We start from the raw sequence: 144,179 nt of genomic DNA, 5'->3' as shown, positions 1-144,179 counted from the left end.
TTGAATAGAAACAATGCGGAGGCGATAAAATTGCTCCCTGTTCACATTGGTCCCAACCCACCCGCCTCCCACTGAAGCAACTCAAACTTGCCAGAAATCCCGTCCCACCCACCTCCCACACCAATGAGTAACCATCCAAACAGCTGCAAGGCAGCAAACATATCCCCGGGGGTACACCCTATGGGGGTCATCAAGGGAGGCACAGAGCCACTCCCCACAACCGCGCCCTTCGTCCTGTACGGCCTGAGGCGGGCACGGTCAAGGAGGGGGGGTGGTGCCTGAAGTATAGTACCACCGGCATACCAACACTCGTCCACTGCGCATCAGATCGACAGCAGTGTACATTGTGACGGAAAGCAGTTCACCAGTCTGAGGATGGCAGCAGCAGATCAACAAGGCACCAAGTCGATCGAGCCCGTAGATTAGCCATCTCCAGTCAGCGATTGGGCATCTTCCTGCGGTATACCGTCAGCACCCCTGTGACCGGAGCGCGCATGGCGCAGAGTTTTCAGAAAATCGTTCACTTGTTGTGGGGTTGTAAAAAAATGTTGCTTGGCTTGGAGCAAATTGCTCTTCTGATTTTTAAGCACTTTTTTCACTTTTCTTTTTTCACTTTCACGTCCCCAGGTCAGAGTGGACTATTAGAGTGTCCATACCGCCAGGGTATAGTCCTGAAGAATGCCTTGGTGAATCTATACCACTAGTACGGCAGAAACATGTTGACTGATTAAATATAACCACGTGGTATTTAGCTGAATTTAAACCAAACCCTAACAACCTTGGCACGTAAATTCAGACACATATACCACATTACCGTGTCTTAGGGATCACTCATTAAAAGTTTTTTTGATACCCTTTTAGGCACTTTTAATCATTATTCCTTCACAACACGTCCTCCCCACACGACCAGCTCCGAAGTCTTTCTGGCGTCGTAGCACACCGAAGAGGCACTCGGTCTCTTCGGTGGGGCCCGATGATGAAGCATGACACTGACCAGGTCGGTGTGTGAGGGCCTTCCTACTCAACTTGAGTGATTGTGTGAAAACCCCCCTATCATTTGCTCCATAGTCCTAGCAGTCCTAAGACTGACTAGACCTCTCTTCTTTTGTTGTATTGCTTGGCTTGGTGAGTCACCCGTAGCTTGGCTGGGTACAACAAAGCATAATCAATTTGCAGGTCTCGCAGTTTCTGATTGACATCAAGGAATTTACGACGTTGTTCTTGCACCACCAGCGTGAAATCTGGATAAATAGAGAAGTTGACCCCCTCATATGATAAGGTGCGGTTGGTGCGTGCTGCCCTCAGTGCTGTGTCTCGATCTCGGTAGTTGAGAAGCCGCGCAATGATGGGTCGCGGGGGAGCTCCAGGTTTGGGCTGTGGGCCTAATGAGCGATGCGCTCTTTCTACGATAAATTGCTTGGAGAATGCGGCAGGACCCACAGCCGCCAGAAGCAACCGCTCCACGTACTCCTCCATGCGCCCTGTGTTGGTGGACTCCGGCACGCCCACCACGCGAATGTTATTTTGACGGTTTCGGGCTTCCAATTCCTCGTTCTTAGCCGCAATAACTCTAAGGACATTGTCCATTCTGGAGAGTTGCGCCTTGTGAGAAGCTGTGGTGTCATCAGTGGTGGAGATACGCCTCTCCGCTTCGGTGATGCGTTCCTCATGAACATCTATTTTCTGCGCGATGGCGTCCATCCTAGAGGAGATCCGATCTACCTTATCCACTATGGTGGCAATCCCTTGTCGCATCTCCTGCATCAGTTGATGCTTATCCGCTGGCGCCGAGGCAGAACCCGCACCAGATGTCGCAGCGCCGTGGGGTTCTCCCGTGTCCGACGCATTTTTCAGTCCTTTCTTGGGGGGCCGTAGAGTCGAAGGATAACTTAGATTGTTTGTCATCTGGCTTTCCCATGGCTGTTTTAGCACAATCACTCCCTGTAGCGGCAATAATTGTGTCCCAGCACAGCGCAAAACAACAGGGTCTCCGTGCAAGCAATGTGAAGAGGGGTCCAGGCCAGGTACAGCCAGCGCAAAACGTCAGCACTGAGGGTGGGGAAGCCGTATATGTATATGCAGGGAGGCTTAGCCAGTCACAGCTATGTGAGGTGCAATAACGATATCAGTAGACAGAAGAAACCAGCGGGACAATAAGCAAAATGTGTCCCGGTGAGGCAGGTAGCAATGGAGTCCCCAGTAGTGCAGTGCAGGTCTCGCAGGGCCAGTAAGGTTTAACTCGGCTGGCACCCGCAGTAGCCTTGGATACGCACACAAGTATGAGGGGAGTGCAGGACATGCACCGCAGGCCAAGAGGGTCAGCGCAAGCCTCCAGCAGTCAACCCCAGCTCCAACAATAGTGACCGGCTCCAAAGCGCTCTCAATATAGAAAGCCCAGTTTGCACCTTTCAAGCGCACCAGGCTTCAGGCGAGCCGCACCTGCGTGATAGGCCAGGCCAGATATGCCGGTCCGTCGCGCAGCCCAATCAAGACGTGGAGGGCATAAGGATGGCACCCAAGTGGCTCACAGCAGTGTAGAAGCAATAGCCCAGGTGATCTATGCGGGCACCGCTACAGTACTCAAAATGCAGTGGGCAATTACCGTGCAGGGATTTGCAAGCTGTCACTCTCCAGTGGGCAAGGCAAGGGGTCTCGTCAAGGACGCGATGCGGCAGCAATGTTGGGTTTATTTCATTTACTGAACTGACTGTGTTTTTACAGAATACAACTCTGGTGTGTGACTCCTTCTGCTGCGGCACAGTGACTGAATCGAATAATTTGACTCGATTTACAGTGAAATCAAACCAAATGCGTCTAATTAGTAAACGTGAGAACTAGAGAGAGAGGGGGGCTTAGTTCGAATAAAGGACAAGAGATGGGAAGAAATAATAGAACATTATAAGGAACACAGAAGAGCAGGTTTAAGGAACAGGGTGGAAGAAAGGGTGAAACCAGGGTAAGAAAGATCGCCCCTTGAACATCAGTTTCAGGAGCAAACTCAGAACTTTTAGAAGCTGCAGCGTCCCGCGAGTGGTGCGCGCGCTCGTGTGAAATCTGACACAAAACAGATGGCACACTGCGCGCCGCTGCTCGTAACCGCAAGCCGTAAGCCTTTTCACAAGCTTCCAGAGCGATTCCAAGGGGTTGTTTTTCTAGAGCAGCGCATGCGCACATGGTTTCAACGGTCATGGTTGACAGGGTACCAGTGGATAGTTTAAAAACCAACAGCGTCAGTCCCAAAACCGGGAGTGATCCAGTAAGAATACTCCTTCATTTATTCCCCTTTGCACATCACTGTTTGATACTTTAATTTAAGTAGGGAACAACATGAGATATCCCTGAACATAATGGTGCATATTACTCTGATGATCAAATGAGCTGTGAAGGTGTGCTTGAAGCAACTTTTTCTGTCACACTCTACTGACTTTGAAAATAGTGAATAAGAAACACCTCAAACTCTAGGACGAAAACAAAGGCTGTGACTGGCACCAAAATTTTTTCTAAAAAGAGAAAGGAATGAAGCACATTGGCTGCCACCAGGGCCTGATCTCATTCCATGCTCTTGGCTTATGAGCAACATCAGAGGTAGAAGCTCTGAAATACTTGATGGCCTAATGATGCCCGGACAATCACTTCCAAGTTTGTTAATTCAGCAAGCAGGACAGGAGGAAAGGGCAAGCAAAAATCACCCTCCACCAGACAAAGTGATAAGGGCAAATTAGTAAAAGAATGATTGGCCACCAGAGGATGAATGCCAACTCACTGTCCTGCCACATTTCAATTGACAGAAGGGACGGATAGCCTCATCCACATCAGCACTTCAGACACTGTCCTGTTGTGTTTGTTTTCTTACGAGACTCTGGCTCAGGTTGCCCTTTTAGTGAATTACATTTCAAAAGTTCAGCTATTTGTTTAGTACGCTATAAAAACCACTAATAAAGTAAAAATCAGTATCAACCAAATACTCCCTTACAATGTATCCCTACAGTTCAAATATACAATTTTAATTGATTTACAGTACAGAAAAGTGAAAGTTGTAGATGTTTGAAGTGGGGCACTTTCCTTTTTAGGTCTCACTTACCAGACATTGCTGTTGCGAGTCTATTGCGAGTGGTGCGCGTGCGCTGATGTGAAAACTGACACAAAACAGATGGCACACTGCGCGCTGCCGCTCGTGACCGAAAGCCGTAGGCCTTTTCTCACGCACAAGGGCGAGAAAAGTCGACAGCAATTCCAAAAGGTCGTTTTCCTAGAGCAGCGCATGCGCTGCTCTAGGCTTGACCTAAAAAGGGTGCCCAGACATAGGCGGTGAGGGAAACCTAGATGCTGGAAGTGATAGCCAATCCTCAAATACATCATCTGGGAATGACATACAGAAGACAGGGTCGGAAATCCTGTACACTAATAGGTTTCTATCACTGGTGGAGTTGCTGGAGGAGGACACCAAAATGGGGCCAAGGTGTCACCCCCCTCATCAAACACAGCATCTCGAGACATGTATCCTAGAACCAGATTGTAGATCTACCAATGTTCCCCAAGAAATACTTAGCCTCATTAATACTTTCAGACTAGAGGTCGAGGATATCGGAACCATGCTTGAGGGTCTTATTTCCCTGGTAAATCAGCTATTGAATAAGGACCCTTCCTGTCCCTCTCGTCCTGTACCCACTGACTCTACATCTCCTCAGGTGGTTTATCCAGAGTGGGAGATACCCACTGTAGGTAAAGCTCCCAAGTTGGCATCTTTATGCAAGCTAGCCCCTACAGCCATGCCACGTGTAGTGGTTCCAGCACCCTCCAGGACCGAATAATTAGCTCTGTAATTCGCGAAGACATCTCAAGGGCTTCCAGACTTACCTCCCGAACCCAATCACTAGATTGTATTGAGCTTACACTGAATGAGGTTGAAGTTGCGGAAAATCTTCTTTCCCTGGAATATCGTACTTGTCCCCAGAAGGTTCCTCGATCCAATTGAGACGGTTCTTACCAAGCAGTGCGTGCCACCAAACACTGGAAAATACACTCTCTGGGTTTAGAGGCGTTTCCTCTCTTGAGCATAATGATTACCTGCTTTGTAATACCCAGAACAAACTAGATGGTCTTTTTGCTCCCCCATATGATTAAGGAATACCCTCTCTTACCCTTAGCTGGTACTCAACTTCCTTGTCTTCATCCAGGAAGGGAGGCTACTGCCTCTCGGGAAGCACCCTCCTTACCTGTACGAGTATCGGGCTCAAATGATGCACTTATTGATGTTACAAGCGGACAGCGGCTACATTCACCTGCTACCCATGGGACATCCATGTTATCCTGCAATGTAGCAGGATTGAAGACGAAGACCGTCTCCCCTGATTGGTTCGCTTTTATTGATCAGTTTGATGTCTGTTGTTTTCAAGAAACCTGGGCAATAGACCCCCTATACTGTTTAGGTTACTTAAATGACTATACCCCTGAAACATGTGTGGGTAAGGGTCGACCCTCAGGGGGATTGGTAATCTAGGTGCGCCAAGCTGGCGGTTTTAATATGGAGGTCCTTGAAACACAGAGTAATGATATCGGTGCGATCAGGTTGAAGTGGGGCCAACAAGGGGTTGTGGACGTTTCTAACGTTTATGCCAGGGGCTCAAAGGGGAAGAAGTTGGACGTTATAGCGGTTTTGGACGACTTATTAGATCTACACTCCTGTGGTTCAAACATTCTGATCGCGGGGGATTTTAATGTGACTTTTGAGCCCCTCACTCTTGAACATTGTTGTAAGAAGGTGTCATCTGACTGCATGGTTGCCCCCACTTTTTTCCTGCTGTTTTGCTGGTTTTCGACTTAGTTTGGCTGGGATCCTGCTATTCAGGACCCCAGCCTATCTGCTTTCTCCCTAAAATGGATTCCATGTACAATAGGTACACTCCAGTTGGGTTACTGGGGTACCCTTGTGAGTCCCTAGTATATGGTACAATAGGTACTAAGGGCATAGGTACCCCAGAGGCCTACCAGGGGCTGCAGCATGCATTATGCCATCCCTGGGAAGCCTTCCAAAATTACACCACAGGACTGGTGGCGCAGCCTGGGTAAGGTGGTGCATGCACCACCTTACCCAGGCTGCGTAGATATGGGTTACCTATATCTACCTTAAATCACTTCACATAGAGACCTATCAGTCACTCCTATGGCAGGCCTTATCAATCCTGAAGGCAGGGTGCTTGATTTCATGTGAGAGGGTGCCTATGCATGAGCAGAGCCCCTCTGTAGCCTCAGAACCTATTCTCTGGAGCTGTTCTGTGATGCAGCCCAACCATATACTTTTAAGTGAATTATATCCTCGCGGTAAATGCTAACTTTGGGATGGCTGCACGGAAACATGTTGTGTTTGGTGTCAAACACTTTGGTATCCTACCCCCCGCCAGTCCTGGCGGCGGGGGTAGAATTCCACCCTTTTAGAGGGAGAGACATGTACACACCGGTCTACCCGATAACCAGTTTGAAGAGCCCTGGCATCACAAAATGGATGCTGCAGCCACGGACACAAGTCTGGCCTCCTGCTGCTGACCGAAATTCCGGCAGGGGAGGCCTGGATAATAGGTTTCCTGTCACAGGGAGGTGTAACCACCTCCCAGACAGGCCTTAGGGAATTAGGGCTGGGTGGGTGCACTCCAGGAGTGCTTTGAAGTCTGCACTGGGGGCACATTTGGTGTCCCTGTGCATAGTCCAGTTCAAACCGGTTGCACGGGGCTACGAGCCCCTGCTCTGGCAAGGAATTGGACAAAGGAAATGGGTGTAGCCACCCCTCTTACCAAACCCTCCCTTAGGTGGGTCACCAGAGTTAGTCCAACCCCTTTCTTACGTATAAGTAAGGAACCCCTGGCAACAGGACTTTAGATATCCCTGGACGAAACTCTGCAACTGAATCCTGGAACTTCGATGCTCTACTCAAGACTAGAGGACTGAAGAAATCTCCCTTGGGGTCAAGGAGTGACTCCCCTGCGTGGCAGGCACCAACGAAGCATTTGCCGGTTTGCATCTCCGAAGCTCCTGACGGACTCCGAAGTATCTGCAGCCCAGGAAGACGATTTCCAGACTTCTCAGAGGTTGACCCGAGTCCCCAGCAAAGCTGAGACCTGCAACCCTCGTGAGTGACGTGGATCCGGAATGCGTAGACTCCGTGCACATTTGCAAGTGCATTGACTTCTCGACATCTCTTGAAGTCGTGCTTTAGGTTACCTGTAATTAAACAACAGGGGGTGGCGATGGACAGAGTTTCTGAATTAAGCAGAATACTCTTACCCAGTCAAGAGATCAGGGCTTAATCCAACACCGTTTTTTAGCTCACTGCACCATCCCAGCTCAGAACTTGGCTATATGCAAATTAGTCTGTCCCTGGCCCAGTGCATCATGGGAACAGTGCAAACCAAACTACCAAGCCAATTTTTTCACTGGGAAGGAAACAAGCTACCGGGGACCGGTTTCTGGCATTTCAGCCGTCTTCGGCCCGGCTTGCTTGAATCCTGATGGTGCAATGAGCAAGGGACTCACGTCTGAGTATACCCTTCCACGCTTATGGTGGACAAAAAAATTAAACAACAGGGGGTGGTGATGGACAGAGTTTCTGAATTAAGCAGAATACTCTCACCCAGTCAAGAGTTCTGAGCTGGGATGGTGCAGTGAGCTAAAAAACGGTGTTGGATTAAGCCCTGATCTCTTGACTTGGTGAGAGTATTCTGCTTAATTCAGAAACTCTGTCCATCACCACCCCCTGTTGTTTAATTAGGTTACTTGTAGCCCTAGCCCCGAGCACCATCTGCACTGAAGATTGTGGGCCCACACTCCATGAGTGTTCCGTGGGCCCGATTCTTGCATTTCCACTCGAGGCTCCTTTGCGATCCCTAGTCCGTTGACTGGTGGGTCCCTGTGAAGTCAACTCTGATTTTCCTTAGGCTTCTCTGATTGCTTTAGATGTGCCCTGACTCCCCACCAAGTGGTGAGTCCCTCGGACCTTGCTGGCCCGCACCGAAGTATCTTTCTCCTTTCTGCGTGGGTTGCTGTTGCCACAGCTTGGTGGGTCCAATCCAGGCACCGATACCGCAGCACTCGACATCTTTCATGGGGCAGCACAAATCTAGCTCTTGGTTGTCGTTGACGCTGTCTGGTCCTCGTGGCTGAAGAGTCAAGCTTCACCTCCTTCACCTAAAATCACCCAACATCGGTGGGTATCTGCCTATCGTGCCCCTGGTCACTGGCTAGTGACCCACTCTGTCCCCTCTACTTTCAGGTTCTTCTCATCTTCGATCCAGGCTTGGATCACTGCGGACACTTTCCACTTCGACTGCAGTAGCACTTTGCAGCAGATCGCCATTGGAAACAGCGACGATTCCCGACACCTAAAGATACCTATGCACCCGGCTTCCCTGGGTGAGGTAACTCGAGTACTTCATTGCTCCTGTGGGTGTTGGCTCTAGAACCCCTTAAGTCTAAAGGGGTTTGCTCAAAGTCCTCCTCTAAATGTCCCTTTTCTTTAAATTTCCAACCGCGACATCCCCCATTGAAGTTAACGGCGATCCGTGGCTGTGTTCAGACACTGCACGTGTCCCCTGTGGGTCCCCTGCGTCACTACCTTGGGTGGTTCCTGGTAGGCCCAGCACTTCTACAGGCTCTAGGCCTTGTGTCTATCAAAGTTGTGGTTCTTATACCACTTTATTGATATATGGTTTGGTACACCCCTAGGGCTCAACATATATTGTGTTAATTTACTGTGTGCTATTAAGTTTTCTGTATGTACTTTTGCCTCTAGCCTCATAAAGAGACTAGAGGGATGTGTTTAGAATAAATACATATATTTTATATATATATCCCTTGTGTGGTTCTCCTTTCATTTGGTACTTCACGAGATTATCGACTGGTAAAACGAGCTGCTTCACATTCCTCCAAGACTTAGCCTGAAGGCTGCTCTCCATAGCTACCACAAGGATAGCTTTCAATAAAGGTTGTCTGTAACATATCATCAATAAGGGTCGTTTGGACTGGTGCAAGGTACAAGAATAGTGGACAGAATATGCCAGGCCAACTTCTCACATATTAATTCAAGTCTTGCTAAAGCAGGCACGACAAAGTGCACAGCATTGGCGTCCTTCTTCTTTGTATTTGCAGCAGCGTGCCATGCGCCCTTCCACTTTAATAATGCCTGTCGCTTATTTGAAATGCAGTCCACACAGCACTCGTGGGACGCCGCTTGTTTGTATTTGCATCGCCATGCAGGATTTCTCTTTGGGAGCGGCTGCTGCCCTGCACAGCATGCGTGTCCTGCAAGTGCTGTGTGGGGCGGCGGCTGTTCTTGAAGTGGGAGCGTGCAGGGCCTGCTGCAAATGCAAACAAGCGGGCACCATTGCCCAATTAATGGATAACTTATCCTACGCCTTCGTCAGGACCTTAAGTATTGCTACTGCTCTCCGTCGGTACCTCTGGCGGTTTCAAAAGCGGAGTGGTGCCTCCTATGTCCTGATCCGTGACCAGGTGATGCGAGGTCTTGTCCTCTCAAAAGACGGGAAATTGTTATTTACAGAGGAACTGTTATCCTTATTTACAGGTAAAGAGGTTGTATCAGTTCCAACTCTTTACACATGTTATATATTGTGTATTTATAACACTCACTTGCAGTAGCAATACTTAAGGTCCTGATGAAGGCATAGGACAAGTTATCCATTAATTGCTGAAACATGTTGACCCTTCACATCTAGACAGTTATTTGTTTAAGACTGTAGTTTTGCACTGTTTTTATGTCTTGATCTCTGAGAGGCGCGAATAAATAATGTTGCTTTCCATTGGTCAATTTTAACTCACATCACATACACACTACTGCACTGCATTCACGATTCCCACATAATCGAGTACTCGCATCTAGAGGTCCAAATACAGTCAGATGCGTTCACCCAGTACTTCATTATCGGTGGACATGACCATACTGTATAGACGAACATAGCCCATGCCAATGCATGTTTTTGCTACATGTTTGTCTTTCCTGGGTCAGTCCTGTGTATCATTTTGAGTGTGCCATTAATGCAGTGAAATCATAACATGTTTGAGGGCAGTGTCCCACTTGTATCTGTGAATTACAACTATAGTCCCTTCCTCATTTCCCCCCCCCACCATCAAAATAATTTTTGGCATGTCATCTTGTAGTGTTCTTTAGTGTCTTGTGACCGATCTGCTTGACATAGGCAGATCCAGTATGTCTGTGAGGGTGCTTGTGAACCAGGTGTCCCTCAATGCTTGTGGTTTTTCCTGCCTGTGACTGGAAGCATTTAGCCTGTTGAATCGTGGGATTTGCAGTCCAAACTCTGTAGTTTTTCCCTCCCATTCCCCGTGACTATCAGTTTTTCCCTCTAAATGTCTCCTTTGCTCTGTGCTAAGACCAGCATGTTAAGCAGTGCACCCCCAGTGACCATTTTGTGTTAACAAGTAAGTGAAACCAGCCCCCCTTCCCCCATGAGACAGCAATAATCTGCCGTAAGATGTTTAAACTGTGTTTAATAGGGACTGTGCACTTTGTTTTTTGGCCAGGAGAGGGAGTACAGTTTTATACAAATAGTGTTGTTAGAGGACAAGTTTGTTAGGGCCTTACCTGCAGAAGTACAAAGTGTGGATTGAGCCTGTCTGTCTCCTAGGAGATTTCTGAAAAGAGGAGCAGCTTCTAACTCCCTGGCCAGCAAACCTTGTCTGAGGTATCTGGGACATAATATAGTCTGATAATGTTTGGTACATGTGTACACTGATTGGTGGTTGTATCTGGTGTTTCTATTGGTTTAGGGTTAGTGTCCTCATTGGTTGGGTATTTGAGGGCTCTGATTGGTTTCTGGGTCTGTGATTCAATCAATGTAGGGTTGGGGCTAGTGTTAGGATTTCTATTGGATGTAGGGACTAGGGCTTCCTGTGTTATTGGTTGTTGGGACTAGGGTGGCACTAGGGCTAGGGTTAGGCCTTTAATTGGAAGTAGCGATTAGGGCTTCTGGTGTGATTGGTTGCTGGACTAGGTGTAGGACTAAGAGTAGGGTTAGGCTTTCTATTGTAAGTAGGGATTCAGCCGGCCACACACTAGACTTAGTCTTCACGAATATACCCACTCTTGTGGTAGAAAAACCTATCCCCCTAACTTGGTCTGATCACTTCCTGGTCCCATTCAACATCACTCTCAAGATAAACCAGGACTTTAAGGACAATAAACAGGAAGTCAGACGGAAGTGGCGGAATGTTTCTTCCGAAACTATGGGCCCACTTCTTAACTCCCCATTGATACTTATAGGCGTTCCTAATAAAGATGCTGTAAGCTTCAATTAGTGGATTACCTCAGCCTTAGATACTATTGCTCCCATGAAGACTACTAAATCAGCCAGACAAATACTGTCAGCGCCTTGGTTTGCGCAACAGCTCCAAGCCGAAAAAAGTAAATGCAAGCGACTCGAACGATCATGGCGAAAGAACTATGGTACTGAAGCCAAAATTATAGAATAGCAGTGAAGCGTTTTCACTAATTAAAATACATAGCCATAAAAGACTATATGGCCGCAAAAATAAACACAGCCAGAAACTCTTCTAGGGAAGTTTTTAAAATTGTTCCAAACTTCATGAGACCTGAATCCATGAAAAGCAACATCACGCCCTCAGAGAGCCTCTGTGAAAATATATCTAGTTTTTTCCAGGAAAAAATTGAGGACATCTATGCCTCTTTTACAGTGAAGGAGACCCTGCCACATCCTCCTCCTGCTCACTCAGCCACATGGTCAGCCTTTGATCCTATTAGCTGTGACACATTAATCTCCTACAACAAATTAAATCCGGCTCTCCCTTAGATCCTCTCCCGGCTAAACAATTCAAAGAACTGGCCCATCTTCTCAACTCTCCACTAAACAGGCTTTGGAATGCCTCATTAGAGACCGGCATCTATCCGGATATATGGAAAACCGCCTTTATACAACCCATTTTAAAGAAAGAAAACACAGACCCCTCCATTTAAAAAAAATTCAGACCCATATCACTTTTGCCTGCCCCAGCTAAGATCCTTGAAAACGAGGTACAAAAGAGATTATCACATTTTCCTGGAAACCAATAAACTGTTGCATGACACCCAGTCCGGTTTCAGAGCTGGCTACAGCACCGAAACAGCACTCTTGGAAGTAACAGAAACCATCCAAGAATCCATGGACAAGGCCTGCTGTTCAATGCTGGTGCTGCTCAATCTGTCAGCAGCGTTTGACACGGTGGCCCACAAGACTCTGCTTAATAGACTTAAACAGCTAGGGATTACTGGTACAGTACTTGCATGGTTTCAATCCTTTCTTGAAGGATGTGTCCAAAAAGTTAAGCTACGACCATATATCTCTTCCTCGCGGCCGTTGATATGTGGAGTCCCCCAGGGCTCGGCTCTCAGCCCCACCCTGTTTAATGTCTATCTTGCTCCCCTTGCCTCACTCATCGAACAGCATGAGGTGGGTGTCATCTCATACGCTGATGACACTCAGCTGATGTTCTCCTTTACAGACCATTCAGAGGAAGCTTTCTCTAAATTTAAACATTGTCTTACAGACATTTCCATCTGGAGGACCACCAACTGTTTACGGCTCAATACTGACAAGACCAAAGTCCTCTTTTTTAATCAACCCACCCCTCCTAGATCCGTTCTCTGGTGGCCTTCGGTACTTGACCCTCCCCCCTGCCCAGTCTCCTCTGCTAGAAACTTGGGTTTCAAGATTGACAATACTCTATCCTGCAAATCTCTAATTGGTCATGTCTCCTCCATCTGCTTCCTGAAACTCAAAGCACTGCGCACATTTCTCCACTTTCTACCCATTTAATGCAGGAAAACAATTGTACATGCCTTGGTTACATCACAATTGGACTATGCCAACAGTCTATATCTGGGCCTGCCCGACTACTTGTACAGGAAGCAGCAAATTGTCTAGAATGCAGCAGCAAGGCTTATAAAAAACATCCCACTCAGGCATCATATTTCCCCCCCACTTACGCAGCCTTCATTGGCTGCCAGTGAAGAGGCACACAGAATTTAAAGCTCTTACCATTGCCTACAGAGCAATAAAAGGCAACGGCCCCCTATACCTGAAAAAACGCATCTACATATCCCGCCAGACAAGAAACCTTAGATCCAACCATCTGGAACTCCTTTTCACACTCCGTTTCTCTAAAGCCAGAATAGGTGGACGCTCCTTTGTAGTCAAAATGACCACCCTCTGGAATGCCCTACCCCTTCAAATCAGGAAGGTGCCCTCGTAACTTAGCTTCCGTAAGCTAATAAAAACATGGCTATTTAACCTTCCCTAGTCCTTCTCGATAACTGCCCTTATCCTTGTATCCGCATAGCGCCGGGACACCCCCGTCGGGGGTAGCCGCGCGCTCTATAAGATACTTTATTATTATTATTATTATTATAATAGGGCTTCCTGTGCTATTTGTTGCTTGGACTAGGGTTGAGACTACTGGTAGGGCTAGGGCCTCTATTGGACGTAGAGATCAGGGTTTTTGAAACTGATTGGGTGCTTGGACTAGGGCCATGATTGGCTGTAAGGTCCGGCTCCCCAATTGGTTCTAGATTTTAGGGCTCATGTTGTGATTGGATAGTGTTTGGGCTAGGGTTTGCATTGGCTGAAGGGGATCACCTGACTACTAGGGCTATAAACGGCCAAGGCTTAGGGCATCTCCGCTTGGGCGTTGAAGCTAAGGGTGGAGAGGACATGGGTTAGTGCCTGTTTGAGCCTGTTCGAGACTGGCCGGGACCAGGGCAAGGAATGCTGTCCATTTTACCATTCATTAATACCCACCCTATGTATTTGTCACTCTGTATATATGCATTTATTTTCACTATAGATATGTGCCTATCTTTGTGTATTGCTTTGTATATAAACATGTACAATAATTATGTTGTTATAAAAACAACAAAAAAGACAAAAATCATCTTTGGTCTACATGCACTTGCTTCCATTGTGCATCTATGTACCTCCATGTACTTGGATCTATGTGTCTGTTACTTTTCTCCTTAAAAAGCATATCCAATGCACTACCCTATTTCTCATCCTGTACCTCTATCAATATCTTTAATCTACATATACTTACCTCCTTTATGCATCTGTATACTTTCAATTTACTTCTGTATCTATACATTTATCACTTTCTTCTAATTTAGCATATCCAATGCACTACCCTATTTCTCAGCCTATACTTCTCTCAATATATCTTCTAGCCCAACTTTCTGACTCATTTCAAACTTCTTTCTACTACTCTTTCCAATTCACTACCCTATGTCTCACCCTATACATCTATCAATATATCCTCTACACCCACTCTCTTTTATCCCAAACCCCATACCACTACTATGTTTCACAAAATAATCCTCTCTCCTACTCTATCTCACCTTGTATCAACAGACACCTCTTTTACTATACCGATCCCCCAAAAGAAACCTTTCTAAACTCTCCCCTCTGACTCTTCCCCTCCAAAAACACTTTTTACTCATCCAAAAGCCTCCTCCTACTGCTATGACCTAAAAAAAGAAATCCTTCACTCTTCTATCCCTCCACTATCCTTTTCAATCAAAATAACAGACTAACATGTTCACTTCTTTAATTCCATATTCCAACATATTAATTCACCACTAATCCTTTATGGGTTCCAGAGTAGCGTGCTACTGGCCATCAAAGCATTTCAACACCTCATCATGCTTACAAGCGCTATATATATGCAAACCTTTTTTCCTTTTTTACCTCTCCCCAACCTTTCTCAATCCAAATAACTGACTAACATATCCACCACTCAAATTACTTCATATTTGACTATACTAATTTTCAACACTAATCCTTTATGGGTTTCCGGAATAGCATGCTACCCGCCAAAAAAGCGCTTCAACACCCCCATCAGGGGTTAGAAGCGCTATATAAATACAAACCTTCTTTCCTCTTCTATCCTTCCGCTATCCTTCCGAATCCAAATAACTGACTAACATATCCACCACTTAAAAGTTACTTGCATGTTTTACTATACTAATTCAACACTAATCCTCAATAGGTCTCGGAGTAGCTTGCTACTCGCCGAAAAAGCGCTTTGATGCCTCGTCAGGGGTAGTAAGCGCTATACAAATGCAATTACAATACAATACAATACAATATTGTGATTTTATAGCAGATGCTGATGAGCAATGGGGGATCTTAAAGTTAGAACTGCCACCATTTAAAAAATGGCCTGACGTGGCAATCCAAAATGCCACTTATCTAGAGAAGGGACCACGGGTGGCGAATGTCAGATCCACATCCGATAGGCATGGAGCAAATACTTTCAACAATCGCAATTGTGCTAGTCGCATAGACTACTTATTAATCAATCTGCGACTGTGGCATCCCTTAAGGGATATGGTAGTAAGAGAGCGGCCAGAGAGTGACCACAACCCCCTGTGTGCAACTCTTGATTTGTTACCACAACAGGAACACACGCGATCAGAGAGTAATTTGCTCACAAGGATGTGGTTCCATCAAACGACATGAGACGCCTAAAATGGGCAAATATACTCAAGCACCCCGAAGCTTTAGCTTCAATATCCCTAGACGTTGAAGAGTTGGAAGTATGCATGCTAAACTCAGCTGCTCTTGACCCGGTGATCGGTACCCATGTTAGCTTTTTTGCCAAGCTACGCACTTATTTCATTAGATGCCATAAGGCCAAGGGAGTCTATCCTAGGAAAGGCCCACAGTGGTTCAATATGGAATGTGTAAAGAGGTGCGTAGAGAACTAGGAGCTGCAATAAAAGAGTGAAATCCCAGTGCTGTGCGGCAACTAAGGTATAATTACCGAAGAGCACAAGTTAAGGCAAAAAAATCCTGGGATGAGGATAGATGGCAGGAACTCAAATTAGCATGCGTAAACAAAAATCCCAAACAGTTTTGGAACAAAGCTAAGTGGGACAGGGGTGGTCTGCCAACCCAGCCGCAAAACCACATTTCACAGGAACATTGGGTCACTCACTTTAAGCCTCAATATGCACGTAGCTCAGGGGAAGGGACGGAAGAGAAGCCCTCGTGCCGGTACAACACAGGCACAGTTTTTGAAGATGCTGAAGTTAATCTGGCCCTGGGGGAAGTAACAGGAGGTAAAGCACCGGGCCCAGATGGCATTCTGCCGGACATATTTCTGTATGAAAAATCTAAATGGTGCCACTGCAACGCGATGGTGGCTAACGCAATTGTGCAGGGTGCCCCAGTTACTGATTCGTGGAAAGGGGCGGAGATTATCCCCGTTTTTAAAAAGGGGGATAAATCCCTGGCAGGCAATTACGGGCTTATCAGCCTGATAGACTCACTCCAAAAGATAATTGAGCGTCTAGTTTTGAACAAACTGCAGGATTGGGTGGGAGAGACAGATAGCTTATCTCCTCTACAGGCAGGCTTTAGGGCGTGTACTAGTACCATTGATCAGGTATTTTCTTTTATTATGTTCTACTGGAAGACTGTGGTCTTGAACAAGGGTAGCCTTTATGCTGCCTTTGTGGATCTTAAATCGGCTGCTTGCTGAGGTGCAATGGAGGGCAAGAACAAGAAGGTTGGGCTTGGATGTGTCCCAGAGTAATTACCAGTGGCAGAGATGAACTCAAACGTTCCACCCATCATTTTCCGTATTCATAAATATGCCAGGTGTGCCCAGATGTGGGTCCCGTGCTCGCTGCAATGCTGGAATGAAGACGCACCCTACAGTCAGGACCCAGATGTGGGTTCAGTGCTCGCTGCACCTCTGGAATCAAGCCGCACCCTACAGTCAAGGCCCAGATAGGCTCAAACCGGTCTTGGGTTGCTTCTGTTCCGGTTCAGAAAGGATCTGGATTGGCTCTTCAGGCTGGACTGCTTCTATTGGAAGGAGTCTAAAGCTGATTTGCATATGGTGCTTCCTGTTTGAGGTGGCATTGTGGGCCAACAACCGATTGATCTCCCTCTAAGGCTTGGCCTGGTGAGGACCTGGATGTGAGTCAGGGGCTTGTGAAGACCAGGACATGAGCAGGGGCCTGGTCTGCCTTCTCCCTAAAATTGATTCCATGTACTATGGATATACTCCAGTTTGGTTACTGGGATACCCTTTTGAGTCCCTAGTACATGGTACACTAGGTACTAAGGGCATAGGTACCCCAGAGGCCTACCAGGGGCAGCAGCATGTATTATGCCACCCCTGAGAAGCCTTCCAAAATGACATGCACCCCTTACTGAGATATAGGTTACCTATATCTACTTTTTTTTTTTTTTTTTCGAAAACCTTTATTATACCTTCACATCTTTACACAGCATGTCGCCTACAACCCCGAAGGGCCGGCCGCTAAACGTGAGTTTCACATCAGAACAACAGCCTTAAGTAAATGCAGTGCACATGTTGAAGAAGTCATTTCAATAAGGGTCGCCAGAATAGTGAATGAAGGACAGTAGCAAATGTTCCATACAGAGTAGTTGAGGTTATCATTTTCTTTTTTTTGAAACGAACTAAAAGAACAACCAAACATCGGGAAATCACAGTGCGATCATTGACAACGTACATTGCTAGATAGTTACGGGAGTATACCTGGGATATGACAGAGCCTTTTTCATCCTGGAAGTAACTTAGGGCGTAAAGAAAATATTGCCTCCCCCAACCCCTCTTGAAGGACCCCACCCCACAGCCAACCACCCTCACTCCAACCCATCATCATCATCCGAGTCCAGTGGGTCATCTTCTGGCAGTGGGTCGCAGATGTCGCCCCGGTAGGTGTTCCATGGGGACCAGACTTTGTTCCACTTGCCAGGACAGGCCCGACTTAGGTACACTTCCCTTTCCGTAACCATCGTCCTGTCCATGTTTGTGCACCATTGTGATGTTGTCGGGAGGTCCGCCACCCCCCAACGCTGCGTAATGTCCCGCTTCGCCACCATCATTCCCAGTGTCACCCAAAGGCGGCCGTACCGGGACAAATCTGTTGGTTCCCATACATTGAGGAGGCACCGTCGTAGCTCCGGCAGCACCGAGACCTCCAGCACCTGGGATATAGTGCGCAGGACCTGACGCCAATAGTTGTGTATGCGTGGGCAATCCCAGAATGTATGGAAGAAGGTGCCCTCCTCCCCGCAGCCTCGCAAGCAAAAGGGATTTGGGGTTCGGTGTATGCGGTGTAGCAGTGTTCTAGTGTAGTATGTTCTGTGGAGGACTTTGAGCTGAACTAGCCTCATCCTGGCCGATATGCCCGCTTCCCTGGGGGAAGCCAGTGCCTCATTCCATTCGTGCTCGTCGAGCGCGCCCACCTCTTGCTCCCATCTTTCCTTGAGGGGCATCAGCGGATCTGGAGAGTTATTGAGAAGCTTCCGGTATGTTAGGGAGGTTGCCTTACCTATATCTACTTTAAATCACTACACATAGAGACCTATCAGTCACCCCTATGGCAGGCCTTATCAATCTTGAAGGCAGGGTGCTTGGTTTCATGTGAGAGGGTGCCCATGCATGAGCAGAGCCCCTCTGCAGCTTTCGGAACCATTCTCTGGGGCTGTTCTGTGATGCAGCCTGACCATATACTCTGCATTATATCCTCGCGGTAAATGCTAACTTTGGGATGGCTGCACGGAAACATGTGTTTGGTGTCAAACACTTTGGAATCTTACTCCCCGCCAGTCCTGGCGGCGGGGGTAGAATTCCACCCTTCTCGAGGGAGAGACATTTACACACCGGTCTACCCGGTAACCAGTTTAAAGAGCTATGGCATCACAAAATGGATGCTGCAGCCACAGACACAAGTCTGGCCTCCTGCTGCTGGCCGAAACTCCGGCAGGGGAGGCCTGGACAATAGGTTTCCTGTCACAGGGAGGCATAACCACCTCCCAGACAGGCCTTGGTGGATTAGGGCTGGGTGGTTACACTCCAGGAGTGTTTTAAAGTCTGCACTGGGGGCACATTTGGTGTCCCTGTGCATAGTCCAGCTCAAACCAGTTGCAGGGGCTACCAGCCCCTGCTCTGGCACGAAACTGGACAAAGGAAATGGGTGTAGCCATCCCTCTTTCCAAACCCTTTCTTAGGTATAAGTAAGGAACCCCTGGCAACAGGACTTTAGATATCCCTGAAGGAAACTCTGCAACTAAATCCTGGAACTTCGACGCTCTACTCAAGACTAGAGGACTGAAGAAATCTCCCTTGGGGTCAAGGAGTGACTCCCCTGCTTGGCAGGCACCAACGAAGCATTTGCCGGTCTGCATCTCCCAAGCTCCAGACGGAACTGCGGGATGTCCAGTTCGAGACCAGAACGGGGGTCCCACACTCTCTCAATTCAGGTGATGGGGTTTGACTTATCCTAGGAGGATTCTTGGCTTAACACTTACATACATGCTTGGTACACTTAGGTACATCTAGCTAGGATTACATCGTAAGAGTGCGCATTTTACTGTAATGTATTTTATATGCTGGTATGCATTCATTATTTTAGCAGAATGGTAGAAATCTATCATCCTTTTACGTTTCTAGTGCTTCTAGTTATGTATATCCTCTACTGTCTATTGATTGTCTCAGCACATCTATTTTACACTAGAATAACGACTGTTCATGAAATACATATTGAAAACATCCCAACCGTTTATTCTGTGTATCTATCTGAGAGGATCAGAGTTGTCATGTTTGATAGTTGCCAGAAACTCTTCCCTCCTTGGTAAGAGGAGTTCCCATTGGTACTGTGAGCTAGCTGGTATACACGCCAACATACCAGATAGGGGTGTCCAGAATCAGTCTGACACCAATCCTATAGTCTATGTTGTCTAAACGCACAGAACCCATGTGACAAGCTAGGACAGGCCTCTATGCCTACACCCCTGGACAGACCTTACCTCCTCTGCACCCCTGGACAGACCTCCCCTCCTCTGCACCACTGGACAGGCATCACCTCCTCTGCACCCCTGGACAGGCCTCACCTCCTCTGCACCCCTGGACAGGCCTCACCTCCTTTGCACCCCTGGACAGACCTCACCTCCTCTGCACCCCTGGACAGGCCTCACCTCTGCACCCCTCTGAACAGGCCTCACCTCCTCTGCACCCCTGGAAAGGCCTCCCCTCCTTTGCACCACTGGACAGGCGTCACCTCCTCTCCTCCCCCTGGACAAGCCTCGCCTCCTCTGCACCCCTGGACCGGCCTCAGCTCCTCTGCACCCCTGGACAGGCCTCACCTCCTCTGCACCCCTGGACAGGCCTCACCTCCTCTGCACCCCTGGACAGACCTCAGCTCCTCTGCAACCCTGGACAAGCCTCACCTCCTCGGCATCCCTCGACAGGCCTCAGATCCTCTCCTCCCCCTGGACAAGCCTCACCTCCTCTGCACCCCTAGACAGGCCTCACCTCCTCTGCACCCCTGGACAGGCCTCACCTCCTCTGCACCCCTGGACAGGCCTCACCTCCTCTGGACAGGCCTCTCCTCCTCTGCACCCCTGGGCAGGCCTCACCTCTTCTGCACCCCTGGACAGACCTCATCTCCTCTGCACCCCTGGACAGGCCTCACCTCCTCTCCTCCCCTGGACAAGCCTCGCCTCCTCTGCACCCCTGGACAGGCCTCTCATCCTCTGCATCCCAGGACTGGCCTTGCCTCCTCTGCACTCCTCTGGACAGGCCTCTCCTCCTCTGCACCCCTTGGACAGACCTCACATCCTCTGCACCCCCTGGATAGGCCTCACCTCCTCTGCACCCCTGGAGAGGCCTCACCTCCTCTGCACCCCTGGACAGGCCTCTCCTCCTCTGCACCCCAGGACTGGCCTTGCCTCCTCTGCACTCCTCTGGACAGGCCTCTCCTCCTCTGCACCCCCTGGACAGGCCTTACCTCCTCTGCACCCCTGGACAGGATTCTCCTCCTCAGCACCCCTGGACAGGCCTCTCCTCCTCTGTACCCCTGGACAGGCCTCGCCTCCTCTGCACCCCTGGACAGGCCTCACCTCCTCTGCACCCCTGGACAGGCCTCACCTCCTCTGCACCCCTGGACAGCCCTCACCTCCTCTGCACCCCTGGAATGGCATCGCCTCCTCTGCACTCCCCTGGACAGGCCTTTCCTCCTCTGCACCCCTGGACAGGCCTCGCCTCCTCTGCACCCCTGGACAGGCCTCGCATCCTCTGCACCCCTGGACAAGCCTCTCCTCCTCGGCATCCCTGGACAGGCCTCTCCTTCTCTGCACGCATCCCTGGACAGGCCTCACCTCCTCTGCTCCCCTGGATAGGTCTTAGCTCCTCTGCACTCACTGGACAGGCCTCACCTCCTCTGCCCCCTGGACAGGTCTCACCTCCTCTGCACCCCTGGACAGGCCTCTCCTCCTCTGCACCCCTGGACAGGCCTAACCTCCTCTGCACCCCTGGACAGGCCTCACCTCCTCTGTACCCCTGGACAGGCCTCTCCTCCTCAGCACCCCTGGACAGGCCTCTCCTCCTCTGCACCCCTGGACAGGCCTCACCTCTGCTGCACCCCTGGACAGGCCTCTCGGTGAAGGATTCTCATTAAGGACAAAGGAGCCCAGAGTTCATTCCACCCCATACAGCGCCTCTGACTCCGCCCTGAGCCTCGGGGCGCTATGCACAGGCCCCGAAGAGAGAAACTGCTCCCCTGGACAGGCCTTTTCTCCTCTGCACCCCTGGACAGGCCTTGCCTCCTCTGCACTCCTCTGGACAGGCCTCTCCTCCTCAGCACCCCTGGACAGGCCTCTCCTCCTGTGCACCCCTGGACAGGCCTCACCTCCTCTGCACCCCTGGACAGGCCTCTCCTCCTCTGCACCCCAGGACTGGCCTTGCCTCCTCTGCACTCCTCTGGACAGGCCTCTCCTCCTCTGCACCCCCTGGACAGGCCTTACCTCCTCTGCACCCCTGGACAGGATTCTCCTCCTCAGCACCCCTGGACAGGCCTCTCCTCCTCTGTACCCCTGGACAGGCCTCGCCTCCTCTGCACCCCTGGACAGGCCTCACCTCCTCTGCACCCCTGGACAGGCCTCACGTCCTCTGCACCCCTGGACAGCCCTCACCTCCTCTGCACCCCTGGAATGGCCTCGCCTCCTCTGCACTCCCCTGGACAGGTCTTTCCTCCTCTGCACCCCTGGACAGGCCTCGCCTCCTCTGCACCCCTGGACAGGCCTCGCATCCTCTGCACCCCTGGACAAGCCTCTCCTCCTCGGCATCTCTGGACAGGCCTCTCCTTCTCTGCACGCATCCCTGGACAGGCCTCACCTCCTCTGCTCCCCTGGATAGGTCTTAGCTCCTCTGCACTCACTGGACAGGCCTCACCTCCTCTGCACCCCTGGACAGGCCTCACCTCCTCCTAACACCTCTGGAAAGGCCTCACCTCTTCTGCCCCCTGGACAGGTCTCACCTCTTCTGCACCCCTGGACAGGCCTCTCCTCCTCTGCACCCCTGGACAGGCCTAACCTCCTCTGCACCCCTGGACAGGCCTCACCTCCTCTGTATCCCTAGACAGGCCTCTCCTCCTCAGCACCCCTGGACAGGCCTCACCTCTGCTGCACCCCTGGACAGGCCTCTCGGTGAAGGATTCTCATTAAGGACAAAGGAGCCCAGAGTTCATTCCACCCCATACAGCGCCTCTGACTCCGCCCTGAGCCTCTGGGCGCTATGCACAGGCCCCGAAGAGAGAAACTGCTCCCCTGGACAGGCCTTTTCTCCTCTGCACCCCTGGACAGGCCTCGCCTCCTCTGCACTCCTCTGGACAGGCCTCTCCTCCTCAGCACCCCTGGACAGGCCTCTCCTCCTGTGCACCCCTGGACAGGCCTCACCTCCGCTGCACCCCTGGACAGGCCTCGCCTCCTCTGCACTCCTCTGGACAGGCCTCTCCTCCTCTGCACCCCTGGACAGGCCTCTCCTCCTCTGCACCCATGGACAGGTCTCACCTACTCCTCACACCTCTGGACAGGCCTAACTTCCTCTACACCCCTGGACAGGCCTCCCCTCCTTTGCACCCCTGGACAGGCCTCACCTCCTCTGCACCCTTGGACAGGCCTCTCCTCCTCTGTACCCCTGGACAGGCCTCTCCTCCTCTGCACCCCTGGACAGGCCTCACCTCCTCTGCACCCATGGACAGGCCTCTCCTCCTCTTCACCCCTGGACAGGCCTCACCTCCTCTGCACCTCTGGACAGGTCTCTCCTCCTCTGCACCCATGGACAGGCCTCTCCTCCTCTGCTCCCCTGGACAGGGCTCTCCTCCTCCGCACCCCTGGACAGGCCTCACCTCCTCTGCACCCCTGGACAGGACTCTCCTCCTCTGTACCCCTGGACAGGTCTCTCCTCCTCCGCACCCCTGGACAGGCCTCTCCTCCCCTGCAACCCCTGGACAGGCTTCCCCTCCTCTGCCCCCCCTGGACAGGCCTCACCTCCTCTGCCCCTTCCCTGGACAGGCCTCTTCTCCTCTGCACCCCCTGGACAGGCCTCCCCACCTCTGCACCCCTGGACAGGCCTCACCTCCTCTGTACCCCTGGGCAGGCCTCACCTCCTCTGCACCCCTGGAGAGGCCTCGCCTCCTCTGCACGCCTGGACAGACCTCACCTCCTCTGCCCCATCCCTGGACAGGCCTCCCCTCATCTGCACCCCTGGACAGGCCTCACCTCCTCTGCACCCCTGGACAGGCCTCGCCTCCTCTGCACGCCTGGACAGACCTCACCTCCTCTGCCCCTTCCCTGGACAGGCCTCCCCTCTTCTGCACCCCTGGACAGGCCTCACCTCCTCTGCACCCCTGGACAGGCCTCTCCTCCTCTGCACCCCTGGACAGGCCTCACCTCTTCTGCCTCTCCCTTAGACAGGCCTCACCTCCTCGGACCCCTGGACAGGCCTCTCCTCCTCTGCTCCCCTGGACAGGCCTCTCCTCCTCTGCACTCCTGGACAGGCCTCTCCTCCTCTGCTCCCCTGGACAGGCCTCTCCTCCTCTGCACCCCTGGACAGGCCTCACTTCCCCTGCACCCCTGGACAGGCCTTTCCTCCTCTGCACTCCTGGACAGTGTTGGGAATGCATTCTTATTGTCTCGAGCTGTCACGAGCGTTCAAGCCTGTTTGGATGCTCGTGACAAGCTCGTGTTATTGTAGCACCTTGTTATCTTTTGAAAGACCGTAAATGTCATCGTTACACTACATCTGTTGAGCGGGCATTACAAGCCTGAACTTCAAGACGAGAGCACCTAATAAACACCGCCTCTGTCTCAACTTCCTTCGTGTCCCTCATTGGCTTTCCTACACTGGCGACGAGCGGGAGCATCACCTGCGCCTAAAGACCTTTGGATTATAATTTTTTTTTCTTTTTATTTGATTCCGGATTTCTGGGAAATTGACGGCGCTACCTAAACAGCGTTGGATTATGGCTGTTTAAAAGGAAGCCGAAGGACCATTGGATTGTGGCGTTTCAGAGAGAACAAGGACCACCGTTCACTTAAAGAATTTAAAATTTGACATCTCTTACTTTTTTTTTCACTGTTGTGGCATTTGAATCGTTGCTGCAGAAGTTCGTGCACTCCATTTGGAATCGTGCAATCCTACGTTCTGCTATCGCGTGATCTCAAGCCAACGCGCGATTTCAAGCCAACGTGACGTTTTACATCATTGCGCATGGCTATCTTCACGCAACGTTGCTAGGCAACCTATTGCTTGTTTTCCTTCGCGCAAACGGGAAACAGTGCACGAAATTGATCGTCTCCTCTTCTGAAGTACTGTGAAGATCGCGCTAACAGGAAACATTGCACGAAATTGATCGTCTCTTCTTCTGAAGTACTGTGAAGATCCTGCTATCCCCCAGTTATTTAACTACTGGAAATTCAACAAAAAAAAAGATAACTATAAGCAAATTCAAAATAACTTTAAGTTATTTTTTTTGTTTTTTCTTACTTTCTTCTTTAAGTTTTGGACGATTTTGGTCACCATTTATTCTCATTTTACACATATTTATGACATACAGTATATTCGTGTGTTTTTTTTTTAAGTGCTCATACATAATTGATAATAGTTTTTGTGCATATCAACTTCCTCATAGTGTGTAAACATGTCTGGCATTGTACCTCCTCCCTCATTTTTGTCAACACCTGGAGAACCACCCATGGCTTGGGAGATTTGGGAACCTGTCTTTTTGGCTTATGTTGACGTATTAGAAGAAGGGGAGTGTGAACCAGAAAGGAAATTATCCTTGCTAAAACATTGTTTAGGCGGCATTGCTTTGAAGGAATTTAAAACTTTACCTGTGTTAGTGAATCCGGGAAACATAAATGTGTATGAATATGCTTCACAACAGTTATGCTTGAGATATGGGAAAAAAAAGAACGTGGTCATGGAGAGGTTTATATTTTATTCTCGCAAACAACGTTCTGATGAACCTGTTGAGGATTTTGTATCAGCCTTAAGATCATTGGCTGTAACATGTGACTTCGAACATATCTCTTATGAGCAAGTATTAAGGGACCAGATTCTGATGAGAACTAATAGCAAAAAAGTGCAAGAACGTCTTTGGACAACCTCTGATATGTCCCTCAATAATGCTATTGACATTGCTAAGTCCATAGAACACTCAGAAAAATTTGTCAAAGAAATCAGGGGTAATGATAAGAGTGATGTTTTCAGTGTATCTAAAGACAGGGATAAGTTTAAGAAGAGTTTTTCGCAGAGGAATGAGTTTTCTTCTAGGAGTGATAACAGATATAAGAATCAGAAATATGACAAGAGAACTTCTAAACTATTGTGTTTCAGGTGTGGAAGTGATGGACATTTAGCAGACAGTAAGAATTGTCCTGCACTAGGCAAAACTTGTTCAAAGTGCTATAAAAAAGGTCATTTCACCAAGTATTGTAAATCCACATCAGGGAAGACGAATTGTGTACATGAATGCTGTGAAGAGTTTCAATCAGATGATGAAGAAACTTTTCAAGTTAACACTGTTATCAATGTTTGTGAAGATGGAGACTGTACAAAATTTCCATCTTGTATCATAACCATTGATAATGTGAGTTTAGAAATTTATGTAGACTCGTGTGCTTGGTACACTTTAATTTCCTTAAATGTCTTTAAAGACAAATTTCCGAATAAGAGTCTAATTGACTCTGATGTTTCCCCTGGTGGATATACAGGTCACAGAATTGATTTAATTGGCTATTTCATAGCAGACATACAATTCTCTGGGAACCACATTTCAGGGAAGATTTATGTGTCAAGATCTGGTTTGTCACTTTTGAGTTGGCCACACCAATATCAATTGGGGATGAAAATTGATCCCAGGGCCGATCCTCCTGTGTATTTAGCGCAACCTGTGACCGTATCTAGTGTCTCTTGTGACAGTTCATTACTTATTGAGAATTTACGCCAATCTTTTCCCACTGTGTTCAGTGGTACTTTGGGCCGGTACAAGGGTTTTGAACATGTCATTAGATTGAATGAGAATGCCATTCCTGTAAGACATAGAGTAAGGAATGTACCTTTATCCTATAGAGTCAAACTTAAGGATATGTTAAAAGATTTGTGTGAGAAGAACATCATTGAACCTATCGAGTCGTCACCTTGGGTTTCTCCGATTGTTATTTCGATTAAGTCCAATGGTGAACTTAGGTTATGCATTGACCTTCGCAGTGTCAACAACGCTATTTGGGTTGATTCGCATCCTTTACCAAACCTCCATGAGATGGTATCGACATTGGCTGGTGCACAGGTTTTTTCATGTGTTGACCTAGCCAGTGCTTACCACCAAGTTGTACTTGCTGAAGAGTCCAAAAACATTACTGCCTTTATCACACCTGAAGGGTTATATAGGTTTTGTCGCATGCCCTTTGGACTAGCAAGTGCTGCCTCCGTGTTCCAGAGGTTAATGAGAGATACCCTGGAAGGTTTGAGTGGTGCAATAGCTTTCCAGGACGACAGTTTAGTTCATGGGAAGGATGACTATGAGCATGATAATAATCTGAGGTGTGTGATTGCTGCATTGGCACAGAAGGGCCTTACACTTCGCCTTGATAAATGCAAATTTAGGCAAAAGGAGGTAGAATATCTTGGTCACACTATTAGTGGAATGGGAATCAAACCAAAGAAGAATCACGTTAAGAGCATTGTGGATGCTCCTGTGCCTACGTCAAAAGAGCAACTTGTGGCCTTTTTAGGTCTCATTGAGTTTTACGCTAAGTTCATCCCAAATTTTTCAGTAAAAGTTGACCCATTCAGATGTCTGTTGAAGAAAAATGCAAAGTTTGTTTGGACTGATGTAATGACACAAGCTTTTGAATCCTTAAAATTGTTCATTGTGAATGCCCCCTGTTTAAAACCTTTTGTCATTGGTGTGAAATGCATCATCATGGTAGACGCCAGTGCTTCTGGTTTGGGTGGAGTTCTTTTGCAGAAAGACTGTGAGAAAGAATGGGTTGTGGCATATGCATCTAGGGCTTTACGTGATGCTGAAAAGAATTACTCCGTTATAGAGAGGGAGTTACTGGCATGTGTTTGGGGTGCTGAACATTTCAGACCTTTTTTGTGGGGGACTAAATTTTTGATAAAAACCGATCATAAGCCACTGGTGTACCTCATGGCCCCGGGTGGAGGAAGGACTATGTCAGCACGCCTTGCAAGATTAGCTTCTAGGTTGCAGTCTTTTCAATATACTATTGAACATGTTCAAGGGAAGGCGAATGTTCATGCAGTTTGCATGTCCAGACTGATTTCTGAATCTGACATTCCGGGAGTTGTGCATGAAGAGGAGTGTGAAGTTGCCTTCAATTTTAAAGACGTCAATTCTGTGTGCAGCGAACGTTTTTCTTTACAAGAGGATGTTTGGATGGAAGAGATGGACAAGGATTTGGAGTTAAGCAGTGTAAAGAAGTACCTCATAGAGGGTTGGCCTGAACAGAGGAAGTTATCCGGGAACATGATGGGTTTTTTTAAGGTTCAGGAAGAACTTGCGGTTGAAAATGGGTTGATTCTCCGTGGCGACAAGATTGTTCCACCCTTTCAACTTAGGAATTCCCTACTTGAAATTGCGCATGAAGGACACCTGGGGATTTCTTTTACCAGAAGGCGTTTGAAGGAGTCCTTTTGGTGGCCAGGTATTGACTCGTGTGTAGAGCATTTTGTGCGTAAGTGTACCCAATGTTCTAACAGCGATAAATCAGCAGTCGCTTTACGTCCTGAGCCATGTCCCATTGATTTACCCTTAGGTCCCTGGCGGAAATTGGGATTAGACATCATTGGGCCTTTCAGTTGTTTACCAAAGCAAGAGGCTTTCGGGATTGTACTCATAGACTATTTCTCTAAATGGCCTGAGGTCAAAATGGTTAGGGAAGTTACTTCGAGTCAAGTTATAGAATTCTTAGATGAGACCTTTTGTAGGGAAGGGATTCCCCAGGAGATTGTGACTGACAATGGTCCACAGTTTGTGAGTAAGGAGATAGAGCTTTTCTTTGCCAAATGTGGTATTGTTCATAGGAAGATTGCAGTTTTCCATCCTGAAGCGAACGGTCAGGTTGAGCGCTTCAACCGTGTGGTAAAAGAAGCCATTCAGCTTTCTATTAAAGGTAATCTAAACTGGAGGAATGCTTTGCAATCTATGTTATTGGCCTATAGAACTTCTCCCAATTCTGTGACCTTGGTTACCCCTTTTGAGCTTTTGAGAGGGCGGAAGCCCAGCACTAAGTTAGTTCCTTGGTGGCTAAAAAAAAATTTAGCTGGTTTTGAAAATTGTTCTAAAGTTGATTTTGAAGCGGTTCTACACAGGGTTCAGTCATATAAGGAAAGGATGAAACGCGATATGGTCAAAAGGACTGGTCCTACGTCTAGTCGTTCTATCAAGGTGGGCGACCTTGTTCGCATTAAGAAGAAAGAGGGTGTGAGTAAGGGTTTTCCTGTTTGGTCAAACCCCAAGAAGGTTGTCGAAGTTTTTAGAAATGCGGTTAGGCTTGATGGTGGTTCTGTCTGGAACTTGAGCAGGGTTTCCTTGTTTAATGGTCCTTTTCAATCGGTGGAAGATTCGGACAGCAGTGTTTTTTATGATGTTGGAAGAATGAGTGATAATGGCGGATGTCCTCAAGCTGTGTGTGATTCCAACAACACCAGAGCTTCACGCTCACATCGCTTACCTGTTAGGTTTAATGATTTTGTGATGAATTAATCTTGTTTTTTTTTGGTGTTTTTTTTTTTTTTTTCTTTTAAGGGGGGAAGGTGTGTTGGGAATGCATTCTTATTGTCTCGAGCTGTCACGAGCGTTCAAGCCTGTTTGGATGCTCGTGACAAGCTCGTGTTATTGTAGCACCTTGTTATCTTTTGAAAGACCGTAAATGTCATCGTTACACTACATCTGTTGAGCGGGCATTACAAGCCTGAACTTCAAGACGAGAGCACCTAATAAACACCGCCTCTGTCTCAACTTCCTTCGTGTCCCTCATTGGCTTTCCTACAGACAGGACTCACCTTCTCTCCACCCCTGGAAAGGCCTCTCCTCCTCTGCACCCCTGGACAGGCCTCTCCTCCTCTGCACACCTGGAAGGGGGGGGGGGGGAATCTGATCCATGGATTCATACATTGTAACCAAGTGAGTGAGTGAGTTGGCAGCTCTCCTACCTGAGCAGAAACCTGTCCAGGCTCTCTCCTCCTCCTGGGGGGCAGATCTAGGGTCTGTGGGGGTCTGAAGATGAAGGTCACTGCACAGACAGACAGGGCTCCTTCCTCCTCTGCAGCAGGCTGGACACACACGGAGAGGCTGGAAGTGATGTTGCCACCGCTGCTGGTGCTGTCTCTGCCGCCTCTGACCCGGAAGAGGAAACCCTTCTCCCTTTCATTCAATTTGCAGCTCAGTGTTTCATCAGCGGGCGAGGAGCGCCCTCTTGTGGCCACTGACAGAACCACCGCCTCCAGCAGGGAAACAAGCTTTGGTGACTGTAAAGACCTGGGTTTTTAAATGTCACAGAGGTGTGGACGCACACAGTCCATGACAGGGTCTTGTATGGGAAACAAGCATTGGTGCCTGCAAAGGAACAGACATGACATTTATGAGTGAATTTAAATGACGACTTGTATTTCATTCAATGTGTGCAATGTAGACACAGCTGCTGCAATGAGACTGAGCAGCGTTTCTAATGTTCCTGTTCCTGGGGGTGATTTTTTATATTGGACAGGGCCGTGAACCCTCAAACCATAGCTGCCAAGGTTTCAGATTGCTGTGTGTGACATTTTCATAATTTCAGTGAAATTATGAGTGACATTTCAATGACTATGAGTGACACTGACTTGCGGCGGGCAAAATCAAGTAATGAAGATTAGGGAAACAGATAAATATCAGAAATTACCCACATTTGAGGAACAAGAAACTCTAACAAGGTTTACTGAATAGATTAATTCAGTCTAAAAACAAAGCTACATTGGCACAACTTAGCAGAATAGCTTAGACAATTGTGACAAATGAGGCCTCTTTCTTTACAACAATGGAATAAGACACCTGCAATGTATTCGCATGTCTTGTAAAATAAAAAAAGCTCTGTCACACACGCTCGTTACATGATGAAAGAGAGCACACGACTGGAACGTCGTATCACACATAAATCAAGGACAATTTGCAATTAAATAAATGTTTACTTTTTAAGGAACGCTACAAATTGAAGATATTTTCCATTCTTATTGAACGATGCCTCTCCAGTAAGCAAAAGCATAGCCGGGACTGCATAGAAGAGGGTTTCGCTGTGAATAAGCAGCACAACCTTTTACTATTTAGTACAAACAACTCGGGTCACAAACTGGCACTGAAAGTATTATGAACGGCAGCACTGGCAGCGCGCTAGCGCTATCAATAAAATGTAAAGTACACTTTGAATAAAACTGATACCTCTCGAGGAGCAGCAATTCTACGGGCCGGACCTCACCACAATGACTACCTTCGACAATCAACTCTCTCCCGCTGCTTTGCTCCACATCAGGGTTTGCATTTCTCGGCTGCTTTCCTGTCCACCTCCCCCTTCAGAGGCTCACCCATAAAACAAGGAAAGAAGCAGGATGTAGTCACAATAAAGTCATGAGACAGAACCATCAGGTGTGACCCACACAAGGGTCTCTCACTCAGTGAATGGGGTCTGAGGATTGGAGGGGTATTTCACCCACACAGGGGTCTCTCACTCAGTGGATGGGGTCTGGGGACAGAGGGGGTATATCACCCACACAGGGGTCTCTCACTCAATGGATGGGGTCTGGGGACAGAGGGGGTATATCACCCACACAGGGGTCTCTCACTCAGTGGATGGGGTCTGATGGAGAGGGTATTTCACCCACAAAGGGTGTCTCACTCAGTGGACGGGGTTGAGGATTGGAGGGGTATTTTACCCACACAGGGGTCTCTCACTCAGTGGATGGGGTCTGGGGACAGAGGGGGTATATCACCCACACAGGGGTCTCTCACTCAGTGGATGGGGTCTGATGGAGAGGGTATTTCACCCACACAGGGTCTCTCACTCAGTAGACGGGGTCTGAGGACTGAGGGGGTATATCACCCACACAGGGGTCTCTCACTCAGTGGATGGGGTCCGAGGATGGAGGGGGTATTTCACCCACACAGGGGTCCCTCACTCAGTGGACGGTGTCTGAGGGGGTATTTCACCCACACAGGGGTCTCTGACTCAGTAGATGGGGTCTGAGGATGGAGGGGGTATTTCACCCGCACAGGGGTCTCTCACTCAGTGGATGGGGTCTGATGGAGGGGTATTTCACCCACACGGGGGTCCCTCACTCAGTGGATGGGGGTCTGAGGATGGAAAGGGTATTTCACCCACACAGGGGTCTCTCACTCAGTGGATGGGGTCTGATGGAGGGGGTATTTCACCCACACGAGGGTCTCTCACTCAGTGGATGGGGTCTGATGGAGGGGGTATTTCACCCACACAGGGGTCTCTCACTCAGTGGATGGGGTCTGATGGAAGGGATATTTCACCCACACAGGGGTCTCTCACTCAGTGGACGGTGTCTGAGGACGGAGGGGGTATTTCACTCACATAGGGGTCTCTGACTCAGTAGATGGGGTCTGAGGATGGAGGGGTATTTCACCCACACAGGGGTCTCTCACTCAGTGGATGGGGTCTGAGGACCAAGGGGGTATTTCACCCACACAGGGGTCTCTCACTCAGTGGATGGGGTCCGAGAATGGAGGGGGTATTTCACCCACACAGGGGTCCCTCACTCAGTGGATGGGGTCTGATGGAGGGGGTATTTCACCCACACAGGGGTCTCTCACTCAGTGGATGGGGTCTGAGGACGGAAGGGGTATATCACCCACACAGGGGTCTCTGACTCAGTGGATGGGGTCTGAGGATAGGGGGTATTTCACACACACAGGGGCCTCTCACCCAGTGGATGGGGTCTGATGGAGGGGGTATTTCGTCCACACAGGGATCTCTCACTCAGTGATGTAGTCTGATGGAGGGGATATTTCACTCACACAGGGATCTCTCACTCAGTGGATGGGGTCTGAGGATGGAGGTGGTATTTCACCCACTCAGGGGTCTCTCACTCAGTGGATGGGGTCTGATGGAGGGGGTATTTCACCCAAACAGGGTTCTCTCACTCAGTGGATGGGGTCTGAGGATGGAGGGGGTATTTCACCCAAACAGGGGTCTCTCACTCAGTGGATGGGGTCTGAGGATGGAGGGGGTATTTCACCCACACAGGGGTCCCTCACTCAGTGGATGGGGTCTGAGGACGGAGGGGGTATTTCACCCACACAGGGGTCTCTGACTCAGGAGATGGGGTCTGAGGATGGAGGGGGTATTTGACCCGCACAGGCGTCCCTCACTCAGTGGATGGGGTCTGATGGAGGGGGTATTTCACCCACACGGGGTCCCTCACTCAGTGGATGGGGGTCTGAGGATGAAGGGGGTATTTCACCCACACACGGTCTCTCACTCAGTGGATGGGGTCTGATGGAGGGGGTATTTCACCCACACGAGGGTCTCACACTCAGTGGATGGGGTCTGATGGAGGGGGTATTTCACCCACACAGGGGTCTCTCACTCAGTGGATGGGGTCTGATGGAAGGGATATTTCACCCACACAGGGGTCTCTCACTCAGTGGACGGTGTCTGAGGACGGAGGGGCTATTTCACCCACATAGGGGTCTCTGACTCAGTAGATGGGGTCTGAGGATGGAGGGGTATTTCACCCACACAGGGGTCTCTCACTCAGTGGATGGGGTCTGAGGACCAAGGGGGTATTTCACCCACACAGGGGTCTCTCACTCAGTGGATGGGGTCCGAGAATGGAGGGGGTATTTCACCCACACAGGGGTCCCTCACTCAGTGGATGGGGTCTGATGGAGGGGGTATTTCACCCACACAGGGGTCTCTCACTCAGTGGATGGGGTCTGAGGACGGAGGGGGTATATCACCCGCACAGGGGTCTCTGACTCAGTGGATGTGGTCTGAGGATATGGGGTATTTCACCCACTCAGGGGTCTCTCACTCAGTGGATGGGGTCTGATGGAGGGGGTATTTCACCCAAACAGGGGTCTCTCACTCAGTGGATGGGGTGTGAGGACAGAGGGGGTATTTCACCCACACAGAGACGGTGGCGAGGGCGAGGGCAAGGTCAGCGGAGCGCAGCTGGCAGTTCGGGGTGTAGAAGCTGAGTCGTCTGTAGAGGTACGCTGGTCCGGTGTTGTGGAGTGCCTTGTATGCGTGGATGAGGAGCTTGAAGGTGATCCTCTTGTTGACGGGGAGCCAGTACAGGTCTCTCAGGTGGGATGTGATGTGGCTGTGGCGGGGGATGTCGAGGCTGAGGCGTGCAGAGGCATTCTGTATGCGTTGTAGTTGTTTCTGGAGTTTGGCTGAGGTTCCTGCGTAGAGGGCCTTGGCGTAGTCCTGCCTGCTGGTGACGAGGGCCTGGGTGACTGTCCTTCTCGTTCCGGTGGGGATCCATCTGTAGAACTTGCGGAGCATGCGGAGGGTGTTGAAGCAGGAGGAGGATACGGTGTTGACTTGCTGGGTCATTGACAGCGATGAGTCCAGGATGGACCCCAGATTGCTTGCGTGGTCAATGGGAGTCGATGAAGCTCCCAGTGTGGCCGTCCATCAGGCGTCGTCCCGGGCGGACAGGGTGCAGCCGTCTTGTCCAAGTTCAGTTTCAGGCGGCTGTTCTTCATTCATTCGGTGACGGCCTTCATTCCTTCGTGGAGGTTGGTTTTAGCGGTGGTGGGGGCCTTGGTGAGGGAGATGATCAGCTGGGTGTTGTCAGCATATGAGATGATGTTAAGGTCATGCGATCGGGCTATGTGGGTGAGAGGTGCCATGTAGATGTTGAAGAGTGTCGGGCTGAGGGAGGATCCTTGGGGTACGTCGCAGATTATATTGGTGGCTTTAGATCGGAACGGAGGGAGGCGGACACTCTGAGTTCTGCCAGTGAGGGAGGAGATTGTCCAGTCCAGGGCTTTGTTGCGGATCCCTGTGTTGTGGAGGCGTGTGCATAGGGTGTGGTGGCAGACAGTGTTGAAGTCGGCCAAAAGGTCCAGGAGGATGAGGGCCGCGGTTTCTCCGTTGTCCAGCAGGTTCCTGATGTCGTTGGTGGCGGCGATGAAGGCAGTTTAGTTGCTGTGGTTGCTGCGGAATCCGGATTGGGATGGGTCCAGGATGTTGTTCTCCTCGAGGAAGAGGGTCAGTTGCCTGTTGACAATCTTCACAATGACTTTTGCTGGGAACGGGAGTAGGGAGATGGGCCGGAAGTATTTGAGGTCCTTAGGGTTCGCCTTGGATTTCTTGAGTAGGGCGTTTATCTCAGCGTGCCCTCAGCTCTCCGTTAAGGTGGCGGTCTCGAAGGTGTTGTTGATGATCTGGCAGAGATGGGGTGCAATGGTGAAGCTTGCTTTGTTGAAGATGTGGTGCGGGTAGGGGTCTGATGGTAAGCACGAGTGGATGGTGTTCATGATTTTGATGGTGTTGTCGTCGTTGACATGGGTACAGGAGAGCAGTTGGTTGGTGTGGCTGGGGGGCGGTGAGTCAGAGGTGTCGGTGGCTGTTGGGGGGGCCTGGTTGTTGAAGCTGTTGTGGATGTCTGCGATCTTACAGTGGAAGAAGGTGGCTAGGGAGTCGCATAGGTCTTGCGATGGCACGATGTTGTCAGGATGTTGTTGGAGTTGAAGCTGGGGTTGGAGAGTTCCTTCATGATGTTGAAGAGCTCTTTGCTGTTGTGTGCATTGTTGTAAAGCGGTCCTTGAAAGAAGTCCTTTTGCCAGTTCGAATGAGTTGGTGGTGTCTGCGGATGGCACTCTTTTGGGCTGCATTGCTGTCCGGTGTCTGTTCGAGGTGCCACTTCATCTCGACCCTTCAACAGGTCTGCTTGGATGCCTGGAGGTCGGCAGTGAACCAGATGGCTTTTCTGTTGGTGCATCTGTTTGAGGGTTTCTTGATCGGGGCGAGAGTGTTGGCACAGTCGTCGGTCCATTGCCTGAGGTTGCGGGTAGCAGTATTGGTGTCGGTTTAAACAACAGAAAAGCATCAAGGGTACAAGGCAATATGACCACACCTATTTACAATTTGGTCTCTTATGTACAATGAGTATGGGTGCCAAGAACCTGAAGCCACATACCCCTAGGCTTCCCAGGGCATTCATCCCAAATTTCACAACAAAACACAATGGTTCAGCACTCCACAGTGAATAATAATGAGCCAATAAATTTTGAAGAATCCGTTCAGTAGGGCTTAAAAAATTATTTTAATCTTATTTCTTCATGCAAAGCGTAGCCAACGCATTTTGTCCAAAGGACTTCTTCAGGGCTACAAAATTAAATATACAGAAATATACATATCACAAACCACTATTTACAGATAAAAATACTTCAATACACCATGACTTCAAAATACATGATTACTTAGTACAAGTTAAAAAATGAGACTTTGGCTTTGTCAGCGGTCTAGAGTCACCTACTAGACAGATTTCCTTACATGTTCATATTCGTTTTACAAAACACATCAGAGCACAGTGATATTTCAAAATTTAACAGAAGGCGAGAAAGAGAGCCTATTTACATATTTCTTTGTCTTTACATTTCCAATGGGTAGGAGCTGATCATACATATGTATGTTATGTTTACTTATCAAGAAGATGCTATGTTGATCCTAGAATTTTCTTCGTTATTCTGATTTCAGATTTTTAAAACATTGCTTACCAAAGGTAGTGAATAGATGTCAACTGTTGATTTTAACGACCAATAGGTGCATTCACGGATGTAATGGTTCAGAGACGCAAAAGTGTGCAGGGATGGCCACCTAGTGTATAGAGAGGAATGTTCTTCTTACTCATACTGATATTTTATGGACATTATGATTGCCCCAGTATTCAACATTAAGGTTTCTACATACCTTGTCAATATGCTATTTGTACGTCCTTCGATTATTTGCTTCAATATGTTTAGCAACAACGGGTTCCTTGGATTGTTCAAGGTTTCTCAACCAGTCATTGTGGCGCTTGTAATCCCCCTTTGTAAAAGGATAAATAATTGAAGTCGTGTATAGACGTTGTTTGCATTATACGTCCTACACATATTTATGTTAAAAGCATAGAGAAGGACTGAGCCACCAAACGTGTGTTGTTACCCATCACGTAATGATAAGGATCAGGAAATACCAGATGTAGGGTGCACTGCTCCTTCGAGCATCCACGGACAGTCCCAAGAGCCCAAGAAACCCGCGATCAAACAAGGGTCCCACCAGCGGCCACAGAGAATATTACGTGCTCCACAGCCGCCGGCAGACCCGCATCAAAACACGGGCAACCAAGCTCCAGGAGATCACCCGGGTGCACCAATTCGCACCGCCCTCAACTAGTATTTCACCGGTCATGTTTTCAATTCCAGAATGGCCACGACTTACAAAACGATCATAAAATATAAGAAGCCCGTGCTCAAACAAACACTTATACAAGTGGTCCAAATCAGTGGGAACACTCAGTGTTAACAGAGTTGTGTTCCAAGACATATCGCTTTGCTGTGAAGCAAGCTCCGTTCATGGTGACATCGGTTCTAATTTGTAACCCCGAGCCTGCACATAAATGCAGGTTAAAGACAATTCTAGATAAAAAATAGCGTACCAAAGAAAGTACCTATTTAAACAGGACCGTTGGATTCCAAAGCAATAGGGACACCCAACAATGAAGCAAAGTGCTCCCAAGATTGGTTCTATTTCGTAATATATAATGCTCATGGCAAAGTTAAAGACTAATCTACTATAAGTGGAGCCTGTTTTAAGTCAAAATACATCCCCACTCTTAAGGTCCTCACTTACTTAAAAATAGTGTCATCATCCTTCACACGTCACCGCTTTCAGGAAAAGTCGATACACACTCATCTCAGAATCGCGGGTTTAAATATCCCGCAATTTGCACTCAGCTGTGATTGATCAACTTCCAAGTGGTAACGAGACCACTCGATTAGAGTCGCCATCTTGAAGTCGACATATATACATGTAGTACGATTAAGGCACACAAAATAGATGTTTTTTAAAGAGGTTAAAGGGAACGGTTCATCAAGATTAAGTACCTTTCTAAGTTAGGAATCAAGGCATGTCCGTTGTATACAAAGGGAAATGACCGTGTAACGAAGTCCGATTTATAGACGCCATTTTGGAACGGTCAATCATTCTCTGTATTAGGAAAAATAAGGAATAAGGAAAAATTCTTCAAAATGTATTGGCTCATTATTATTCACTGTGGAGTGCTGAACCATTGTGTTTTGTTTAGCATGGTGTTGGTGGTGTCAGTTGGTGGGTTTCGGGCAAGGGGGCGATTAGCTAGTCTTTGGTGACTTTTGCTCCAGCTGCAGCATGGGATCAGTTGTGTGTGGTGGTGCATGGTGGGTTTCTTGAAGGTGAAGTGGATGCAGCGGTGGTCGGTTCAGTGGAGTTTGGTGGTGTGGTTGAAGGTGACATAGTTGCTGGCGGAGAAGATGCTGTTGAGCATGTGTCCGGCGCAGTGGGTGGAAGTCGTGACTAGCTGTTTGAGTCCGAGGTTGTCGAGGTTGTCGAGCAGGGTGGTAGAGCTGCTGTTGAGGTGGAAGTTCAGGTCTTCGAGGCGGATGTAGTCCGTGGATGCAAGGGCGTGCGTGCTGACGAAGTCGGGGATGGAGTCACTGCACTGTGGCCGGGGGGGGGGTCTGTAGACGAGGGTTCCTCTGATGGTGGTATTAGGGTCGATGTGGATCTGGAAGTGCTGGTGTTCGGCGGCGCTGAGAGTGTCGTCGGTGCTGGTCAAGACTCTGAGGGTGTTCCTGTGGATGATGGTGATTCCTCCTCCTTCTCTGTTGGTACGGTCCCTGCGGGTGATCTTGTAGCCGTCCGGGATGGCTATGGCGATGTCGGGTGAAGGGGAGGGGTTCAGCCAGGTCTCCGTCAGGAAGGTATTGTCCGGAGAGAATGAGTTGGGTAGGTCTCAGAGTTCAATGGTGTGCTTGCGGGTAAAGCGGGTGTTGAGTAGTATGCATCTGAGGTGGTGGCGTATTGAAGGCTGGTGAAGCTGCAGCTCCGGCAGGAAAAGGATCCTTGGGTGCGCTTTGGGGTGGCCAGGAAGCAGGTGTATAATCGGCCGGTGTTGAGTGCCTGTAGGGTGCTGGTGTTGTAGTGGCGTTCGGGGTGGCCAGGTGGTCTGGCGCTGGGTGCGGTCCAGGCGTGGATGAGCGCAGGCAGGTTTGCATTTGGCGTGCTTTCGGTACGGCCGCCATTAGAAGGAGAGGTGGGAGGGAGTACCAGGGGACGCATCGGCGGGAAGGGGAGAGGAAGGCTGGAATGCTGGAGAGCTACAGAGCGAAAAATGGGGACAGAAGCAAAGAATACAAAGAAAAGGAATACAACAGTGGGTACAAAATAATACAGCAGCAGAATACAAAAAAGTAATACAACAGTGGGTAACAGATACCGCAAAAAGTAACACAACAGCAGACAAATAACAGGGAAAAAGGAACAGAGCGAACACACAGATACTTACGGCTCACCACTGGGCAAACAGGGATGAGGCGCAGGAGGGAGACTGTGGGTGGAGGTGGATCTTGAACTCGCAGCAGCAGTGAGATCAGGGACATGGGCACAGACAGGTAGAGCTGTGCGGCGTGGGGAGCGACCTGCCTGGATCAGGGTCAAGGGTCGCTCCTTTATCTCACTCTTGATTCATGGCTCTTTAATCCACCACCAGCCACTCTCGGCTCCTTTATCTCACTCTTGATTCCACCTCGTGGCTCTTTAATCCACCCCAGACACTCATGGCTCCTTTATCTGACTCTTGATTCCACCTCATGGCTCTTTAATCCACCCCCCGACACTCTCGGCTCCTTTATCTCACTCTTGATTCTACCTCATGGCTCTTTAATCCACCGCAAGGCACTCTTGGCTCCTTTATCTCACTCTTGATTCCACCTCGTGGCTCTTTATCCACCCCAGACACTCTTTAATACACCCCCAGACAATCTAGGCACCTTTATCTCACTCTTGATTCCACCTCTTGGCTCTTTAGTCCACCCCTGACACTCTCTGCATCTTTATCTCACTCCTGTAGGTCCCTGCATTCTTGCTTTGGCACTTTTTTCTTCTTTCTCTTCTTCTTTCTTCCCGCTCGTGTGTTTTTCACTCCCTCGTTATGGGTCAAAGTCTGATGAGGGAAAATAAGTGCCGGCCTCCAAAACGAGAGTGCAGATGGGCCCCACCTGCGACCACTGGCTCAAATTAAGCTTTAATCAACATCTTACCCCTTGGTTGATAAATGAAAGAATTTAGGGCAATCGGGCGGGGTCAGGGGAAGAACAAAAACAGGCAGGAAGGAGAAGAATGAAAGGATAGAAAACACAAAAAAGAGAATGCCAAAGGAAGAGAATACGCGCAAGTCACTCTATGACCGCATCTCCTCGACCCATCACTGTGGACTTCTGATACAGCGAATATCTGCGTCTTAGCTGTTGCTTCTTGCTCAAATGCTATGGTGGTCTGATGAGCTTACAGGAGGGGGGGTAATCTGGCCTGGCTCATGGTGGTCTCATGATCCTACAAGTGGGAGGTAATCTGGCCTGGCTCATGGTGGTCTCATGATCCTACGGGAGGGGGGTAATCTGGTCTGGCTCATGGTGGTCTCAGAATCCTATGGGTGGGGGGTAATCTGGTCTGGCTCAGGGTGTTCTCATGATCCTACGGGTAGGGGGTAATCTGGTCTGGCTCATGGTGGTCTCATGATCCTATGGGTAGGGGGTAATCTGGTCTGGCTCATGGTGGTCTCATGATCCTATGGGTGCGGGGTAATCTGGTCTGGCTCATGGTGGTCTCATGATCCTATGGGTGGGGGGTAATCTGGTCTGGCTCATGGTGGTCTCATGATCCTACGGGTGGCCTGGCTCATGGTGGTCTCATGATCCTACGGGTGGTCTGCTCATGGTGGTCTCATGATCCTACGGGTGGTCTGGCTCATGGTGGTCTCATGATCCTACAGGTGGTCTGGCTCATGGTGGTCTCATGCTCCTACGGGTGGTCTGGCTCTTTCTTCCAAACATCTTGTGTCGGTGTAAATGTGGCCAAAGAATGTGATCTCTTCTTTTTCTAGTTCATGCTTGACTGTATTCAGTCGATCCAATGCCGTCCTGCTGCAGGTCTCTCCTCCTCCGTCAGGAAGCCCATAGACTCTGGGCCTCATTTATGAGGTTTTGGGTTGGGCAGCACCACAAGGAATCCCGCTGCACTGCTCTACGCTAGAACAAAAGGGCAGGAATGTGCCGTATCTATGTGATACCGCGCATTCCTGTTCTTGTCCCCAGCGCAGGCGCACAATGGGCTGCCATGCACCAATGCAGGCAGCCTTTCACCATGGTGCAATGCAAGGGTGCCTGCATTTTGTGAAGGAAGGGAGACCTTCCTGCACAAAGTAAATCACAAGAGGCGATTTCCTTTTTCTATATGTGCTGCAGAATGCAGCACAAAAAGAAAAAGGAAAGCACGAGGAGAAATTCTCCTTGTTGCACCTCCCTAACGCCACCCCTGGAGTGGCGTTAGAGTCTGATGTATTCCCAGGTTCACAATTTCTTGTAAATCTGGGATTGTGTCAGGATTCATGAGTGTTGTGTTGGAACACCCTCAGCAACACCCATGGAACGCCCGTTTCATGCAGTGTTCTGCGTGAAAGGAGCATGTATTTATAAGGCCATGAAAAAAGCCACATAAAGTGGCTTTACGTCGCCTTATAAATATGCAGTGACACATTGCGCCACTGGAATATCAAAAAAGTTAAGTTCCGGCGGCGCAAAATGCCAGTCTCTGGGTTCTACCTGCACCAGCATGTGACCTGGCTAGGTGCCAACCATCTGGTCAGCTCTCAGCCTGAGTTGGCATCATCTTGCCGACCACAAGCGGCATCTCCTTTTGGATTCTGGTGCAGAACATGTTAGCCCTGTGGGACCCCCCAGGTTGACAAATTTGCAACTTGTGATAACGCCCATTGTCCACAATTGTACGGCCTCAAGTTTACACTATGGGAAATGTTGGGGGACACATTTCGGTTGAGGTGGAGTTTTCCGCTTCACTACACCTTTCTTCCCATATCATTAATCCCTCCAGTTCTCAGGAATATTCACCATGACTGGTCTGAAGCCATTCTTACAACCCATCACTGGTCTTAACGTTGGAGCAGAAACCTCCCTACAGATGAACATACACACAGAAAGGCTTATTCATTAGTACATCAGAAAGCAGCCTTGGAAAGGCAGACATAAAATAATAATGAACTGCAGTATTCTGCTAAGGCAAGCAATGTGAACATTTTGCGGCCTACTTCAGGCCTAGTTAAAGCAACCTAATAGGAACTGCAAAAGCTGCAAAAAAGCTAATGGAGTCACAAGTATACATAGGGGTCACTCATTACTCAGATAGCTCAGTGGGTTGTACAACATGAAATGCAAATTGTATCTATTTAGCCACGCAAAGCTAACCTAAAATACTTATGATGTTATGTGACGGGAAGCATAACGCAAATGGGGATTTCAAGTCTAACAGATCCTCCTTTTAGCCTAAGTGGCTAAAAAATGCTTTAATTGCCATCAGGTAGGATCTTCACAATACTAAGGGGGTGGCCGAGGTGAGGGAAGCAATAGGCACACACAGGATATAACACTCAGGATATAACAGAGGAATACAGCACTCTTGAACGCATCAATAATACTAGTTTTTGAAGATGCCTTTATCAATCAGCATCAGATCCTGAACTTCTTGCATCATCATAGATGAAGCCTTTGCTTCACGTCCTGGTGTTTTCGGAGCAGATATTATTTTGCTCATACAATAGGTACTGCATGCTGGAATGAAGATAATACAAAGGCAACATGTGAAGATGGCGCCTGTGATAACTATCAGGACAAGGAGTATCTTCCAACCCCATGATGTCAGCAGGTCCCAGAACCACCCTGATATGGACCATGAACCATTATCCTCATGTATTTCTGAAGGAATTCTGTATTTCTGAGTAAACTGTAGGGGTAGAATCAGGAATGAAAACACAGCAACTACTGCCGATGATGCAGCAAGCTCCACCCCATCAGCTAGTATGACATCTAAAACCATCCTATTTTGAAGAGCAACAAGCTTTGTAGCCTGAAGCTCAAATGTGATATTAGTCAATGTACTCGCAGTAGTGTTAATCACTCCCTCAACTACTCTGGTCAAGCGACGTATGTTGCGGCTATTGAATATGGGACCTCAGAACGGTATAATGCCCTTCATTATGTCCGTAAATTGCTGGAGAGAAGTATCTGTCTGATCGATCTCATCTGAATCAATCACTCTCTTAACTCTGTAGACATGGAGATCTTTTCACTGTCACTTGCTATGTTTGTGATAACTGGGCGGGGAAATGTAGATGGGAGGCAAGAGGAAAGAGACATAGCAACGACCAGACCAGCCCCTAAGAAGCTAAGTATAAGCTCTGTCTCTACAGATGAAATATACATTTGGAGGTGTAAGCAAAGGTGGGCTACTACTTATATTCAACCTATAGGTGTTACTACAAACGCAGTGCCCCACTGGTACATTCCCTGAACCTTCAACACAAAAACTGGCCGAGGCATTGATCACTGGTACGGGCATGGCTTGGTCTTCTGTAATGTTTAGTTCTTGGAAACATTTGAAATACTCAGTAACATTGAACCCCCTGAAGTCTAACATCTCACCTTGCAACCACGTCACAGTCTTGTTAGCTGTGAACAAATTCCTACAGACTTCGGGATGCAGAGTATCCTTCTTATCATGGCATTTAACCCTGCTGTATCACTATATACTCCAGCACTGCTTCATAATCATCCTCTCCCATTTTCATAACATTGCCATAATAATGCATATACACCATGGAAAGCAACTGGAACTAGGCCTCACAACTACCTAAATATGATAGGGGCAAAGAGACTAGCAAATCACCCAACAATTTATGGTATTAGTGGTACTGTGCACCTGATGAAGCATTTGAATAAATGCATTATCAACATAGGTCTGTCAGTGTCTCTCCTTATGCGGTGCTAATGAAACAAACATATGCTCAGATGGGAATGGGGTAGTTCCCACTAAAATATGCACCGGACACACACGTAAAGTCCTGGCAGAGAAAGATGGGAGAGGGAACTTGGCAGGACGCTCAGCCACAAAGTGTGGGAGGGGATATACTACCGGGCTCGACTTTCTGCATACAATATGGGATTGACGGAGACCTTCACAAAAGTAGTGACATATTGGTACTATACTCCGGAGAGGCTACATGCACTGGATCGCCAACGAGAGAAGAACTGCTGGCGTGGCTGTGGTCAATTAGGCACTTTGGTGCACTTGTTGTGGAATGCGTACATATCCAACCTTACTGGACTCAGGTGCTGGCGGAAGTGGATAAGCATTTTGAGACAGAAATTCCACGCTTTCCAGTTTATGTGCTCTTGTGTCTTCCTAACCCCCTAACTTACCCGCTAAAATCCCTTAGAGGCAGACAGATAGCTATTGCTTTAGGCTCAGCGGTACAAAATATACTTACACATTGGTGCACTCCCAACATACCCTCCTTCGCGGGTTGGCTTCATCGACTGTGGCATGTCCTTGGGATGGAGAAGTTGACCCTTACTATTGCGGAAGAGGGATCTACCTATGATGAGCTTTGGCACCCATTTCTGTCGCTCTTGGCGACAGAGTTTCGCAAAGTAACATGCCCACGATATCTTAGATTGCTACGTCTTACAGAACCACGGAAGATGGATTGCTAAATGGGTCATCAGGGGGTTAGCGTGGCAGAGAGGAAGAGGAGGGGGTCGGCGAAAGATAAGGGGCACTGGACCAGGGGAGAGGGGGTTTTCTGGGGAAAGGGGGTTGTTTTGTTCCTTATTCTGCTTATTATTGTTTCCTTCCATATACATGCAACAAACTGATTCTGTCTGAAGCTGGGCTCGTGCCCTCAATTGACACTGTCCGGTTGTATTGCATAGATATTGCCTTGCACTAGCCAAATGTATATGGATATGCTTATGTGTTTAAAAATCAATAAAGACATTTGAACCATAAAATATGCAACGGATGCTGTTCCTCCAAATACCAAACCACCCTGAACAGCGTTTTCATCACCATGAGAATAAACACTACCACCACTACCTTACTTCCTGTTGACCACCCGGACCACCCATTACCATTCTGTCTAGGTGGTAGAACCATCAGGGGCTGTTTCTCTCTCATAATTAGACGGCCACAAGGGAGCATTTTCAATAAAACTTCAATAAAACTTCAAACAACCTATACGTACTATAAGGATAGAACATTTTCACAGGCTAGAGCCAGTATTGCAACTATAGTATCAGAGGGAACAAAAGCAAAATCTTCTTTCTAGTGTTCATTTAATGACCCTGCACTGGTAGACTCCTATTGCTCATCAGGCGTAGGTGCTGTTGAGCACTGGCGTTGGAGCTGCTCGCTGAGTTCGTATTCTGAACCCAAAAGTCTCTTCTTGCAGGATAGGACACCCCTCCCTCCTTGGAGGATACCCTCAACGAATCCTGTCCAGTGTTCACACACAGTGCACCAATGATGTTCGTTCTACTCTAACAAGCACCTTAGGCACAGCACCTGGGCCCTAAATTCAAGTCTTTCCCTAGCTCCTAAACTGTTCAGCTGTTGTCCCGTTCTTCTGGGGCCGTAAGTTATACCTGGTTACACTTGGCACTGTGTCATCAGCAAAGAGGGGTAGGAACTCAGGTCAGGCAAATATCTGGGCTCTGAAACAGGCGCTTTGGGGGCAGAGTGATCTGAGGCAGCCCTTATCTCCTTAGGAACTGCTTTAAGCAGGACTGTGTCACTCTTCTCATCCGTCTACGCCCCCCTTAATAGAGCATTAGAGAAAGGAACAAATCGGGGCACCTGCCCATATTCTTGATCAGGAATGCTGTCGCTGACTCAGAGGTCATATGGAACCGAGAGTGGCACTCTCTTTACGTGGCTTCCGTGCACCTAGTGCTTCCTTACTTACACATTAACTGAGGAGCGGGTGGCAAACAAGACCATCAGTGGCCTTTCCACCACGGTTCCAGACTGTTCTTCCTCTGAAAATTCTTGATCATGACATAATCGCTGGGCTGTATGCAGTGCCCGGGACCATCTGGTACTGGTCGCAATGTGGCATGCACCTGTTGGTGAAGAGAACGGAGATCTTTAGATAACTCATATAAAGAATCTGGAAGCAAGGGATACTCTATCTCAGAAAATAATGCTTGGGTCTTGGAATGTCCCAGATATTAGCAGGGTGCTCGAAAACCACTTCATAGGGCGACAATACTACTTGGGAATGTGCAGTTGCTCTAGTAGAAAACAGTGCTTAGGGGAAGCGCATCTGACCATCACAATCTTGTCCTTTCTTGAATCTTTGCCAGTTTCAGTTTGAGTACCATTGTACTTTTCAACCAGGCTTGCTGTCTGGGGGTGGTTCGCTGCATGACACTTCTGTGTAATCTGTAAACCCTTGCACTCCAATTCAATCACTTTAGCATTAAAGTGAATTCCGTTATCACTCCAGATCACGCGGGGCAATCTGTAGCGTGGGAAGTACTCCTTTAAAGGGGCCTTCGCCACAGCTGTATTCTCTTTAGTACGGTAGGCCTCGATCCATTTACTGATTGCGCAGACCACCACTAACACGTACTTCAAATTATTGACTCGTTCCATTTCAATATAATCCATTTGAAGGTCCTTGAATTGGAAGGAAGGTGGGGCAAAGTTACCAGTGGGCGTAGGAATGCCTTTTCATGAATTGTGCTTCAAACAAATAATATAAGTCTTCACTAGGTGCTGAGCTACCTTGCTAATATTATCATTTTGCCATATAGGGTCTAACAATTTACATATTCATTTACTGCTAATATGAGCTGGACCATGGGCCATTGTAACAACAGGAAGCGCATAGGAAGTAACCATCGCTGCTTTCCTGACAAATCAATCCAACGCTCATTTTCGTCCAATCGGCCTGTCCTCTCCTCCCATACTGCGAATTTGTCTACAGTAGCCCCGCCTTGAATTTCTCTGACATTGTCCAGTGTATCCTCAAACATGCCAGTATCTGGAACCAACCTAGCGGGACCAGCTACAATCACCTGAATCATTTTTGATCTTGCTGTATCCTTGGCAACTTGGTCCGCAAACGCATTGCCCCTCCCCACATCATCTGTAATGGGTTTGTAAGCACAACACTTTATTATTGCTAACTTATCAGGGAGCGCCAAAGCGGACAGCAATCTTTGTATCAACGGGGTATTCTGTATCCACTGTCCATGCGATGTTAGGAAACCTCTCTACGCCCAGAGGCGCCCAAAGTTACGGGCCACCCCAAAGGCGTACTTGCTGTCTGTATAAACATTAACAGCCGGTTCCTCACTCAGCTCACAAGCCCTTAGAAGCGCAACTAATTCTGCAGCTTGGGCCGATTTGAGTGGGATGCAGGATGTCTCAACTACGGAATGCAGTGTTGCGGTTGCATAGGCTGCAGTAGTGGTGCCATCTGGCAGCTTGAAGCACGAGCCATCAACATACAGTTCCCCTTAGGGTTCAGATAAGGGAACATCAGTCAGGTCTACCCAACCCTTTGTTTCCTCCTCAGTCTGAAACAAACAATCATGGACGTCATTGTCCTTTTCTTCTGAAGGGAGGGTTAGTAACGTGGCTGGGTTCAAAGTAGCACCACGTTTGATGGTAATATGCTGTGTAAACAAAGTCAATTCATATCCAGTAAGATGTGCACTAGTAAGGTGCTGCATCTTTGTCTTATTCAAAAGTGTATCCACAGCATGAGGTACCATTACTGTGAGATCAGTATCAAGAACGAGCCCTCCCGATTGTCTGATAGAAACTGCAACAGCCGCTGTAGCTCTCAGGCAGCTCAGGAGTGCTCTGGCAACATTATCCAACATGGCCGAGAAATACGTACAGGGTCTCTGCTTACCACCGAAACCCTGTGTTAACACAGAAATCGTGCAACCATCCGTCTCATGCACATAGAGCACAACGGGCTTTTGATAATCAGGGGTGCCAAGCACAGGAGCTGAGCAAAGCGCAACTTTTATTATGTTCAAAAGCATGCTGACATTCAGGTGTCCAAGGCAGAGGTTCATGCACATCCTTGGTGGTCAGGTGGCTCTTTGTTGAAATTACTGAAGGGAATTTGTTGGGGGGACTATCGCTAGAAATATATTTTAAAATACTTTTAAATTGCACTTACGATTGCACCTACTTCCTTTGCACTTGCCCCTCGGCTCACACGCTGTTTGTTCACGTGGCGGCCACCATTGGGGAATTTCGGCTGTAACCCTCGCTGATTGGCTGATTGCGAGCCAATCAGCGCACAGCCCCTGCAGAGCTCGTAGTCTCCCGAGGCCTGAAAAGGGAGAAACGTCAGTCTGTGCTGCTCTTTGTTGAAATTACTGAAGGGAATTTGTTGGGGGGGACAATCGCTAGAAATATCTTTTAAAATACTTTTAAATTGCACTTACGATTGCACCTACTTCCTATGCACTTGCCCCTCGCCTCACACGCTGTTTGTTCACGTGGCGGCCACCATTGGGGAATTTCAGCTGCGACCCTCGCTGATTGGTTGATTGCGAGCCAATCAGCGCACAGCCCCGGCGGAGCTCGTTGTATCCCGAGGCCTGAAAAGGTCGACACGTCAGTCTGTGCTGCTCTTGGTTGAAATTACTGAAGGGAATTTGTTGGGGGAACAATCGCTAGAAATATCTTTTAAAATACTTTTAAATTGCACTTACGATTGCACTTACTTCCTTTGCACTTGCCCCTCGGTTCACACGCTGTTTGTTCGCGTGGCGGCCACCATTGGGGAATTTTGGCTGTAACCCTCGCTGATTGGCTGATTGCAAGCCAATCAGCGCACAGCCCCGGCGGAGCTCGTAGTCTCCCGAGGCCTGAAAAGGGCGACAAGTCAGTCTGTGCTGCTCTTTGTTGAAATTACTGAAGGGAATTTGTTGGGGGGACAATCGCTAGAAATATCTTTTAAAATACTTTTAAATTGCACTTACAATTGCACCTACTTCCTTTGCACTTGTCCCTCGGCTCACACGCTGTTTGTTCGCGTGGTGGCCACCATTGGGGAATTTTGGCTGTAACCCTTGCTGACTGGCTGATTGCGAGCCAATCAGCGCACAGCCCCGGCGGAGCTCGTAGTCGCCCGTGGCCTTAAATCTACACCAGATCCAGGATGCGCAGCGGACGCGCCACTGGTGCTCTGAAAGCGCGCCAAAGGCAAGCCCGTCTGCCCCCGTCAGCGCCTGGACCGGGCCCAGGGCCAGATACCCTGGTTCTACTCCCTCAGATACTAACTTTGCTAATAAGCAAGTAGAAGTAGAGACCCTGGCCGTGCACCCCTCCCATAATAGCCATCATCTATCTTTCAGGTACAATTCCGAGCATCTCTGGGCTCTAAAGAACCCACCTGCACCGGAATGTGGAAAGCTACACTTGGAGGGTGAAATTTTACCCTGTCTAAATTGCGGCTTTACCATGAATGGGGAGAACATCAAGAGCGACCAATGTCAATCTCAATGTAAAACATTCTCTTTTCTTAGCTTAAACTGCAGGTCTTTATCTAAACACAAATTTGAGATCCTTGATTTACTAATGGATGAAAAACCTGACGCCCTCTTTCTCACAGAAACCTGGCTACAGGAAAGCTCTGGCCTGGATATTGCGGTGGCTGTGCCTGATCATTATGCTATAGAAAGGATCGATCGCATTAATAAAAAGGGAGGCGGGATTGCTATCATTTTTAAGAAAGAGTATAATTGTGATTTCATCCTTTGTCTAGCCCCACTTGTGAAAGTGCTATATTTAAGCTTGCCCTCACCCCTAATTTTATGTTTTCTGGTTTACTTGTTTACCGTCCACCGGGCTCTGCTACAGTATGGGCAACTGCCCTCCCGGAAATAATAAGCCTTTTAGTGATGAAGGCTGCCAATTTCTCCCTTATTGGGGACGTTAACTTACATTTAGAAAATCTAACTAGTACAACAACATCGGAGTTCATCTTCGATCTAGCCTCCCTAAATCTAAACCTACTGAATTCTGGACCTACTAATACGGCAGGTCACCTGCTTGACCCCATTTTCTCTAACCTCAAGACAATTAAGGTTCTTCCCGTACTGCTTATTTGCTGGTCAGATCATTTTCCGATTAGGTTTTCACTTCAAGTAGCCATGCAGAAGCCCCAGGTTTTTTCTGATCAACCCAAGCTAATTCGGAATTGGAAAAAATTATACACTGAAACACTGAACATCTTTTTAAACTCCCATCTTCCTTGTTCAAAGCAATCTATACATTCTCTATCTACGGCAGTACAGAACTGGCTTCTGACGGCAATTGATTCTTGTCTACCTCTGACCAAATTAAAACGTAAGAGCCAGCGACCTCCGGCCCCATGGTTCACGGAACTACTAAAACAAGAAAAATCTGAATGCCAAACGTTTGAACGTAAATGGAGAAAAAGCTACTCATCTGAAGCAAAAAAATTCTTCAAAAGTAAATTAGCCAAATATCATATCCTCTGTAATAAGGCACGAGCCGACCATGTGTGCATCACATTCTCGGAGGCTCTTAACCGCTCCAAAACACTGTTCAAGATGGTGAAAGAACTGGCTGGATCTAAAAATTAGCTATACCACCGGACTTAAACAAACAGCAATGTGGCACATTAGCCACTTTTTTCATACAAAAAGTGGATAAAATCTATCAAGTAATTGCAGTAGCACAGGGTAATTGCCCTCCATTAGCAACTTCTTCACTGGCTTCTTCCACCCACAACTACATTAATAACTCTGACTTACATTCCCCTCAGAACCCCAGAAGTATGTTGGATTGTTGGCCCAGGCTAAATACCAAGGCTCTAACCGAACTACTTATTACTATTAAATCTGAATCTCCAAACGACCCCCTACCCTGCTCCATACTCAAAAAGCTTAGTCCTCGGTCCCTTGACATTATAACAGACCTGCTCAACACCTTTCTACAGGAAGATACTGTACCAGCTGAATGGAAACATGCTATGATCCATCCCCTGCTTAAGAAAGCTGAAACTGACTCTAATCAACCTTCCAAATTTTGGCCCATTTCTCTGCTACCGGTGTTTTCCAAGATTTTAGAAAAACATGTTCATCAAACTCTCACCGAATTTGTCACTGCCCAAGACTTGCGACCCCCCTGTCAATCAGGTTTCAGAGCTGGATTCTCTACAGAAACCACTCTATTAGGAGTCACAGAGAACATTCGCTGCTTGCTAGATAAAGGAAAGACTGTGGCTCTTATACTCCTGGACTTAAGTGCCACATTTGATACAGTATCCCACACTGTATTAATTAACACACTGCGGGTGCTAGGTATCTGCGATTGGGCACTCAACTGGCTCATCTCCTTTCTGACGGAACGTACTTTCCAAGTTTTCTCTCAATACGCCAGCTCAAACACTCGTGTCTTTGAACATGGTGTACCTCAGGGCTCCATACTCAGCCCACTATTGTTCAATCTATATATGAGCCCCTTAGCAAAGGTGGTGAAGGACTCAGGCCTATTGATGTATTCATATGCCGACGACTCCCAGTTGATCTTTTCCCTCTCTTCTGAGAATACTGATACTCCCTCCACACTCAAAATAGGTCTTATTAAAAATGCAGGATGGATGCAGGATAATTTCCTCAAATTAAATGGGGAAAAAACCAAAGTCATTATTCTCGGTAAAAATAAAAACCTATGGGGCCCCCAACATTGGCCCAAGGAAATGGGCACGCTCCCCGTCCAAGTCTCACAGGCGCGCAACTTAGTCATCGTCATTGATGACTCCCTCAATATGCACCAGCAAGCTGTAAAAACTTCAGCCACATGTTTTGCAATCTTAAAGTGGCTAAAGAAGATCTGCTGGATGCTACCTGAGTCTACTCAGAAAACCGTAGTCAATGCCTTGATTACTTCCAGGATTGACTATGGCAATGTACTCTACCTAGGCTAAAAAAAAGCAACCATCTGAAGACTGCAGTTTATCCATAATTCTGCTGCTAGATTGCGATATAAAATCCCCAGAGCCACTCCCACTACCCGATACCTTCGTGACCTTCACTGGCTTAGGGTCGAAAACCAAATCAAATTTAAAGCACTCTGTTTTATGCATAAAATTAATACTGGCTCGGCCCCAAAATATCTCCACTCGTTCGTTCACCCTTACTGCCCGTCCCGCACTCTCCGCTCTTCCACATCAAAAAAGTTTGTCATCCCTAAATTCAAGCTCTCTCGTATGGGCGGCAAATCTTTCTCCTATCTAGGGGCTCGGCTATGGAATTCCTTGCCTTTCCCGGTATGCAATGAGATTAACTACATGAAATTTCGTAAAGCTTTAAAAATCTGGTTATTCAACATCTAGACATTCCCCCCGACCTTAGCCCTACATTAATTTTTTCACAAATTCGTGCCGGGAAACCCTTTGTGGGTAGCTGTTGCGCGCTAAAAATGCAAAACTAAACTAAACTAAAGAAGGGGTTCGTTAGTAAGGAATAATTTGGATTCAATGGTGACAATACGATGTTATCCCTATAAACATGCGTACCTCACATTGGGTCCTAGGAACAGCCATACTGTTAATAGCAGCAATACGTTCAGTTGTTAGTCTGCAACCCTCTGTCAACAGTAGGTGACCTAAGTAGGTGACCCCCTGTCGACAATACTGAAAATTCGAAAGGGACAACTTGTGTCCGTGGCATGCCAAATGATGCAATAATTTAACCGTGGCCTCTTTGCAGCCCTCCTCAGTGTCTGATGCTACGAGGAGGTCATCAACATACTGGAACAAAACATTACCAGAAGCAAATTCCAGTGAATCCAATTGGGCTTTTAAAGCATGACTATAAATACTAGGGCTTTCTGTATAGCCTTGTGGAGCCAACATAATCTAAAACTTTGACCAGCTATAGCAAAGCAGAAAAGCGACCTGCTGTCTGGATGTATTTGGATGCTGAAAAAAGCATTCTTTAAATCGATAACAGAAAATGATTTTGCCAAGTGGGGAATCATTGTCAATATTGCAGTTGGAACCGCAGGATACTGAGGGATCACAATTTTATTAACCTCTCTCAGGTCAATCACAAAGCGGTACACATCTGATTGGACACCAGAAGAGTCCGAAGGGGCCTATTTAAGAATGGGAAGAATATGGCTAATACATACATTAGACACTGTCTCTTCCACTACTCCAGTCTTAATAAAATCCTGTATAATCTGCAATAGGGCCTTTTCTCCTGCTTGGGAAATCTTATACTGGGGAATACGGGGCAGTTTAACATTATCCTTCATACTGATACACACTGGTGGGATCTGGAGCAGCCCAGCATCTGTGTCTCCTGTGGCCCACAGCGAATGTGGGACACCGTCAAATTCTATTGGGAGGGGCGCACCTTGTGAAAGACATTGTTTTGTAGGGGCCATCTAGGCCCAACTGTCATAAAGACACCATCTGGAGAGCAAGACATTGCTGCGTGCAACCTTTTTAACAGATCCAGTCCCATTACAGATTCACCACCATTCATTGTCAATAAAAATGGTGAGTAGAGAGTAAAAGGACCGAAAGTCAAAGCAAGCAGTTTAGAAATGGGGCTGACAACTAGCACACCTGAAAACCCAACCGAAATATTATTTTGCCCAGACAGAGAGCAGTGTACAGGAAACAGATCTATTCATAGCTCCCATATCAATCAAACATTTCTCTATGGCGCCCTGCAAATCAGCCGTGATATAAGGTCCGCACTGATCGACAGGCAACGGAACTGGTCCCTTGCTCTGTCGTTGGTTGTCCTAGTTGTGAGACAGCCCCGTCACCTCATCCATATCGTAGTCCTCATTATAGTACTGTCTGCTCTCAGGGGCATCAAAATAAATCCCACTCTGTCTATATCCTGAAGCATTCTCTGACTGCATCTGTTACCGGCCACCACCTCCTCCTCCTCCTCTTCCTCGAAACCCACGGCCTCCCGGTGCTGCATTGTTCTGCCCCAATTCCAGGCACTCATTCCGCCAATGCCCATCTTTATTACAGTACGCACACTGGTTGTACCCAATGGGTGAGCCGGAACCACCACCTCTACCAGCCCTGTGACTGTTTGAGGGAGGTGGTCTCTGGACTAGCCCCTAACCCCTACCTCGCAATCTGCTGCAGCAAAACCCTTGTCTTCAAATCCTTTGTCTTTTTCTCCACTTTCTCCTTATCCTCATTGTCTCTATGGAGCATATTATCAAGACATTATCACCTTCAGCGCGGTGCGAATTTTCGCGCTGTGCTAAAGGTTCTAATGAGCCAACGGGCTCATGACGGAACGGTTCCGTCATGAGCACAGGCCAACCGACGCTCATGACGGAACCATTCCGTCATGAGCATCGAACGGGTTAAATATATTATCAAATACATAAACACCCCCTCAAACATAGTAAAGTAATCTGATCTGCTCTCATCCTTTTTCTGACGACATGCAGTCAACTTATCCCAGTCCACCTTCCTCAGCGGGATAAGGTAGTGCATGTACGTTATAATCCTAAACGCAATGCCATCAACTCTGTTTTTTACTTGTCACCGGGCTTGCACTCCTTGTCCCACACCTTTATTTCGTCCCATGTCCCCCCAGTTCCAGCGCATGATCCTGCATATGTACCTGTCGCCAGGTATCTATCAGTACCAACAGTCTAAAAAATAACTCTGTGTCAGCTAACGTCATTATTGTGGAGGAGGCTAGGATCAGGCAACCGGCTCTTTAAAGATAGGACCTCATTCCTCTTCGAAGGAGTATTTATCCATTGTTATTGAAATCAACCGTCCACCCACTGTCTAATTACTGTGTTTGTGGAATCACTCAGCTCAGGTACTTCGGGATGATATGGGATGAGCTTCCCTCATAGGGTGCAGCGTCCCTCCTGTTGGAACCTTTTGAGGCGGCCGTTCTCGATCACTTACTAATATCCTCACATTACTAAAAACTTCACCTGGGGCCATAGCAGTAGCATAGACCCTGTCCTGTATGTCATAAATAGCTTGTGGTGCGACACCCCTGTAACATTGTTCTCATAATGCTATCAATGTGGTCGGCATGTGCTTAAGAGCAAGTTGCTGCAAAAATGGCTCATAATCTTTCATCACACTCCACATGTTTTCCACAGTATAAATCGCATTCCCACCCCACAGGGCCACTTGATTCACCACCATCGTCTTTACTTCAGTACCGACAGCAGAACCCAACAACACCTTCTCTATACGATGGCGTGCTGCTGTCCAATCCCCCTCAAACATTCCACGCACAGGCGTATCCACATTCGGCAATGTATGGGGTGTCCCATTCAAAGAAGAAAGAGCAGATGCAAAGACAGGTACCATGGCATGAGGGGATAGCACTACAGGGGTGAAAGGGATAGTAGCGGCTGAGGCAGCATCATCAGACAAGATAGTAGGCAAAACAAGAGAACCGACCGCTCCCACCCTTCCTACGTGACAAGGCGGGGAGAGGGCGAGCGCACTCGGAGCTGACGCAACAGAGCTAGGTACAGGGGAGCCGGAGGGGGCAGACCCAGAGGTTGCGGACGAAGATGTCTGGACTATTGGATATATTCGTCAGGGGCATAAGGGGTGGCGGACAAGAATCCAATATTTCTTCAAGAAAATCGTCCTTTTCTTCCATAGTAACATAACATTTGTCAGTTTGCAAACGAAACTTCCTGTCGGCACATTCTATTCCTTACTTTATCTTCCCTCTCTCACATGCCACTACTTTCTGCGTAATTCTTTCCTACTGTTACTTCCTTTCCTCCTTTTCTGCTCTCATACGTTTTTGTTTTGCTTCCTTCTGTCACACTCTTACCGAATCAAACATTGACTGCCTGCTTTTCTTAGCAAACAATTTATCTTGCAAGAAACCCAATTTTTGTTCATCAAACGAGCCAGTAAGTTGCCATTGCAGGTTGGCATTGTCCCTCGTATACTTATGCCACAGCGTGCTAAACATAATAGGACCAATACCATGTTTGATATGTCAAAATTTGGGGTACCCTCCGGAGGTGCAGGCTGGCTCTCTTCCAATCGGGCATCAGAAAAACAGCATTGGCATCCAAACCACATACATTTACTAAAACAAGGCATCACCACTTTAAAAAGACGCCCACTGTTCAAAAACCATACTCCACAATCCAAAGACTATTCCAAGTTCAAGAGGACAGGTTCTAACCCAGACATTTTCAAGCGCGGACCGAATTCCCAGTTGGCCTGGCAGATTGTCTGCAAATGGTCCCGGACCTTTTCAAGAAGCCAATTACCAGTTGGCCCTGTAGACCACTCACGAGCACTCTGTGTCCCTCAAGGGTCCGCAGACCCACCAAGACACTGCAAAATTCCATTACTAATGAGCAATCTGTTACAAACACTTCCCCGCAAGCAAACAGCGTTAAAAAATAAACTCTCCATGCCAGAACAGGTTACTTTCGCACACTATCATCACACCTTTGGGTCCTCCACAGACTGCCGTTCAAGGCACTCAGCCCGTCGACTGGTGTCGTTCAAGACGGTCCGAAGAAAGTTACCAGGCACTGTTTACAGGCCAGTGTCATTTAAATGTGGTGCCACTTCCACAGAACCAAAGGACAAAGAACCAAAGAAACAAAGCACTCACCTGGTGCACTCAGAGTGAGGCACATTATTCTCCACTGACGAATCTCTGGACCAAACAGTCAAATCCAGGGTTCGCCTTCTCAGGATCCCAGCTGGTGACCACTAGCCACGGATCCGCCCGATCTGAAGGGCGGGGCAGCTGCGAGAACCAAGCTCGGTCTTCAGATGTGGGGTCACAATCCGCCCAACAGACCAGACACCACCCTGGCCCCTGCGACCAGCTAATGGGTGAGGGGGCCACACATTTATGGGGTCCCTGTTCAGCCATCAACTGAAGGACAGGGCCACTAAGGGCCCCATGGGTTATATACACAACCACCTACTATGCCTTCCCAAATGAAGAGTCGGTCAGACAGTGGAGAATACAAATGTACTTTATTAACATATCTCTGCAGAGCGAGCCCAGTCTGACCCACACCCTGTGGTGTTCGCCGAGGGACTGACCCCTAACGGTTAGTAATGCACAATTATCCCTCCAAGAAACCCCCAACCACGCCCACAATGGAAAACTAACAGCTCAGGCTGAACATGGAACAATGCGGGCACAGTAGGATGAGCTAACACCTCGCCAGATGGGCACACTATCTGGGTTCAAGGCCATGGTGCTGGGTCTCAGCATCTCCTTAAAGTGGGAGTAGAAACCTCCCTACAGATAAACATTACACACATAATGGCTTATTCATTAGTACATCAGATAGCGGCCTCGGAAAGGCAGACAGAAAATAATAACGAAATGCAGTATACTGCTGAGGCAAGCAAAGTGAACATTTTGCGGCCTACTTTGTGCCTAGTTAAAACAACCTAATAGGAACTGCAAAAGCTAATGGAGTCACAAGTATACATAGGGGTCTACTCATTACTCAGATAGCTCAGTGGGTTGTACAACATGAAATGTGAATCTATTTAGTCACGCAATGCTAACCTAACATAATTATGACGTCATGTGACAGGAAGGATTATGCAAATGGGGATTTTAAGACTAACAGGACCAGTGTCAAGAACACACTAGGAGAGACAAGGGACTAAAACTACTCTGGCTCCCTTACTGTCAATATCAACTCACTCAACAGAGAAGTACTAATAAACACACTATACTCCCATCTATACAGAGTCTAGGACAAGTTGGAACTTATAGATCGTATAATGATCAGTACCTACTTGGACCTACAACAAAACAAGGAAAGACAATACATGTCTTAATAGTGCCCTCAAACACTTTGCAGTGTCATGCTTCATCATTGGGCCGCATCATACATCCAGGGGCAGACCAACCCACTGGATGGAGCGCAATCTTTTTTGACCATGAATAGTGGTGAGATCAGAGAAGGAAAGAAAGTGTGATAGTGCACATACAACACGTAAAATGACGTGACGTACCAAAAACAAAGAACCAGAAGGGCCAGTAGCCTGTTCCCTAATAACCATGGGTTGCGTCCTGCACTTCAATATCCTGTCACAACACGCACATTCAGCGTATTCACGCACATGTACATCCATGGCAGCCCACCAATATGCTTCCCTGTTCCTTTCATTTGTCTTGGCAATGGCCATGTGCGAGGAGTGAGCACTATTTACTAGCTTATTCCTTAGTGCAAGGGGTGCAACCAACTAACTACAGCGCATGAGGAGACCATCCTCCACCACTGCCAGATCTTCCCTAACTTGCTAAAAGCCTTTGCGGACCTCTTCATAGTCCTTCTTCTCACATCAACCACCTGTGACCATGGTTAGGACTTTCTGCAAGTCTAAATCGATCATGTGATGTTCCCTCCACTCACTCTCAGAAATCAACCCTTCACTAATCACACACACACATAAATTCCTTCCTCCAATTCTTCACCTCCAAACCACTCAAAATCATCTGTCATTTCACACTCCTCACCCCGAGCCTTGACAGACAGTCTGCCAGGATATTATTGGACCCAGCTATGTATGAGATGTTAAAGTCAAATTCATGTAGAGCAACAACCCACTTCTGTATCCTATGGGAGATAAAGTCAATGCCTTTCTTGGAGAAGACCTCCCTAAGAGGTTTGTGGTCAGTAAGAATTCTGAATCTTTTCCCCCACAAAACCTTTCTCAGCTTGGCACCGCCCAGAAAACTCCCAGCGCTTCTTTATCCACAACAGAATAGTTGCATTCAGCACCCCTCAAGGGCTAGAGAAGAAAATAATTGTTGTATCCTCCATATAAACCTTCTGCAAAAGAACTGCCCCTAACTCCTTTGAGTTGGCATCAGTCATGAGATAAGATACCTTTGTGGGGTCAAAACTTCCTAGACAAGGTGCTTCATTCAGATGTTTCTTAATGCACTCAAACTCTTCCGCACAACCCTTGGACCAAACAAATGTGCTTCCTTTCTGGAGGAGAGACCTCAAACAAGAGGTTTTCCCTGCAATGTTCAGAACAAATTTTTGATAAAATTCAGCCATGCCCAGAAACTTTACAAACTCTTCTTTGTTTAAAGGGGTGCACAAATTACAAAGGGTGTTTACCAATGAGTCATTGGAATTGATGCCTGCAGCAGACACAAAATGCCCTACGTACTCTAAATCTTTAACATCAAATTTGCACTTGTCAGCAATAAGGGTGAGGTCAGCATCACGTAACTTCTTCAATACTGACCTCAGCCTCCCATCATGCTCCTCAAGATCCACACCAAAGATGAGCACATCATATGGGTACACCTTGATACCCTGAAGGCTTCCAAGAATGCCCTCCCTCGCCCTCTGAAAAACTGAGGCTGCAGAAATCAGTCTGAAAGGCATTCTTAGAAATCTAAAGGTACCAATGTGTTACAAAGGAGGTAAGGTCCTGGGAAGAGGAGTGAATGTTCTGAATGTTCTGGAGAGGAGTGAAGCCAGGCCTGGTGATAGGCAGAGGTCAAGTCCAAGGATGAAAAATGCCTTGCCCCCTCAAGCGAACACAGCATTTTAGTTATGTTGTGTAAAGGGTAATGATCTACAATAACTGCTTTGTTGAGCTCTCTCGAGCCGACACAAAGCCTGGCCTCCGCATTGGCTTTGCGGGCCATAACAATAGGAGAGACCCACTCCGTTGCTTCAATTTCTTGAATGAAGCACTTGACTATGATATTGTCTAATTGAACTTTCATGCTCTCCCTTACTAACAGACGTGCATTCCTAACCTTAGCTGTTTTTGGAACAGCGTTAGATTTGACCTTTATCCGATGTACATAGTTTTTGAGACACACCCAGCTCACCAGCAAAGACCTCAGGGAATTCCTTGATCCAATCTCAATTAGCATTACTAGCAACCCTAACTGGTGGTAATTCCTTTAGGCAGACAGAGGGATTCTCATGAGGATCAAGGCAGATATGTAGATCACATTGATGGGACCAACTTATGAGCGAGTCCCGCTTCATCGAGACATAGATTTTACCAGGGATGACTCTCCCTTTGAAGTCAATTGTGCCCCAGAACTAACCCAGCAACTCAATAGTCAATTCCACCTTAACCTTTTGGTCTAATGTCTGGCTTCAAAATGGTGACCTTGCACAGCAGATAACATTCATAAAATGTTTTGGGGACTAGCAGTATCCTGGCCCCGGAGTCGAAGAGCATGCTCACAGGAGCATCATTGATCAAAACTAGCTCCTGAGGGCCATCACTAGCATTCCCTGTGACAGGGAGAATATTGATTCCTTCCAATTCTTCTTCATAAAGTTCAACTTCCCTGACTTTTTTATGCTTGTTGCCCATTCTGCAGCTCTTTGAGACGGGACCATTTCTCTCAAAACTTTTTCACATGGCCTTCCAGCCTGGGCGATCTTTAAAGTTGGCCATATGGCCGGGGTTGCTACATCTGAAGCACTTCACCTGAAAATTCTTTGTGTTAAAGGGCTTTGAAGTGGTGCTCGATTTGGGTTTAACGAATCTATCCACCACCACCTTGACATCAATGTTCTCCTTTTTATCACCTGCGTATAATATCAACACAAGCTTTTGAATGCTAGTGACTTTTGGTTATGGTCAGCACTTTTTGAAGCAATGGCTTTTCTTCTTGCCACAGGGCGTCTATCGTTTTGTCGAGGGCACATCCCAACATGAACTGATCTCTTAAGCGCTCCTCTAAAGCTGCAACAAAATTGCATGTGGAAGCCAATTTGGGCATAGTAGTTATGTACTGTTCGACTGACTCATCATGCCTTTGCATCCTTCTCCCAAAGTGATATCGTTCAAGGACAGTACTCACTTTGGGGAGGTGCTGCAAGTCCAACTTTTTGAAGCAGATCTCGTATTCATTAAGAGTGGCAGAGTCACTATCAGAGAGTTCAGGAAGATGTTCAAAGAATTCTTGGTCCTCAGAGCCCAAACAATGCATTAACAATGAGGCTTTCCTCTCTGCGCTTAAGGAAGTGCCTCAGACACGAGCATAATGTGTGAAAACCTTCTTTCACTTCAGCCGCGAGAGAGGAGGAACTCCTGGAGATGTCAACAAGAAGGGAGAGGCAGTGACATTTTATATGATGTACGTACTACGTTTTGACCTAGTTACTACTTAAGGGTGAACTTCAGTGATCTGCTTACAGTTTGCAATATCCACAAAGCTGTGCGCATCAGCGAAACTGTGTGAAACTTCAGAAATTAAAATTTAAGCCAATGAGCGCAATCCCAGAAACTGTATTTGCTGTGAGCATCATCAGAACCATCAGCCCGATTACTGATGGCACATATTTATACAGGGAGGAGTCACTTTAGTCTGGTGTTCAATTACATGTGTAGATGTGAGTCTGGTGGTGTCTGATAACTGAAAGGCACACATTTGTTTACATACAATGTCATATATGACTGATTTATTATTCCTATTACAGCGCCTTCTACCTTGAGAAGGTCCATCCTAGACCAGTGTGTGGACAAAACACATGCCGACAAAGGGATTGGGACATGGTCTAGGAACACTCACAACAAATCCTACATCAAACCTCACGTTTAACTGATAGAGCGCTATACAGCAATATACTGAGAAAAAGTAACCTGGAGAATTGATGCAAATTAAAGTACATTTAAAAAAACTAATAAAGAACTACATAACAACAGCTGTGTGACCTGGAAGCCGATTAGTTCTCAATGTAGCCCTTGTTTGTGATTACCTTACAGTGCTCACATTTATCATCCGTGCAAGAAGAGATGGGTGACTGGGGTGTCTGATTACAGAAGCTCATTTACATACAAAGGGGGGTGACAGCCTGTTCACAACGCACAGCACAATTTGTTTACGTACAATACTTGTACACAAAATAGGGTAAAGTCTTGCGTCTTTTTTTTTCATTTTCTTTAATACATCCTGCACCTTGCTCTCTTCTTCTCTTCCTCTCATTTCAATTCATCGTAAAGTACTCAAAATCACCATTGCTTTATCAGCACAGCACTTGTCAGGGGTCGACAAAGTTTGATGGGGTCCCCCCACTATTATCTAGAAAAGGGACTCAGTTGCACCTAGCTCCTTAGCCTGCGACTGGGAAATGTTACTTTGCTTCTTGCATCTGCAAACACAGGCCTCAGAGTGTTTGTAGCTATCCGTTCCACTAGCAGTGTTCCCTTTATTTATTTGTGTGAGTGGCGCAAGAGAGGAACAGAGAACTAGGCAAAATTAGCCCTTCTATTGCTTAATACACTGTAAATGTGAAACACTTTGGGGCTTAGGGGCTGGATAAAGAACTTTAGTAAACAAACGCAAAGTAAAAGCACATTTTATTTATTCACTGAAAACTGTTTAAAAATGTAATTTCCAAGTTCCACATGTCTGTTTAAAAATATTTACACTTTCAGTCAATTCCGAGTTTTGTTACAAACTGATAGTGGGAAAAACACATGATGTATAAAAACGGAAACCCAAAGGTTCTTTTTACATTATTTTATGTTTCTTGTTTTTTGTGTTTAAAACAGGCCGTCGACCTTTTCCTTGAAAATTATTATGAGGGCCTGACATCACTTCTTGTGACGTCACTACATGTGACGTCATTGTGATTTGCATATGATAATGGGCTCGATCACTATTTTCCTTACTTGTTCCCTGTTTATTTGCATGACATGGGTCTATAGATATTAAAAATAAATATATAAATTCACAGGTATTCAGCCCGTTTCTCTGGTGATATCACACATTGACATGTATTCGGATGCTTCTTCCTTTTCTCTTTCTTTTTCTCTTTCTTTTTCTCCCCCTTTCTTTGTCTCTCTTGCTCTCTTGCTCTCTTTATCTCTCCTCTTCTCTATCTCCCACACTCTCCTGTTAGCTTTAGCTTCATGAATGTCAATGCCACTTCTGGCATTCATACGACAAATCCTTCAGAACATTTGAGACCAAGGGACAATCACGTGTGGAAGATGAGTTGCTGGGAGTGCAACTGATTGTCCTGGCACATATATGCTTTTGATGTGGGATTTCGCTATTTCACCACATTCTTCAAACATGGTCGACTGCTTACAATGGCTCAATTCTGGTACAAAGTAGAGTTTGGCAAGTCTCAAAATGAATAGAGAGAGCCAAGTCGGAGAGGAGCCACAGGTCGCACTTAGTAATAATGCGCGCGGCACGAGTTGATCCATCAACCAAAAACAGTCTGTAAAAGATGCAGCAAACGTTACTCAAAAACAAGGTATATGCTCTTTTATATCTGAAAATAGGTTATTTCTTGAACACCTTTGCTTCGCTTTAGTTCATTATATATGCTGCAGTGACATTCGTTAATAGTAATATATGCATTTTACCAATGAAGCTTCCATCTCCAGAGCCCTGACAACATGTCCACTCTGGTTGTGTTGGGTTTATAGGTTCTATCACTAATCTGACAAGTTAGCTGAAAATACCGTTGTTAGTCCCAGTATTGTTCAGTGTTGCTTTTACAGGTAGTGTGGTCAGGGGCGATTGAATGTTTTTCTTTGTATCTCTTCTTCATCAAATAAAAATCAACAATGTTTCTTTTCTTTTAATCCACATTGTGCTCGCCTCCAACTGTGTATCCTGGTGCATCATGTCACTTTGCTATGTGTACGGAAGTGAACAATCACTGGAAACAAACACTTTTATAATTCTGCAAATACTGTTATCTGTTTTTCTTCTTTACTGCTATTCAGGTCTTCTATTATTTGTATTTCAATGTCATACATTTTGGCCTTGGCCCTTAAGGCAGGTTCACCCCTAAATCTTTTTGCTTTAGATCTGTGATCTGTATTAATGATTTTCTGGTCTGTGCGCACTTTTTCCCTGTGTCCCAGAGTAAAGTGCGTGCATGTAGTTAGGCTGGCCTGCTCTCCCATAGGAATGCATGGGGAATGTCTGTGTCCCTGGTAGTTCCTGATGTGTGGGGAGTGCATGCTCGAATTTGGTATGCGCGAGCTCGGGAGAATGAATGCTTCGCAATGGTGTATGTGGCATGTGTGTGTCATGTGTAGAAATGCCAATTCTAGGACTTGGCATACTAATGTAAAATATGCCTGGTGTGTGATTGGCTAGAGCTGGCTGGTGAGCCTGGCTCCAGGAAGGCTGGATGGGTCTGCCCGGTGGTGAGTGTGAGATTAGCATGTTGATGGCTTGGGAGGAGTGCACCTGGTCCCTGATGGGCCTGGACTTTCCCCACACAATGCTGGCTCCACCCCCTGTAGTGCGACTGATGTCCCTAGCCCTGCCAGTGAATGAAATGGGTGGTTGAGCTATCAAGGGTACTTCAAAACCAGCTGCGACTGGTTTTCCCCCACCCTGCACCTACAGACAAAGGGATTTTACAGTATAAGAAGGGGCTGTGTCCCCATACAATTTGGTTCTGTTCTCTTCCAGGATCCTGCCAGAGGGGACTGCTGCTGCTGCTGGGGCCAAGAGGACCGCCACTTGGCTGTCTCCCTGCCTGGAGACCCAGTGAGCTGGCTCTGGCCCTGCCTTGCCCCCCTGCCTGCCTCCAGACCCTGCTGGAGCTTTGCTTTGGACCCCTAGCGCTGTGGGAGCTGGATTCAGTCCTCTAGCGCTGGGGAGCGCTTTATTTTCCTTTTAGCGCTGAACGCGCTTCTCTTGGCGCTTGAGAGCGCTTTACTTTGTCCCTGAGTGCTGGGGAGCGCTCTTTGTGCAGCCGGTGCCCACCCGGCATCTGCCCGTTTTGTGTTGCCGATTTTTCGGCATAGCGAGTGCCTACCTCGCTTCATCTTTTACTTAAAGGCCGGAGCCTACCCGGCATTGCCCCGTAGTATTTTGTGATTTACGAGCCGGTGTCCACCCGGCATTGCCCCGAGATCACCGCCGCAGCCCCGGAGTGTGTGTTGCCCCTGCCGGGCCGCTGCGCTGCCTGCGACAACCCGGAAGTGCTCGTCTGCCCGGCCAATCACTGCGCGGCCCGAGGGAGGGTGACCCGGAAGTCCCGCCCCGCAGCCGAGCAGCGCGAAGGGAAGCAGCCGGCAGAGTCCCCGAGGGAAGAGGAGAAGCCGGCCGTGTATCCCGCCTCCCGCAGCACCAGTGAAGTCCCGGTGAGTGCGGGGGTTGGTCCTTTGTGATTCTTCGAGCGGCCCCAGTTGGCAGAGGGCCGCTCCAACACTGCAGCATTTCTTTGTGGGAGCAGAGAGGCTCCTGGGGGCATGGTTTGATTCCTGAGTCCCCCGTGAGGGACTCCAACGAAGCCCTACTTGCAGTTACGAGCCCCGAGGCTCGAGGGGGCAGTTGTTTTACGAGCCCAGAGAGGCTCCTTGGCCACATCTATTCTTTGAGCCTGAGAGAGGCTCCACCCGCCCGCATTATTCTTTGAGCCCACGAGGCTCCAGGCCACATTGATTTAGAGCCCTGAGAGAGGCTCTGGGGGCATTTTCATCATTTTAGAGCGCTGAGCTCTTAAGTGCATATTTGTTCTAGAGCCCAGAGAGGCTCAGCAGTGCCAAAGTGGTGGTTCTTGAGCCCACGAGGCTCCAACGTTGCCCTAACTTTTCCTGCACCAGTTGCCCAGCACTTTGTGGGCAACTGCTACGTTTAGGCTTGTGGTTTGTGCTGCCTGCGCAGACCCCCTGACAATCTGAACTCAGGGCATTTAGCCCCTTGCGAGGCCAGTTGGCCTGAGGGACAAGTTCTAGTGTTGTGCTACATGCACCCTGCGCATTGTAAGTTACTTGTTGATGTGATTCTTGCGCAAATGTTCTAACCTGCACCTCTGAATGTGTTTAATGCCTCATGTGCAATTGTTTATGTCCCCTTACCTTTGCTAAAAGTGACCTGCTTAGGTATTTTATGTTTATCCCCTTTGCTAAATGTGACCTGCTTAGAGGATTGTTGATGTCCCATTACCTTTGCTAAAAGTGACCTGCTTAGGTATTTTATGTTTATCTCCTTTGCTAAATGTGTCCTGCTTAGGTGATTGTTTAGGTTTCCTTCCCTTTGCTAAAAGTGACCTGCTTAGGTGATGGTATTCCTTCTTTAGGTCCTGATGATAAGTTCCTAGTTCCCTGCGTGATTTTCCCACAGTGTTTAGGGTTGCGTAGGAGGTATTTACTCTTTACCAGTGATTACTGGTTGTGTGCTACATGTACTATTTTGGTGCTAGTCATTATATGTTTATGTGCTAAGTGTATACCTACAAGTATTATTTCTAACAAGTGCCTACCCCTGACAGTGGTCCAGGTGGCCCTGTCCTGTACATAATCCCTTGTAAATTCTGCCCGTGCCTGTTGGCACATTGTAATGTTTGTGTGTTATCTAATGTGTTTTTACTATAATACAAAGGCTATTTTTTATATAACCTTGTGTGGAGTTTCCTTTGTGGTGGGCCTTGGGTATTGTTGCTGGGGTGCGTGCGCAAATACTTAACTCATACCGCCTCCAAGTTTAGCCTTGCTGCTCGCGCCACGTTACCTAGAGGGTGAGCAGGGGTTATCTTGGTGTGTGACTCCCTTGCCCTGACTTAGGAGTGGTGGTCTCTGACTGACTTCGGCGTGAGCCCTGGCCAGCCGGGGACCCCGTTTCTAACATTGGACGCAGCGGTGAGGATAAGGATTTGTGTTTGCGCTGTACCACAGTGGCGACAGGCCACACTTCAAAGCTCTACATTTTTAGATAACCACATTTTAGGGATTATTGTTTTTTAGGTGAAGATCAGTATTGCTTCTCCTGAAAGGTGTCATTTTGTGATTTTTTCCAGTACATTTGTTCCCCGCCCTGCTCCCAGAGTTTGGTACCTGTGTCGCTTGTGGTCAGGTTGAGAAAATCAAGGGTGGTAGAAACTGCCTTACCAGTCCGAGGGGAGGGTGTGTGTGAATGAGTGTGTGTTACACTGGACAGTGGAGTGCAAGTTCTCTGAGATAGGAATCTTGCTGAATTTTGATAATTGTATTCTCTTGTTTAGCTCAGACCCCCAGGTTCCCTGTGTCAAACTTTTCTTGAGAACGTCCGCCAAAATGGAGCCAGTTTTTGATCTCTGTGGTCTTTTTAGGTACAGTAGATTAGAGCTGGTCAGATTCTGTGAAAAGGGAGGCATAGAGGTGAGTGAGTTGGATACTCAGTCCCAGCTTAGGGACAGCCTGATCCTGTGGCAAAAGGATTAGTGGGATCTTGAGCACAGTGAGAGAGATAGGGCCCGGGCCGCACGCCATGAGGGTGGTGAGTCTGTGGAGAGCCCTGAAGATTCTGATGAAGAATGTGAGTTGGATGGTGATGACAGTGGATGGATGTCAGCAGATAGTGAGGACCCCATAGATAGGGAGTCCCTTGCTGGGTCCAGTGTCCGTACCAGCGCCCCATCCCTTTCCCTGTCCCCAGAAGAGTGGTTGGATAGGAAGGAAGAGAGGGCCTTGTTCAGGGAGAAGGTATCCCTAGAGAGTAGGTTATCCCCTGAGTGCAGTTGTAATTGTCTGGATTCACCAGGGAGGGTGGAGTCCAGTGGTGGCAGCTTTTTAAATGTCAGTGTAGACAGTCCCACTCCCTGTTCCCTGAGTATGGTTCCTGTTTCCCCAGAGGAGGAGAATAGGTTGAAGTTTAGGAACCTTCGGAAACCGTCTCACCAGTCTTGGGAAGATTTTGTGGATGACTGTTGTACAGCACTGTGTGATTGGGTACGAGGTCCCACGAAATGTGATTGGGACATATTGTTTGATTTGTTTTTCAAAGAGCAGTTGCTCAGTGTTGTTTGTCCAGAGTTGCGCCAGCACCTGTTAGGGTGTGGAGTGTCTACACCAGGTGAGCTGGCAGATGAAGCAGACCGATGGGAAGGTGCAAGAGGTTCTTTAAAATCACTAGTGAGTGATTCCAACAATAGTGGGTCAGGTTTTCTCCAACCCAGCGTGGTGGAGGAGGGTGAGAGTAGCCCAGCTAGGTCCCAGTATAGTGAGGAGGGTGTAGGGGCTTACTGCCTGTCTCAGTGGAGCGGGAGTGAGTGTGAGACCGAGAGTCCCCAGATGCCCAAGCCCTGCCTCAGAGCCTGGATGGTTTCTTTAGGGAACACCAGGGTGGGGACCTAAGATTACCTGTTAGTCCACTTGAGGGAGATCTCCTAGTGTGTGGAGGACCTGGAGCATCTGTAAGCGGAGCTTCTATGGTTTTAGAGTCTGGCAGTACTGCTCCGGGAGGGAGAGTACAGAAGTCCAGTGTAAAATGTGATTGGGGGATAGGATGTGAGTCCCCAGAAGTCCTGGAGTGCCAGGCAGTGATTCCACCAAAGGTTCTAGACCGGAGGTTGGAGGTCCAGGTTCAGGGTTTGCCTGACCTGAAGGGTGGGAATACTGTAATCAGTGTCCTAACCAGTTCTTTCTCAAGAGGTACCGCCCTGGTTGGGAGGGAGCAGGACTCTGGAAGGGGGTGCAGAGGGTGGAAGAGCCCACCTCTGACCCCGGTACCACCTGAGGGGTTAAACCCTAGGTTGGGAGAGTGGTGTTTAGAGGGTACCCTCGCAGGAGGAGGAGGAACCCTAGGAGAAGAGGTAAGGGGAGGAGAGCCTTCCCTGAGACTCCTGGTCCACCTAAGGTTGTAGACCCTAGGCTGGAGAACCAGTGTCAGTCTAGCCCTGTCTTGCAGACAGGAAGAGTGGAAAATGGCTATTATGTGCCACCAGTGGGGTAGTCCAGTTAGGCCCTACCATAGTTTTAGAAAGAACCCCAGGGGTTCACTGTGGCGTAAAACAGGAGGGTGTCCCTGCAGTTGCGGGCCCGCGTCCGTGTTTTATCGCCCCAAGCAGGGAAGCCCCTCATGGTGGTAATTGGTCTGCCCTGCGTTTTGGCTGGAAGGGGGTTGTGTTGGACTTGGCCCTTAAGGCAGGTTCACCCCTAAATCTTTTTGCTTTAGATCTGTGATCTGTATTAATGATTTTCTGGTCTGTGCGCACTTTTTCCCTGTGTCCCAGAGTAAAGTGCGTGCATGTAGTTAGGCTGGCCTGCTCTCCCATAGGAATGCATGGGGAATGTCTGTGTCCCTGGTAGTTCCTGATGCGTGGGGAGTGCATGCTCGAATTTGGTATGTGCGAGCTCGGGAGAATGAATGCTTCGCAATGGTGTATGTGGCATGTGTGTGTCATGTGTAGAAATGCCAATTCTAGGACTTGGCATACTAATGTAAAATATGCCTGGCGTGTGATTGGCTGGAGCTGGCTGGTGAGCCTGGCTCCAGGAAGGCTGGATGGGTCTGCCCGGTGGTGAGTGTGAGATTAGCATGTTGATGGCTTGGGAGGAGTGCACCTGGTCCCTGATGGGCCTGGACTTTCCCCACACAATGCTGGCTCCACCCCCTGTAGTGCGACTGATGTCCCTAGCCCTGCCAGTGAATGAAATGGGTGGTTGAGCTATCAAGGGTACTTCAAAACCAGCTGCGACTGGTTTTCCCCCACCCTGCACCTACAGACAAAGGGATTTTACAGTGTAGGAAGGGGCTGTGTCCCCATACAATTTGGTTCTGTTCTCTTCCAGGATCCTGCCAGAGGGGGCTGCAGCTGCTGCTGGGGCCAAGAGGACCGCCACTTGGCTGTCTCCCTGCCTGGAGACCCAGTGAGCTGGCTCTGGCCCTGCCTTGCCCCCCTGCCTGCCTCCAGACCCTGCTGGAGCTTTGCTTTGGACCCCTAGCGCTGTGGGAGGTGGATTCAGTCCTCTAGCGCTGGGGAGCGCTTTATTTTCCTTTTAGCGCTGAGCGCACTTCTCTTGGCGCTTGAGAGCGCTTTACTTTGTCCCTGAGTGCTGGGGAGCGCTCTTTGTGCAGCCGGTCCCCACCCGGCATCTGCCCGTTTTGTGTTGCCGATTTTTCGGTATAGGGAGTGCCTACCTCGCTTCATCTTTTACTTAAAGGCCGAAGCCTACCCGGCATTGCCCCGTAGTATTTTGTGATTTACGAGCCAGTGCCCACCCGGCATTGTCCCGAGATCACCGCCGCAGCCCAGGAGTGTGTGTTGCCCCTGCCGGGCCGCCGCGCTGCCTGCGACGACCCGGAAGTGCTCGTCTGCCCGGCCAATCGCTGCACGGCCCGAGGGAGGGTGACCCGGAAGTCCCGCCTCACAGCCGAGCAGCGCGAAGGGAAGCAGCCCGCCGAGTCCCCGAGGGAAGAGGAGAAGCCGGCCGTGTATCCCGCCTCCCGCAGCACCAGTGAAGTCCCGGTGAGTGCGGGGCGGGTCCTTTGTGATTCTTCGAGCGGCCCCAGTTGGCAGAGGGCCGCTCCAATGCTGCAGCATTTCTTTGTGGGAGCAGAGAGGCTCCTGGGGGCATGGTTTGATTCCTGAGTCCCCCGTGAGGGACTCCAACGAAGCCCTACTTGCAGTTACGAGCCCCGAGGCTCGAGGGGGCAGTTGTTTTACGAGCCCAGAGAGGCTCCTTGGCCACATCTATTCTTTGAGCCTGAGAGAGGCTCCACCCGGCCACATTGATTTAGAGCCCTGAGAGAGGCTCTGGGGGCATTTTCATCGTTTTAGGGCGCTGAGCTCTTAAGTGCATATTTGTTCTAGGCCCAGAGAGGCTCAGCAGTGCCACGGTGGTGGTTCTTGAGCCCACGAGGCTCCAACGTTGCCCTAACTTTTCCTGCACCAGTTGCCCAGCACTTTGTGGGCAACTGCTACGTTTAGGCTTGTGGTTTGTGCTGCCTGCGCAGACCCCCTGACAATCTGAACTCAGGCCATTCAGCCCCTTGCGAGGCCAGTTGGCCTGAGGGACAAGTTCTAGTGTTGTGCTACATGCACCCTGCGCATTGTAAGTTACTTGTTGATGTGATTCTTGCGCAAATGTTCTAACCTGCACCTCTGAATGTGTTTAATGCCTCATGTGCAATTGTTTATGTCCCCTTACCTTTGCTAAATGTGACCTGCTTAGGTATTTTATGTTTATCCCCTTTGCTAAATGTGACCTGCTTAGAGGATTGTTGATGTCCCATTACCTTTGCTAAAAGTGACCTGCTTAGGTATTTTATGTTTATCTCCTTTGCTAAATGAAAGTGCAGTGAAGTAGTGTGGCTCACTGGTTAGAGGCGGCAGACCCGAGAGCAGAGGACGGCCCAGGACCAGGGTTCGATTCCCGGCGCGGCAGGTTTCTGGACCAGGGTCAGCGGACTCGATAATTCTCTCGCCTCGGTGCCCACTCTGATCAGCGATCACACTCGGCAACTCTGGGCACTAGCTTGCCTCATCTTCACTAACGGCCCCATCAGACGGCCGGGGATGCCTGGTCTCACCCTGGAGATACCCATTAAGGGACCATCTCTCAGGGAAGCCAGGAAGGGTTTCGCAGCGGTCGAAGCGCGGGGACACGCCGGTGCGCGTAATAACCCAGCGCTATATAAATGCCCCTATTATTAGTATTATTATTATTAAATGTGACCTGCTTAGGTGAATGTTTAGGTTTCCTTCCCTTTGCTAAAAGTGACCTGCTTAGGTGATGGTATTCCTTCTTTAGGTCCTGATGATAAGGTCCTAGTTCCCTGCGTGATTTTCCCACAGTGTTTAGGGTTGCGTAGCAGGTATTTACTCTTTACCAGTGATTACTGGTTGTGTGCTACATGTACTATTTTGGTGCTAGTCATTATATGTTTATGTGCTAAGTGTATACCTACAAGTATTATTTCTAACAAGTGCCTACCCCTGACAGTGGTCCAGGTGGCCCTGTCCTGTACATAATCCCTTGTAAATTCTGCACGTGCCTGTTGGCACATTGTAAAGTTTGTGTGTTATCTAATGTGTTTTTACTATAATACAAAGGCTATTTTTTATGTAACCTTGTGTGGAGTTTCCTTTGTGGTGGGCCTTGGGTGTTGTTGCTGGGGTGCGTGCGCAAATACTTAACTCATACCGCCTCCAAGTTTAGCCTTGCTGCTCGCGCCACGTTACCTAGAGGGTGAGCAGGGGTTATCTTGGTGTGTGACTCCCTTGCCCTGACTTAGGAGTGGTGGTCTCTGACTGACTTCGGCGTGAGCCCTGGCCAGCCGGGGACCCTGTTTCTAACAATACATAATTTGAATTTTATCTTTTTCCATAATTCATTCCTCTCACAATAACTGCACTGTTCTGCTCTTGTCTATGTCCTTAGACGGGTCAATATTATTTTTGATGTTCTTAAATTCTTTCCGGAATCTCTGCATCTCTAGTATTATTTCCATGTGAGTTAAAGGAAGGAGTGTATTCACTGAAGGCTGTGTGGGATCGAAAATTGACAAAAGCCCTTCTCACTTTCAGTGCCCTTCTATGTTTTCCCCCTGTGTGTTCGCTGATGACTTTGTAGCTCTGATCGTCGACTAAAGCTCTTCCCACATTCATTGCGCTTGAGTGGCTTTCCCCCTGTGTGTGTTCGCTGACGACTTTGAATGTGTGATAACCGACTAAAGCACTTTGCACATTCACTGCATTTGAATGGTTTTGTAAATGTAACTGTATTTGAGCTTGTAAAGCGCACTGCTACCCGTAGGTTTCCTGGCGATGTATAAAGCGCTGGGGAACCCGTCCTGGCTTTCCCTGTGGGATGGTACCTGCTGGGAGTCCCCAAGGTGGAGCCAGGCATCCCCGGCATTGATGGGGCCGTTGTGGAGATTAGGCAAGCTAATGCCCAGAGTTGCCGAGTGGGACCCCTGATTAGAATAGGCACCAAAGCGAGAATTATCGAGTCCGCTGACCCAAGTCCATGACCCCTGAGTGTGTTTGTTGATGTTTTCGTAGGGTTGTTAACTGACTAAAGCTCTTCAAACATTCACAGCAATAATATAGTTTTCCCCTGTGTGTATTCGCTGATGTGTTTGTAGGTCTGATAATCTACTAAAGATCTTCCCACATTCATTGCACTTGAATGGTTTTTCTCCTGTGTGAGTTCGCTGATGATACCTTAATACTGAAGAGAAGCGAAAACTACTGTCACAAGGACCGCAATGATAGGGTTTTTCCCCTCTGTGTTTCGCTGATGTGTTTGGAGGTTTGATAATCGACGAAAGCGCTTCCCACATTCATTGCACTTGAGTGGCTTTCCCCCTGTGTGTGGTTGTTGATGTTTTCGTAGGATTGATAGTTGACTAATGCTCTTCCCATAATCATTGCACTTGAATGTTTTTTCTCCTATGTGAGTTCGCTGATGATACCTTAATGCTGAAGAGTTGCAAAACTACTGTCACATTCACTACAATGATAAGGTTTTTCCCCCGTATGTGTTCGCTGATGACTTTTTAGGTCTGATAGCTGGCTAAAGCTCTTCCCACATTCACTGCACTTGAATGGTTTTCCCCCGTGTGTGTTAGATTATGACTTTTTAGGTCTGATAACTGACTAAAGCTCTTTACACATTCATTGCACTTGAATGGTTTTTCCCCCGTGTGTGTTAGATTATGACTTTTTAGGTCTGATAACTGACTAAAGCTCTTTACACATTCATTGCACTTGAACGGTTTTTCTCCTGTGTGAGTTCGCTGATAAACCCTTAATGCTGAAGAGTCACGAAAACTCCTGTCACATTCACTACAATGATAAGGTTTGTCCACGTGTGTGTTCACTGATGACGTTTTAGGACTGATAACTGACTAAATCCCTTTTCATCAAGACATAGATTTTAACAGGCATGGCTCTCCCTTTGAAGTCAAGTGTGCCCCAGAAATAACCCAGCAACTCAATAGTCACCCTACCTTAACCTATTGGTCTAATGTCTGGCTTCAACAGGGTGACTTTGCCCAGTAAATTACGCTCATAAAATGTTTTTGGGACTAGAGTTATCTTGGCCCCAGAGTCGAACAGCATGCTCATTGGAGCATCATTGATCAAAAATAGCTCCTGAGGGCCATCACTAGCATTCCCTGTGACTGGGGGAATATTGATCCCTTCCAATTCTTCTTCATAAAGTTCAACTTCCATGACTTTTGTATGCTTGTTGCCCGTTCTGCAGCTTTTTGAGACGTGACCTTTTCTCTCACAAGTTTTTCACATGGCCTTCCAGCCTGCGCGGTCTTTAAAGTTGGCCATATGGCCAGGGTTGCCACACCTGAAGCACTTCACCTGAAAGTTCTTTGTGTTAAAGGGCTTTGAAGTGGGGCTCAATTTGGGTTCAACGAATCTATCCACCAGCACCTTGACATCAATGTACTCTTTTTTTCACCTGAACTGCCTTTGCGCATAATATCAACACACACTCTTGAATACTAGTGACTTTTAGCTATGGTCAGCACTTCTTGTAGCAATGGCTTTTTTTTTGCGACAGGGTGTCTCTCCTTTTGTCGAATACGCATCCCAACATGAACTGATATCTTAACCGCTCCTCTAAGCTGCACCAAAATTGAACGTGGAAGCCAATTTGTGCAAGTTAGTTATGTACTGTTTGACTGACTCATCCTGCCTTTACATCCTTCTCCCAAAGTGATATTGTACAAGGACAGTACTCATTTTGGGGAGATAGTGCAAGTCCAACTTTTTGATGCAGATCTCATGTTCATTAAGAGTGGCAGAGTCGCTATCAGAGAGTTCAGGAAGGTGTTCAAAGAATTCTTGTCCCTCAGAGCAAAAACAATGCATTAACCATGAGGCTTTCCTCTGTGCAATTAAGGAAGTGCCAAAGACACGAGCATAATGTGTGAAAACCTTCTTTCACAAGAGAGGAGGAACTCCTGGAGATGTCAAAAAGAAGGGAGGGGCAGTAAGATTTTGCATTATGTGTGTACTATGTTTTGACCTAGTTTGAACTCCAGTGATCTGGTTACAGTGCACAATATCCACAAACCTTATAAGCTGAGCGCATCAGCGACATTGTGTGAAACTTCAACAATTAAAATGTTGTCCAATGCGCACAGTCCCAGAAACTTTATATGCTGTGAGCATCAGTGGAACCATCAGCCCGATTACTGATGGAACATATTTGTATAGGGAGGAGTCACTTTAGTCCGGTGCTCAATTCCATGTGTAGATGTGAGTCTGGTGGTGCCTGATAACTAAAAGGCACATATTTGTTTACATATAATTTCATATATATATGATTTATTATTCCTATTACAGTGTCTTCTACCTTGAGAAGGTCCATCCTAGACCAGTGTGTGGACAAAACACATGCCGACAAATCGAGGACAAAGGGATTGAGACCTGGTCTAGGAACACTAACAACAAATCCTACATCGAACATCACCTTTAACTGATGGAACGCAAAGAGCGATATAAAGCAATATACTGAGAAAAAGTAACCTGGAGAATTGCTGCACATTAAAGTAAATTAACTAATAATGAACTACATAACCACAGCTGTGTGACCTGGAAGCCAATTATTTCTCGGTAGAGCCCTTGTTTGTGATCACCTTACAGTGCTCACATTATCATCCGCGCTAGAAGAGATGGGAGCCTGGGGTGTCTGGTTACAGAAGCTCATTTACATACAAAGGGGGTGACAGCCTGTTCACAACGCACAGCACAATTTGCTTACGTAAAATGCTTGTACACAGAACAGGGTAAAATCTTGTGTCTCTTTTTTCTTTTTCTTCAATATGTCCTGCACCTCGCTCTCTTCTTCTCTTTCTCTCATTTCAATTCTTCGTAAATTACTCAAATTCACTTTTGCTTTTTCAGCACAGCACAAGTCGGGGGTTGACACAGTTTGAAGGGGTCCCCCCACTATTATCTTGAAAAGGGACACAGTTCCACCTAGCTCTTTAGCCTGCGACTTGGAATTGTTACTTTGTTTCTTGCATCTGCAGACACAGGCCTCAGAGTGTTTGTAGCTATCCGTTCCACTAGCAGTGTTCCCTTTATTTATTTGTGTGAGTGGCGCAAGAGAGGAACAGAGAAATCAGCCCCTCTATTGCTTAATACACTGTAAATGGGAAACACTTTGGGGCTTAGGGGCTGGATAAAGAACGTCAGGAAACAAACACAAATTAAGAGCACTTTTGATTTATTCGCTGAAAACTGTTTAAAAATGTAAGTTACAAGTTCCACATATCTGATTAAAAATATTTACACTTTCAGTCATTTCCGAGTTTAGTTACAAACTGATAGTGGGAAAAACACATCATGTATAAAAACTGATACCAAAATCTTCTTTTTACAATATTTTATGTTTCTTACTTTTTGTTTTTAAAACAGGCCGTCGATCTTTCATGTGAAAATTATTAAAAGGGCCTGATATCACTTCTTGTGACGTCACTACTTGTGACATCATTGTGATTTGCATATGATAATGGGCTCCTTCACTATTTTCCTTATTTGTGCCCTGTTTATTAAATGACATGGGTCTATAGATATTAAAAATAATTATATAAATTCACAGGTATTCAGCCCGTTTCTATGGTGATGTCACACATTGACAAGTTTTCGGCTGCTTCTTCTATTTGAATACAAATCACCTGCCGTTCCCCCTCCTTCCATTTCTTTTTCTTTTATACCCCCTTTCTTTGTTTCTCTCGCTCTCCGTATCTTTCCCCCTCTCTATCTCCCACACACTCCTGTTAGCTTTAACTTCATGAATGTCACTGCTGACATTCATATGACAAATCCTGAGGCACATTTCAGGACAAAGGACAATCAGTGTGGAAGACGATTTGCTCGGAGTGCAACAGATTTTCCTAGCACATATATGCTTTTGATGTGGAATTTCGCTATTTCACCACATTCTTCAAACAGAGTCTGCTGCTAACAGTGGCTCAATTCTGGTAAAAAGTAGAGTTTGGCACAGCCGAAAATGAATAGGGAGAGCCAAGTCGGAGAGGAGCCATGGGTCACACTTAGTTATAAGACCTGAGACACGAGCTGATCCATCAACCAAAAACAGTGTGTAAAAGATGCAGCAAACGTTACTTAAAAACAAGGTATATGCTCTGTTATATCTAAAAATAGGTTATTTCTTGAACACCTGTGCTTCACTTGAGTTCATTACATATACTGCAGTGGCATTTGTTAATAGTAATACATACATTTTACCAATGAAGCTTCCATCTCCATAGCCCTGACAACATGCCTACTTTGGGTGTGTTGGGTTTATAGATTTTATCACTAATCCTACAAGATAGCTGAAAATACAGTGGTTAGTCCCTGTATTGTTCAGTGTTGCTTTTACAGGAAGTGTGATCAGGTGTGATTGAACTTTTTTCTTTGTATCTCTTCTTCATCAAATAAAAATCAAGAATGTTTCTTTTCTTTTAATCCACATTGTGCTCGCTTCCCACTGTGTATCCTGGTGTATCATGTTGTGTACGGAAGTGAATAATCTCTGGAAACAAACACTTTTATTACTCTGCAAATACTGTTATCGTTTTTTTTTCTTTACTGCTAGTCGGTTCTTCTATCAAAAGCCCTTCACACTTTCAGCGCCCTTCTATGTTTTCTCCCTGTGTGTTCGATGATGACTTTGTAGCTCTGATAATCGACTAAAGCTCTTCCCACATTCATTGCACTTAAATGGCTTTTCTCCTGTGTGAGTTCGCTGATGAAACCTTAATGCTGAAGAGAAGCGAAAACAACTGTCACTTTCACTACAATGATAGGGGTTTTTCCCCGTGTGTGTTCGCTGATAACTCAGAAGTTGTGATAACCGACTAAAGCACTTTGCACATTCATTGCACTTGAATGGTTTTTCTCCTGTGTGAGTTCGCTGATGATACCTTAATGCTGAAGAGCTGAGAAAACTACTGTCACATTAGCTACAATTATAGGTTTTTCCCCGTGTGTGTTCGCTGATGACTTTGTAGGTCTGATAACTGACTAATGCTCATCACACATTCACTGCACTTGAATGGTTTTTCCTCAGAGTGTGTTCGCTGATGTCTTTGTAGGTCTGATAATTGACTGAAGCTCGTCACACATTCACTGCATTTAAATGGCGTTTCTCCTGTGTGTGTTCGCTGGTGTCTTTGACGGTTTTATAATTGACTAAAGCTCTTCACACATTCATTGCAATGGTATGGCTTTTCCCATGTGTGTTCGCTGATGTCTTTGTAGGTCTGATAATCGATTAAAAATGCTCTTCACACATTCATTGCACTTGAATTGTTTTTCTCCTGTGTTAGTCTGCTGATGATTCCTTTATGCTGAAGAGTCGCGAAAACTACTGTCACATTCACTACAATGATAGGGATTTTTCCCCCGTGTGTGTTCGCTGATGACTTTGTAGGTCTGATAATCGACTATAGCTCTTCACACATTCACTGCATTTAAATTGTTTTTCCCCCATGTGTGTTCGATTATGTCTTTGAAAGTTTGATAATTGACTAAAGCACTTTGCACATTCACTGCACTTGAATGGCTTTTCCCCAGTGTGTGTTCGCAGATGTCTTTGATGGTCTGATAACAGACTAAAGCTCTTCAAACATTCACCGCACTTGAATGGCTTTTCCCCTGTGTGTGTTCCTTGATGACTTTGAAGGTATGATAACTGACTAAAGCTCTTCAAACATTCACTGCACTTGAATGGCTTTTCCCCTGTGTGTGTTCACTGATGAAATTGAAGGTGTGATGACTGACTAAAGCTCTTCAAACATTCACCGCACTTGAATGGCTTTTCCCCTGTGTGTGTTCGTTGATGACTTTGAAGGTGTGATAAGTGACTAAAGCTCTTCAAACATTCACTGCACTTGAATGGCTTTTCCCCTGTGTGTGTTCGCTGATGAAATTGAAGGTGTGATGACTGACTAAAGCTCTTCAAACATTCACCGCACTTGAATGGCTTTTCCCCTGTGTGTGTTCGTTGATGACTTTGAAGGTGTGATAAGTGACTAAAGCTCTTCAAACATTCACCGCACTTGAATGGCTTTTCTCCTGTGTGTGTTCGTTGATGACTTTGAAGGTATGATAACTGACTAAAGCTCTTCAAACATTCACTGCACTTGAATGGCTTTTCCCCTGTGTGTGTTCGCTGATGAAATTGAAGGTGTGATGACTGACTAAAGCTCTTTACACATTCACTGCACTTGAATGGCTTTTCTCCTGTGTGAGTGTGCTGATGACTTTGAAGGCTTGATAACCGACTAAAGCTCTTCAAACATTCACCGCACTTGAATGGCTTTTCTCCTGTGTGTGTTCGATGATGTCTTCGAAGGCTTGATAACTGACTAAAGCTCTTCAAACATTCACTGCACTTGAATGGCTTTTCCCCTGTGTGTGTTCGCTGATGACTTTGAAGGTGTGATGACTGACTAAAGCTCTTTACACATTCACTGCACTTGAATGGCTTTTCCCCTGTGTGTGTTCGCTGATGACTTTGAAGGTGTGATGACCGACTAAAGCTCTTTACACATTCACTGCACTTGAATGGCTTTTCCCCTGTGTGTGTTCGCTGATGATTTTGTAGGTCTGATAAGTGACTAAAGCTCTTTACACATTCACTGCACTTGAATCGCTTTTCTCTTGTGTGTGTTTGCTGATGAAATTGAAGGTATGATAACCTACTAAAGCTCTTTACACATTCACTGCACTTGAATGGCTTTTCCCCTGTGTGTGTTCGCTGATGTCTTCGAAAACTTGATAACTCACTAAAGCACTTTGCACATTCAGTGCACTTGAATGGCTTTTCCCCTGTGTGTGTTCGCTGATGACTTTGTAGGTCTGATAAGTGACTAAAGCTCTTTACACATTCACTGCACTTGAATTGCTTTTCTCTTGTGTGTGTTTGCTGATGAAATTGAAGGTGTGATAACCTACTAAAGCTCTTTACACATTCACTGCACTTGAATGGCTTTTCCCCTGTGTGTGTTCGCTGATGTCTTCGAAAACTTGATAACTCACTAAAGCACTTTGCACATTCAGTGCACTTGAATGGTTTTTCCCCTGTGTGTGTTCGCTGATGAATTTTGAGGTTTGATAAGCAACTAAAGCTCTTTACACATTCACTGCACTTGAATGGCTTTTCTCCGGTGTGTGTTCGCTGATGACTTTGAAGGCTTGTTAACTGACTAAAGCTCTTTACACATTCATTGCACTTGAATGGCTTTTCCCCTGTGTGTGTTCGCTGATGAATTTGGAGGCTTGATAAGTGACTAAAGCTCTTTACACATTCACTGCACTTGAATGGCTTTTCCCCTGTGTGTGTTTGCTGATGAAATTGAAGGTGTGATGACTGACTAAAGCTCTTTACACATTCACTGCACTTGAATGGCTTTTCCCCTGTGTGTGTTCGCTGATGTCTTCGAAAACTTGATAACTCACTAAAGCACTTTGCACATTCAGTGCACTTGAATGGTTTTTCCCCTGTGTGTGTTCGCTGATGAATTTTGAGGTTTGATAAGCGACTAAAGCTCTTTACACATTCACTGCACTTGAATGGCTTTTCTCCGGTGTGTGTTCGCTGATGACTTTGAAGGTTTGCTAACTGACTAAAGCTCTTTACACATTCATTGCACTTGAATGGCTTTTCCCCTGTGTGTGTTCGCTGATGAATTTGGAGGTCTGATAACTGACTAAAGCTCTTTACACATTCACTGCACTTGAATGGCTTTTCTCCTGTGTGTGTTCGCTGATGACTTTGAAGCACTGATAACTGACTAAAGCACTTCACACATTCACTGCACTTGAATGGCTTTTCTCTGGTGTGTGTTCTCTGATGACTTCGAAGGCTTGATAACTGGCTCAAGCTCTTTACACATTCATTGCACTTGAATGGTTTTTCCCCTGTGTGTGTTCGCTGATGAATTTGGAGGTTTGATAAGTGACTAAAGCACTTCACACATTCACTGCACTTGAATGGCTTTTCCCCTGTGTGTGTTCCCTGGTGACTTTGTAGTTCTGATAACCTACTAAAACTCTTGACACATTCACTGCACTTGAATGGTTTTTCTCCTGTGTACGTGTGCTGATTAAGCTTGAGTAGTGATGACAAACGAAAGCTCTCGCTGTATGTGTATGATTCTTCTTTCTTGGTTAGTGTCTGTGGGTCGGGTATATATTTGTCTACATCCCATGACTGTATTTCCTGATGGGCCAACATGACTGATGAAGCACTTGGTTTTTTTTTTCACACACTTTATATGTGTGCAGTATTTTACACGTTTGATTTCTGTTTTAATAATAAAATGCAATAGCCACCAAATATTTGCTACACTCCTAATACGTAGAAGGTGTCTTTGTAGGTGATTGTGCCTTTAGATTGGATTATGGCTATGCACGCTTGCGGGTAAAGATGTATTTTCCTTCTGGCCGGTACAAATTGAGACAGTCTGTTGTATTGTAGATTGAAGAACTCCTCTTTACTTTACCCATCAGTTTTCCGGCTCCGCTCTGTTGTGCTCTTCTCTGGTTGCTGTGGTTTGTCCAGAAGGAGTTTACAATTCACCTAGAGCACGGAATGATGGCTCGTCTTCATTTTAGAAAACAGAGCACTGCGGTAATCACATCATACCGATCCCATGATCAAAGCTGGTGTTGGACACTTGTTTATACAGGAGGAGGTTTGTTATTGATGTTTCCTTAATTTTCCTAAGGTCATTTCCTCGTCTTGTGCATGGAGGAGCACAGCTCAGGCTCTTACAATCACTGAAATGCCCTTGATGCTTCATCCGGGATCTGTCAATTTGTGTGCTGGTTCCTCTGTCGCCGACTGCGCTGATGATTTCCTGAATACTGTAGCTCATTATTTCTGCTATTATTGAAGATTTACAGCATTAGCTTCTTTCTTGATGGTCATTTCATATATTCAAGGCTTGTTTTCTGCTGGATGTAAAGATATTTAACATTACTAAATTGAAACATAATGGAATGAGAATTCACAATGTTTAACTGGTTGTAAAAGACATTTTGGGGGAGATTTACCAAATCTCCATGCAATGCAACGCAGCCCCACCGCGCGAGGCTACGCTGCATTGCGCGACAGGGAGGGAGCAGGAGAGCACCATATTTTCAAAGATATGGCTCTCTCCTTCCCTTTCCCTTGCGCCAGCACTGATTACAGTGGCCCTGCGCCATGCACAAACCTTAGCACCAGAGCGCTAGGGTGTGTGTGTGTCAGAGTCCAGCATAGGTTTTGTACAGGAAGTCCACCCTTCCTGTAAAAAATACTAAACCTAGACATGAGGGAAAGATTTTCCCATTTTGTATACGTGTTGCACAGTGCAGCATGCATGCAAAGTTAGAAAAGGAAGGACAAACTAAAGCATTTCTCCTTCCTTGCGCCTAGGTTAAAAGGGTGCAGATTTCTCACACTAAACCGAATCTACTGTATTTGGTAAATTGGGTTTAGCGTGAGAAACCAATGGTGGTTGCACGGGAACGCCCATGCACCCCCCTTGCCAGATTTGAGAAACAGAGATGGATGAGGCTGGGTTGCAAAATGTCCAGTTACTCTTTACACAGTATACAACAAAAGTAACTCCAGTCACACACTTTTTCTTATTCCTTTCCTATTCACTTAAGATCATCTCACATACCAACTCCTGTCTTTACCTTGCTGTTCATGAGTCACCTTCGACACTTTCAACAGCTCCCTTGGTTCAAGCATTTCTGGTTTCTTCTAACCTGGAAGATTGGAACATTATTGTGAGTTGAGTGGGGTTTCCTATCGCTATAACATCTGTCCATCTCCCTGAAACTAGTGCAGATTAAAGAGCCTGGTTCTGGCCTTGGAAGACAACTTTAAAAAGCAGGTCTTTAGTTCTTCCTAAAGTAGATAAAGTTCTGTAGATGCACCTCCTTCCAGGGCTTTTGTGCCAAACAGAGTGAGGGGTTCACTGTAAGGCCTGTCCTTTACATTATAAGCGCAGATAAGGCAAACAGACGTTGATTCATATAATTTAATATTCAACGAGATCAGTCATTTAGTACTTATAGAGAATCCATCACAACCAATAATTTACCTGACATATCCCTGCAGCAGATGTGGGCATATTACTCTTTTCCCGCCTTTTCCAACATTACATGGCATCTGGCATGACGTTGTTCGTTTGGGGCCCAGGATGCCACTTTGTGACCGGATGGGCATTTGGAAGAGCGGGAGGAGGTGTCAGTTATCCACAGGTGATGCAGCATTTCTAGCTTTCCATATTTCTCATATTCAAGTTGACCTAATTTCATGTCCTTCGGCCCCCCAACTGCCCTCTGGCTGCACACTCACTCTGTGGGGTTCATCAGAAGTCAGATAACTGCCTCATACTCACACGGCCATGGATCTCACTTCTTCTACAACACTTATTGCAGACAAAGGGCCTAGTTAGGAGTTTGTCCAACAGATTATTGTCTCAAAACTAGGGGTGGGTGAAGAATTCCGCTCTGCCGGTGGAGCTCGCAAAGTTTTGCCCACTCCGCACTCTGTGCAGAGTTGGTCCAAAAAACCCGATGCAGAACCGAGTTCTTTTCTGAAGCGGTTCGCCAACGGTAAGGTGACGAGCGCTTGTGAGAAAATATAACATGCTAGACCTCCTCCTGGTGAGATTTCTCTTGCGGGAGGTCACGGCAGGTCGCGATCACTCAAGTGTTAAAATCTGCCATTCTTGTTGATGAAGCTGCCATTAGATTAGAATATCAATTAGAGCAGCAGAAAGCAGCAGTGCCCTCTGGCACGACGCGTAGTGCTGTTCGTGCTGATTTTACAGTGGGGGTTAAACTCCTGGCACTAAAAATCAGTATGAGAAGTGCAACTTACACTCTAACACTGGCGGAAGTCTGCAGAGTACGGCGGAGTTTCCCTGACACTTCATGGAGTTCCGCGGGGTAAACTCTGCAAACTACACCAAGGCATTATCAAAACGTGACAGATATCCTGTCTGGCTTATTATAATTGTTAGAAATGGGATCTCTGGCTGGCCAAAGGCTTGCGCCAAAGTCAATTCAGAAAAGGGGGTGGTGATGAACAGAGTGTCTGAATTAAGCAGACCACTCTTACCCAGTCCAAAGATCAGGGCTTGATCCATCACCGATATTTAGCTCACTGCCCCATCCCAGCTCAGAACCTGGCTATATGCAAATTAGTCTGTCCCTGGCCCAGTGCATCATGGGAACAGGGCAGACCAAACTACCAAGCCAATTCTTCACCAGAAAGGAGACAAGCTTCCGGGGACCGGTTTCTGGCATTTCAGCCGTCGTCGGCCCGGCTTGCTTGAATCCTGATGGAGCAGTGAGCAAGGGACTCATGTCTGAGTATACCCTGCCACACCTATAGTGGCCAAAAACGATTCAGAAAAGGGGGTGGTGATGAACAGAGTGTCTGAATTAAGCAGACCACTCTTACCCAGTCCAAAGATCAGGGCTTGATCCATCACCGTTATTTAGCTCACTGCCCCATCCCAGCTCAGAACCTGGCTATATGCAAATTAGTCTGTCCCTGGCCCAGTGCATCATGGGAACAGGGCAGACCAAACTACCAAGCCAATTCTTTACCAGAAAGGAGACAAGCTTCCGGGGACCGGTTTCTGGCATTTCAGCCGTCGTCGGCCCGGCTTGCTTGAATCCTGATGGAGCAGTGAGCAAGGGACTCATGTCTGAGTATACCCTGCCACACCTATAGTGGCCAAAAACGATTCAGAAAAGGGGGTGGTGATGAACAGAGTGTCTGAATTAAGCAGACCACTCTTACCCAGTCCAAAGATCCAGTGGCGTAACGAAACTTGAGGGGGCCCCCCTGCAAAGCACATGGAGGGGGCCCCCCTCCGCAGCACGGCCCACCATATACCACTTTGCCCAACCACCCTTTCTTCTGTCCATCACTCCCTTTTGCTTTTTCCTCCTTCCCTTCTACTCTCCTGTCGTCTCCCCACCTCTCCTTCCTTCCATTCCGCTCTCTCCTTTCCCCTCTTTCTGTCTTTAAGAGCCCCCACCCCTCTTTTATCCCTCCCACTCTTGTTACGTAGCTGTACATCTGTCCCAGCTTCATCTGAAGTGCAGCAGACACCCACTAAGGGTTTGTCATAAATCATTTACCAATGTTTTGCGCAGCTGGCATATTTTTTTATGTTGAGTTATAATGGAATAAACAAGACTTCAAGTTCCAGAATGTTAAGAAAAATCCTGGAATGGAGCAGCTAGTGATGCATGGACCTGGGAAACCTGGCAGGACGGTTTGTAATGTCAGGGGCCAGGCAATACAGTTTGCATGGCGGCCCAGTCATTTTGCTTTACACCACTGGTCCCTGGGCATGAGTGACAAACTCAGCCAGGGCTGGCTTTTCAGACATCAGCAGTTTCCATTGTGGGATTTTGAAGCTCATGTTTATGATGTGAAAACGAACCTTCAAGTGCAAAAACGCATATTGAGGTAGCCTAAAAGCCATGACTGGCAGAAGGTGTCACATTGACACGGGGGCCATGTGGCAGCCAAGCCTGTGATGACATGGGCCCACTTGACACCCAGCCTGGGCTTCTATGGTTCGAATTCTCAGCAGTACAAGTTTGGGTGCATTGTGCTCTCTCTGCACACTTGTGAAGCACAAACATAGCTGCAAAGGAGCACTGTACGTAAAGGAGGTACAAGCTAAGAGGATTGGCAGGGCAATGGTGAAAGATAGGGAATGCAGCAAAAAAAGTGAGACACATGGAGGAGAGAGAGGAAGGTGTCTAGATTGTTATTTATTTGCATGGGGTAAATTATAGTTTGGACTGGCAATCTACAAATTTTAAAACAAATCTTACAACTTGTCTATTTCAAAAGCCGCAAAAAATACACGTTCCACAAGTGACTTCTAATTACTTCATGTCAGCAGGACACACCATGGCTCCAGCTCAGGGCTTTTACTTGCCACCATAAGTCGTTCTGGCTGTTAAGATTCGTGTTACAAAAGGCATTTTGTAGCTGTGTGATGAGTCTATGGATGCAATTATGTTTTGCTCACCTAGGAACCGTAAGAATGAAGCCAATAAACTGCACAGCAAAGACATGGTCTGAACATGGAATTAAGAAAATAATACCAGTGGGTAACCCAGTTGACATTTAGCGCAATGATAATTACCACCAGCCGGGCCCTCAGCTATCTGGGACCCACCCTGTTTCCTACCCAAGCTCCCGGTCTTTTATCTCTTTGACACTTGAGGGGGAACATTGAAGCTTTGCTGGCACCTCCCAAGTCTACCTACTCTTTACTGCTTTCAGTTTCAGGCTCAGCACTACTACCGGTACTAGTTGCTCTGCCCAAAACACCTCCCCCCTCCCCACCACACCTATCCCCACCCCCCAATCTCATTGATATCCAGCCAGCCCTGTGCCAGTGCTAAGGGATATTCCTTAACACTGTGATCCGGGCCGGACATCTCCCTTCTGCGCCTCTGTATACCACCAACAATGTATGCTTGAAAATGCATAGCCGGCTTCATTCATTCATATTAATCATTAGATCCGAGTCGACCGATTCCTCCGAGTCCTACCTGAGCAGGCGAGAGTCAGGGCACGACATACTCGAGACGCTCACCTTTAGGCCTGGTTGACCTGCAGCTTTGATTTTGAAGGCGAGCAGGGCGGGCAGCAGAAGAACAGGGCGACTGAGCGAGGCTAGCCACCAGGCCAAGGCAGGGGCTAGTAGGAGTACTCATCTTCTACTACCACGGCGGCCGCACCCTACAGCTAATACTAATGTAACGCGCAGTTTTATTTACAATGCGCATGCGCATGACAATACTGGCAGCATTGGACACCAATCCCGCCCCCACCCTGAAGACCGCGGCACTGCAGCATTTTAATTATGAAGACCCGGCCCGCCTCCTGGCCGTACTGCGCAGTGCGTACCACTACCAACTATTTCATTAATGTAAAAAAGGCGCCGGCAGGGCGTGCGCACCACGGCACCTTAATGAATGAATATAGGCCAAGACCCGTTACCGTCCGTACGTGGTGTGCGTGGCTGCTGCGCACTGTAACTATTATAGGCTTGCCTGCTTCCATGCTTCAGCCTTCAGCTGCTTACTGCGTCGCCGTCTTCCTCAGTCCTCTGCCAAGAGTAAGGTGGCCCTGCCGAGGAGCGTGCCCTCCCCTGCGGGGGCCTATGTTAATACGCCCCTATAGTTAAATAGCGGCCTGCGGCCTGTGATATGACCGTCACCACCGGTGACGTGCGTGCACTGTTTTAATAGGCCTGCCGCCTGGTAAGGGGTTTTGCTGTCTTCCTCTGCCGAGTCCGGAGTGAGTGAAGGGGCCCCTGGGAGCTGGAGCATGGGGGCCCCCTGCGGGGGCCTGTTAAACCCCCTGTGATTTCATGTTTAAATAGATCCGTCACCGTCCGTGGCGGCGTGCGAGCACACTGTTTAATTTAGGCTTGCTTGCAGCGGCAGCCGTCTTCGTTTGCTGAGGGGCCCTCGGGGCCCCTGCAGTGTGAGGGCCCCCCCGCACTGCGTGGGCTGCGGGGGCCTGTGTTACGCCCCTGCAAAGATCAGGGCTTGATCCATCACCGTTATTTAGCTCACTGCCCCATCCCAGCTCAGAACCTGGCTATATGCAAATTAGTCTGTCCCTGGCCCAGTGCATCATGGGAACAGGGCAGACCAAACTACCAAGCCAATTCTTCAAAGTCAGTCAGAGACCACCACTCTAAGTCAGGGCAAGGGAGTTACACGCCAAGATAACCCCTGCTCACCCCCTTGGTAACGTGACACAAGCAGTAAGGCTAAACTCGGAGGCTATGGAAGTGAGGCGTTTGCGCGCGCACCCAGCAACAACACCCAAGGCCCACCACAAAGGAAACTCCACACAAGGTTATGTATAAAAATAGCCTTTGTATTGTAGCAAACACATTAGAAAAAAACACACACTTTACAATGTGCCAACAGGCACGGGTAGAATTTACAGGGGATATATGTACAGGACAGGGCCACATGGACCACTGTCAGGAATAGGCACTTTTAGAACTAGAATACTTGTTAGAATTAGCACTTAGGCATAGAATATAAAATCACTGTAGCACAAAATAGAACATAGAGCACACAACCAGTAATCACTGGTAACAGTTAATTACCACCTACGCAACCATAACCACCTTAGGAGAATCACGCAGGGAACCAGGACCTCACTAGCAACACCTGTACTAGGAAGAACAACCACCTAAGTATCACCATACATTTAGGGGTATAGGAATAAAAACATTACACATGATGCATAAAAATACATTCAGAGGTGCAGGAAAAACACATGCGCAGAAATCACATAGGCCACAAGCCGTGGCTGTCCCCAGGCCAACTGGCCTCTCTGGGGCTATGACGCCCTGTGTCCCAAATGTCAGGGCAGGCTGCGCAGGCAGCCAAAAGAAGAAATGCGCAAGAGTTCCTAAACGAAGCAGCTGCCCACTAAGTGCTGGGCAGCTGTAGAACTTGAGGCTGGCACCATCGTGCCTCCTGGCTCTCCTCAGGGTGCAGATCAAGCAATGGGGCCCAAGAGCACATGGGAGCCTCGTGGGCTCTGGGACCAAACAACTGGGCCCTTAGGAGCCTTGTGGGGACGGAAAACACTGTGCCCCCTTTGAGCCTCGTGGGCTCTGATCAATTAAATGCCCCTGGAGCCTCTCCGGGCTCTCAACAATATTGGGCCTTCGTTGGAGTCCCCCTTCTGGAGACTCGAAATAGAGAAATGCCCCCTGAGCCTCTCGGGGCTCTGAAAGAAATGTGCACCGTCGTTGGGAGTCCCTCCCTGGGGGACTCGAGATAGCAAAATGCTCAGGAGCCTCTCGTGGGCTCGAACAAAGGTGCAGCAATTTTGGGGGAGTGGCCCTCTGCCATCCGGGGCCGCTCTCAGTTACTGAGGATCTAGTGGAGCCTCTCAGGCTCTGTGGACATGCCAGTCAACACTCACCGGGCTCTGCTGCGGGGAGGCTCTGACGTCGCGCTGCGTTTCCCTGCTGCCGGGATTCCTACGCTGGTCACCATGGGGCTCTCCCTCACTCATGGGAGCCCCGTGGGAGAGTCCAAACACCGGCTTCTGGCTTCTTCTCGTGTCGAGTGGAGGCGGGGTGAGCTCCCGTCCTCCCGGGCCCTCAGAACGCCTCTCCTCACCACCTTGCACCGGAGCGCAGGGTGGGCTCCCGTCGACTTCCGGTTTCGGCACCAAGTACTTCCGGGTCACGGCTGCGGCCAATAGCAGCGCGGCCCTGGAGTGTGGAGGTGGGACAGCGCCTCACAGAGGATCCCCAGGCCGGCGGCGGTGATCTTGGGGGTCAAAGCGAGGGGTAGGTACCCTCAAAATCAATAATAAAGCGAGGTGGGCACTCGCTTGGGGGGAACAAAACGGCACCAGGTCCCTGGCGGGGTGGGCACCTGCCAGGGGCTTAACTTGGCAATTAAGCAAGGAAAATGCAAGGTGGGCACCAACTATGAACAGAGAGCACTCCCAAGGCGCTAGGGGGATAATTACAGCGCTCCCAAGCGCTAGTGGCAAAATAAAGCGCTCCCAAGCGCTTGATGCCCAGAAGTCCAGGGCAAGTCACAGCCAAAAAGGCCTTTAGGAGGTGGGGGGGGGGACAAGAGCCAGCTCACAGGTTCCTCCTAGGCAGGGAGGCCATCCCCAGTGGCGGTCCTCCTGGCGCCCAGCAGCAGCAGCCCTCCTCAAGAAAGGATCCAGCAAGAGAACCCCTTGTAAGAGGTCACAGCCTCTTTTTATACAGTAAATCCCTTTGTCTCAGGGTGCAGGGTGGGGGAAAAACCAGTCGCAGCTGGTTTTGGAGCACTTTGTTTTCCTTAGCCACCCTTTCCTTTCACTGGCCTGGCTAGGGACATTAGACGCACCACAGGGGGTGGAGCCAGCATTGTGTGGGGAAATGCCCAGCCCTATTCAGGTCCCAGGTGTACTCTTCCCTCCCATCACTCATTCTAATCTCAACACTCACCACCGGGGCAGACCCATCATGACTTATGGAGCCTGGCTCACCAGCCAGCTCCTGCCAATCACAAGCCAGACACAAATTACACAAACATGCCAACTTCAAGAAGTGGCACTTCCACACTAGACACAATCACGCCGCATACATCATTGCGCGGCATTTAATCACACAAGTCTGCACATAACAAACTCGAGCCTGCACACCCCATGCATCAGTAACTACCAGGGTCACAGACATTCCACATGCATTCCTATGGGAGGGCAGGCCAATCTCACCACACGCACGTAGAGTGCGCACGCACTTTCCACTGGGACACAGTAAAAGTGCGCAGAAGCTAAAAATCATTATCACCAGGTCACATACCAAAAGCAAAAAGTTCAGGGGTGAACGTGCCAGAAGGGCCAAGTCCAACAAATTGCCACAGAATGTAATGCATTTTTAATGGGGCGGGCAGGATACCTGTCACATTTGTGATGGAATAAACCATCCGCTGAAATATAAATCAGGCATTTGATGTACATTGCGTCCAGCGTGGCTAGCTGGGCTTGAAGCATCTTGTGGTTTGTGGGTCTCACACTGCGTTGAGGTCACCGCCAGGCAGACCTTCCGTCAACTGTGCCCTGTGCAGATCTTCCTTCCAGGCAGACCTTCTGTCAGCTGCGCCCTGTGCGAATCTTCCTTCCAGGCAGGACCTCCGTCAGCTGCACCTTGTGCAGATCTTCCTTCCTGGGAGGACTTCTTTCAGCTGCGTCCTGTGTAGATCTTCCATCCAGGCAGGACCTCCGTCAGTTGTGCCTTGTGCAGTTCTTCCTTCCAGTCAGGACTTCTGTCAGCTGAGCCTTGTGCAGATCTTCATTCCAGGCAGGGACTTCGGTCAGCTGTGCCTTGTCGTGCAGATCTTTCTTCCAGGAAGGGGCTTCTGTCAGCTGCGCCTTGTGCAGATCTTTCTTCCAAGAAGGGGGTTCGGTCAGCTGTGCCTTGTGCAGATATTTCTCCAGGCAGGACATTTGTCAGCTGTGCCTTGTGTAGATCTGCTTTCCAGACAAGGGCTTCTTTACTCAATGATCAGTTCAAAGGCCGGGAGAGGTAGAACTGGTCTAGGTCATCTTCTTTATTGAAGTACAACTGGTCAAGCCACAGAGCTTGTGCTCTGAGAGGACAGGTTTTCTGAGCTCCATGGAACATTAAGACAGTTCTACCGCATCCAGCACATACTACAAGACTCCAAGAGTCAACGCTACAAGTGCTGCTCCAAGGTTTGATTCAACCACTGTATCTGAACATCCTCTGGTAAATGCCAACTAGAGAATAAACATCCTGCCTGCACCAGCAGAGTGCAGAAAGCTTTTCAAGCAACTCGAGGTAAATGGACTTTCTCTATCTGTCGTAACTGAAGATGTTAATCCTTGGTAACATCAATCCGCTTTCCGCAGACACAAACCCTCAAGTCCGTATTGCATGAAGCTCGGTGGTTCTCCCCCAAAAGAAGGCCCTTCACAAATTGCTGACATTTTCTTACACCCCCTGAAAAGCCGTGGCAACACACAGACCAACTACACCCCCTCAGGGATCACCCATCCATCTGCCAGGATCAAGACTCAGATCTTTCAACCTTCTCTGTTACCGTCTTTGGAACGGCCCATCTCTGGGATTCGTGGAAGCTCCACACTCAGTGAACTCAGAGTTGCCATTTAAAACCATCTCATGAGAGTGGGAGAAAAGAACATTAAGTGACACACACTGCACAGAAGTGTAAATAAATCTACTATTATCGTTCCATGTACCATTGTCCTACTGCTGATGTTTCGACATGGATGTTTTGCCATCTATCACAGCAGCTTCTTCATTTCAGTATCAGTATCAAAATTCTTTATTTGGCACTTCAAGAGATACCATAAAAGTACATAGAAATCCTTTAAAAACCACATTAAACAGATAAAAACCGTTACATTCGTACATTTCGAGGGTTTCCCAATGTCCCGTCTCCATTTGCAGGGTATTACAATCATTTATTTCTCTCGTATTCCTTAATCTCATTGCCACCTTAATAAAACTCAATATACAAGACAGTGTGTAAGCATCTGAGGCCTTCTTCAGAAACAATAGGGCTACTTTGGCGTGTTTAAATTTAGCTCGTTTCAGAATTCCCACTAGGAACTTGCGCCTGGGGTATGAATAAAATGGGCATAACAGTACAAAGTGAAGGGTATCCTGCGGAGACCTATTGTCGCAGCCGCAGGTACCCTTCTGCTCCACCGTTAAAGTAAAACCAGAAGGAACAGACAATAAATGGTGCAACATGTTAAATCTAAAACGGGTCATATAAAATCTGTCCTGTGCAATATGAATCACTGATAAATAGGGTTCCGTTCCACTTTCCGTTTTCAATAGTCTGTAAGACACAACCGTGGATTTACGCTCTTCTGTAACCCCCCTACTCCTGGTTGTCCATTCCCCAAACAGTTTTTTGACCATTGTCTTGTTCTGGGCGTTAAGGGCTTCCGGCGCGGTGAAAAAGTTCTTACATCCAATGGCCTCTAAGGTGTCTTTTACATATTTTATCCATGGGATGGAACTCCCTTTGTCACGATTCAGGCATTCTTTGATGATTTGCCTGCTCAGTCCGGCCTCAGGGTTGGACCAGATTTTAACTCATGCCAGGAGCGGCCTGATCTTAATTTGGTCTTCAATGTAGGATTCACCCAATTCCTCATGTATAATATAAGATGGGGTACTATGTGGTACTTTCAAGATCCTTCTAAAAAACTTTTTTTCTTCTGCTTGGACCTGGTGTGTGTTTGCGAAGCCCCAAACTTCCGACCCATAGGCAGCCTTTGCGCAGCATATTGATCTGTACAGATTCATCACTTGGTCAGGGGACCATCTACCCAGTCTTCTTCCATAGCCCATTATAGCCCCTGTCGAGGCCACCAATTTTGCAGCATGTTTGTCTACCAGGGATTTAAACTTTAGGAGCCCATCAAAAAGTACCCCTAGGTAAGGGAAGGACTGGACCAGGCCTATTTTATGGGGGCCAATCTTAAAAACAAATTTCTTATTTGGTCTTGCCCCCGCTAGCATAACATGTGACTTGTCCAGATTTGCTGACAGATCGAGTGTGGCCATAAAACTTACAAAGCCATCAATCAGCCTCTGGAGCCCCCGCGGTGTTCGGGCTAGCAACACCGCGTCATCTGCGTAAAGCAGGACGGGAATAGGGCGGGAGCCTATTTGCGGGGAATCCACTCCAAGTTTACAAAGTTCTCTATCCAGGTTGTTGATATACAAAGAGAACAGAATTGGAGCTAAAATGCAGCCCTGCCGCACTCCACTCGTACATGGGAATGGTTGGGTCTTGCTTCCATCTTGGTTATAGCGGACAGACGCTGATGTGTTCCAATGTAGGGCCTTAAGGATGTCAACTAGGTCTGGTTCCACCCCTAGGTCTATCATCAGGGCCCATAGTTTCTCCCTATTCACGTGATCGAAAGCCGTGGAGAGATCCATGAACCCTAGATAGACCGCCTCCTTGCTAGCTAAGGTGTACTTTGCAGTCAAGAGGTATAGGTTCAAGCACTGATCCGTGGTTGACCTTCCTTCCCTGAACCCATATTGGATGTCTGTTATTTGTTGGTTGCTATCTGCCCATTCTGAGAGGCGTTTTAGGATAACGCGACCCAACACCTTCGCCGTAACATCAATAAGGGATATTGGGCGATAGCATTGGGGGTCATCCCGGTTCCCTTTCTTAAAAATAGGTACGATCATTGCCGAAGACCAAGAGCGCGGAAGACCTGCCTCTACTGCCGCATTCAAGACCCTCGTGAGAATCGGAGCCCACAGTTCCACATTGCTAAGGTAGAGGTCGGGGGTATGCCGTCAGGGCCAGGTGCTTTGTTTTTAGTAAGCCCAAGAATTGCCCCTTCCACTTCTACCAGGTTAATCTCTAGCCGTGCAGTTAGCTTTAGCCTCTGCCCTTCATCGCAATTTGTTTCACCTGTATGATTATACAGGTTCTGGAAGTGTGCCTGCCACTGCTCGGGTAGGATGGTGTTCAGGATTTGTGGGGCGTCTGAGTCTTGGAAGCAAGGATTATTTATAATTTTCCAAAACTTGGACAGGTCTCTTCTCTCTGCCGCCTCCCTTAAATACTCCCAAGCTTGACTTTGGAGGCTAGCTTTGCAAGTTTTTAGCGTCTTTTTATATGTCAGTCTGCTTTGGGCTAATCGAGTGTTATCCCTGGGATGCTGTTTTAGGCTATTTTTGAGGTCTTTATGAGCCTTTGAGCATTCTTTATCGAACCATCGAGGTGTAGTGGCTCGTGCCCTGGTATTGGTGGTCTTTAAAAGCCCATCGATGAGGTGTGCCATCTCCTCGAAAGCAGTCACTACCGCTACTCCCTCTTTATTTAGGTCGAGGCATGTATTTATTGCCTCTGACCCTGTAGTTATTAGATTTTTATAAAACTTATCCCCGTCTATTTTGGACCATCTAAGCCTTCTCCCTTTGTCTGTTATCCTTTCTGTCTTATCTACTCTGGGTAGTGCATTCCTAAGTTTTAAACATTTTAGCTCCACCACCAATGGGTTATGGTCGCTAAATATACTATTTTCAATTGCCGCCCTACTAACCCATGTTTTAAGTGTAGGGGAAACCATAATACAATCTATGTACGAGTGACATCCCCTTCCCTTAAAAGTTGGGCAGGGTTCTCCAGTGCTACTTATCTCGATCATGTCCATTGTGTGGGCCAAATTGTATCTTTTCATTACCTTGTCTATATCCCGCCCCTCTGGGGAGTGTACAAAGTGAGGCCCATTCTCCACTGTGCATCGTGACCAATCTTTATTTATTGGTCTTAAATTCCCACAGAGGTGGCAATTGAAGTCACCGACAAGGATGACAAGAGGGGCGACTGCTGCTTTTGTCTCCAATAGCTGGGCATTTAGGAAAAAGTCTAATTCTTTTGTTACGTTTCCCCTGCTATTTACGCCCACAGCATTGTACCAGTTTACCAGCAAGATGTTTAACCCTTTAGAGCGAAGGCCTATTGCCTGTATGTTTTGCGATTTCCAGTTGTAATTGGACCATACCCCTTCTATCCGGAGATCTACATATACAAGTAGCCCTCCCACCGCTCTCCCTGAAGAAGACCTTTGTGCAGGAACTGGGAAGCACTTATACCCTTCCATGGTAAAGTGGTTAGAATCAATCATCCAGGTCTCCTGTAGACATATAACTTGAAACCTGGTGATGTATTCTCTCCATTCCTGAACATTGTATTTGGCAGCAAGTCCTGCTATGTTCCAGGGTACGATTTTGAGTCCATCCTGCCGGTCTGGTATGTTTACCCCGGACCCAGATGGGTAATTGGTCCTGTCTCCCTCAGCTATAGTTGTACCATTTGGGACAAATACAGTGTCTAGCTTGGTCCCTTCTATTAACTCTGCGCTGAACGCGTCCCTCATATCTTTCCTCGGTGCCTCATGATCTGTGAGCTGGGTTTCCCATTTTTTTTCTTGTTTGCCCTTCTCACTACATCCCTCTCTCAATGTGAGCTTTTTTATAAGTTTTTCTTTGGGAGATTGAGATGGAGACTTTCCATCCCATAGGAGTCAATCCACCTCCTCCAGTACGCTGAACCTGTTCCAGTGGGCTTGTAATGGATTTATGAATTTGTGTGGGAAGGGGCCCTCCCACAGTGCTCGCCACTGTTCCATTCTGTTTGGTGGACCATAGTGGCCCCTCCTACAAGGAGCCCTGTAAGGGTGAGCTAATCTCCAGGGTGGGGTGGAATAGAAGTATGACAGGTGTAGTGGATGTATTTGAGTGCCTGGTCCACCCGTGGGGGCATTGCAGATGTAACTCACAGCAGAAGTATCCCTAAAGTTTATTACTATAACGTCTCCTGCCACGGTTTTTGGTCCCTCCCCAATCCACTCCACTCTTCTGACAGTAAGTATTTCCCCTGAGATGTTTGAGGGTAATGGTCTGTTTGCACTTAGCCATTGCATGCACTTATTTTTTAAGTCGGAGTGATTTTCTCTTCTCCCTTCCTCTAAGGGCGGGACTCCTGTAAGTGCAACAACGAAGGGCAGAGCCTCCGGGGGGAGGTTGATGGTCGGCCATCGTGCTGGACCAGTTTTAACTGGTACATTTCTTGTTTTGGGCAAATTGTTTTTGATGTCATTTCTGCCCTCCCTGGGGTTGGGACCACATTTGTCAGTGTTGGGGTTAGGGTTTCCTGCTACCGGAAGGATCTGGCCCTGAGTGGAGGTTGTGGGACGCGGGGGTGGTGGAGCTCTAGTGGGCTTAGTGGTGATTGAGGATGTTCCTATATTTGTGTTTGGTGTAGGAGAATTTACTGGTAGAGCTACCTTATCCCTATGTGTAGTTCTTGCTGTGCCATTCTGCTCTGATGGAGCTAGATTGCTTGGGGGATTCGTGGGCTTTGTACTTCCTACCCCCCTATTATTTAGAATGGAAGCTAATCTGTCAATCTTAGACACCAAAGGTTTGATGTGGGTGACAATAGTCTGTTCCAGGCATGCCTGTAGGTCAGCCACCATATTAGTGACCCAACAAGGTATGCTTGGTGTCAATTGGTGCGTGTTGGTTGTTGGCGTCACCAAGTTATGATTTGTTATATTTTTTTCTCCATTTTCTTTTTTGGAAAGCTGTCTTTTCTCCTTCTGGGACATGATTTGCTTATTTTGGGTATTTCCGGACTGGGGGATGGGTTCAGATCTATAGGGATGTCCTCCACCACTATGGGGGTCTCTGTGGGTGCCTGTGCGCAAGGGAGCTCAACATGGGATGATGTTAAATATGAGCTTAAATCAGGGCCGTCTGTTACAATAGCTGAGCAGTCCCCTCCTAGGTCTTGAATGCCAACAGTAGGTGTGAGTGAGAACCTTCTCCCGGTGTTTTCAATTGCCGTTGCAACCACCCCTATGGTTTGTTGTAGCATCCTGTCTATTGCAGTTAAACAGTGGCAAAGTGAGCAAGGGACTCACGTCTGAGCATACCCTGCCACACTTATGGCGGCCAAAGCGGTTCAAAAGGGGGTGGTGATGGACGGAGCATCTGAACCAATCAAACACTCATACCCAGTCAAAAGATCTGGGTTTAATCCATCACGTTCTTTATCCCACTCTGCCACCCCAGTTCAGACATGGCTATATGCAAATCAGTCTGACCCTGTGCCTCATGGGAACAGTCCAGCCCGAACTGCCAAGCCATGCCTTCCCTGGACCGGAAACAAGCTCCAGAGGACCGGTTTCTGGCATTACAGCCTTCTTCAGCCCGGATTGCTTGAATCCAGTGGCAAAGTGAGCAAGGGACTCACGTCTGAGCATACCCTGCCACACTTATGGCGGCCAAAGCGGTACAGTACTGGGTGTGAGTGTTTGATTATTTCAGATGCTCCGTCCATCACCACCAAACACTTTCCATCCCCATGTGGACAGTAGTCCCCAATACCATCCCATCACAGACCAATCTCCTGTGTCCAGGTGAATAGACTCAGAAATCACGTGTAACTTAGAAATGGCTTGGTATACTGTAGGGGCATTATCAGGAATGTAAATGCAGCAACTAGACCCAATCAATTTACAGACTCCTCCTCTATCTGCAAGGACAATGTCTAAAACCATTCGGTTTTGCAAAGTCATAAGGCGATCCGCCTGAAATTCGGCTGTTAGATTACTCAAGGCTCCGGAAGTTACATTTATCGTAGCCTCGACAACACGAACTAGCTGTCTAATGTTTCTGCTATTGGCCATTGGGCCCCAAAAGGGAAGAAACCCTTTGATAAAGTCTCCTCCCTCTTGTCCAGCTGTGTCTCCAGAATCAATAACCCCTCTGCCATATCTTTTTCGGTGATGACCTGAAGGAGCAGTATATGTCGGGGGAAGGAGGAAAGCCACGTAACATGTTCCTGAAAATTAGGTAGGAAGCCATGTATAGGCTATATCGTGACAAACAAAATATGTACCTTGAGATGGTACTAACGGTGAAGAAATCTAGGGTGAATAGATGTATGTATGGGAACAAACACTCTTTTCCTGTTTATTCTTATTATTCTGACCATTTATCTGTAGACATAAGTTACCTTTATGAGGTATGGTCCAAATTGGCAAAGATCTTCTTTGTCTAGCCTTATCAGTGAGGCTAGTAACGTAACTAATCACATTCCAACCATCATATGCTCGTTTCTCATCAATGGGAATCTTACCAATGTCTGCAATTTTAGCCATAGTCACTATTCCCTTTATCAAAGAACTATGACTAAAATCTGCTCCACCATTATATTGACCTTCAGGTATCGAAGTTGATTCTGGTATGCATTAGAAAACATAGCCAAATAAGCCCAAGCGGAACCTTCATAGGAAAATGGAAGGACTAAATATGGCATCCCTTTCTCAGCATTATGGGGCATGAGCCCACAAACCCAACAGTCAGTAGTGTTGACTACCAGTTGATGCTGATGTAACAACTGGATGAATGAATTGTTGAAGTATTCTGTTCTCCTAATTTGCTCATGATCTGGGAGTGTATAGAACTTATGCGGAGAGGTAGTAGTAGGAAAAGACAAGGAAACAGAAGTTGGAGCAGGTGCTTGCTGCATAGTGTGGGCAATCCAACCCACACCAGCTAATAAAATACATGAACATACTAGAACACACAATGCTACGCCACATCAACTGAACAATAATCTCTTATACTTCATTCTCATTGCAACTTTCCTATCATTCCCTTCTATTTTATTATCCATTCTCTAAGGCGTTGCTCACGGTAATCTTCCTGGATCACTTAGTTGTGGTTATTAGCCGTCCTATGACACTGCAAGTCCTGCTGACCTAGGTCACTACTCAGGTCACAGCCTAAGACTCATACCGTGACCCTGCACCTTGATGGATAGTGAAAAGGAAATGTCTTACAACAAGAGAAACAAAAAGAAAAAGGAAAACACAAAAAGTTCAATTGTCTTTAGTCAACCTTTGTCTTAGGTTGTACCGTGTCTTGCCAGGTATCGTTTGGTCTCGAAACAAAGTCTCTGGGTCCGTTGTGTTCAATCGCTTATGTGGTGGTACAGCTTCTTGCAACACATCGTCATCTTCTTTCTCAGAACTTGTCCAGTCCAGGTGTGCACTACTGAAAGGTACAAATCGGGGTACTTTCTCACTCTCATTGTCGCCTACGCCTTCTCGGACCCACTGGTCGTAAGGTAAAGGCAAGGGTACCCTCTTACAGTGCACACCATGGACCCAATTTTTCTTCCCGACGACCTTCACTGCTGTACGTGTGACCAAAAGCACTTGTCGCGGCGGCCCCCAACGAGGTTCCAGGTTCTTCTTCCTCTGGAAGTTTTTTAGGCACACGAAGTCTCCAGGTTGGATGGAAGGACCTGGATCTGAGGAAGCCTCCGGCAAAGCGTTTTGGACCTGTTGATGAATAACATGTAATTTAGTGGTGAGGTCATGCAAGTAATCAACCAACAGTGGGTATGGAATATCGGAATATTTTTTAGGTCGAGGGACTCCCCAGACATTGGCTGGATGCCCAAAAATGACCTCATAAGGGCTAAGTCCTAAACGAGAATGTACAGTTGTTCTTGTAGAGAGGAGTGCCAAAGGCAAAGCATCGGGCCAAGCAAGGCCCGTGCTGGCCTTAATCTTTGCTAATTTGAGCTTGAGAGTGCCATTATAGCACTCTACTAAACCCGCTGACTGAGGGTGGTTTGCCGCATGGAATTTCTGCCTAATCCCAAGACCCGCACACACCTTCTGCATAATTTGACCTACAAATTCACTTCCATTGTCACTCCAGACAATGCGCGGAAAACCAAACCTCGGGAAAAATGTCTTCAAGAAGACTTTGGCAGTGGACAAAGCAGTATTATCTTTTAGGGGGTAGGCCTCTATCCATCTTGAAAAGGCACAGACCAACACCAGAACATACTTGAGGTTATTGGAACGTTCCATATGAATGTAATCAATCTGTAATACCTCAAAAGGATACGTAGGGGGAGCAAAATTACCTGCCGGAGTGGGGGTTCCCTTTCCTGGATTATGCATCAAACAAACAATACAATGCTTTACCACATTTTCCGCACATTTGGGGATACCTTCATTCTGCCATACTGGAGCCAAAAGCTTGATATGAGCTGGACCATGCGCCATGGTAACTACAGGCAGTACATAGGCATCTGGTAACAACCAACGTTGGTGTTCTGACAACTCCGTCCAACATCCTGTTGCGTCCAACATTTCCGTACTCTCTCTCCACTTGCTCAACTCCTTCTCTGTTGCTTCTTCTTGGATCATTTTCACACTTTCTACAGTGTCCTCACACATACCTACTTCTCTCACCCATCTTGGAGGACCTGCAACATACATACGACTCTTGACATCTTTCGCTGTTTCTTTTGCTACCTCATCTGCAAAAGCATTTCCGCGACCTACATCATCAGTAATCCTTTTATGTGCACTGCACTTCACAATCGCTATCTGAATAGGCAAGGCAAGTGATTCGAGAAGGTCAGTCACCAACTGACCATGCTGAATTTTAGTCCCATGGGAAGTAAAGAATCCTCTTTCCTTCCACAAGCGACCAAAACTATGAGCCACGCCAAAGGCGTATTGGCTATCAGTGTAAACAGTCACTCTCTTTCCTTTTGCCAACACACACGCTCTCGTCAGTGCCATTAACTCAGCTGCTTGTGCTGAATTCTGTGCAATACGTGCAGTTTCTACTACTGTATACAAAGTAGTAACAGCATAAGCTGCCGTCCTCTCACCATTAGGAAGTTTGAAACAAGACCCATCTACCCATAGGATCCCATCCGGGTCCACGAGTGGTGTATCTTTTAAATCTATCCTGCCTTTTGTTTCCTCCTCTGTACGAAAAAAACAATCATGATGTTCTTGTGTATCTTTCTTTTCTGGAATAGGTAACAATGTTGCTGGATTTAAAACATTACATCGCTTAATATGTATGTGACTAGCCAAAAGCGTCAACTCGTACCCAGACAAGCGAGCGCTCGTGAGATGTTGCGTTTTCGTTCTGTTCAAGAGAGTATCCACTGCATGTGGTACCATAACAACAAGAGTGTGATCCAACACCAATCCAGCAGATTGACGAATGGAGATCGCTGCTGCTGCTGTTGCTCTGAGACAACTAGGCAATGCTTTGGCTACTGGATCCAATGTAGCCAAAAAATAGGCACATGGCCTTTGTTTGTCCTCAAATTGTTGTGTCAAGACTGACAACGCGCAACCTTCTCTTTCATGCACGTAGAGTGTGAAAGGCTTCCTATGATCTGGAGTACCCAACACAGGAGCAGAACACAAAGCAGTACGTAAATCAGAAAAACTCTTCTGACATTCATCAGTCCAAGGAAGAGGTTGGGGTGTGTCTTTCAGAGTAGGTGCCAACAAAGGTTTAGCCAACAAGGAAAAATTCGGAATCCACGGTCTACAGTAAGAGGTAATGCCCAAAAAGGCACGCACCTCCCTTTGTGTGGATGGTACAGACATTCGTGCAATTGCATGAATACGTTCTGGGGTCAATCGCCTTCCCTCCTTCGACAAGAGATGACCTAAATAGGTAACCTCTTGGCGGCAATATTGTAATTTAGAAGGTGACACCTTATGATGTAAATCAGACAAATGATACAAAAGTGAAACAGTTGCATTTTTACAAACATCCTCTGAATCAGCAGCCACTAACAGATCGTCCACATACTGAATAAGAGTAGCACCAGGAGGCAAAGAGAAAGCGGCAAGCTGGGATTTCAAAGCCTGACTGTAAAGGGAGGGACTCTCACAATAGCCTTGAGGTGCACGCTTAAATCGAAAACTTCGGCCTCCGAGAGAGAAACCAAAGAGATCCCTACTCTCCTCAGCAATAGGAATGCTAAAGAAAGCATTTTTAAGATCAATAACTGAGAACCAAACAGCTGAAGCAGGGATCATTGTGAGCAAGGCAGTAATATCTGGGACAACAGGAAACTGAGGGACAACAATTTTGTTGACCTCTTGAAGATCAATCACAAAACGGTATACAGGAGGCTTAGAAGGATCAGTACGTTTAAGAACAGGCAGAACAGGACTATTGCAAACATTTCCTCTTGTTTCCTCGACCATACCCTTCTGAACTAAATCATGAACAATAGCCAATAAAGCTCTTTCGCCATAGTTAGAAATCTTATACTGAGGAATGCGTGGCAATTTAACATCAGGCTTAACAGTGATCATGTAAGGTGGAATTTTGAGCAAACCAACATCATTCGGACCCGTGGCCCAAAGCGTAGCAGGAAGTGAACGCAATTCAAGCGGCAGTTGATCCTTAGCCAAATTGTGGTAAATAAAATAATTACCCTGACATAATTTCTATACATTAATAAGGATAACTCATATAATGAGAGGCAGAGTCAGTGGTGTCCGATTCAGAAGGGTTTTATTACATTCACTGCAGTAAACGGAGAATCGGTTTCCATCACCACTAAGGTTCAGGAAGGATCAACATCTAACGTTTATTCACAGAATACATTTATTTATAGTTCAAACATACGTTGGCTTGCATAGGAAAGGTGGAGCAAGTGGAAGAGAGAGATAAGAACACATAGGCGTGTAAAGAGGCGTACATGTGGGTGTTTCCTTGATGAGTCACAGGTGTGTCATAGGTGGGCGGATACATGGAGGGGAATCTATAGGGGTATCTGGAACCTTTACCCTACTTGTGTGCGTAACCTAATCATGACGTGTAATTGACGCGTAACTGGGGGAAACAGGAGGGGGTGACTTTCGTGCTAGTAGAGAGGTTTTCAGTGTCAGGGCGACCTGTACATCTAGTAATATCTGATATCTTAGGTTCGGGGAAGTATTATCTGACTAAAAGGTCGCTCGGGCAGAGGCTGCTCATCACTAAATGCTAGTGTGTGCCTATATTTCTTCGAGCATAGCATGGGGGCTGTGGGCTTTCTATGGATGCGAGCTCTGTAAATCGCTTGAATGGAGACAGGAAGGCTAGGCCCTATCTTCTGCAGGCGGAATATGTTTATCCTTTTCATTAGGCAGGAATGTGTTTCTGTGGAGCGGAGCAGATAACTGTAGGCATAATACTGTCTTGGCAGGCCAGGCTGGGCACCTCTCGGCTGAGCAGGAAGTATGTGAGAGGTCAGGGATGCAGGCGGGGCTGCAGCTTTCAGAGTGTCAGAAGGCTTGGAGCCTGAATTCGAGTCCTGGCCCTACGGAGCCACAAAACGGGTGCATCCCGATATTTAAACGTGCACCATGTAAAGACGTTGGCAACATAGGCCTTAAAACAGAATAATCGTTTCTTTCATGGAGGGCCTGGTAACTGACATGTTAACGTTGGACGCAAATGTAAATGCGTCATAATTTTGGCCATAGAGGGACAATGCATGGATGTCATGCACATACATTGAACGTTGGGGTACACGATAGGGGACGATAGGGGACATACTTGGCCATATAAATTTTATTTTCCTCATTCCCTCCTTGTCCCCTACGTTCCCTTCAAGTCACATCTATTTGCATAAGACCTTGTATATGGTCATACTGCATCATTAACTCTTCTTTTCTCTTCTGAATACGAGAATGGGGTATACAGGCAGTGGCGCACAAGCCGCAAATCGCTGGACCACATTGTAAACAGAGACAACAACTGAACAGGGTAAACAGTATTATTCCTAGAAACGTTAATACAGTCCAGCCCCATCCTGATATCATACTCCAGAGCCAGCCGGACCAAGTCCAGGTGCCTGGGTTCTGATGTATCTCATGAGCTATCTTGTGGAGTCTTGTTATTGCTGCATACACGGATGGCGCGCTATTAGGAATAAACACGCAACAACTGGATCCGATCACTCTACAAGCTCCGCCCCTATCTGCCAGGATGACGTCAAGAACAAAGCGGTTCTGAAGAACAACAAGTCTCATAGCTGACTGCTCTTCCGTTAAGTTAGCCAGAGCAGATGTAGTCTCGTTTATTACTGCTTTAAGGGTTCTTGTTAACCTGCGTATTAATTTACTGTTTTGGATGGGACCTATGAAGAAAAAGAATCCTTTATTGAAATCTGTATATTGCTCTAAATCTGTCTCGGTTTGATCAATCACTGGGGAATCTGTCTCCCTCTTGTGTCTAACATGTACTAGTCGGGAATCTCGATGATAATGGGATGGGGCTAGAAAAACTGGTGGCAATAGGAAGGCAATATAACATGTCCCACCCCAGTCCAAAGGCAGACGTATATAGGCTGTCTGACCACAAATGAAATAGGAATGGCGTGAAGCTTTGAAAGTAGACTTTCCTTTATCATTGAACTCGACTACAGTATTACAATCACTGTGACCTAAATGTACTGATCCTTGCTTTCTGACGCATAATTCACCTTTTACTGGTAAGACTGTTATGAACGGATGACCAGTGCTTTTCTCGGACTGAACATTCAAAATCATAAAGTTAAGGGAAACATTTCCTTGTTCGTATACTTTGTTTTCTAGATCGGTTCCTTTTCTCTGGGGGAAACCATCTGTGTCTGGAAAGCATACCTTATGCATGACTTTATTCAAATCTCCCCAGACCCAATCGCTCTGGGAATCTGTGACCTTTTTGTCTTGTGATGACATTAAAGCAAACCATGCTCCGCACGAACCATTGTGCGAGAACGGGAAAGGAAAAAGAGGCAGAACTCCCTTTGTTTTCTGATAGGGTGGGAGTCGGCCACATACCCAGCAATTCGTTACATTGCTGGCCTGATGAGAATGGTGCAACATTCGAATAAAAGTGTTGTTGCGCAGTGCTAATCGGTATGACAATTCGTGGGGTGGCAGGTCGCTAAATGTGTGCTCTGCAGTGTCATTAAAAGAAGAATGCATATGCGAAGCAATAGGAGGAAAGAAAACATGTAGTGTCAAGCTGATACATATAATCGTTATACTTAGAAAGAACATAATAATCAGAGTTACTATACATCGACTGCGGAGGGTTTTGCAGTATGTCTCTCTCTTCCCTCTCTGTCTACTGCTATTCTGATCTACGGTCTCATACATGTCAGGAACCTGTCTAACCGATTCACCACAGGGTGGACTTAAACAATTAAACTGTCTGACTTACTGGACCGTAACTTAAGTTTATACTCCTGTTGCAGAGTTTTTTATGGCAAGGGTGGTTTCAAGTCACTGGTTTCAAGGCAGTCCTTATTTTCAATTACAGTCTCTGGTTTCCCATGGAGTTTCTTTATGTGCTGGGCGTGGAGCCAGCCTTTTCTTCCCTCGACCTTCACTGCGGTCCTCGTGGTAAGCAGTACCAGCTTGGGCGTCTTCCATCGGGGCTCGAGAGGGCTTGCACGATCAAAGTTGCGAATAAGTACAGTGTCACCAGGGACGACGGAGTGCTCTTTCACTTGGGTGTTGTCGGGGAAGGCGGCTGCAACCTGTGAACGACAAGAAAGTAGTGCAGACATCAAGGAAGCCAGGTAATCTGTCAGCATATTACTGTCAACATCGGTTATTCTTTTAGGCATCGGCGTACCCCACATATTTGGCGGTCTACCGAAAACCACCTCGTAAGGGGACAGGCCTGTTCTGGAATGAGATACCATACGCATGTAGAAGAGGGCAACCGGCAGGGCTACCATCCAATCCACGCCTTTTTCTGCACAGACTTTCGCTAGCTTTGTTTTGAGTGTCTGATTGTGTCTCTCGACGAGGCCAGCTGCCTCGGGATGTCGTACGCAATGGAACTTCCACTGGTACCCTAACAGAAGAGATACTTGTTTCATTAACTCGGAGAAGAATGGCTGACCGTTATCTGAGTACACGACACGGGGCAATCCGTATCAAGGAAAATACTCTCGAACCAACTGCCTAGCAGTTGTCACAGCAGTGTAATCTGGGACTGGATATGCTTCTGTCCATCTGGACAGTGCACATACAACTACTAGAACGTACTTGTATCCTCGACATCTGTCCATCTGTATATAATCCATCTGGAGGACTTCAAAAGGGTGGTCAGGGGGATGGAATCCACCTTGTTCCACCGGAATGCCTTTGCCTGGATTGAACTGACAACAGATCATACAGGTGCGTACTTTCTGTTTTGCTGCTGCACGCAGATGCTTGTTAAACCAAATATTCTGTAAACTGTCTAACATGGCCTTTTCTCCTAAATGTGCTGGACTATGTGCTGTGTTTATGATGACTTGAACCATAGAGTCTGGCAGGAACCATGTAGCTTTGCCTTTTGTCATCCAACCCTGGTCAGTCTGGACCCCTCCTTGTTCAGTCCATTTCTTTATCTCGTCTGGAGTGGCATGTGTCTGTATATCGAGTACATCTTGTGAGGGATCCCTGACTGTCATGCTATTCGTCAATGATGGTACTTCTGTCTTTGTCGTGTCCATTGGAGTCTGGGCTGTCAATTTAGCTGTTCGATCTGCCAGGTCGTTACCCTGGGAAATGGTGTCTGTAACTTTCGTATGTGCTTTGCATTTCATGATGGCTATGGCTGAAGGCAAGTGTATTGCTTCTAACAGAGCTTGAATGAGGGGACCATGCTGAATTTTGGTCCCGTGAGAGGTCAGGAAACCTCTCTCCTGCCACAACACGCCGAAGTCGTGTACGACTCTGAAAGCGTACTGTGAATCTGTATAAATGTTTACTTTCAAATTCTTGGCTCGTATACAGGCTTGTGTCAGAGCGATGAGCTCTGCTGCTTGGGCTGACAGTGTATCTATTCTTTGCGTTTCTATAACTTCAGTATCAGTGGTCACAGCATATGCGGCCACTAACTCTCCTGTGCTTGTTCTCATACATGAACCATCTACATAAAGCTTCAGGTCAGGGTTGGAAAATGCAATGTCAGTCAAGTCTTGTCTTGGTTTCGTCACTATATCAATTACTTCCACACAGTCATGTTGTGCAGGGTCTACTGTACTTGAGGGCAAGAGTGTAGCAGGGTTCAGTATGTTGCATCGTCTGATATCTATGTGTGGCTGGAATAATGTCAATTCATATCCTGTCAGTCTTGCTATAGTTAAGTGTTGTGTCTGTGTTCGGTTCAAGAGAACTTCAACTGCATGTGGGACCTGTACTGTCAGAGGATGGCCTAACACAATAGAGTCACTTTGTCTGATAGCTAGTACTGTTGCTGCAACTGATTTTAGGCACGCAGGCAGAGCCTGGGCCACTGGATCTAATGTACTAGAAAAATAAGCACAAGGCTTGTGTTTTCCTGCATGATCTTGTGTAAGGACAGATAATGCTGTTCCATCTCGTTCAGTGACAAAAAGCGTGAAAGGCTTGCTGTAACAAGGAGTCGCTAAAACTGGTGCTTGACATAAGGCTTTTTTCAGTTCTTCAAATGCAAGTGTATGTTCTTGTGTCCAAGGGAGGACAGTCGAAGATGCTGCCTCCTGTGTTGTCAACTGTATGAGTGGTTTGGCTAGATATGCATACTGAGGAATCCATTGTCTGCAGTAAGAAGTGAGGCCAATGAAGGCCCGTACCTCCTTCTGTGTCCTGGGCTGTGAAAGATTGGCAATTAACTGAATACGGTCTTGTGTCAGCTGCCTACCCCTCTTGGACAGCAAGTGTCCTAAGTAAACCACTTGCTGGGCACAGAATTGTAACTTTGAAGGGGACACTTTGTGTCCCTTGTCAGCCAAAAAATACAAGACTGTTAGTGATGCATGTTCGCAGTCTAGTTCTGTACGTGCTGTGATCAGGATATCGTCGACATATTGAAGCAGTGCGGTGTTGGCAGGCATGTGAATACTGTCTAGTTGTCTTTTCAATGCTTGACTGTAAATACTAGGACTTTCTGTGAAACCTTGAGGAGCTCTCGTAAATTTAAAGCTTCGTCCATTTAAACAGAAACCGAAAAGGTATTGGCTCTCTGGATGTATTGGAACACTGAAGAAAGCGTTCTTTAGATTAATTACAGTGAAGAACGTTGCTTCGGAATCAATAGCAGTCAGTAAGGAAGAAATGTCTGGGACCACTGGGTATTGCGGTACTATACACTTGTTTAGTTCTCGAAGATCAATCACTAGTCTGTAGACTGGTGGTGCATTAGGGTCTGTTCGTTTGAGAATGGGGATGACAGGTGAATTACATACATTCGAGTCAGTTTCTACTACCACTCCTTGAGCAATGAGTTCGTCAACAATTTTCAATAATGCTACTACGGCATCATGTGGCAATTTGTATTGTCGGATTCGGGGTAGTACTATTCCTTGCTTGAGTGTGACACGATATGGTGTAATGTGCATGTAGCCTACATCAGTGGGACCTTTTGCTCATAAATGCTGTGGTAAATTCTGGAGTCTGTGATCAAAATCTCTCATAATATAATGTCCTTTAAAATCACGTAAAAACAATCTCACTCCTTCCGGAGAACAACAAATAACAGCTCCTAGTTCTTTCAATGTCTTTATACCAAGCAAATTTTCTGGACATGACTTAGTCAGTAACAAGTCCGTTGTACGGGACAATGGACCAACTCCTAGAGAAACTGGCTTTGACACTTCGTTAACAATAGGCTTTCCTGAAAAACCCAGGGAAACATTCTGTGAGCCTGAGAGGGGTGCCCCTGGAACCTCGTCATGACTGATGGTAGTCCTGCTTGCCCCTGTGTCAATCAGAAATTTTCTGTCTTTTCCCAATACACGACTATGTACATAAGGACCTTCTTGATCTACAGGAACCTCAATAAGAGGCAAGCCGACCTCCCTCTCTAGGCTGTTTCATGAGTACTGCTGAAATTCTGGATAGTCTGACTGTGCGTACTGGTACATTTGCTGCGTGACCTGTTGTGTTGCAGCGATTGGTTGTGGTAGGGCTACTGTCTGTTGCGTGTTCTGTGGGGTGCTATTCTGTCTAGGAGGATGCGGTCTTTCTTTTGTCTTGCCTGTAGCTATATTGTGTTTCAGGACTGCACATTCATTCACATAGTGACCTGGTTGCTTGCAATAATTACAGTTCCCTTTAACAGGTGGAGTGCCTTTTCTATTTCCATTAGCTGGTACCGTTTGTGCAACTAGCACTTTAATTTTCGTATCTTTCAGACGTTTCTTTTCATGTTCTTGTTCCTCTCTAATTCTGTTCTGATGGTAATGTAACATTTGTAACATTTGGGAAGGACTATTAGCTTGCCAAGTACTCTCAACCTTCAGTACTCTATTCTTGATCTGGGGTGAAGAATTCTCTACTAACTTGCTCACAAAAAGATGTGGATATGATTCACTACTTGGCTTAAGGCCACTATTAATAGAAAAACATTTCTCGAATCTGGAATAAAAATCACTAGTGTCTTCATCTTGTTTCTGTTTACAGGCTGAAATAGCATCCCAATCTTCCTTTTTAGTAGTCAATAATCTCGGCAGGACCTGTATCTAGAGTTCAGGTAATTCTTTAGCTTGATCCCCAAGACCAGTACCAGGGAGCCGTCCTTTATCCTCTGTTTCCAATTCTGCCCAATTTATCTTTTTCTCTCCTAATTCCCAATCCTTTTCCTTAAGTTTTTCATAAATGCCTGCTGGCAACAGTACTTTCAATAACTTAATAATATCAGAGTACGTGTAATCCCCTATTCTGAGAATGTCTTTTAATTCACGGTGGAACCCCCCTGGATCTTTATCATGACAGGGCAGTATTCTTTTCATTTCCAGTATTTCCATTTTCGTCAAGGGTGTGTAAACATATACACGCTGGAGTGCACCGTCAGTGTCTTTTACGGGATGAACTTCTCGTAGGGGGTGCTGTCTGTCTACATGGAAACCCCTACTGTCGTGGTGTGGGGCAGGAATCATGCATGTGTTCAGAAAAGTCACGTACTTATATCGTTGGTCCAGAATGACATTAATTAGTTTGGTACCTAGACCTACCCATCTGTCTAAAAGTATATCGTCCAGTAACTTGTACAAGGGACCGGGATCAGAATATTGACTTTCGTACAACGTGATCAGATGTTGAACCATGTAAATACCAGCCAAACGCTGTTCGTTTGGAGAAAGACTCAAAAAGGTTTGAGCCACTATGTCACCATTATAGATATTGGAGTTAGACACCCATTGAACGGCTGACCGGGCTAATTCTTGTTCGTGTGTGGTGTGGTGTCTGTCGCACCCTACTCGTTTTTTCAGTGCGTTCTCAGTAGCTTGGAACAGATGTTCGAGGGAAAATCTTTCTTTTATAGGGGGTCCCTTTTTGCAGTGATCTAGGCATATGGGCCTGTCAAATGGTCGTGCTCTACCTACATAAGCTATTCTGTCAGCGTCCTCTGTGTCACCATCCTCCGAGGCTGAATCCTCTTTCTCTTCAGGCTCTGTCTTGTGTACCCTTAAAATCTCTTTTCGTATTTTCCTATACATGCAATCTGTCTTTCCCACTGTATCACGTTTACCGGCAGATATGTTGTCACTCCATTCTATCATACCTCTAGTTACTCCTTTACCGGGCTGGTCTTGTTCCCTGATCAGACAATTAATCAAGAAACGTAAAATCTTGTTTTTAACCTCAATTTTTCTTTGTTTCATGGCATTTTCTATACTCTCGGGTCCCTCCCACGTTCGAATGAAATGATATATTCTGTCTAAGTGTTCCTTCATGTCTGGTAACGGAAACAGATATTCTACAGCTCGTCTTAGTCGTAGTGAGTACACGAGCATGGTACCCGCACCTGGTACTGGATCGTATATACATTGCGATATTGTTACAGTCCTAAAGGGTGATACTGGTGCCAGTGACGTTCGTTGCAGACCTAATTCTTGTAGTGATCCTGTCGGTGGCGGTGTTTGGGGTGCTGCTGACGACCCCCCTCCCACTGCCCCTTGTCCTGAGTCGTCCCTTACAGTCGGTGGGGGAAGCAATTGCGTAGGCTGAGTCTGTGTTGCGGGCGGAGGGAGAAAAGGATTGTTGACGGGCGGAACAGGAGGAGGAGGAAATACTGCGTTTACATAATCCGGAGCAGGCTCCGCTAGATAGGAAGAAATAAAAGCTTCAGCTTCTGTCTGTCTATGCCTACGTACTTTAGTCGGTATCAGAGGTGGCGGTAGATTACTAGGTACTTCCGCAAGGACGGGATACATGCCCGTGATGAGGGCATTTCTTTCTCGGTCTATTTGTTCTGTCTTGACCCGTTCCCCCTCTTCCTTTAGTTCTTTTTCTCTGGCTTTTTCCCCAGCTTGTCTGGCTCTATCTGCTTTATGCATTTCTTTCTCGGATCTCCTATGCGCTTCTTTGCGCCACAACTCAATAGCGTCTTTCTGGGACTGTCTTGATTTCTTTTTCCATAATGCTTCCTCTACTCTCATAATACATTCAGCATCCCATGTTCCTGAGACAGGCCATCTATACTTTTCTTCCAGATCCTTCGTGTAATCCACCCATAAGTCTAAAAACAGTATGGCATCTAGCCCGTGTTTCTGGTACATATAATGTCCAGGGGTATCTCGAGGCGGAACGGGAACTGATTCCTCGAGTATCCCTTTCCTAGTCCCTATCTGACGTAATTTCGAAAACAATGGCATGTTGGAACTGACTCTAATGAAAACACAATATACACGAAAATAGACTGAAAACAACCATTCACACAACACTTAATACATTAAAAACAGATACATCTTAACTAGTACATGAACAGAACATGATCTTGAAAAACTGTTTACTTTATGCACTGCAAAACAGTACAACCATACCGGTCTCATGAAGAGACACGTCTTTACCGTATCCACACTAGAGGACACGTCTTTACCGTATCTGTGTACCCAGATACGTCTTTACCGGATTCAAACAAATGAACCCGTCTCTATGCGTTCCCAATAACGGTACTCACCGGGAAGCAGGACTTGAACTTGAAGGCCTCGGAAACTCGATACTGCTACGGTGGCTGCTACTACCACGCATGCGCCTTGGAACAGGTGGGCTTCGGGATACCTCAGACCTTGCTCTCTCGTCTTGGGCTCTGGTCGGGATGGTCCGCAATCCTCACCGCCTCGTGTGGATGCCTGGTCGCAGTCTCCGTCTCCTCCGTGGGCCTGAGGGAGTAGGCAGGAAGTCCCGCGGTCGTGTACACTTGAAGTCCGTCACGGCTGTAGAAGGGGTAGGGGGCTGGACCTACATCGCCGGCGAGTGGGGAAGGGGACTGGTCCCTGTTCAGGCGCCAGATTATGTGGTAAATAAAATAATTACCCTGACATAATTTCTATACATTAATAAGGATAACTCATATAATGAGAGGCAGAGTCCGTGGTGTCCGATTCAGAAGGGCTTTATTACATTCACTCCAGTAAACGGAGAATCGGGTTCCATCACCACTAAGGTTCAGGAAGGATCGTCATCTAACGTTTATTCACAGAATACATTTATTTATAGTTCAAACATACGTTGGCTTGCATAGGAAAGGTGGAGCAAGTGGAAGAGAGAGATAAGAACACATAGGCGTGTAAAGAGGCGTACATGTGGGTGTTTCCTTGATGAGTCACAGGTGTGTCATAGGTGGGCGAATACATGGAGGGGAATCTATAGGGGTATCTGGAACCTTTACCCTACTTGTGTGCGTAACCTAATCATGACGTGTAATTGACGCGTAACTGGGGGAAACAGGAGGGGGTGACTTTCGTGCTAGTAGAGAGGTTTTCAGTGTCAGGGCGACCTGTACATCTAGTAATATCTGATATCTTAGGTTCGGGGAAGTATTATCTGACTAAAAGGTCTGCTCATCACTAAATGCTAGTGTGTGCCTATATTTCTTCGAGCATAGCATGGGGGCTGTGGGCTTTCTATGGATGCGAGCTCTGTAAATCACTTGAATGGAGGCTAGGCCCTATCTTCTGCAGGCGGAATATGTTTATCCTTTTCATTAGGCAGGAATGTGTTTCTGTGGAGCGGAGCAGATAACTGTAGGCATAATACTGTCTTGGCAGGCCAGGCTGGGCACCTCTCGGCTGAGCAGGAAGTATGTGAGAGGTCAGGGATGCAGGCGGGGCTACAGCTTTCAGAGTGTCAGAAGGCTTGGAGCCTGAATTCGAGTCCTGGCCCTACGGAGCCACAAAACGGGTGCATCTCGATATTTAAACGTGCACCATGTAAAGACGTTGGCAACATAGGCCTTAAAACAGAATAATCGTTTCTTTCATGGAGGGCCTGGTAACTGACATGTTAACGTTGGACGCAAATGTAAATGCGTCATCATTTTGGCCATAGAGGGACAATGCATGGATGTCATGCACATACATTGAACGTTGGGGTACACGATAGGGGACGATAGGGGACATACTTGGCCATATAAATTTTATTTTCCCCAAAATACATAGGAGAAACCAATTTATCACCCAAAGTAAGATGTACACCAGAGGGGGAACTATACAACATTGCATGTAGACGTTTTAATAAATCCAAACCCAACAAATTCTCACCACAACCAGTCGTTAAAATGAGCGGGCTTCCAGATCATAGGGACCAATGGAGATAGGCAAAGGACAAGAAACCGGGTTGCGAACTGGTGCGCCAGAGAATCCTACAGAAACATTCGTTAAGCCAGACAAAGGTGCCCCAGGGAGTTTGGAGTGAATAATAGAACTTCTCATTGCACCAGTATCCAAAAGACATGTTTCCGAAACACCCAAAGCAACAACGCCAACATAAGGCCCATTCTGATCTACTGGAACTGATACCACTCCCTTGCTTTGTCCATGGCTGTCCTAGCTAGTATGAAAATCAGAATTTTCGTTTTCAGTACAATAATCGTCATTGTAATATTGTGCGGACTGGGAATTCTGTTGATCAAAATAATTCATAGAATTCTGAGGGGAAAAGAACGTTGTCCCTGAGACAACGCACCTCGCCCTCTACCCCTAGGTGCTGACTGAAAACCACCACGGCCTCATGGTCCTGGCAATCCACCATTACGCTGCAATAAAACCGGACAATTACTCTTAAAATGGCCTTCTTCTTTACAATAGGCACATTGATTAGGACCCAACAAAGGTCGCGGGACAAAAGGTGTAGGTTTCTGTAACAATCTTTGGAACTGTGGAGGCTGTTGCAATTGACGCTGAGCAGAACGAGGGGGATAAGCTTGTTGCAAAAGAACCTTTGTTTTCAACTCTTTAGTCTTTTTCTCCACTCTATCCTTTTCTTCCTTATCCCTGTTCTCATAGTACTGAGCAGTGGCTAATATCTGGGCAGACGAAGAAACGGCCCACGCACTCTCAGAATCTTTCAATTTATGCAATAATTCTCGAAGTAAATTAAAGACAAATTTATCCGCAAATAATCGCTGTCCACCTTCAGTACTCACATCTTTACCACTATGGTCGATGAAGGTCTCCTCGAAACGGATAAAGAAATCGGAGACACTCTCGTCTTTCTTCTGTTTACACGCAGATAACTTATCCCAATTAACACGTAAGGCAGGCATCATCGTTTTCATTAAAGTGATGATCCTACCAGGCAATTCTGTAATCAAAGCATCAGGTTTAGTACCACCTACTTGTGCTGCATCTGCGGCAGTAATAGCAGCCCAATCACCACCTAAAGCTTGGTCGTGGTCTTCCCTACGAATCCGAGCCCACAAAGCTTGAGGGACTACATTTCCCATCAGCAAATCAATATCTGCTAAGTTCATAATGCACGCATCAACAGTCTGGGACAGCTCTTTATAATACCCAGCAGGATTCTTACGAGGGTCCGGTAAAGACTGTTTAAGCGCCAAAACTTCCGATCTTTTCCAAGGGACATGTACCCATATACGCTGGAAATGAGCTGGTACAGCCGGAACCGCGCCTGCCTGTGAAACCGCATCTCTCCATACTGGAGGAACTTCTCGCATAGGATAGTGTTTCATTTTACGCCGAACCGCAGGATCAGGTTCAAGAGGAGCTTGAGGGAAAAAGGAAGACCTATAATGGACAAGTGTCTGGACGGCATCCTTAACGTCGGGACCCACAGTAAGTCCTTTATCAAATTTACCCTGTATGTCAAACAAACCCTGAGAAGGAAGATCCAAATCCATATCACCCCATCCTTTAAGGAGCGTATTACACATAACATTAAAAACATATCTCTGCGTGGGCGCATTCCACTGAAGAAAAGTATCCAAGATATCGCGCACACTATACTGTGGACCACTCATGACTCAATTGTGAGCAAGGGAGTCTAACCTAACTCGCTTGTCGGAATCTGGAATTTGACTACGGGATTGCCTTCGGGACAAAACAGGAGTCAAATTAAGAGACCCAAAGAAAGGTGACAAAAGACCAGAAACAGTATCGACTAATCGTTTACGAGCTGTAGGAGAATCTGACAATAAAACGGGAGACAATGTAGTAAGCACAGCAGGAGAAGGGCTAGTAGTTAAAAGAGAAACTGACGGTAAAGGAGACTGAGGTACAGAAGTCGGCGGCAAAGGAGGTGGAGGTGGAAATACTGGAAGAGGCAATTGTGGAAGATTCGGGACAACTGGTTGAGCAACTGGTAGCTGAACAACAGGTTGTAATGGGGGTGCATTAGCACCCAATACATAAGGCGGAGGAAATCTCAACAAATGAGACATTAAGGGATCTTAGTCAAGATCTTTAGTCTGTGGGGAAGTAGGCAACACAGGATAACATCTATCTATTGCCATACGATGCTGTCTTTCTGAGACTTCAATCATCTGATCAGTCTCATTATTCTTAAACTGTTGAGCAGCCTGTAAAATCGTCATATCTTGTGTTTTCTTATCTCTTTTTGCCTGTTTGATTTCTTTCTGTTTGGCTTCCTTACGCCATAGGTGGAAAGAGTCAAACATTGCCGGCCGGGCTTTTCTCTTAAACAAAATTGTTTCTAAATTATCTAATATATCAGGCTCAAAGCTACCATTTTGTCGCCACTGCAGGACACCATCCTTCTTCGCGTATCGGATCCATGTTTCAATAAAAATATTGGGGTCAAGACCATGTTTCGAATAGAGCTCATAAGTGGGAGTTCCAACCGGAGGAATCGGACAAGAATCCTCTAGCCGGGAATCCCTATAACAGTCAAAACAGCAGAACTTCCGGCATTTCGTAACGAACTGGACTATTCACAAGCTTCAAGGGGGTTAAAAACAATGATCACAGTACAAACGTACTTAGCCCTTGGCTTCGACTAATGCATTTGTCGAATAACAAAAACAAGACAAAAGAGTGGGCGCTACCCACGAATACTTAACTAAATGTTTACGTACGCCAACAGGTCTTCGTCTAACGTCTCGCGATACCAATCATCACCGGAGGGCCAAGGCAGGGCGGCAGTGAGGGCAGCAGTCGTCAGCAGCCGTCGGAAAGGAGTAGCAGCGCTGCAAAAGACCTTCGGTCCACTTCGACATACAGGGGTCGCTTGACGTGGTTTGCGATATCTCCAGAATTTTCTTGCGAAGCTCCTCACGATCCTCGGCTGAACCGCTACCACTGAAGCCGCCCACACATTGGGAAGCCAATTGGAGAACCGGGCCTTATGGGCCGGGCGGCGCAGGGCACGCCTAAAATCTCCGGGTTCACCTGCCTTGTCAAACAGAGACACAAGACACTCTGTTGGGCGTAGAAAATCAGGTTTATTAGCTGCAGCTAAGCACAGTTATCCAAGAAGAACACCAGTGGTAGGTTCTCAGGAGACTGCCACTTAACTCCGTTGCGTACATTCTTATATAGTACACATATTTACAATGCCTACTCCCAAAACATACAAAACTGACAAATAGGAAAAGTTTGAAAACAGGCTATCGAGTATCTCAAATACGCCCTTCTTTCAGACCCCGTGTTCTCTCCTCCCCTCAAGTTAATTAATGCTAGTACATGTAATCCAATTTGCAAGTGGCAGGACGTATTTGCGTGCCTCAAAGGATAGTTTGTGTAATAGGAGAATACAAGGAGAGAATAGCGAAGGCCAGTCAAATAAGATAAAGTAAGGGAAGAATGGTGGGACCCAAACAGTCAACTAAGACAAGGATCAATCAGTCTAGACATGGATTAGCAAACTCGGCCAGACCCTGACATCGGTTTCGTAAGCAAGGACAAAGGGTTACTTTTTAACAGAAGAGACACATAGCAGCTGGAAAGGCAAAATCACTCCGTTCGCCGTGCAGCCTGAGTAAAAGGCAACACAAAATGGCACCGGACACAAAATGGCGGCTGGATACGAAGCGAAGTCGAAAACCACAGAACCTCACAGGCACAAGGAAAATCTGATGTGAACAATGCAATACCAGGCCAGGTGTTGGGGAAATCTGATGTAAACAATGCAAGAACACAGGCCAGGCTCCAGCACGGTCGCTCCCTCCACGCTCCCTGACCCCAGCTCCTGCTCACGCTCTGGCTTGCTGGTGAGACCGAGACTGCAGACTATTTAAATAACCTTGCGCTGCTGTATATTTATTTAGCTTGACTAGCGCTGTGCATTAATTATCTATTTCGACTCGCGCTAGAATTAATTAATTATTTCATGTCGCGCTAGGATTTAATTATTTATTTAGACTTGCGCTGGGATTTATTTAATTATTTTTACCGAACGCTGGAAACTGATCTGTGCCGTGGTGCTTCTGCTGCCCCTGCCTTAGTCCCCCTTTGACCCTCCATCTTGTTTACTCGCTCCCTAGCCCGCCCCTCCTCCCTGCTACCGCCTCCCAGCTGCTGCCCCTCCCACGCTCCGCCCCCCTCACCATCCATTTATGGCCAAATGCCCCCACGCGCAGCGTCCACGCGCTACGTACACGCCGAAGGTGCGCCAAAGGTAAGCCCGTCTACGCCCGTCCGCGCCTGGACCGCGCCCAGCGCCAGACCCCCTGCCCCCCGTGCTGCCCAGCCCTCCCGCTTTACCTACGATGCCGCCTCCCTCCTAGCCCTTAACCCCGGCCGCTCCCCCACCTGCGTCCAAGCCGCTCCTGGACACACCCATGGACCTTTCTCCTGCTACTCCTGCAAATTCAGCGGCACCAACAACATCTCCGCTACGACCACACCACTGACTCCCGACCCCAACCACCTACAATGCATCCTTCTCAACACCCGTCGGTCCACAGACACGCCATCGACCTATGGAATCTACTAGACACCATTTCTCCAGACATCGCCTTCCTAACGGAAACATGGATGAACGCTTCCTCCGCACCAGACATCACCATTGCCATCCCTGAAAACTATAAGATCACTCGCAAAGACCGTACCAGCCACACAGGAGGAGGAATCGCTATCGTCCATAAGAAATCAATCCGCATCTCAACCAGCTCTGACGCCAACCTCGCCAACTCCGAACACCTTCACTTCCAGATCCACATCGACCCCAAGACCACACTCAGAGGCACCCTCCTCTACAGACCACCAGGACCCCGCGCAAAATTCAGTGAAGACATCACGGACTTCATCACTCCACACGCGCTCCCCTCCAAAGACTACATCCTTCTGGGAGACCTCAACTTTCACCTTGAAAAGATCAACGACCGCAACACCACCACCCTCTTGGACAACCTCGCCAACCTCGGACTTAAACAACTAGTCACTTCCCCCACCCACATCGCAGGTCACACACTCGACCCCATCTTCACCTCCAGCAATCATGTCTCCTTCAGCCACACTACGGAGCTCCTCTGGACTGACCACAGCTGCGTTCACTTCACCTACAACAAGCCAAAACCCACCAACCACCTCCAACCAACTCTGCAAAGAAACTGGAACAAAATCACCACCGACCAGATCTCCGCATCACTCCTTCTAAACACCCCAGCCCACTCTTCTAACCCAAACCAAGCCGCCGCCAACCTCACCCTATGGTTATCCAACACTGCCGACTCCTTAGCACCACTGAAAAAACGTCAAAGCAAACCTGGCAGCAAGAAGGCCTCATGGTTCAACGATGATCTTAAGAAGTCCAAGAAACTCTGCCGCTCCCTTGAAAAGGCCTGGAAAAAAGACCCAACCACTAGCACCAAGGACGCCTTCAAAAACGCCACCCGCACTCACCACCAACTAATCCGAAAGGCCAAGAAAACAGCATTCAAGGATCGACTTGACAACAACGCCCACAACAGCAAGGAACTTTTCAACATCGTCAAGGAGTTTTCCAACCCCTCGGCCAACTCCAACGACATCACCCCCTCTCAAGCCCTCTGCGACTCCCTAGCCTCATTCTTCCACAACAAGATTGCAGACATCCACAACAGCTTCGACAACCAACTCGGAGACCAACCCACCCAACCATTTGCTGAACATTCTCCCCCCGTGAACACCCTTAACGACTGGAACCCAATCTCCACTGAGAACACCATCCGCCTGATGAACTCCATCCACTCAGGATCCCCCACAGACCCTTGTCCTCATCACATCTTCAACAAAGCAGACTCCGTCATAGCACCTCACCTCCGAGACGTCATCAACTGCTCCTTCAACTCCGCCACCTTCCCGGAAGACTGGAAACACGCTGAACTCACCGCCCTTCTGAAAAAACCCACAGCGGACCCCACCGAACTCAAAAATTACCGCCCCATTTCGCTCCTTCCATTCCCGGCCAAAGTCATCGAGAAAGCTGTCAACAACCAGCTCGCCGCATTCCTCGAAGCCAACAAATCCCTCGACTCCTCACAGTCCGGCTTCCGAGCAAAACACAGCACTGAGACCGCCCTCATCGCAGCAACAGACGACATTCGAACTCTACTGGACAATGGAGACACAGTCGCCCTCATCCTCCTCGACCTTTCTGCAGCATTCGACACAGTCTGCCACAGCACCCTTTTACAACGCCTCAATAACATCGGAATACAAGGAAAAGCACTTGAATGGATCACCTCGTTCCTAACCGGAAGAACCCAGAGAGTCCGCCTCCCACCATTCAAGTCCGAGGCCACTGAAGTCATCTGTGGCGTACCACAAGGATCCTCACTCAGCCCCACCCTCTTCAACGTATACATGAGCCCCCTCGCGGCCATCGCCCACCAACACAACCTCAACATCATCTCTTACGCGGATGACACTCAACTTATCCTTTCTCTCACCAATGACCCCAGCACCGCCAAAACCAACCTACACGAAGGAATGAAAGAAGTTGCCGAATGGATGAAACAAAGCCGTCTGAAACTGAACTCAGACAAAACAGAAGTCCTCATCTTAGGTACATCCCCCTCTGCATGGGACGACTCTTGGATGCCGGAAGCCCTTGGAAAAGCACCCATCCCGACAGACCACGCACGGAACCTAGGCGTCATCCTGGACTCTTCACTCTCTATGAACAGACAAGTCAGCGCCGTATCCTCATCCTGCTTCAACATTCTTCGCATGCTCAAAAAAACATTCCGCTGGATCCCCACCGAAACAAGGAAAACAGTCACCCATGCTCTGGTCACGAGCCGACTGGACTACGGAAACACCCTCTACGCAGGTACTACCGGTAAACTCCAGAAGAAACTCCAACGAATCCAAAACGCCTCAGCCAGGATCATATTAGACATCCCGCGCAACGAACACATCTCTGGTCACCTGAAAGACCTCCACTGGCTACCGGTCAATAAGAGAATCACTTTCAGACTGCTAACCCACGCACACAAATCACTCTACGACATCGGACCCGAATGCCTCAACTCACGACTGTCCTTCTACACCCCCTCCCGCCAACTACGTTCCTCCAGCCATGCCCTCGCCACTGTACCTCGCATCAATAAGACCACCATGGGAGGCAGATCCTTCTCATACCTGGCTGCTAAAACATGGAACTCACTCCCCGCTTAGCTTCGCCTTACCCAGAACCATCTAGCATTCAGAAAGCAACTTAAAACGTGGATATTTGACAAGTAATCCTCCTCCCCTTTCTAAGCGCCTTGAGACCCTCCGGGTATGTAGTGCGCTATATAAATTCTCTGACTTGACTTGACTTGACTTGATGCAAACATTGCAATAACACTGGACAGGCACTAGGTGAATCTGATGCAAACAATGCAATAACACAGTCGATGGCACATGGAGAATCTGATGTAAACAATACAATAACACAGGCCAGGCGTTGGGAGAATCTGACGCAAACAATGCAATAACACAGGCCAGACACGAGGAGAATCTGATGTAAACAATGCCTTAACACAAACCAGGCACGAGGAGAATCTGATTTAAACAATGCAATAACACAGGCCAGGCGTTGGGAGAATCTGACACAAACAATGCTAATAACACAGTCCAGGCACGAGGAGCATATAACGCAAACAATGCAATAACACAGGCCAGGCACTAGGAGAATCTCACACACAAACAATGCAATAACACAGGTCAGGCACTAGGTGAATCTGATGCAAACAATCCAATAACACTGGCCAGGCACTAGGTGAATCTGACGCAAATACTGCAATAACACAGGAAATGCACAAGTAAAATCTGATGTAAACAATGCAATAGCACAGGCCAGGCACAAGGAAAATCTGATGTAAACAATGCAATAACACAGGCCAGGCTCGAGGAGAATCTGATGCAAACAATGCAATAACACAGGTCAAGCACTATGTGAATCTGATGCAAACAATGCAATAACACTGGTCAGGCACTAGGTGAATCTGACACAAACACTGCAATAACACAGTCCAGGCACAAGGAAAATCTGATGTAAACAATGCAATAACAGGCCAGGTGTAGGGAAACTCTGATGTAAACAATGCAATAACACAGGCCATGCACAAGGAAAATCTGATGCAAACAATGGAATAACACACGCCATGCACTAGAGGAATCTGATGGAAACAATGCAATAACACTGGCCAGGCACTAGGTGAACCTGACACAAACACTGCAATAACATAGTCCAGGCACAAGGAAAATCTGATGTAAACAATGCAATAACACAGGCCAGGCACAAGGAAAATCTGATGTAAACAGTGCAATAACACGGGCCAGGCATTGGGAGAATCTGATGCCAACAATGCAATAACACGGGCCAGACACAAGGAGAATCTGATGTAAACAATGCAATAACACTGGCCAGGCACAAGGAAAATCTGATGTAAACAATGCAATAACACATGCCAGGCACAAGGAAAATCTGATGTAAACAATTCAATAACACTGGCCCGGCGTTGGGAGAATCTAACGCAAACAATGCAATAACACGGACCAGACACTAGGAGAATCTGATGTAAACAATGCAATAACACAGGCCAGGCACTAGGAAAATCTGATGTAAACAAATCAAAAACACAGGCCAGGCACAAGGAAAATCTGATGTAAACAATGCAATAACACAGGCCAGGCGTTGGGAGAATCTGATGCAAACAATGCAATAACACGGGCCAGACACTAAGAGAATCTGATGTAAACAATGCAATAACACAGGCCAGGAACAAGGAAAATCTGATGTAAACAATGTAATAACACAGGCCAGGCACTATGAGAATCTGAGGCAAACAATGCAAAAACACAGGCTAGGCACAAGGAGAATCTGACGCAAACAATGCAATAACACAGGCCAGGCACTAGAAGAATCTCAAACAAACAATGCAATAACACAGGCCAGGCACAAGGAGAATCTGATCCAAACAATGCAATAACACAGGCCAGGCACTAGGAGAATCTGATGCAAACAATGCAATAACACAGGCCAGGCACTAGGAGAATCTGGCACAAACAATACAATAACACAGGCCAGGCACTAGGATTGATACAAACAATGCAATAACACAGGCCAGGCACTAGTAGAATCTGATGCAAACAATGCAATAACACGGGCCAACCACTATGAGAATCTGAGGCAAACAATACAATAACACGGGCCAGGGATGAGGAAGATCTGAGGCAGGTGAGCATGTAATACCTGGCGGGATCTTGTGTACTGTGTGGACAAGAGGGTGGGAAGGCAAAGACTAGCTTCATATGGACTGAAGCATGGGCAAAATTAGCAATATTTTAAGGAAGTATTACCATATAGTAAATCATGCAGAGTAAGTTTTTTTTTTTTGGGCCAGGTACGGGATATTACGTACCAAGGGATGACAGAGATATTATGATTTTTCCTACAAGGCTCATCTGCTTTACAAAGAATTTCAATACGAGGAGTAACTCTAAAAAGCAGCAACAGGGCATGCAGTGAGAGGAGAGAATGCAGAGTATCACTAACGTTATGGAACAGCACACAACTTTAGAGGCTACTTAGATACAAGGGAGACACCTGAAATGGGCTCTGCACCTCACACGTACGCATTACACGAAAGCGCCTTTACACACAGAGCAATCATCCTAGGAGGGGCCGAGGGGAGACTTAACATCTAATCCTGGCTATATCACTTTACCTAAAGATGCTGGAAATAAACACCAAATGTTACTTCTCGACCGGGCCACTATACAGGTCCTTAGCCTGGGATTGTAGTCCCACTGCCTCTCCCTCACGATCTCCACCACCCCACGTGTAGTTTACTGCACTAGGAAACCAGGAGACTCTGTGTTTAATCCTGAGCTACCAATTTGTAAAATAGTGAGCTTCAGGAATCACTAAGTAAATTTATGCCTCTCCCCCCATTTATGTCCAAGATCGGGGGTATTTACTACCATCCTAAAGTTGTAAGTAAAACTGTGCTTTGAAAAAATGGGCCCAGACTGTGGTCATGCGTCTTTAACTAAAGATTCCTTCCAGCAGCTCCTGGAATGTTGTTGTTGATACGTTGCCAGGAGTGTTCCCAGCAGTTATGTTCCTGGTGCAGTTGGGTGAGTGGTGAATAAATCTTACCCTTAGCCTACCGATGACACGAGAGTTTGATTACCACATAGACATTGCCTCTGGTGGGGGGGGAGGGGGTCCTACTCTTTCTGTGCCTCTGTCCCCTTATCTGACAATGTATGCACCTCGAAGGAGGCTGGATGGAAGCAATAAACATGAAAGGCACGTTCCCAACTCAAACCACCAGCATGGATTTCATTCACTCGTTCAGAGCCGCTTAACTGCAGGTCTCCGCACTGCATATCAGCATCTCTAAAGACAAACACTGTCGAAGCAAAAGGAGGGGCATTTTCTCTTTTTGCAAATTATGCTCGACTGATCTTATACTCTGCACAGCCCATCCTATAATTTGTGTAGCCTATTTTATATTTTGTTTAATTCTTTCTTTAAACTATTGGCTTTACTATTCAAAGTGCTGTCTCTCACGGGCAGATGTCACAGCACTGTAAAAATATACAAGTCACTATTCCCTAGTGCACCAACCAGTATTCAAATTAGCGACTCTCCAGTTTGAGACGCAGATATCAGAAATTATAACACTAAGCCCAGTGCCCCAGGCGATCTGAATGGCGTCTGAGTTGAGCCCATTTATGTAAACACAGGACATAGGCTGTGTGTCCAGCAGCTTCATACATGATCTCAAACTCCCTGACATACCAAGCCGCCTACACATCTCGATCATAAAAGGCTACTCCAGGGAGTCAAACCCCTTATCGGCATCAGCTGACTTCATGTTTGGGTTTACCTGATGCAGTACTGCGAATACTGCGAATACTGTCCGGAGATGAACCGCTGTGGATTTATGTGGGACAAATCCCAACTGTACAGGGGAGACTATTTTCTCTAGTAGGAGGGATAGCCGACTCGCATCACATCAGGCAGGAATTTATAATCACTGTTACGCAGTGGCAGAGGGCAATAAGATGTACACTTACAGGGTTTTTTCCAGGCTTACGGGGCACTGATATGACAGCATTACTTATAGACGCCAGCGACACACTGCCCTTCAATCCCTCGGCATAGACCTCCTGGATAGGCTGCATCTCCACTGCACCCCTGGCCCAGGACAGGCCTCAACTCCTCTGCACCCCCTGAACAGGTCTCACCTCCTCAGCACAGTACAGGCCTCACCTCTTCTGCACCCCCTGGACAGGTGTCAGGGTGCAGGAAAAAGGAACCAAAGCTCTTCTTTGTCTCGCAGTATCTGCCAATGAACCGGCATTGCAAAGATCACCAGCTCGCAAAAGGTTGCGGGTCATTATAGCAGGGAACCGGGCATTCTCCCCTGTACTACCAACAGGGAGGACCATGGTGGAAGTTGCCGGTCTAGTCCTGAGTTCCTGGACACGGGCGCGAGGTCTAGACCAGGTGTCAAGTGTGCCGGTTGATTTTAGAACCAAGGCACTTTACCAACGGATTTTCAGAGATTAGTCATGTTCTTTCTGTAGTCTAGTTAGATAGAAATAGTGCAATTTTGTGCCAGGCTTAGGCGCAGGTTAGAGCTCTTAGGTGCGGCGGTTAGTTAGTACGGTAATTCAGAACTAGAGAGAAATACCAATTTAATGTAAATAGGAAAAAAGAAATATAAAGAGAAGACTTAATACTTACCCATTGAATACTTCAGTTCCTGATTTCTTTGTTGCTTGGTTGACGCCGGAGGCTCCAGAAGGTTTCTAAGGGAGAAGTAAGAAGAATTCAGAAGATAAGAAAGTAAGGCAGAGATTGAATGAACGAATTAGTGAAAAAGTATAAATGAACTCACAGAGTTAAAGGGTGCTAAAATGTTGTTTATAATGCAGGTTACCAAAGAATAAAATACTTATATTGAAGAATAGATGAGGAGCAAAAGCCATAGGCGCTCTAGGTAAGGAAATAAAGAAAAAGAGAGTAAGAAAGTGGAGAAGGAATTGAAGGAAATTAGTAATGGTGTGCTTTTCTTTTACAGCGATTTCCACTCATACTTGAAGATAGGGAGGGAGTAAGAAAGGAATAAAACGGAGTACGGCAGAAAGGAAGAGTAGAGTGGAAGAGCCAGAAGGTCAGGCAGTCTCTTCTCTGTCCCATTCCCCTTTCCCCCGGCTAGGTACGTACGGACACTAGTTAACTCTTCAGTTGGTGGCTGTGGGAAAACCAGTGGTGGAATTTGATAAATCTCATCATTCTGCTCCTGGGAGTGTCGGCACTGTCAGTAAAACCCAACCCTTGACAACAGGGACTGCACCTCTTTGGACAAGACTCATCTCCTCTGCACCCCATTGGACAGGACTCACCTCCTCTGCACCCCTAGACAGGCCTCACCTGCTCTGCACTTCTGGACAGGCCTTGCTTCTGCTGCACCCCTGGACAGGCCTCTCCTCCTCTGCACCCCTAGACAGGCCTTACCTCCTCTGCCCCTCCTCTTGACAGGACTCTCGGTGAAGGATTCTCTTTAAGGACAGAGGAGCCCAGAGTTCATTCCACCCCATACAGCGCCTCTGACTCTGCCCCGAGCCTTGTGGTGCTATGCACAGGCTCCGAAGAGAGACACTGCTCCTCTGGACAGGCCTCACCTCCTCTGCACCCCTGGACAGGTCTCACCTCCTCTGCACCCCTGGACAGGCCTCACCTCCTCTGACCCCTGTACAGGCCTCACCTCCTCTGACCCCTGGAAAGGCCTCTCTTCCTCTGCACCCCTGGACAGGCCTTTCCTCCTCTGCCCCCATGAACAGGCCTCTCCTCCTCTGCCCCCTGGACAGGCCTCTTCCCCTCTCCTCCTCTGGACAAGCCTCTTCTCCTCTGCACCCCTGGAAAGGCATCACCTTCTCTGCCCCGTGGACAGGCCTCACCTCCTCTGCACCCCTGGACAGGCCTTGCCTCCTCTGCACCCCTGGACAGGCCTCACCTCCTCTGCACCCCTGGACAGGCCTCACCTCCTCTCCTCCTCTGACCCTTGGACAGGCCTTTCCTCCTCTGACCCCTGGACAGGCCTCACCTCCTCTGCACCCCTGGACAGGCTTAACCTCCTCTGCACCCCTGGACAAGCCTCGCCCCCTCTGCACCCCTGGACAGGCCTCACCTCCTCTGCACCCCTGGACAGGCCTCACTTCCTCTGCACCCCTGGATAAACCTCACCTCCTCTGCACCCCTGGACAGGCCTCAACTCCGCTGCACCCCTGGACAGGCCTCTCCTCCTCTCTTCCTCTGGACAGGCCTTTCCTCTTCTGCACCCATGGACAGGCCTCTCCTCCTCTCCTCCTCTGGACATGCCTCACCTCCTCTGCGCCCCTGGACAGGCCTCACCTCCTCTGCCCGCCTGGACAGGCCTCTCCTCCTCTGCAACCCTGGACAGGCCTCACCTCCTCTGCACCTCCTCTGCACCTCCTCTGGGGAGGCCTCACCTCCTCTGCACCCCTGGACGTGCCTTTCCTCCTCTGGACAGGCCTCTCCTCCTCTGCCCCTCCTCGGGCAGGCCTCACCTCCTCTGCACCCCTGGACAGGCCTCTCCTCCTCTCCTCCTCTGGACAGGCCTCACCTCCTCTGCACCCCTGGACAGGCCTCTCCTCCTCTGCTCCTCTGCACCCCTGGACAGGCCTCTCCTCCTCTCCTCCTCTGGACAGGCCTCACCTCCTCTGCACCCCTGGACGGCCTCTACTCCTCTGCACACCTGGACAGGCCTCTCCTCCTCTGCACCCATGGACAGGACTCACCTCCTTTGCACCTCCTCTGGGCAGGCCTCACCTCCTCTGCACCCCTGGACAGGCCTTTCCTCCTCTCCTGCTCTGGACAGGCCTCTCCTCCTCTCCCCCTCCTCTGGACAGGCCTCTCGGTGAAGGATTCTCATTTAGGACAGAGGAGCCCAGAGTTCTTTCCACACCATACAGCGCCTCTGACTCTGCCCTGGGCCTTGGGCGCTATGCACAGGCCCGAAGAGAGACACTGCTCCACTGGACAGGCCTCGCCTACTCTGACCCCCTGGACAGGCCTCTCCTCCTCTGCACCTCTGGACAGGCCTTTCCCCTTTGGTACCCCTGGACAGGCCTCTCCTCCTTTAGCCCTCCTCTGGACAGGCCTCACCTCCTCTGCACCCCTGGACAGGCCTCTCCTCCTCTGCCCCTCCTCTGGACAGGCCTCTCAGTAAAGGATTCTCATTAAGGACAGAGGAGCTCAGAGTTCATTCCACCCCATCCAGCGCCTCTGACTCCGCCCTGGGCCTCGGGGCGCTATGCACAGGCCCGAAGAGAGACACTGCTCCCCTGGACAGGCCTCACCTCCTCTGCACCACTGGACAGACCTCACCTCCTCTGCACCCCTGGACAGACCTCACCTCCTCTGCACCACTGGACAGGCCTCACCTCCTCTGCACCACTGGACAGGCCTCACCTCCTATGCACCCCTGGACGGCCTCTACTCCTCTGCACACCTGGACAGGCCTCTCCTCCTCTGCACCCATGGACAGGACTCACCTCCTTTGCACCTCCTCTGGGCAGGCCTCACCTCCTTTGCACCCCTGGACAGGCCTTTCCTCCTCTCCTGCTCTGGACAGGCCTCTCCTCCTCTCCCCCTCCTCTGGACAGGCCTCTCGGTGAAGGATTCTCATTTAGGACAGAGGAGCCCAGAGTTCTTTCCACCCCATACAGCGCCTCTGACTCTGCCCTGGGCCTTGGGCGCTATGCACAGGCCCCGAAGAGAGACACTGCTCCACTGGACAGGCCTCGCCTACTCTGACCCCCTGGACAGGCCTCTCCCCCTCTACACCTCTGGACAGGCTTTTCCCCTTTGGTACGCCTGGACAGGCCTCTCCTCCTTTAGCCCTCCTCTGGACAGGCCTCACCTCCTCTGCACCCCTGGACAGGCCTCTCCTCCTCTGCCCCTCCTCTGGACAGGCCTCTCAGTAAAGGATTCTCATTAAGGACAGAGGAGCTCAGAGTTCATTCCACCCCATCCAGCGCCTCTGACTCCGCCCTGGGCCTCGGGGCGCTATGCACAGGCCCGAAGAGAGACACTGCTCCCCTGGACAGGCCTCACCTCCTCTGCACCACTGGACAGGCCTCACCTCCTCTGCACCCCTGGACAGACCTCACCTCCTCTGCACCACTGGACAGGCCTCACCTCCTCTGCACCACTGGACAGGCCTCACCTCCTCTGCACCCCTGGACAGGCCCCTCTGCCCCTCCTCTGGACAGGCCTCTCCTCCTCTGCATCCCCTGGACAGGCCTTACCTCTTCTGCCCCTCTTCTGGTGAAGGATTCTCATTAAGGACAGAGGAGCCCAGAGTTCATTCCACCTCATCCAGCGCCCCTGACTCCGCCCTGGGCCTCGGGCGCTATGCACAGGCCCCTAAGAGAGACACTGCTCCCCTGGACAGGCCTCTCTTCCTCTGTCCCTCCTCTGGACAGGCCTCACCTCTTCTGGACAGGCCTCACCTCCTCAGGACAGGCCTCACCTCCTCTGCACCCCTGGACAGGCCTCTCTTCCTCTGCACCCCTGGACAGGCCTCCCCTCCTCTGCCCCTCCTCTGGACCGGCCTCTCGGTGAAGGATTCTCATTAAGGACAGAGGAGCCCAGAGTTTTTTCCACCCCATCCAGCGCCTCTGACTCCGCCCTGATCCTCGGGCGCTATGCACAGGCCCCGAACAGAGAAACTGCACCCATGGACAGGCCTCACCTCCTATGGACAGGCCTCACCTCTTCTGCACCCCTGGAGAGGCCTCTTCTCCTCTGCCCCTCCTCTGGACAGGCCTTTCCTCCTCTGCACCCCTGGACAGGCCTCACCTCCTCTGCCCCTCCTCTGGACAGGCCTCTCGGTGAAGGATTCTCATTAAGGACAGAGGAGCCCAGAGTTCATTCCACCCCATCCATCGCCTCCGACTCCGCCCTGAACCTTGGGGCGCTATGCACAGGCCCACAGAGAGACACTGCTCCCCTGGACAGGCCTCACCTCCTCTGGACAGGCCTCACCTCCTCTGTCCCTCCTCTGGACAGGCCTCTCGGTGAAGGATTCTCATTAAGGACAGAGGAGCCCAGAGTTCATTCCACCCCATCCAGCGCCTCTGACTCCGCCCTGAGCCTCGGAGAGCTATGCACAGGCCCTGAAGAGAGACACTGGTCGCCTGGACCTGAGCAGAGGCGCCCCCCGGGGGCAGGACTGTGGCTCGGACCGAGGCGCTTTAATCCCACTCCCCAGAATCGAGGCGCTACACACGAGGGACGTTTTCATCCTCAGAATGAGGGAATGAGGGGAATGTCCTGATCCATTTCCATCTTTCAGCCCCTGTAATGTATGGAATAGCGTCACTTGACTAGGTGAATCTATAATCTATAATCATTTTGCATTTTTCACCCCACCCCTCCCCCATGCAGACAGGAGTAAGAGTTAATACATCACCTACTTCCCAAAGTTCTTTACATTATTTCATGTAAGGCAATAAACTGCTTCCATCTCAAATTTACAATAGAATTTACTAAAAAAGATTAAAATAATCCTGGAAAAGAAGATTTATCCTAATGTGATTTGTGCAGATTCAATAAAGTGTAAATTCTTACTCCATCTTCAATCTCCACTTTGAGTTTGAATCCAGACACGGAGAAGGTCCCAGAATTCCATACCTTTTTTATGCTGATTCCTCCCTTTTTGCCTATATATGGCTTTTTCTAGACATTGCTAATGACCTACCAAGCCATTGTTGAAATGTCGGTGCATTAGCATCCACCCAGGCAGCCGTAATACACATTCGTAAAACCGCCTTAGGAATAAAAATCAGTTCATGCCCTGCCCTACGCCGATTAGTCTCAAAAGTCCCGAGTAGGATTACACACTCAGGGGCTGATTCTGATGCGGGTTGGGAATGCTTCCCGACTGAATCGGGTTGGAAATGGTTTCCGACCCACTTGTATCGGGAGAGTCCGACCGACCAAGTACGATGCATCCGGATGCTTCCCGATACGATTTTGTTGAGCACATGTTCCTAACCGCATCAGAATCAGGCCCTGGGGGGGAATGCTTTCCAATCCGCATCAGAATCAGGCCCTGGGTGGAAATGCTTTCCAACTCGCATCAGAATCAGGCCCTGGGTGGGAATGCTTTCCAACCCGCATCAGAATCAGGGCCTGGGTGGGAATGCTTTCCAACCCGCATCAGAATCAGGCCTTGGGTGGGAATGCTTTCCAACCCGCATCAGAATCAGGCCCTGGGTGGGAATGCTTTCCAACCCGCATCAGAATCAGGCCCTGGGTGGGAATGCTTTCCAACCCGTATCAGAATCAGGCCCTGGGTGGGAATGCTTTCCAACCTGCATCAGAATCAGGCCCTGGGTGGGAATGCTTTCCAACCCGCATCAGAATCAGGCCCTGGGTGGGAATGCTTTACTAACCGCATCAGAATCAGGGCCTGGGTGGGAATGCTTTCTAACCCGCATCAGAATCAGGCCCTGGGTGGGAATGCTTTCCAACCCGCATCAGAATCAGGCCCTGGGTGGGAATGCTTTCCAACCCGCATCAGAATCAGGCCCTGGGTGGGAATGCTTTCCAACCCGCATCAGAATTAGGCCCTGGGTGGGAATGCCTTCCAACCCGCATCAGAATCAGGCCCTGGGTGGGAATGCCTATCAACCCGCATCAGAATCAGGCCCTGGGTGGGAATGCTTTCCAACCCGCATCAGAATCAGGCCCTGGGTGGGAATGCTTTCCAACTTGCATCAGAATCAGGCCCTGGGTGGGAATGCTTTCCAACCCGCATCAAAATCAGGCCCTGGGTGGGAATGCTTTCCAACCCGCATCAGAATCAGGCCCTGGGTGGGAATGCTTTCCAACCCGCATCAGAATCAGGCCCTGGGTGGGAATGCTTTCCAACCCGCATCAGAATTAGGCCCTGGGTGGGAATGCCTTCCAACCCGCATCAGAATCAGGCCCTGGGTGGGAATGCCTATCAACCCGCATCAGAATCAGGCCCTGGGTGGGAATGCTTTCCAACCCGCATCAGAATCAGGCCCTGGGTGGGAATGCTTTCCAACTTGCATCAGAATCAGGCCCTGGGTGGGAATGCTTTCCAACCCGCATCAGAATCAGGCCCTGGGTGGGAATGCTTTCCAACCCGCATCAGAATCAGGCCCTGGGTGGGAATGCTTTCCAGCCCGCATCAGAATCAGCCCCTGGGTGGGAATGCTTTCCAACCCGCATCAGAATCAGCCCCTATGTGTTATTTCAGTTTTTATCACTTCTGATAAAAACTTTATGATATCTTTATTACATTTCTGCAAAACCTGACATGATGCAAAAATATGAACACTCTCTGCATTACAGAGTGCACAGCGAGGACAACATGTTCCCTTCCCTCAACCCCATTTCGAGATTTTGTCAGGTGTATTATACAACAAGCATTTAAAATGCAATAGGTCTCGCATTTATGAGAGTTTGAGCTATTGGCATTGTAAACGACAATGCCTTTTATGTATGTGTTGATTTTAAGACAGAAAAATAAAAGGCATTGTCATTTACAATGCCAATAGCTTAAACTCTTGCAAATGCAAGACCTATTGCTTTGTAAATGCGTTCGCAAACATTTTTTTAAAGTGTTAGGAGAGAGCGTGTCCAAAGCTATTTGAGAAAAGAGTGATTGGAGGCTGTGATTAGAGCCTACCGAGTAACAACAGATGTAGCAGGGGGTGTCGCCATGGGTTGTTACAAAATGAGACAAGGCAGGACTAAGGAGGGAATACTAAGCCTACTGACCAATAAGCAGCCACAGTTTACCGTGGACAATGACAAGTCAATGAAAAATATGGGCGGAGAGTGGGCGGAGCTTCAAGTCCCTACCTGAATACAGCATGCCTTGCAGAGCAGCGCGTGAGCCGCCCAGGCTTGACCTAAACAACCGGAAGCATCAGTCCAGAGGAAACAGGGGTGACGCAATAAAAGGCGTTTTCCTACAGGCGGCCTCTGCAGCGCATCAGCATTGCCACTGTTCAATTAGAAACCTGTTCATGAATTGTAAAACATACCCTAAACATTCAAACTACACACAGGGCCCATTGTTAGCAGACTATAACAGGAAAAGCTTCAAACACTGAGCTTAGCCATTGCTCCTTGTGTTGTAGCCTTTGTGTAAAACAAACCCTAAACATTCAAACTGCACACAGGGCCCATTGTTAGCAGACTATAACAGGAAAAGCCTAAAACACTGAGCTTAGCCATTGCTCCTTGTGTTGTAGCCTTTGTGTAAAACAAAACCTAAACATTCAAACTGCACAGGGCCCATTGTTAGCAGACTACAACAGGAGAAGCTTCAAACGCTGAGCTTAGCCATTGCTCCTTGTGTTGTAGCCTTTGTGTAAAAGCAACCCCTGAACATTCTAAATAGAACCAGGGCCAAGTGCTCATTCTACATTGCATAAGGAGTTTCAAAAATGCCTGAGCATAACCACTTTGTGCTGTGCGCACTGCTATATTCACAAAGGCTAAACGTTCTAACTGCAATCAGGGCCCCGGCCCCCTGTTAGCTCTGGCTTGCTAGCAGCTTCAGCATCTCTGATTCCTGTAGCCAGAATGTGCTTTTGAAGCCAAACATGTTTTATGAGGAGCCCTGTTTTGTAACTGCAGAATTAAATACTTTTCTCATACTATTAGCACAACTAAAGAATGAAAGCCTGTACTTGATTTACTGCTTTAAATAAACATTGACATGATTGAAAATGATGCAATGGTGTCATGCTCATTGCACCAAAGTCAGCATGCAATACAAAAAATACAGGATGAGTAACTTGCGCTATATGTTTCTATACTGACATTGGGAGGAGGAGGGGGGGGTCTGGTGACGTTTGAGGTGCCACTGAGACCGACAGGACCGTATAACATTGATGCCTGTTTTGTGACACAGACAGACAGACAGACAGACAGATCGATCGATCACAGGGAATAAGACAGAGGAGAGAAAATCACATACAGACAGAAATGCAGCAAGAGAGGCTCACAGGGAGGAAGCGAGAGATGAAGAGAGTAAGAGGCCCCAAGATAGAGAAAGATGAAGGGAATACATACTGACAAAACAAACAGGGAAAGCTCTGAAGCAAAGAATCTGAATCTGACAAAAAGAGATAATATGTGACCCGCTGAAACAGAAATCTTGTCCTGCAAAATGTACCAATAGCGAAGAGACATCTAGTGACCAAACCCAGCAGCAGCGATCACAAGCCTGTGGCTGTAAAGGAAGACACAGGCAGACTCTGGAACGGACACAAGACAGCAAACTAATATTACGGGACTTTCTCCCAGGCAATCACCAACCTCACCAGGCCGAAGGATGAACAGCAAGCCTGCAGTCTACACTGAGAGGCGGAAGAGAAATCCAGGAAATACCTGTGCCACCCTCAGAGTGACATCATACAGCATTCAATACCTGGGAACCTGCAACGCTTTGGCAAAACGTGCAAATCAATATGTCAGCAACAAGCCAGGCCAGTGAAGCTCTACTGAATACACTGAGAGAGGGAGGATGAGCAGAAAAAGACCGAGCGCGAGCAAGGGGACAGGCAAAGAAATGAGACCAGAATGAAACGAACCGGGCTCCGGAGGTGGGGGGGCGGGGGTTGCTGCTCCTGGATTTTTCACTGCTCAGTGCCCAGCAGCCACCCTGATTCCTCCTCTGCGGCGATGCCTCGCTCCTACCTCGGACGCAGCTTCCCCCTGACCTGCTGCAGCTTCACAGCATCACCACGCTGCCTGCCAAAGATCACACAATCACGCCAAACCTGCTTTACCAGACAAAAAGAGAACTAACCGGGCGGCCTGCTTTTACCCACAATGCCCATGACGTGTCTGGTCGGCATACTTTCAATTCTTTCACGGGCGGAGGAGGGGCCTGCCTGCACAAACAACTTATGGAATATTTCCGCCTTTAAGAGACTTCTGCGCAGTCACGGACATTTGTTTAACAAGCCCAGATCCGCAGGGAACTTCCCCACAGGCGATAGGCTGTTCTCTGGGCCCGGCAGAGGGCTGTGAAAGGCCCCGTAAAGGTGCTTCTCGGCCACCTATAGGCTGCAGGCGGGTCCCGGTGCGGCTGCACTGCATGCCGTCCTGTGCAGAGTGCTGAGCAGAGCTGCACTGTCAGAGGAGGGAGGGAGGGAGGAAGCAATCTCGGGACAGGGAGAGACTGAAGGGGGAGGGAGGGCGGATGATCCAGACTGGTGGAGGGGGAGGAGAGCCACCGACCCCGGGACAGGGAGGGGAGGAGGGCTGCCGATCCCGGGACACAGAGCAAGACTGGGGACGACGAGTTGCTGCCGATCGGGGGGGGGGAGGACAGCAAGCGAGGAGCGCGTGAGCAACAGCACATGAATGGCATGACAAAAAAAGGGGCGGGACTTAAAAAAAGAGACAGAAACGCCCACGGATCGCATCAAGGCAGGGAAAATAGTAATTGACACACCTCTCTTCCAATGGCTAGCCTCCATTTACGAAGCTAGCCAATGGAAGAGAGAGGCGGGATAAAGTCCCACACTGTTGAAGTCATAAAATCTCGGGCTCCGCCCACACTAAATGTCTCGTCTGACTTCACCTTTAATTTTTTGGAGGTTTGTCCATATCATCTGGGAGGGCTGCTTACTTTACTTTGGGTTATCCTTTCAATAATTTAAACTTTCCCAAATTTAGCCTGTCCCCCTCCTTTCAGTTCAAGAAGAGCTCTCATTTGAAGAAATTCTAAAAAATCCCGCCAATTCAAAGTCAAATCTTCTTTCAGTTCTTCGAAGGATCGAAGACCAGTGGGGGAAAAGAAACAGCCTATTCTATTTACTCCCGCTCTCTTCCATTTTCCCATACAAGTGTCTCTAAATACTTCTGGGAGAGTAAAATTATTATTTACGGGTGTGTGGAATGATAATCTACCAATGCCACATGCTCTCCGTGAAGCACTCCATGCTTTAAAAACACTAAAGATGGTCTTGAGCCGGACTGTCTTGCAGTAGCTGTCATGCAACTGATGCCACCGACAGCCACTGGTTTCTTTCCCTAATGTAAGTTCAAAGGGGAAGGGGATCTTATCCATCAGCCCATTGTCCATCATCATTCTTTAGCTCACTCCGCCACCTCAGTGCAGACATGGCCATGTGCAAATCGGTCTGACCCGGTGCCTCATGGGAACAGTCCTGCCCCAACTGCCGAGCCATGTCTTCCCTGGACTGGAAACAAGCATCCTGGGACCAGTTTCTAGCTAATCAGCCGTCATCAGCCAGGCTAGCTTGAATTCAGTGGCAAAGTGAGCACGGGAGCCATGTCTGGGCATACCCTGCGAACTTACGGCCACCAAAGCGATACAAAAGGGGATGATGGATGGAGTGTTGAACATTGCAAGCACTCACCCCCAGTCAACTGATCTGGGTTTAATCCATCATCATTCTTTAGCTCACTCCGCCACCCCAGTTCAGACATGGCCATATGCCCTGAAGGCATGCCAAAGGCAAGCCAGTCTGCGCCCATCCATGCATGGACGATGCCCAGTGACAGTAACCCTGGTCCCTCCACTCCCACTACTACCTACTGCGACCCTCCGCGCCTTCAATCCCAGCCACCCTTCCACATGCTGGTGCCTCACTGCCCCACACAACATCGAGGGAGCGTTCCTGCGAATTTTCATGCACTTACCCACACCCAACACTCACCGCATCCGCACCAGCAGCGCCCAAAACCCCACTCTCTCGCACACACAGTCTCGCAACTAGTCACACAACACTCCGCACTCGCATGCAAGTTCATCAACATCCTCTCACTCACCAACCAAGCCACAGAGATCTGGGACCTCACCATCAGCCGCCTCGAACTCAATCACTCCCTCGCAGAACCGCTCTCAATTCTTCAGCCACAAAATCACCGCCATTTACAGCAGCTTTAACCTACTACCGGACCGGACAAGCCCAGTCTAACACTTCCCGATCTCATCCAAAGAACCAAAGCCAATCCAAAGGTCGGCCACCACCATGAAGTTCATCCTCTCAGAGGGCCCATCGGACCCCTGCCCCAGCAAGCATACTCCAGAGCACTGCAACACATCAGCGCTATGCTCACAATCATTCCACCTTTTCCGCAACCTTCAGAATCCCGGTGGTGAGCACTCTAGGACCCGTACTCAGGCGAAGGACAACTATCTTGTGGAAAAGCCCACTAGCTTGCAAAGACCACCGAATGCGGTCCTGTTGCAAACTCCGCTGTGTTAGGTAATCGCTGCCTGAAATGGCCTCTGCATGTATGCAATCAGTATTGCCTGTGATGATTCTGTGGTTTAATATGGGACAAATATTGTTAATTATTACGTTCCAGAGAACGACCATGCATCTGCGCTGCGATTCCCAAAAGCAGCGATTGCTGACCATGCTGGGTATGGTTAGTGTATAAAAGGGTGCCGGTTCAGAACCGCGTGATTACTATTCCAGGAAATGATTGAAGTAACCCCTTCCTTCCTGAGCTTCCACGATAAACTGGATCACTCAGTTTTGTTGACGGAGTTTGTTGTCCAACGCTTCTTCAGCTGAGCGCCTTGGTGGTGAGTACGCTCGCCCTGCCACACTTCCGGCCTCAACTCAGGAGAGTGTGAAACCCCTGTTATGGGCTGAGTCCGGCCTCCACTCGGGAGAGAGTGAAACCCCTGGTAAGGGCAGAGTCCGGTCTCTACTCGGGAGAGAATGAAACCCCTGGTAAGGGCTGAGTCCGGCCTCTACTCGGGAGAGAGTGAAGCCTCTGGTAAGGGCTGAGTCAGGCCTCAACTTGGGAGAGAGTAAACCCCTGGTAAGGGATGAGTCCGGCCTCCACTCGGGAAAGAGTGAAACCCCTGGTAAGGGTTGAATCCGGCCTCCACTCGGGAGAGAGTGAAACCCCTGGTAAAGGCTGAGTCCAGCATCAACTCGGGAGAGAGTGAAACCCCTGGTAAGGGCTGAGTCCGGCCTCCACTCGGGCGAGAGTGAAACCCCTGGTAAGTGCTGCGTCCGGCCTCCACTCGGGAGAGAGTGAAGCCCCTGGTAAGAGCTGAGTCCGGCATCCACTTGGGAGAGAGTAAAACCCCTGGTAAGGGCTGAGCCGTTCGAACTTTTTAGCGTTTCAAGCCTCATCATAGTTTTGGTTCTAACTTGCAGGAATAGACTAAATGTAAACTGATTTCTTGCGCTACCAGTCAAGACCATTAGTAGTTGAAACAATTCCAGGGAAGGCAGCTCCATAGAGACAAACCCGTTTGGCTGAAGAATAAAGAACATGATTCATGAATATTATTGTTCAGTTCATATAACTTTCTTTCACAGCCAGATGACTTAACCAGGGGCGTTGAACTATTGAAGGAGAGGGAGAGAAATGTTTAATGAAACTCTTTAGGGAATGTATCCTTGTAGCAGTGTCTAGAATCTGGTGTAGCTAAGGTGTTAAAAGGTTAGCGTTGAACAAGTGGCTTCACCTGATCCCCTTTATCTTGCAGCCTAATTTTAAGAGAGCCAGTATAGAAACAGAAAACCTCAAAAAAGCAGAATAGAGAGAGAGAGAGTTCTAAGTTCACCAAACAGGGTAAAAAAACCTAATCCTTCAAAAGCGGGGGAAGTTTTACAGGGAACTCAAAACTCAGGTTCCATCTGAATATTATGTATGCTTTCTTTTTGAAATCTCGCTCCTCGCAGTTCCTATCCCCTAAGCCCCTTTCCCTTGCCTGGCCACTCCAATAGTCTGTGCTAATACAGCATTCAGAGTTGGTGGTGCCTGGGGGTGGATCTCTCGATCTTACTACAGACCCTGAGGAAGAACTGTTTGAGAGAAAGACACCACTGTCCTCCCACTGCTGAAGAAACCCCCTTAAACCCTTTAACGCTCGCCAAGCACAGGCCGATCTCCCTGCTACCATTCCCGGTTTACATCCTAGAGAAAATGGTCAACAGACACTTTGTAGAATACCTCAAGGACCACCAGCTCCTCAAAACTACTCAGTCTGGTTTGAGCCCCAACCACAGCTTGGAAACTGTCCACATCCCCGCCATGGATGACATCCGCATGACTCTGGACAGAAGAGACATGGTGATATCATTCTCCTGGTCCTCTCTGTAGAGTTTGAGACAGTCTCCCACCCCATCCTTATCCAACACCTCCAGATCAGAATCCAACGAGACGCACTCCAATGGATCTGCTTCTTCCTGACTGGAAGAACCAAGTCAGTCATCCTTTCACCGAACACGTTCCATGCCGGTGACCTTGTCTGCTGAGTTCCACGCAGATCTTCCCGGAGCCCGACTCTCTTCAATGCATACATGATCCCTTTAGCTAGAATCACCACTCTCATAACATCAACGTCCTCTCCTATACTGACACACAACTGTCTCTCATGGCCAAGACGCCCAGTACCCGGATGAAGTTTTATTCCTGTTTGACTGGAATTGCCCACTGGATGAAGATCAACTGCCTAAAAGACTGACAGACTTAAACCGTGATCTTCGGGAAAAGAACATCAGCGTGGGACTCCACCTGGTGGCTAATAAAGATAGGATGAACATCTACCCTCACCACCCATGCCAAGAATCTCAGGATCATCATAGACAGCAAACCTTGACCCGCCCGGTCAACGCAATCGCCTCCAAATGCTTCCACTCCCTCCACATCCTCTGCAAGACCTTAAAGTGGATCCTCACAGAATGCAGAAAGACCGTCACCCATACACTCATAACGAGCAGACTGGACTACGGCAACGCCCTCGATGCCGGAATCAGCAAAACCCTGCTACACAAACTCCAGACCAACCAGAACACCTCAGCCAGACTTGTCCTCTGAATCATATTCTAGTATGGGCACCCTCAAGTCTAGAGATGTACAAATAACAGTTTTGTAAATTGGCCATTGTGACAGAAATTCACACATGAAAACGTTGTCACAAACGGCATTTTTGTCCTACTAATTTTCAATATTTCGTTATTTCAACAGTCAGCATATTTGGGAAAATCTTGAGGGATCTACACATATGACCCCTTTGTGAATTCTGAGTTTTGTCCACTTTCATAAATCTGCAGCTTTCCTGGATCCCCCCTGGGTTTCACAGTGGATTCCACCAACAACTGGAAGAAAGTTGAGAGCGCAAAAAATAGGCAAAATGGGCCAAAACTGTTGTAAAAAAACAGTTGTTGTCCCTACAAGCTGGGAAGATGGTGACCTTAGCACAGCAAATGTACGATGATGTCATTTATAGGAAAAAAACAGTTTTCTCTGGAGCACTTTTTCCCTATTTTTTCAAAAAATTTAAACATTTTGCTATATTTTGCCTATTTTCTGGGTCCCCTCCAGGGGAATCCAAAAACCCTGGGTACCTTTACAATCCCCTGGATGTTAGACATAAGAGGGTGCCAAATTTGCCATGGGTACCTTTTGTGAAGAAAAAGTTATGTACCCAAAGCACAAACTACCCAAAATACGTTAAAAGAAAGTGCTCAGCACGTGGGGGAGGGGAGAGAGAGGGGCCAGCATTTAAGGGGTCAATGTGAGCAGTTAACAAACATTTCAGGTAGATTTTTTTTCCAGAGCGAACAATTAGGGGAATTTTTCAGCACAAAACTATAAATCCAAACAAATCTGTGGTATTTGCACATTGGATCTTTCGTTAGTTGAAAGGGTTCTTTAAACATGAAGCTCCTGGTTTGATCGGAGTCAATTACAGGGCAGAAGTTACACAACATTGTGCAGACAGAGGCAACATTGAGCACAGGGGGGCAGTAACATTTGTTGTACATGCACATGCAGTGTATGCCTTTGAAATGTTTTATTCATGGGAGAACTTTGATCCTATAGATGCCGGTACTACGCTTTCCACTCCTACAAAGATGCAGCCGTTCCGACTCAGTCCCAAGCATATCACGACCTGGTGGACCCTTTCACCCGTCCAGTTCACAAGATTGGTTTGTTGGTCACTTAGCCCCCAAATACCTAAGAATGTCAGACTAGATTTCCCTAAAGTGGGGTCACCTGATACCGGACTGGCTCGGTACACACAGTGTCCTATATAGGTGACTCAGACAGTATGTATTGCAGAACAAAGCAGGCAGAGCGGGTCGAGTGGGACCTGTACCACAGACACAGGGTTCCATACAAGCAATCGGTCCACGGACTATAAGCGCCCCTACGGGCAAAGTGCCTGTAAAAAGCAACAAAACTGCCTTCTGGATCGCTTGCAACACCAACCAGAGGAGCAGCATTGTGGCGATGAGACGTCCCCTTGGAACGGTGCCATCTTCAGAGGCGTACAACACCTGGGAAAGTATCTACACTGCTACGCAAGGCACACCCTCATTGGTGGTACTACCTGATGTACTAAGAAAAGTACAAATGAGTACCAGGCTGCACACTCCCTAGATCTAGGAATGAGATGAGATATCAATCGTACTACCCATGGCACTCCATCATGGGCAATACTACCCGATGTACTAAGGCAAGAACAAATGAGTACAAGGCTGCACCAGCCTTAGATCTACGAATGAGATGAAGTATCAACCGTACTACCCATGGCACGCCGTCATGGGCGGTTCTACCTGATGTACTAAGGCAAGAACAGCCCGGATAGAAGAGCCCTGCTCAGACCCGGGGTCCCTGGATAGAAGAGCCCAGCTCAGCCCCAGGGGCCCCAGATAGAAGAGCCCAGCTCAACTCCAGGTGCCACCGGATAGAAGAGCCCAGCTCAGCCCCAGGACCCTTGGATAGAAGAGCCCTGCTCAGCCCCAGGGGCCCCGGATAGAAGAGCCCAGCTCAGCCCCAGGACCCCCGGATAGAAGAGCCCAGCTCAGCCCCAGGGGCCCCCGAATAGAAAAGTCCAGCTCAGCCCCAGGACCCCCGGATAGAAGAGCCCAGCTCAGCCCCAGGGCCCCCAGATAGAAGACTCCAGCTCAGCCCCAGGGGCCTCCGAATAGAAGGGCCCAGATCAGCCCCAGGGGCCCCCGGATAGAAAAGCCCAGCTCAGCTCAGCCCCAGGGCTCCTAGATAGAAGAGTCCAGCTCAGCCCCAGGGGCCTCCGGATAGAAGGGCCCAGATCAACCCCAGGAGGCCCCAGATAGAAGAGCCCAGCTCAGCTCAGCCCCAGGGGCCCCCCGGATAGAAGAGCCCAGCTCAGCCCCCGGACTCCCAGATAAAAGAGCCCAGCTCAGCCCCAGGGGCCCCTGATAGAAGGGCCCAGCTCAGCCCCAGGGGCCCCCCGATAGAAGAGCCCAGCTCAGCCCCAGGGGCCCCAGATAGAAGAGCCCAGCTCAGCCCCAGGGCCCTCAGATAGAAGAACCGAGCTCAGCCCCAGGGGCCTCCGGATAGAAGAGCCTAGCTCAGCCCCAAGGCCCCCGGATAGAAGAGCCCAGCTCAGCCCCAGGGGCCCCGGATAAAAGAGCCCAGCTCAGCCCCAAGGCCCCCGGATAGAAGAGCCCAGCTCAGCCCCAAGGCCCCCGGATAGAAGAGCCCAGCTCAGCCCCAGGGGCCCCAGATAGAAGAGCCCAGCTCAGCCCCAGGGGCCTCGGGATAGAAGAGCCAAGCTCAGCCCCAGGGGCACCTGGATAGAAGAGCCCAGCTCAACACCAGGGCCCCCAGATAGAAGAGCCCAGCTCAGCCCCTGGGGCCCCGGATAGAAGAGCCCAGCTCAGCTCCAGGTGCCACCGGATAGAAGAGCCCAGCTCAGCCCCAGGACCCTTGGATAGAAGAGCCCAGCTCAGCCCCAGGACCCTTGGATAGAAGAGCCCTGCTCAGCCCCAGGGGCCCCGGATAGAAGAGCCCATCTCAGCCCCAGGACCCCCGGATAGAAAAGCCCAGCTCAGCCCCAGGTGCCCCCGGATAGAAAAGCCCAGCTCAGCCCCAGGGACCCCCCGGATAGAAGAGCCCAGCTCAGCCCCAGGGCCCCCAGATAGAAGAGTCTAGCTCAGCCCCAGGGGCCTCCGAATAGAAGAGCCCAGATCAGCCCCAGGGGCCCCCGGATAGAAAAGCCCAGCTCAGCTCAGCCCCAGGGCCCCCAGATAGAAGAGTCCAGCTCAGCCCCAGGGGCCTCCGGATAGAAGGGCCCAGATCAGCCCCAGGAGGCCCCGGATAGAAGAGCCCAGCTCAGCTCAGCCGCAGGGGCCCCCCAGATAGAAGAGCCCAGCTCAGCCCCCGGACTCCCAGATAAAAGAGCCCAGCTCAGCCCCAGGGGCCCCCGAATAGAAGGGCCCAGCTCAGCTCCAGGGGCCCCCGGATAGAAGGGCCCAGCTCAGCTCCAGGGGCCCCCGGATAGAAGAGCCCAGCTCAGCCCCAGGGCCCCCGGATAGAAGAGCCCCTGCCCCAGGGCCCCCCCAGATAGAAGAGCCCAGCTCAGCTCCAGGGCCCCCAGATAGAAGAACCGAGCTCAGCCCCAGGGGCCCCCAGATAGAAGAGTCCAGCTCAACCCCAGGGGCCCGAGATAGAAGAGCCCAGCTCAGCCCCAGGGGCCCCGGATAAAAGAGCCCAGCTCAGCCCCAAGGCCCCCGGATAGAAGATCCCAGCTCAGCCACAGGGGCCCCCAGATAGAAGAGCCCAGCTCAGCCCCTGGGGCCTCGGGATAGAAGAGCCAAGCTCAGCCCCAGGGGCACCTGGATGGAAGAGCCCAGCTCAACCCCAGGGGCCCCCGGATAGAAGAGCCCAGCTCAACCTCAGGGACCTGGATAGAAGAGCCCAGCTCAGCCCCAGGGGCTCCGGATAGAAGAACCTATCTCAGCCCCAGGGGCCCGCGGTTAGAAGAGCCCAGCTCATCCCCAGGGCCCAAGATAGAAGAGCCCAGCTCAGCCCCAGAGGCCTCTGGATAGACGAGCCTAGCTCAGCCCCAGGGGCCCCCGGATAGAAGAGCCCAGCTCAGCCCCAGGACCCCCGGATAGAAGGGCCCAGCTCAACCCCAGGACCCCAGGATAGAAGAGCCCTTCTCAGCCTCAGGGGCCCCGGATAGAAGAGCCCAGTTCAGCCCCAGAGGCCTTCGGATAGACGAGCCCAGCTCAGCCCCAGGGGCCCCGGATAGAAGGGCCCAGCTCAGCCCCCCAGGGCCCCTGGATAGAAGAACCCAGCTAAGCCCCAGAGGCCTCCGGATAGACGAGCCCAGCTCAGCCCCAGGGCCCCCTGGATAGAAGAGCCCAGCTCCGCCCCAGGACCCCCGGATAGAAGAGCCCAGCTCAGCCCCAGGGGCCCCCGGATAGAAGAGCCCAGCTCAGCCCCAGGGCCCCTGGATAGAAGAGCCCAGCTCAGGCCACCAGGGCCCTCGGATAGAGGAGCCCAGCACAGCCCCAGAGGCCCCCAGATAGATAAGCCCAGCTCAACCCCAGGGGCCCCGGATAGAGGAGCCCAGCTCAGCCCGGCTCCTGCAAAGATTCCCTCCAGGATTATTCAGTCTATTTCTACAAATACAGCAGAAGGTGCTGACAATCTCCTACCTGAGCAGAAACCTGTGCAGACGTGTCAAGGCTCTCTCCCCCTCCTGGGGGCCGGGGGAGGGGCAGATCTGGGGTCTGAGGGGGGCAGATCTGGGGTTTGAGGGTTTGTAGATGAAGGTCGCTGCACAGACAGACAGGGCTCCTTCCTCCTCTGCTCCAAGCTGCACACACAAAGAGAGGCAGGAAGTGATGTCAGCATTTGCTGCTGGTGCTGTCTCTGCCGCCGCTGACCCGGAAGAGGAAACCCTTCTCCTTCCATCCAATGTGCAGCTCAGAGGTTTCATCAGCAGGCGAGGAGCACCATCTGGTGGCCGCTGACGGAACCGCCGCCTCCAGCAGGGAAACATTGACTCCTGTAAAGACACAGACATGGATGTTATGGGAAACAAGCATTGGCACCTGTAAACACACAGACATGGGTGTTATGGGAAACAAGCATTGGCTCCTGTAAACACACAGACATGGATGTTATGGGAAACAAGCATTGCCGCCTGTAAACACACAGACATGGGTGTTATGGGAAACAAGCATTGGCTCCTGTAAACACAAAGACATGGGTATTATGGGAAACAAGCATTGGCGCCTGTAAACACACAGACGTGGGTGTTATGGGAAACAAGCATTGGCGCCTGCAAAGACACAGACATGGGTGTTTGAGTCCATGACAGGTTCTCATATGAGAAACAAGCATTGGCGCTGGCAAAGACACAGACTTGGGTGTTAAGACACTCACAGTCGGAATACTTCTACTTCCTGGTTAAGCAAACACCAAACAGGGTC

The 144,179-nt window shown here is 48.1% G+C and overlaps 1 protein-coding gene across 1 annotated transcript; it reads right to left on the bottom strand.

Annotated features, from left to right (window-relative positions):
- Window positions 1-75,994: 75,994 nt before the first annotated feature.
- LOC147737997 (uncharacterized) lies at window positions 75,995-143,711 on the bottom strand. Its single transcript, XM_086925011.1, is given in 3 exon segments — window positions 75,995-81,224; window positions 124,627-124,691; window positions 143,400-143,711. A coding segment is annotated over 1 exon segment (2,859 nt). The 5' UTR covers window positions 80,503-81,224; window positions 124,627-124,691; window positions 143,400-143,711; the 3' UTR covers window positions 75,995-77,643.
- Between the last annotated feature and the right edge of the window lie 468 nt (window positions 143,712-144,179).

The sequence above is a fragment of the Lissotriton vulgaris genome, chromosome 1_1 (genome assembly GCF_964263255.1).
Source record: "Lissotriton vulgaris chromosome 1_1, aLisVul1.2, whole genome shotgun sequence".
Classification (NCBI taxonomy): Eukaryota; Metazoa; Chordata; class Amphibia; order Caudata; family Salamandridae; genus Lissotriton; species Lissotriton vulgaris.
This window is presented reverse-complemented; position numbering and strand designations above follow the sequence as displayed.